This window comes from Elephas maximus, chromosome 7, assembly GCF_024166365.1.
Source record: "Elephas maximus indicus isolate mEleMax1 chromosome 7, mEleMax1 primary haplotype, whole genome shotgun sequence".
In the NCBI taxonomy this organism is placed as follows: Eukaryota; Metazoa; Chordata; class Mammalia; order Proboscidea; family Elephantidae; genus Elephas; species Elephas maximus.
In genome coordinates, this window is record NC_064825.1 from 118,229,436 (window position 1) to 118,373,614 (window position 144,179).

At 38.3% G+C, this 144,179-nt stretch overlaps 6 protein-coding genes and 1 pseudogene across 6 annotated transcripts; 2 read left to right on the top strand and 5 right to left on the bottom strand.

Annotated features, from left to right (window-relative positions):
- Positions 1 to 45,306: 45,306 nt before the first annotated feature.
- On the bottom strand, positions 45,307 to 46,248 carry LOC126080565 (putative olfactory receptor 5AK3). Its single transcript, XM_049891759.1, has one exon. It carries the CDS (start codon positions 46,246 to 46,248, stop codon positions 45,307 to 45,309), a length of 942 nt encoding a protein of 313 aa, XP_049747716.1.
- A 20,345-nt stretch (positions 46,249 to 66,593) lies between these two features.
- Positions 66,594 to 67,519, bottom strand: LOC126079580 (putative olfactory receptor 5AK3; annotated as a pseudogene).
- Positions 67,520 to 74,672: 7,153 nt separating this feature from the next.
- Positions 74,673 to 75,599, bottom strand: LOC126080567 (putative olfactory receptor 5AK3). Its single transcript, XM_049891760.1, has one exon. It carries the CDS (start codon positions 75,597 to 75,599, stop codon positions 74,673 to 74,675), a length of 927 nt encoding a protein of 308 aa, XP_049747717.1.
- A 10,300-nt stretch (positions 75,600 to 85,899) lies between these two features.
- LOC126080568 (putative olfactory receptor 5AK3) lies at positions 85,900 to 86,841 on the bottom strand. Its single transcript, XM_049891761.1, has one exon. The coding sequence runs from the start codon at positions 86,839 to 86,841 to the stop codon at positions 85,900 to 85,902; it is 942 nt and encodes a 313-aa protein (XP_049747718.1).
- A 21,557-nt stretch (positions 86,842 to 108,398) lies between these two features.
- LOC126079585 (putative olfactory receptor 5AK3) lies at positions 108,399 to 109,325 on the bottom strand. Its single transcript, XM_049890675.1, has one exon. It carries the CDS (start codon positions 109,323 to 109,325, stop codon positions 108,399 to 108,401), a length of 927 nt encoding a protein of 308 aa, XP_049746632.1.
- A 6,290-nt stretch (positions 109,326 to 115,615) lies between these two features.
- On the top strand, positions 115,616 to 125,565 carry LOC126080569 (putative olfactory receptor 5AK3). The gene is made up of 3 exons (XM_049891762.1): positions 115,616 to 116,054; positions 119,225 to 119,282; positions 124,626 to 125,565. The coding sequence occupies exons 1-3, from the start codon at positions 115,616 to 115,618 to the stop codon at positions 125,563 to 125,565; spliced, it is 1,437 nt and encodes a 478-aa protein (XP_049747719.1).
- Positions 125,566 to 142,444: 16,879 nt separating this feature from the next.
- LOC126079560 (putative olfactory receptor 5AK3) lies at positions 142,445 to 143,371 on the top strand. The gene has a single exon (XM_049890653.1). The coding sequence runs from the start codon at positions 142,445 to 142,447 to the stop codon at positions 143,369 to 143,371; it is 927 nt and encodes a 308-aa protein (XP_049746610.1).
- Positions 143,372 to 144,179: the final 808 nt, after the last annotated feature.

Here is a 144,179-nt window from a genome sequence, read left to right on the forward strand (position 1 = left end):
TAAGAGGCTTATGAGTCACAAGTGAGAAAAGTATTTCTCCTGTTTCATCAAGTAACACCCATGGGTCACACTACACTTCTGTCTGTACTAAATTCATTGGGACTAGCATTCAGACCTCAGGTTGAAAGGGTAGACAGCCAGAGGTTCTACCTATCCAAACATCTGGTTAGCCACGTGAATGCATGATTCTCATTGTAAAAAATTTTAACAAATATAAGACCATTTGTTGATTTATGTTGTTGTTAGGTGTCATCGAGTCGGCTCCAACTCATAGAGATCCTATGTACAACAGAACAAAACACTGCCAGGTCCTGCACCATTCTCATGATTGTTGTTATGCTGGAGCCCATTGTTGTAGCCACTGTGTCATTTCGTCTCGTTGAGGCCTTCCTCTTTTTCAATGACCCTCTACTTTACCAAATATGATGTCCTTCTCCAGGGACTGATCCTTCCTGATAACATGTCCGAAGTGTATGAGAAGTAGTCTCGCCATCCTTGCTTCTAAGGAGCATTCTGGTTGTACTTCTTCCAAGACAGATTTTTTCTTTCTTTTAGCCATCCATGAATATTCAGTATTCAATTTTGACTTATAGCAACCCTGTAGGACAGAGTAGTACTGCCCCATAGGGTTTCCAAGGCTGTAACCTTTATGGAATATTCAATATGAGCATTCAATATTCTGTGCCAACACCATAATTCAAAGGTGTCAGTTCTTCTTCAAGCATCCTTGTTCTTTGTCCAGCTTTTGCATGTATACGAGGCAATTGAAAACACCATGGCTTCAATTAGGCATACTTTAGTCTTCAAGGTGGCATCTTTGCTTTTTAATACTTTAAAAAGGTCTTTTGCAGCAGAGTTGCCCAACACAATCCATCATTTGATTTCTTGACTGCTGCTTCCATAGGTGTTGATTGTGAATCCAAGTAAAATAAAATCCTTGACACCTTCAAACTTTTCTACTTTTATCATGATGTTGCTTATTGATCCAGTTGTGAGGATTTTTGTTTTCTTTATGTTGAGGTGTAATCTATAACGAAGGCTGTGGTCTTTGATCTTCATTAGTAAATTCTTTAAGTCCTCTTCATTTTCAGCAAACAAGGTTGTGTCACCTCCACAACACAGGTTGTTAATGAGTCTTCCTCCAGTCCTGATGTTACATTCTTCTTCATATAGTCCAGCTTCTCAGATTATTTGCTCAGCATACAGATTAAATATGGTGAAAGGATACAACTCCGGCACACACCTTTCCTGACTTTAAACCGTGCAGTATCCTCTTGTTCTATCCGAACAACTGCCTGTTGATCTATGTACAGGTTCCTCATGAGTAGAATTAAGTGTTCTGGAATTCCCATTCTTTGCAATGTCATCTATAATTTCTTAAGATCCACACTGTCTAATGCCTTTGCATTGTCAATAAAACACAGGTAAACATCTTTCTGGTATCTCTGCTTTCAGCCAGGATCCATCTGACATCAGCAATGATATCCCTGGTTCCACATCCTCTTCTGAATCCAGCTTGTATTTCTGGCAGTTCCCTGTCAATGTACTGCTGCAACCACTTTTGAATGATCTTCAGCAAAATTTTACTTGAACGTGTTATTAATGATACTGTTCGATAATTTCCACATTCAGTAGGATCACCTTTCTTTGGAATAGGCATAAGTATGGATCTCTTCTAGTCAGCTGGCCAGGTATCTATTTTCCAAATTGGTTGGCACAGGCAAATGGGCACTTTCAGCACTGCATTCATTTGTTGAAACATCTCAAATGGTGTTCCAACAATTTCTGGAACCTCGTTTTTTGCCAATGCCTTCAGTGCACCTCTTCCCCAGTTGTCCTTTGAGTGTCTTCCAACCTGAGGGGCTGATCTTCCAGTACTATATCAGACAAGATTCCACTGTTATTCACAAGGTTTTCAGAAGTAGACCACCAAGTTCTTCTTCCTAGTCTGTCTTAGTCTGGAAGCTCAGCTGAAACCTGTCTACCATGGGTGACCCTGCTGGTGTTCAAATGTGTAACCACTTAATCTTTATAAGAATGTAATATAACTATCTTCCTGCAGGAGTCCCTCATACAAGTGGTTAATGCACTTGGTTGCTAATCAAAAGGTTGGAAGTTTGAGTCCACCCAAAGATGCCTCAGAAAAAGGGCCTGGTAATCTACTTCCAAAGAATCAACCATTGAAAACTCTATGGAACACAGTTCTACTCTGACACACATGGGGTCACCCATGAGTCAGGACATACTTGACAGCAACTGGGTACCTTTCTTCAAAATCAATTATTAACTCAAAACAGAAAAAATCTTCTCATGCATATATTCTTTAATTTGGCAACATTTATGGATCATCTACAATGTGCCAGGTCTTGTAAACAAGAGAGGCAGAAATCCTGCTCCCTGGAAGATTATGTTCTAATGGAGAAGGCAGCCAATAAACAAAGGGAAGAAGAACCACGATGACTACATGTAAAGAAAATAAACAGGGTGTTCTGGCAAAGAATAATAGGCAGGTGACTACTTCAGATAAGGGGATCAGGAAGAGTGAACCTGAGAAGAATGTGAAAGAGCCTGTCATGGCATCCTGATAAGCAAGATCAGCGGAGGCCTGTCCAAAGGCCCTGAGGCAGGACAAGTTCAAAGACAAGATTAGGAGGCCTATGTGACTATGGAATATTACAACATTGTTTCCTCACTGTGGCTTAAACTCCATTTCTTCATGAGTATAGTTCAGCTTTGCAACATTAAAAATAATTATTATTTTGAATAAGACTTTCTGACATAAAAAAAATGAGCATTTAATATGGATCATGGACTCAGTCACATTACCTCATGTAATCCTCTCAGCCACTCAAAGAGGGAGGGGAGGGTATTAGCATTCTCATTTTACAAACCAGAAGAGACTCAGAATCTATGTATGACTTGTCCAAGGCCACCACTCATAGGAGCAGAGCCAGGGCCTGCTCAGTAGCAACTTGATCTTGGAGTATGTCTTAGTCATCTAGTGCTGCTGTAACAGAAATACCACAAGTGGATAGCTTTAACAAAGAAAAATGTATTCTCTCACAGCCTAGTAGCCTACAAATCCAAATTCAGGGTGTCAGGTTCAGGGGAAGGTTTTCTCTCACTGTTGACTCTAGAGGAAGGTCATTGTCATCAATCTTCCCCTGGTCTAGGAGCTTCTATACTCAGGAATCCCTCGTCCAAAGGATGCTCTCTGCTCCCGGCACTGCTTTCTCAGTGGTATGAGGTCCCCATGTCTCTCTGCTTGCTTCTCTCTTTTATATCTCAAAAGAGATTGGCTCAAGACACAATCCATCCTTGTAGATTGAGTTGTGCCTCATTAACATAACTGCTGCTAATCCTGTCTCATCAACATCATAGAGATAAGATTTACAACACATAGGAAATCATGTCAGATGACAAAAGGGTAGGCATTTATATAATACTGGGAATCATGGCCCAGCCAACCTGATAGATATTTTGAGGGAGAACAGTTCAATCCGTGACAGAGTATAACATAGTTACCTTGTCTCCCTCCTCTGAACCCAGAGTTCTTTCTAGCCTCCATGTGGTCACAAGTACTTAATAAGTGAAATTCAAACAAAGTGTTTGTACAAGTAGCATTTGCCATCTCAAGAACTGAGTCCACATATTGTTTTCCAATGAAGTTGAGGATTCGACTTGGAGTCACTAACTATTCCTAGATGTCTCTGTTCTCTGGTCGAAGTAATATGCCATGGACACAAATTATGTGTACTCTTAACTGAAGAGTGTTCTATCCACCCTTACATTCAATAAGGATATGCCCTGAAATAAACATAAGATGAATGACTTGAATTTGCATTTTCCTTTGTCTCAATTTCCAGAGGGCTCTCATTTTGTATACACAAAGCCATGTGCAATAAATGAAGATACAGACAAAATACAAGTGATTTAAGACATTTTCATAGCTATTTTCTCCACCTCTTATAAGCTGTGTGATCTTGGGAAAATTACTTAACCTCTCAATGCCTCAATTGCTTCATCTATTAAATGGGGAGTTGATATACCTCAGAGAATTGTTATCAAGATTAAATGTGCAAATACTTGAAAAGTGTTTTGGACAGCACCTGGCATATAAACAAACACACACACACAAAAAAACCCATTGCCGTCGAGTTGATTCCAACTCATAGCAACCCTACGGGACAGAGTAGAACTTCCTTCCCTCTAGGGTTTTCAGGGAGCAGCTGGTGGACTCAAACTGTCAACCTTTTAGTTAGTGGATGAGCTCTTGACCACTATGCCACCAGGGCTCCACCTGGCATATAGCATTTATTTAAATAATTATTATCTATTATTATTTATAATTTCATGTTGCTTGGCCCTAGGTAAACCTGGGTGGTGCAAACAGTTAATGCTCTTGGCTGTTAACCAAAACGTTGGAGGTTTGAGTCCACCCAGATGCTCTTTGGAAGAAAGGCCTGGCAATCTACTTCTAAAAAATTAAACTATTAAAAACCCTTTGGACCACAATTCCACTCTGACACACATGGGATCACCATGAGTCAGAACCAACTCCATGGCAACTGATGTGGTTTGGTTAAAGAACAGAAATTTATTTTCTCACAGTTCTGGAGGCTAAGAGTTCGACCATGTCAAAGTCTCAGCTGTACCGATTCCTTCTGTGGGTCTCTCCTGGTTTCTGGTATCTGCTGACAATCCTTGGCTATCTGTTACTTGTAGGTGGGAGTTCATATGGCGTCTGTTATCTCCTTGTGTGGATCCGTGTCTATTCTGCTCTTTTTATAAGACCCCATTCAGAAGTGATTAGGTTAGGACCTACCCTACTCTGGTATGGCCTCATTAACATTAAAAAAAAAAAAAAACTATTTCTAAACAGGGTCATATTTACAGTTACAGAGGTTAGGATTTCAACATATAACTTTGGGAGGCACCATTAAATCCATAACAGGCATGTTCAGAAAACAGCTACTAGGCTGGTTTAGGCACAGTATAGAGTTTTTGTGAACTTTTCCATAGGAATTGTTCTCAGGAAAGAGGCAAAATTGTACAGTGGCCTAAAGGACTCATTGACTTACATAACCTCATCTCATGCTTTTCCCTCCTCTCTCTGTGCTGCAGTCACCCAGGTCTTGTCTGTCATGCTTCCAGCCACCACAGGCCCTTTGCACATGCTGTACTCCCTGCTTGGAAAGCTCTTCCTCCCTTTTTTGTCTAGTTAGCCTTACTCATTGTTCTGTCTCAGGTCAAGTATTATTTTCTTATAGAAGTCTTTCCATGATTAACTGGCCAAGAGAACGTCCCCTTTATAAGTTCTTGTACCCTGTGTACCTCACTGACGCAACTTATCTCTACCTGTACCACCCACTAGATTGGCAGCCCTATGAGGGCAGTGACCCTGTGTACTGTTATGCAACATTTTATCATCAGTACATTATTTGGTATAAAATGGGCATTCAATAAATATTTTGACAACAATAAACTCGCTGCCGTTGAGCTGATTCCAACTCAAAGTGATCCTATAGACCAGAGTAGAGCTGCCCCATAGGGTTTCCAAGGAGTGGCTGCCAGCTTCTTGGTTAGCAGCCAAGCTTTTAACCACTGCACTACGAAGACTTCATAGATTTTAATAGATAATTAATTAATTAGAGCAAAGATAACCCTGAAATGTTAAATCAAGTTTATATTAAAAAAAAAAAAAACTAAAATGCTAAGCTGTGAAATATATAGTTGGCTCAGTAGACTACATGGGCCCCTAGGGAATCTTCGAGCCAGGGAGTGGCTTAATTGAAATTGGACTCTAAAAAGATTCACCTTACAGTCAGAAAAAGGAAGGATTGGGAGAGCTGGGGAGATCAACTAGGTGGCTATTGCAGCAACCCAGTTGAGAGGTGATGAGAACTTGAGTTCAGCTAATGGTACCAAACATGAAACAGAAAGGAATAAATGAATATACATTGTGGAGGCTGAGTCCATAGAACATGGTAAGTAATTATACAAGGAGGCAACCTAAAGATGACCCTAGGTTTGTTTTGTAGGTGGTAACCAATAAAGGAAAAATAGACTCAAATGCACCAACCATCACAAAGATGGCACAGGACTGGGCAATGTTTTGTTGTTATAGATAAGGATGCAATGAGTCAGAGCTGACTTGACAGCAACTAACAACAATAAGACAGTTTGGGAGCAAAAGTGAAGGATTGCTCCCAAACATCTAGCATTTATAGTATTAAAATGAGACCTTTTAATATGAAGGAGATGTCCAGCTGGGAATTTGAAAAAATGTGGAGCCGGTCCTTGTAAGGGTGAAAAGAACAAGAGATACCAACTTGGACATACTCTTCAGAGAGGTGATTGATGATGGTCACTGAGAGAAAGAGGGAAAGATTTAATTAGACAGGCAATCTTAAGGACGTTTTCATCCTAGAAGAGGGAGGTGAAAGAGAGCCAGCAAGGATAAAGAAAATTAGCTGAGACATAGCAGGAAAACCAAGACAGTCTATGATGCAGAAGGCAGGGGATGAGAAAGCTTATAGGTGGGGTGTAATAAACAAAGTCAGAGAAGGCATTAAAGAGAAAAGCCCATTTAATTTCATGTTTGATTAATTTTGCTCGACTTGAAAAAGTTGAGTTAGGTTCATACCAAAAATGAACTAAAATTCCAGACTGAACAATATGTACTGACCATGTTGCCACTCTATTCTAACAGGATTGTTTTGCTACTTTTTGAAAGTTTGTCATCATTTTAAAAAACACAGATAAGAATCTTATATTTGCATACCAACTTTTTTTTTCTGTAATGGCATAAACATAAAATTATAATATGTATATGGAACATAAGCTTCAATGGAATAAGATGCTGGTCCCCAAGATGACCTGCCCTGAAAGTATGGCTGCCCTAGGCCCCACCTGAGAGCTGAGAGATAAGAGGGATCAATATCTCAGCCTATCAGGGTGTTCCAGCATCTGGGTTGGAAAGTTCTGTCCTACACCAGCAAAGGGCACATGCTGGATTCCACTGCTAGTCCTATGTTGTTGTTATTCATTGCCGTTGAGTTGATTTTAACTCATGGTGACCCCATGTGTGTAGAGTAGAACTGTTCAGTAAGGTTTTCAAGGCTGTGAACTTTCAGAAGCTGATCATCTGGCTTGTCTTCTGAGGCACATCTGGGTGGGTCCTAACCACCAACCTTTTGTCTGATAGTCAAACACTTACCCATTTGTGCCAACTAGGGATTCCGCTAGTCCTAAACACAGAGATAAATAATATTCACCCAGGTTAGCTATATCAGTTAATAAAATGCTGAGATTCGACCATGTCAGCTGATAAACAGCCACTACCTTGAATCCCAAAACTTCCTCTTCCAGCCACCCTACCCCTTCTCCCAGGATCCTCTAATCGATCCCAGAATAGGGAATAGTAGGTGGGTCTGTACTTTTTAGACTCTTGTTCAATGTCCTGAGAAAGAAGCTTGTTAACAAAAGACAAACACTAAGCCTTGGGTGATTCGAGCTTAATCATTTCAATGTGGCCTATAAAATTTCACAATTAAGAGCATCAATTAAAGCAGCAAAATGGCATAGTCTTAGTGATGAAGGCAATTAATAATATTTTTTCTCATGACAAAGCATTGCTGCCCAGAATCCAAATGTCATTCTGTCACTCTCTGTCCAGTATGAGAACCAAAACAATGCCCACATGGATGGAATTTTTAGAACCTATAATTTGGAATCCTTTACTCAGCTAATTGAGAAAGGCTACACATAAGTGATTCCTTCTCAGTGGGACAAACCCAAGCATTGACTCACACCAACAAAATTCAGAGAATAAGCCCAGCCTTCTGGCACATGTTTTATCAGGGAAAGACTGCACAGAGTTGAAGAGATAAGAAAGCGAGGCCGCCCAAAGCCACAATGGGGAGTGTCTGGCCATGGGAGTGCAGTGACCAGAATCCTGGACTCAAGTTCTGTGAATAGTTACACATTGACTCCTCACTATGTGATCATGATTTTGCCGCTTCTGATCTGGAAATCACCTCCTTTATCCATAGAAAAAAAAAAATTTTTTTTTTTTCCCCATAGAAGATCCATTAAATACAAGGGGTTGTTTGAATTTTAAAAACACAACATGTAAAAGTATTAGTACCATGCCTGGTACTGATCAGTTTTCGTGGACTACTGTATTAACTTCCTAACTGCTTCTTTTGCCTTTACTCTTCTTCCCTCATGAGGACCTTTGCACTTGATGTTCCATCTACTGGATTCTCCCATATATTTGCATGGGAGGTGCTGCTTTTAATCATTCAAGTCACCTCCTCTAAAAGGCTTTCATATAGTACCTGATCTAATTTAAGCACTTAATCCTTGTGCCCTCCCCCACCACAATTGCCTACTGTTGTTCTTGCTCTTCATTGCCATTGAGTCAATTCTGACTCATGGCGACCCTATGTGCTGCAGAGTAGAGCTGATGCATAGGGTTTTCAAGGCTATGACCTGTCGGAGGCAGATTGCCAAGCTTGTCTTCTGATGTACCTCTGGGTGGGTTTGAACCACTACTCGCTAAACATTAACCTGTTTTATTTTCTTCATAATATCTAATCCCATCTGAACTCATTTTAATCATTTGCCAGACTCATCTCATTAGAATATAAGCTTTAAGACAATAACCTAGAACAATACTTGCAAATGAACGAATGAATGAATTTAAGTATATGCTTACCATTTATAAAGAAAATGAGAGTGGGGTAATACTGTGAACTCCTTGAGAGCAATAACATTTGATTTTTTTGGTTTCCTGTTGTATCTCCAGCACCAGTGCTGGCCCAGAGTTGGTGCTCAATAAGTATTTGTTCTTGAATGATTGCTTCTTTCCCCCTTTGAGCCATGAAAAAAATCTCACAGAGGTCCTGAAGAAGATACAAAGCCCAGGCCTGAACAGAATTTTCAGGGATAGAGCCGCTGAGAGCATCCAGTGGAGAATATTTGGCTCAGAGGACCCAGCACTTAACTATGGAGCACCAATATGGTGGATAACTTGCACTGGAGCCAAGCCATTGCTCTGCCCTCAAGGAGTTGGAAAATTTTGAGAAGACAAGGCTAACGCAGAATGAAAAGAAAGATGAAATTAAGATGGTCTGGGGCTTTGTCAAAAATAACAGTAGCTACAATTAAGATCCCTAAAAGTGTTTTGTGCTGTTGTACATAGGGTCGCTATGAGTCAGAACTGACTCAACAGCACCCAACAACAACATTAAGAGCCCTGAAGAGTCAATGTGGTCTTATGGCATAAGCACTGGTTGCAATATGCCTCAATTTTCTCATGTGCTGAGTTAAATGAGGGAGTTAAACTAGAAGATAGCTAAGTTTTCACTGAGCACTCCTATTTTAATGTGTGTCATAACCAGATTTAGTATCTTGTGCCTATAGGTCTGGGCACCTTTTAACATGCTCTCAAAATTTTATTAATAATTTAAATATCTCATATATGTCTAACTTACTGGAATATAAGATTCTTGACGGCACAGAACTTGTCTCTTCTTCACTGTCAGATTCCCAGCGCCTAGAGCAGTGGTGGAATCAAAGCAAGTACTCAACAAATATCTGCTGAATGATTGAATGCTTGGACCCCTTTCTCCTTTTGTAACAAAATATCTGGCAACATAGAAACCAGGAGGCATGAATCGTTTTAAAAACCTGTTGCCAACGAGTTGATTCCAAGTCACAGAAAAATCCAGGAAAGTTGTACCTCTGCTATTAGCTCAAGAAATGGCCCAGCAAAAATAAGGTTTAGGAACTTCCAGTCAATGTGGCACCTTAGATACATGCACGGTAATGACCCCCTGGCAACAGACTTAAGAAAGTAGGTAAAACGGACACAAAAAACAACCTTGTATGCCAGGACATCAGACGGAGTGTTCAAGAAACTCACTGGAAAGAGAAGCAGAATGAGGCCAGCAGGAAAACAGATTCACAGATTAACTGCACCCTGCCTGCTGGCACAGAGCAGCATGGCCATTTGGGGACAACATCAAACAACACCTGTGAGGGACCCAGGAAACAACTGCAAAGAGAGCACAGCTGGTGGCAGAAACAACAAGGTAGGCAGCACGCAGCAAGGAATGGAACACCACTGAGGGTAGGGACACGTGGGAGTGGTATCGCTCTTAAGCCAGGGAACCACAGGAAAGTACCTCTAGAGCAATGAAACATACTGAGTCATTGGAGTCTTAGAGAAGGAGATAGGTAGACATGGAGTGTACATTTGTGGGAGAGTAAAGGCAAGGAACAGAGGGGCGGGTGAGAGCTCCAGCCCCTCTGGTGAGGGCAAGAAGGGAGGAAGAAAGGAATTACTGTAGGGACTGCTTGTTGGTAGAGGCACCCGGCCATTCATACAGGAGACACCCAATGAATGAAAAGTCAACCCACAGAACAACAGCTACAGCCTCTCCTCCTAGAACCAGCCCAGTATAAGCAGTCACCTCCACCCCTGCCATCTGTATTAGCGTGTGGCCTGAGGCTCAAGCAGACACAGCCAAGGTGTGCCAGCCCGGCAACACCCACCACCCCTCCCTGAGTCACAGAAGGCCCATGTTGATGCACATAAACCTGGCTAATCTCACCACCCACTCCCTGAAGTGTAGGTGGCTGGCACTTTTGTGAACAAGCCCAGCCAACCCCACTACCCCTCCTGAGGTGCAGGAGCCCCGTGCCCCCTCTGCCCAGTCCCAAATGCCCTGCCCACCGAGCAATCACAGATGTGCCCTCACACCCCCAGACAGGCCACCAGAGGCATGAGATTCCCCCTTCCCCCTTCCCTACCACCCTGCCCACCTGGCAACTGGTGGTGCAGGTTCCCATACCACCCAACTGATTGGTGACCAGTACACCCTCATCCCAATCACCCAGCAACAAGCTATGCACAGACACAGTGCCCAACTCAAAGGACCTTCAAGAACACTCCCTGAAAACATGCCCAGGTAATCAGCCAGACAGACACATCTCCTCATCAGCAATGCCAGTCACACCCTGTCAGGCGCCATCTGCACCTCTGCCAAATGATGAGCAGGAGATCCTAATGCCTTCATCCAATGTTCTCCTGTCTGCAACATCACACATCCTACACCCCAACAGTTCTTGCAGGCCACCTGCAGATGTATTAAAACCCCTTCATACCCCACCACCTACTGAGATGCTCATTCTCTCATGCACTGTGGGCCTACCCTATCCATTTGTGTAGCAGTCCCTCACAGCAGATACAGAAATGTCCTGTCCTAAACTGCAGAGAACACACTAACTGTTAGCACTTACCTGGAAGGACTCCATCATGGACTGAACTGTGTCTCCAAAAATTTCTGTCAACTTGGCTAGGTCCTGATTCTCTGTATTATGTGATTGTCCTCCTTTTTGTAATTGATGTAATTTCCCCATGTGTTATAAATCCTAACCTCTGCCTGTGGTTAATGAGGCAAGACTAGATTATGTTAAAGAGGATTAGAGTGGGATGTAACACTCTTACTCAGGTCACATATCTTATCCAATCTAAAGGGAGTTTCCCTAGGGTATGGCCTGCATCACCTTTTATCTTACAAGAGATGAAAGGAAAGGAAAGTGAGCAAGGAGTTGGGGACCTCATACCACCAAGAAAGCAGTGCCAGAAACAGAGCACATCCTTTGGACTTGGGGTTCCTGCATGGAGGTTTTCTGCCAATAAACTATAAAGATTTCTATAGGGATTGACTCAATGGCAATGAGTTTGGTTTACTGGCAGAAAACCTCCCAAATATGAAAGAAGAGAAGGTTTCCATCCAAGAAGCTCAACCAACCCCATACAGAATAGACCTCTAAAGAAAGTCACCAAGATATCATAACCAAACTCTCCGAAACCAAGAACAAAGAAAGAATTCTGAGAGCAGCTTGTGAAAACCGAAATATCACCTACAGGCACCAATAAGACTAAGCACTGATTTCTCGGCAGAAACCATGCAAGCAAGAAGGCAATGGGATTACATATACAAAACCCTGAAAGGAAAGATTTCCCAGCTAAGAATCATACCTCCCACAAAACTGTCTTTCAAATATGATAGCAAAACTAGGACATTCCCAGATAAACAGAAATTAAAGGAATTTTTAAAAACCAGACCAACCTTACAAGAAATATTAAAGGGAGTTTTTCAAATGGAGAACCAATAACATCAGACAACAACCTGAGATAAGATACATGACACCCTCACCCAGATACCAACCAAGATGAAGAATTCTCAAAAGTAAAAGAAAGCTGCAAAACTGAAAATAGAGAACAAGAGATGTCAATCCATAAATTATGACAACTTCAAAACAAAAAAGGGGAATAAATGCTATAGCTGTAGAACTTCCATATGGAGAGGAAGACAAGGAGATATCAAGATATAACACCCTGTTTTAAACTTTTGGGAGATAAAGGTAAATTTCAGACTAACCACAAAGAAAATTAATAAATTCTACTCACCAAAATAATAAGAAAATCAAAATGGCTCAGTAAATACAAAACAACACAGGATAGGAAAAGGAAATCCATAAACAAAAAGAACTTGGCACAGAAAATTAAGCAGAGCAAACAAACCATTAACACCACAAAAAAAAAAAAGCACAACAAAATGGCAGCAGTAAATTCATACCTATAGATAATCACACTGAATGTAAATGATTTAAATTCACCAGTCAAGATACAGAAAGTGACAGAACGGATTAAAAAAAAAAAAAAAAGACTTTTCAATATGTTGTCTACAAGAGACATGCCTTAGACACACAGACATAAATAGTTTAAAAAGCAAAGGACAGAAAAAAATATGTCAAGCAAACCGTAACCAAAAAAGAGCAGGAATAGCAATAATAATCTCTGATAAAATAGACTTTAAGTCAAAATCCATCATAAGAGACAAAGAAGGACGTTATACAATGATTAAAGAATCAATCCACCAAGAGGACACTGCCGTAATAAATATGTATGCACCCAATGACAGAGCTCCAAAATGCATAAACTCTAACAGAATTGAAAAAATAGTTCTACGATAGTAGTAGGATACTTTAATGCACCACTTTAAATGATGGAACAACTAGAAAGGAACTCAGCAAAGATATAGAAGATCAAAATGACACAATCAACCAACTCGACCTCACAGGCATTTACAGAACACACCAGCAACAGCAGAACAGTACATATTCTTCCCCAATGCACATGTATCATCTTCAGGCTAGACCATATTTTAGGCCACAAAGCAAGCCTCAATAAATTCAAAAACATCTAAATAATACAAAGCATCTTTTCTGATCACAATACTATAAAATTAGAAATCAATAACAAAAAGAACAAGGAAAAAAAATAAATACATCAAAACTGAATAACACCTTACTTAAAAACTATTCGGTAACAGAAAAAATTAAAAAATTAAATAAAAAACTTCTTAGAATCAAATGAGAATGAAAACAAAACATAACGAAACCTCTGAGACACAGTAAAAGCAGTGCTCAGAGGGGAATTTATAGCAATAAACGTGCACATCAAAAGAGAAGAAAGGGCCAAAATCAATAGCTTAACCTCACAACTCAAACAAATAGAAAAGGAGGAGCAAAAGAAGTTCACATTCACCACAAAAAGGGGAAATAATAAAGATCGGAGCAGAAATAAATGAAATAGAATACAGAAAACAATAGAAAGAATCAACAACAAAAAGTTCTTTGAAAGGATAGATAAAATTGACAAACCACCGGCCAAATGGACAAAGGGAAAAATGAGAAGATGCAAATAACCAAAATAAGAGATGAGATGGGTGGCATTACAACAGAACCAACCGAGGTAAAAAGGATCATAATAGAATATTATGAAAAATTAAATATTATCAAATAGAGTAGAAAATTTGAACAGAAGCATTATACAAGAAGAAATTGAAGATGTCATTAAAAAAAAACTTCCAACAACAAGAAAAAAAAAAGCCCCAGGCCGGGTAGCTTCACTGGAGAATTCTAACATTCAGAGAAGAGTTGATACAGACTACTGAAACTGTTCCAGAACATAGAAAAGGAAGGAATACTCCCGAATTCATTCTATGACGCCAGCACAACCCTGATACCAAAGCCAGGCAAAAAAAGATACCACTAAAAAAGAAAACTACAGATCAACATCCCTTATGAATACAGATGCAAAAATTCTCAACAGAATTCAAAAGAATATCAAGAAAATAATACATCATGATCAAGCGGGATTCAAATCAGGGATGCAAGGATCGTTCAATATTAGAAAATCAATCAACATAATTTACCACATAAATAAAACAAAGGAAATGAATCACATGATCATCTCAACTGACAAAGAAAAGGCATTTGATAAAAATCCAACACACTTTCCTGATAAAAACTCTCAGCAAAATGGGAATAGAAGGGAAATCCCTCAAAATGATTAAGGGCACAGAGTACAAAACCAGCAGTCAACATTGTTCTCAACGGAGAAAGGTTGAGAGCATTTCTCCTTGAGAATGGGAACAAGACAGGATGCCCTTTGTCCTAACTACAGCAATGAGACAAGAAGGGCAATAAGGAATATCAAAATTGAAACAGAAGAAGTAAAACATATCCTTATTTGTAGATAACATGATCCTATGCTTAGACTGGCCAACAGCAGTCCATTTCAGCTCAATAACCCAGTGCCGTCGGTAATGCCTAGGATATCGATATTTACATGTTCCATTTCATTTTTGATCATTTCCAGTTTTCCTAGATTCATACTTTATACATTCCAGGTTCCTGTTATTAATGGATGCTTGCAGCTGTTTCTTCTTATTTTCAGTCATGCCAAATCAGCAAATGAAGGTCCCAAAAGCTTGACTCCATCCAAGTCATTAAGGTCCACTCTACTTTGAGGAGGCAGTTCTTCCCCAGTAGTCTGTTGAGTGCCTTCCAACCTGAGGCGGTGGGGTGGGGGTAAGGGGGAACTCACCCTGCCTGCCACATTATATCAGACAATATTCTACTGCTATCCATAAGATCTTTTTTTTTTTTAATTTTTATTGTCCTTTAAGTGAAAGGTTACAAATCAGGTCAGCCTCTCACACAAAAACTTATATACACCTTGCTACTTTCTCCCAAATGCTCTCTCTCTAATGAGACAGCCCACTCCTCCCTCCACTCTCTCTTCTCCTGTCCATTTCGCCAGCTTCTAACCCCCTCTACCCTCATCTCCCCTGCGGGGAGGAGATGCCAACATAGTCTCAAGTGTCTACCTGATCCAAGAAGCTCCCTCCTCACCAGCATCCCTCTCCAACCCATTGTCCAGTCCAATCCCTGTCTGAAGAGTTGGCTTTGGGAATGGTTCCTGCTCTGGGCCAAAGAAGGTCTGGGGGCCATGACCACTGGGGTCCTTCTAGTCTCAGACAGACCATTAAGTCTGGTCTTTTTACGAGAATATGGGGTCTGCATCCCACTGCTGTCCTTCCTCAGGGCTTCTCTGTTGTGATCCCTGTCAGGGCAGTCAATGTTTGTAGCCGGGCACCATCTAGCTCTTCTGGTCCCAGGCTGATGTGGTCCTGGTTTATAAAACCCTTTCCGTCTCTTGGGCTCATAATTACCTTGTGTCCTTGGTGTTCTTCATTCTCCTTGATCCAGGTGGGTTGAGACCAATTGATGCATCCTAGATGGCCGCTTGCTAGTGTTTAAGACCCTAGGCACCTCTCTCCAAGGTGGGATGCAGAATGTTTTAATAGATTTTATTATGCCAATTGACTTAGCTGTCCCCTGAAACCATTGCCCCCAAACTTCCGCCCCTGCTACCTTGGCCTTCAAAGCATTCAGTTTATTCAGGAAACTTCTTTGCTTTTGATTTAGTCCAGTTGTGCTGACCTTGCCTGTATTGTGTATTGTCTTTCCCATCACCTAAAGTAGTTCTTATCTACAATCTAATAAGTTAGTACGGCTCTCCCATCTTCCCTCCCTCCCCCTCTCGTAACTATCAAAGAATATTTTTTTCCCTGTTTAAACTATTTCTTGAGTTCTTATAATAGTGGTCTTATACAATATTTGTCCTTTTGCAACTGACTCATTTCACTCAGCATAATGTCTTCCAGATTCCTCCACGTTATGAAATGTTTCACAGATTCATCACTGTTTTTTATCGATGCATAGTATTCCATTGTGTGAATATACCATAATTTATTTATCCATTCATCTGTTGATGGGCACCCTGGTTCCTTCCATCTTTTTCTTATTGTAAACAGTGCTGCAAAGAACATGGGTATGCATATATCTGTTAGTGTAAAGGCTCTTATTGCTCTAGGATATATTCCAAGGAGTGGAATTGCTGGGTGGTATTTCTAGCCTTTTAAGGAAGCCCTAAATCCATTTCCAAAGTTGTACCATTTGACATTCCCACCAGCAGTGTAGAAGTGTTCCAATCTCTCCACAGCCTCTCCAATATTTATTACTTTGTGTTTTTTTTTTTTTTTTTTTGGATTAATGACAGCCTTGTTGGAGTGAGATGAAATCTCATTGCGGTTTTGATTTGCATTTCTCCAACGGCTAATGATCGTGAGCATTTCCTCATGTATCTGTTAGCTACATAAATGTCTTCTTTAGTGAAGTGTCTATTCATATCTTTTGTCCATTTTTTAATTGGGTTATTTGTCTTTTTGAAGTTGAGTTTTTGCAGTATCATGTAGGTTTTAGAGATCAGGTGTTGATCAGAAATGTCATAGCTGAAAACATTTTCCCAGTCTGTAGGTAACCTTTTTACTCTTTTGGCGAAGTCTTTGGATGAGCATAGGTGTTTGATTTTTAGGAGCTCCCAGTTATCTAGTTTTTCTTCTGCTTTGTTAGTAATGTTTTGTATACTGTTCGTACTATGTAGTAGGGCTCCTGACGTTGTCCCTATTTTTTCTTCCATGATCTTTATCATTTTTTATTTCATATTTAGGTCTTTGATCAATTTTGAACTCGTTTTTGTGCATGGAGTGAGGTACGGGTCTTGTTTCATTTTTGTGCAGATGGATATCCAGTTATGCCAGCACCATTTGTTAAAAAGACTGTCTTTTCCCCATTTAACTGATTTGGGGCCTTTGTCAAATATCAACTGCTCGTATGTGGATGATTTATGTCTGGATTCTCAATTCTGTTCCATTGGTCTATGTATCTGTTGTTGGACCAGTACCAGGCTGTTTTGACTACTGTGGCGGCATAATAGTTTCTAAAATCAGGTAAAGTAAGGCCTCCCACTTTGTTCTTCTTTTTCAGTAATGCTTTACTTATCCGGGGCCTCTTTCCCTTCCATGTGAAGTGGGTGATTTGTTTCTCCATCTCATTAAAGAATGTCGTTGGAATTTGGATCAGAATTGCATTAAATCTATAGATTGCTTTTGGTAGAATACCCGTTTTTACAGTGGTAAGTCTTTCTATCCATGACGTATGTTTTTCCACTCAGGTAGGTCTCTTTTGGTTTCTTGCAGAAGTGTACTGCAGTTTTCTTTGTATAAGTCTTTTACATCTCTGGTAAAATTTATTCCTAAGTATTTTATCTTCTTGGGCACTACTGTAAATGCTATTGATTTGGTGATTTCCTCCTTGATGTTCTTTTCGTTGGTGTAGAGGAATCCAACTGATTTTTGTATGCTTATCTTGTATCCCGATACTCTGCTGAACTCTTCTACTAGTTTCAGTAGTTTTCCTGAGGATTCTTTAGGGGTTTCTGTGTATAAGATCATGTCATCTGCAAATGGAGATACTTTTACTTCTTCCTTGCCAATCTGGATGCCCTTTATTTCTTTATCTAGCCGAATTGCTCTGTCTAAGACCTCCAGCACTATGTTGAATAAGAGCGGTGATAAAGGACATCCTTGTCTGGTTCCCGATCTCAAGGGGAATATTTTCAGGCTCTCTCCATTTAGGGTGATGTTGGCAGTTGGCTTTCTATAAGTGCCCTTTATTATGTTGAGGAATTTTCCTTCTCTTCCTGTTTTACTGAGAGTTTTACCACGAATAGGTGTTGAACTTTGTCAAATGCCTTTTCTGCATCACTTGATAAAATCATGAGATTCTTGTCTTTTGTTTTATTTATGTGATGGATTGCATTAATTGCTTTTCTAATGTTGAACCATCCCCGCATATCTGGTATGAATCCCACTTGGTCATGGTGAATTATTTTTTTTGATATGTTGTTGAATTACATTGGCTAGCATTTTGTTGAGGATTTTTGCTTCTAAGTTCGTGAGGGATAAAGTTCATGAGGGATAAAGGTCTGTAATTTTTTTTTTTTTTTTTTGGTGTCTTATCTGGTTTTGGTATCAGGGATATGGTGGCTTCATAGAATGAGTTTGGTAGTATTCCGTCCTTTTCCATGCTCTGAAATACCTTTAGTAGTGGTGTTAACTCTTCTCTGAAAGTTTGGTAGAACTCTGTAGTGAAGCCATCCGGACAAGGGCTTTTTTTTCTTGGGAGTTTTTTGATTACTTTTTCAATATCTTCTTTGTTATGGGTCTATTTAGTTGTTTAACCTCTGTTTGTGTTAGTTTAGGTAGGTAGTGTGTTTCTAGGAATTCATCCATTTCTTCTAGGTTTGCAAATTTGTTAGAGTACAATTTTTCATAGTAATTGGATATGATCCTTTTAATTTCAGTTGGGTCTGTTGTAATATTGCCCGTCCCATTTTCTTATTCAGGTGATTTGCTTCCTCTCCTGTTTTTCTTTTGTCAGTTTGGCCAATGGTTTATCAATTTTGTTGATTTTTTCAAAGAGCTAGCTTTTGGTCTTGTTAATTCTTTCAGTTGTTTTTCTCTTTTCTATTTCATTTAGTTCTGCTCTAATTTTTATTATTTGTTTTCTCTGGTGTCTGAGGATTTCTTTTGTTGCTCTCTTTCTATTTGTTCAAGATGTAGGGATAATTCTTTGATTTTGACCCTTTCTTTTTTTTGTATAAGTTCATTTATTGATATAAATTGACTTCTGAGCACTGCTTTCACCGTGTCCCAAAGGTTCTGATAGGAAGTGTTTTCCTTCTCATTGGATTCTATGAATTTCTTTATTCCATCCTTAATGTCTTCTATTATCCAGTCTTTTTTGAGCAGGGTATTGTTCAGTTTTCAAGTGTTTGATTTCTTTTCCCTACTTTTTCTGTTATTGATTTCTACTTTTATGGCCTTATGGTCAGAGAAGATGCTTTGTAATATTTCAAAGTTTTGGGTTCTGCTAAGGCTTGCTTTATTACCTAATATGTGGTCTCTTCTAGAGAATGTTCCATGTACACTAGAAAAGAAAGTATACTTGGTTGCTGTTGGGTGGAGTGTTCTGTATATGTCTATGAGGTCAAGTTGGTTGATTGTGGCATTTAGATCTTCCATGTCTTTATTGAGCTTATTTCTGGATGCCCTGTCCTTCACTGAAAATGGTGTGTTGAAGACTCCTACTATTATTGTAGAGCTGTCTATCTCACTTTTCAAAGCTGATGGAGTTTGTTTTATGTATCTTGCAGGCCTGTCATTGGGTGCATAAATATTTAACATGGTTATATCTTCTTGGTATAAAAAAAAACTTCTTGGTATATTGTTCCTTTAATCATTATATAGTGTCCTTCCTTATCCTTTGTGGCAGATTTAACTTTAAAGTCTATTTTTCAGAAATTAATATTGCCACTCCTGCTCTTCTTTGATTGTTGTTCGCTTGATATATTTTTTTCCATCCTTTGAGTTTTAGTTTGTTTGTGTCTCTAAGTCTAAGGTGTGTCTCCTATAGGAGACCCATAGAGATGGGTCGTGTTTTTTAAATCCATTCTGCCACTCTGTCTCTTTATTGGTGCATTTAGTCTATTTACATTCAGCATAATTATGGATATGTATGAATTTAGTGCTATCATTTTGATGCCTTTTTTTGTGTGTTGTTGACAGTTTCTTTTTCCCACTTAATTTTATGTGCTGAGTAGATTCTCTTTATATGTTGCCCTTTCCTCATATTCTTTGTTGTTGATTTTGTTTCTTCTCAGTCCCTATTTTTTTCTTGTAATTTATTTTGATGAGTAGGATAGTTTGTCTCCTTCGTGGTTACCTTATTATTTACCCCTATTTTTCCAAATTTAAAACTAGCCTTTATTTCTTCGTATTACCGTATCTTCCTCTCCATATGGAAGATCAATGCTTACATTTCTTAGTCCCATTTTATTGTTTTAATGTTGTCTTCTTTTATATAATAACATTGCTGTTACCCTGTTTTGAGCTTTTTTTAAAATCCTGGTTTGTTTTTTTGATTTCCCTGCCTGGGTTGACTTCTGGTTGCTCTGCCCAGTGTTCTACTCTTGGGTTGATACCTTATATTATTGATTTTCTAACCAAAGGACTCCCTTTAGTATTTCCTGTAGTTTTAATGTGGTTTTCACAAATTCCCTAAACTTCTGTTTATCCGGAAATGTCCTAATTTCACGTTCATATTTTAGAGACAGTTTTGCTGGATATATGATTATTGGCTGCCAATTTTTTTCCTTTCTTTTTTTAAAAAGTCATCCCATTACCTTCTTGCCTGCATGGTTTCTGCTGAGTAGTCGAGCTTATTTTTATTGACTCTCCTTTGTAGGTGACTTTTCGTTTATCCCTAAAAAAAAAACAAAAACAGTGCTATCGATAAGTGCTCTTAAAATTCTCTCTTTATCTTTGGTTTTGGCAAGTATGATTATAACATGTCTTGGTGACTTTCTTTTAACAACTACCTTATCTGGAGTTCAATGAGCATCTTGGATAGATATCTTCTCAACTTTCAAGATATCAGGGAAGTTTTCTGCCAACAAATCTTCAAAAATTCTCTTTGTATTTTCCATTATCTCTCTCTGTTCTGGTACTGCAATCACTCGTAGGTTATTTCTCTTGATAGAGTCCCACATGATTCTTAAGGTTTCATTTTTTTAAATTCTTTTATCTGATTTTTCTTCAAATATATTAGTTCCAAGTGATTTATCTCCAAGTTCAGAAATTCTGGCTTCCACTTGTGCAATTCTGCTCCTCTGACTTTCTATTGAGTTGTCTACTTCTGTAATTTTATTGTTATTCTTCTGAATTTCTGATTGCTGCCTGTCTATGGATTTTTCCAGCTTATTTTTTTATTATGTTCCTGAATACTCTTTCTAATTTCTTCAGTTGCTTTATCTGTGTGTTCCTTAACTTATTCTGCATATTGCCTGATTTACTTCCTGATGTTTTGAAGGATTCTGTATATTAATCGTTTGTATTCTGGCTCTGGTAATTCCAGGAGTGCATTTTCATCTAGAAGATCCCTGGATTCTTTGTTTTGAGAGCTTGTTCAGGTGATCATAGTCTGTTTCTTTATGTGACATGATATTGACTGTTGTCTTCAAGCCATCTGTAAGTTATTGTATTAGTTTATGCTTGCTTACTGTGTCATAGCTTCTTGCTTTGTTTTGTTTTGATATACCCAAATGTGTTGCTTGAGTGAGCTAGCTTGATTATTTTCGCGTCTGGAGCTCTGACATCCTGTCCCGAGATGGCTAAAGCTGTTATCAGCTATATCAGTCTCGAAGTCCATTCAGTTTTCTTGTATGAATTCAGCTCAGGTGTCCAGGTAGCTGATCATCAAGTGTGAGGTACAGACTCTGTCCTACAGTCTTAGAGGGGCAGGGATGATTGGTGTAGGTACCAGTATCTGATTGCAGCAAGGGACCATGCTCTGAACAAGGCAGGGGGCTGAGGACCAACTCCCAAGTGTCTCTGAGGAAATCATGTCTCTGTGCCTAGAGCAGGCAGGTGGGTGCATTCTGCAGACAGACCATGGGCACCCAGTGTTTTTGGTTGTAAGGACTGGGAGGTACTAGTTATCGCTGAGCCCCTTTCGTGGGTGGCTAGATGACCTGAGTGGAGCTACCAGTCCTTAGGCCCCTGATGTGGGTAAGTGAAGACACTGTTTAATAGGCAAAGCAATGTCAAACATCAACCACCCACCTATCCACTGCACAGCTGAAATGCGTGGAGTCTGCCAACAAGGGCCTATTCTCCTGAAATAGGCCCACACAGGTCCATGCAGAAGGGAAAGGTGCTCAAAGTCCATGGATGGTTTATGCCTAGACAGGAACTGCTTCTGTCCTGAGCTCCCCCGGTTAGTGGCACTGGCAAATTATCTTTTCCCCCAATTGCAAATGTTTTCCTTCTCCAAGGCTGGGAGGATGGCTCTAAGTGCTCAACAGGGCCTATCTCAGGCCCAGGGAATTCAACCACTGAAGCCAGCTTGGGGGTGGTGGGGCACAGTAAAATATATGCAAATACTTAGCTTTTGCCCATAGTGCCATTCTTCTCAGGTTCTGGAGGTGTGAGTAGGCTGTGTGACTAGCTGCTTCTCTCTGAGAAAACTGTGGCCAAACGCTAGTACCAGCCCGCCGCCACTGTTCTAGGAATGGTGCCTGAGGGCTTCCCACTATTCAGGTCCGGTAACTCCTCTCCACTTCTGAATGGTCTCTTCCTCCCCTTGCCCCTCAGTTCATTTTCTAAGCTTGCCTTTGATGCTCAGGGCTCCTAGTTAGTCGTAAATATACTCATTTCACTTGGTTTTTTGAGTCTTTGTTGTAAAGAGGGCTTGCCGGAAGCATCTGTCTATTCCACCATCTTGGCTCCGCCTTCTATTCATAAGGTTTTCACTGGCTAATTCTTTTAAGTAGACTGCCAGGTCCTTCTTAGTCTGTCTTAGTCTGGAAGCTCAGCTGAAACCTGTCCTCCGTGGGTGACCCTGCTAGTATCTGAATACCGGTTCCATAGTTTCCAGTATAACAGCAACATGCAAGCCCCCACAGCACGAGAAACTGAGAGACATGTGGTGGAACAAAGATTTCCAAGGAGTGCTGGTGGGTTCAAACTGCCAACCTTTTGGTTAGCAGCCACAGCTCTTAGCCACTGTGCCACCAGCCTCAGACACACAAATTATGGGTAACATTCCAAAGAATGAGAATTCCAGAACACTTAATTGTGCTCATCAGGGACCTGTATATAGATCAAGGGGAAGCTGTTCAGACAGAAGAGGATACTGAGTGGTTTAAAGGCAGGAAAAGTGTGTGTCAGTGTTGTGTCCTTTCATCATACCTATTCAATCAGTATGCTGAGCAAATAATCCAAGAACCTGGATTATATGAAGAACAGAGTGTCAGGATTGGAGGAAGACTCATTAACAACATGCTTTATCCAGATGACACACCTTGCGTGCTGAAAGCAAAGAGGACTTGAAGCACTTACTGATGAAAATCAAAGACTACAACCTTCCATATAGATTACACTTCAACATAAAGAAAACAAAAATCCTCACAACTCGACCAATAAAAAACATCATGATAAACTGAGAAAAGATTGAAGTTGTCAAGGATTTCATTTTACTTGGATCCACAATCAACAGCCATGGAAACAACAGTCAAGAAATCAAAAGACACATTGTATTGGGTAAATCAGCTGCAAAGGACCTCTTTAAAGTGTTGAAAAGCAAAGATGTCGCCTCAAAGACTAAGGTGCACCTAACCAAGCTACGGTGTTTTTAATCACATCATATGCATGTGAAAGTTAGATGATGAATAAGGAAAACCGAAGAAGAATTGAAGCCTTTGAATTGCAGTGTTGGTGAAGAATATTGAATATACCACGGACTGCCAAAAGAATGAACAAATCTGTCCTGGAAGAAATACAGCCAGAATGCTCCTTAGAGGCAAGGATGGCGAGACTGCATCTTACATACTTTGGACATGTTATCAGGAGGGATCAGTCCCTGGAGAAGGACATCGTGCTTGGTAAAGTAGAGGGTCAGCGGAAAAGAGGAAGACCCTCAATGAGATGGACTGAAACAGTGGCTGCAGCAATGGGCTCAAGCATAATAGCAATTGTAAGGGTAGAACAGGACCAGGCAGTGTTTTGTTCTGTGGTACATAGTGTCACTATAAGATGGAGCCAACTCAAAGGCACCTAACAACAACAACAACATATATAGACAAAACCAGACACTCCACAAGAAAGGTACTGGGACTAATAGAAGGATTCAGCAAAGTGGCAGTGTACCAGATCAACACAGAAAATATAGCTGGGTTCCTCTACACTAACAAGAAGAACTTTGAAAAGGAAATCAAGAAACTAATGCCATTTACAATAGCCTTCAAAAGGATAAAATACCTGGAATAAACCCAACCACGGGAGTAAAAGACTTATACAAGAAAAACTACAAAACACTACTGCAAGAAACTAAAAGAGATCTACATAAATGGAAAAACATGCCAGTGGATTGGAAAGATTTTACACTGTGAAAATGTCAATACTACCAAAATTGATCTATAGATATAATGCAATCCCAATCCAAATCCCAAAAACATTCTTTAATGAAATGGAAAAAGTAATCTTCAACTTTATATGGATAGGAAACAGACCCAGAATAGCTACAGCAATATTAAAAAAGTACAAAGTAGGAGGCCTCACATTTTCCAATCTCAAAACTTACTGTACAGCCACCAAAATCAAAACAGCCTGGTACTGGTTCAATGACAGACACATAGACCAATGGAATAAAATTGAGAGCCCAAAAGTAAGTCCATCCACCTGCTGGCAGCTAATCTTCAACAAATGGTCAAAGTCCACTCCATGGGGAAGAAACAATCTCTTTAATAAATGGTCCTATCAAAAGTATATATCCATATGCAGAAAGATGAATTCGGATCCACACCTCACACCACGCACAAAAACTAACTAAAAATGGGCCAAAGACCTAAATGCTAAAGCTAAGCTATAAAGTTTCTGAAAGGTAACACAGGGTAAAAACTAGAGGACCTAATTTTTGACATAAGTAGCCTATCAAACAATACTAAAAATGTACAAATGACAGAAGATAAATAACTGGGACCTCCTAAAAATTAAATATTTATGCTCATTGAAAGCCTGTAAAAAAAGAATCTAGAAACTGAGAAAAAAATCTTTGGCAATAACATATTTGATAAGGATCTAATCTCTAAAACATATAGAAAATTTCAACAATTCAACAACAAAAAGACAAACAACCCAATCAAACAATATGCAAAAGACATGAACAGACACTTCACCAAAGAGAGCATTCAGGCAGTCAACAAATACATAAAAAGATGCTTGCAATCATTAGCTATTAAAAAAAAAAACAAAAACCATTGCTGTTGAGTTGATTCCAACTCACAGCCACTGTATAGGATAGAGTAGAAACTGCCCCATAGACTTTCCAAGGAATGCATGGTGGATTTGAACTTCTGAGATTTTGGTTGGCAGCCATACTGCTTAACCACTAGGCCATCAGGGTTTCCATTAGAGAGATGCAAATCAAAACCACAATGAGATACCATCTCATTCCTGCAAAAATGGCACTGATTAAAAAAACAGAAAACAACAAATGCTGGTAAGGTGGTGGGGGTTTGGAACTTTTAAATATTGCTGGTTGATTGCAAAGTGGTACAACCACTATGGAAAACAGTTGACACGTACTCAGTAAGCAAAAAATAAAAACACTTTATGATCCAGCAATCCCATCCCTAGGTCTATAACCCAGAGACTTAAGAGCCGTGACACAAGTAGACATAAGCACACTCATGTTCATTGCAGTATTATTCACAATAGCAAAAAGATGGAAACAACCTAAGTGCCCTTCAATAGATGAACTGATAAACAAATTGTGGTACATACATAAAATGGAACACTAAACAATTCTAAAGAAAAATGAGGAGTCCACAAAACATAACATGGATGAATATGGAGGACATTATGCTAGGTGAAATAAGTCAATCACAGAAAGATAAATACTGTATGGTCACATTATCATAAAAAGTCAAGAATATATATACAGGGAGACAGGGCCAAGATGGCGGAATAGACAGAAGTTTCTGGTGAGCCCTCTTACAACAAAGCCCCCAAAAAACAAGTGAAACGAGTATATTTATGACAAGCTAGGAGCCCTGAGCATTCAAGCCAAGGTTAGAAAATGAACTGAGGGGCAGAGGGAGGAAGAGACCTTTCAGAAGCGGAGAGGAGTTACCGGACCTGAATCACCACTATCCCTCAGGTGCCATTCCTGTGAGCGGCAGTGGCGGGCTGGTACTAGCTTTCAGCCACAGTTCCCTCAGGGAGAAGCAGCTAGCTACACAGCCTACTCACACCCTGTGCAACCAGAGAAGAGCTGTGCTTTCTGCAAAAGCTAAGTATTTGCATATATTTTACCACACCCCCACTTCCCCAAGCCGGATTCAGCAGCTGTTGATTTCCCTGGGCCTGAGATAGGCCCTGTTGAGCGCCTAGAGCCATCCTCCAGGCCCTGAAGAGGGAATAAGTTTGCAATTGGGGGGAAAGATAATTTACCAGCTCCACTAACTGGGGGAGCTCAGGACAGAAGCAGCTCACGTCCGGCCATAAACAGTTGTGGACTTTGAGAACCTTTCTCCTCTGTATGGACCTGTGTGGGCCTATTTCAGGAGAATAGGCCCTCGTTGGCAGACTACAACTGTTTCAGCTATGCAGTGGAGAGGGGGGTGTTTGATGTTTGACACTGCTTTGCCTATTAAACAGGGTCCTCGCCTACTCAAATCAGGGGCCTAAGGTCTGGTGGCTCCACTCAGGTCACCCAGCCACCTGCAAGAGGAGTCCAAGGATAACTGGTACCTCCCAGTCCTTACAACCAAAAACATTGGGTGCCCATAGTCCATCTGCAGAACCCACCCACCTGTATACTCTAGGTAACAGGGACATGCTTTCCTCAGAGACACTCGGGGGTCAGTTCTCAGCCTCCTGCCTTATTCAAAGCATGACCCCCTGCTGCAACCCGATACCAGTACCTACACCAATCACTCCTGCCCCTCTAATACTGCAGAACAGATCCTATACCACACACTTGATATCAGCTACCTGGACACCTGAGCTGAATTCATACAAGAAAAGTGAATGGGCTCCTAGACTGATATACCTGATAATAGCTCTAGCCATCTGAGGACAGGACATCAGATCTCCAAAGGAAAAATAATCAAGCTAGCTCACTCAAGCAATGCATTTGGGCATATCAAAACAAACCAAAGCAAAAAGCTATGACACAGTAAGCAAACATAAAATAAACTAATAACTTATAGACGGCTCAGAGACAACAGTCAATATCATGTCACATAAAGAAACAGAACGTGATTGCCTCAACAAGCTCTCAGAACAAAGAATCTAGGGATCTTGTACATGAAGGTTCATTCCTGGAATTACCAGAGGCAGAATACAAAAGATTAATGTACAGAACCCTTCAAGACATCAAGAAGGAAATGAGGCAATACGCAGAAAAAGCCAAGGAACACACAGATAAAGCATTTGAAGAAATTAAAGTTATTCAAGAACATAATGAAAAATTTAATAAGCTGGAAAAATCCATAGACAGGCAGCAATCAGAAATTCAGAAGAATAACAATAAAATTACAGAAGTAGACAACTCAATAGAAAGTCAGAGAAGCAGAATTGAGAAAGTGGAAGGCAGAATTGGGGATCTTGAAAACAAAGCACTTGGCACCAATATATTTGAAGAAAAATCAGATAAAAGAATTTTTAAAAATGAAGAAATCTTCAGAATCATGTGGGACTTTAACAAGAGAAATAACCTAGGAGTCATTGGAGTACCAGAACAGGGAGGGATAACAGAAAATACAGAGAGAATTGTTGAGGATTTATTGGCAGAAAACTTCCCTGATATCGTGAAAGATGACAAGATATCTATCCAAGATGCTCATCGAACTCCACGTAAGGTAGATGTTAAAAGAAAGTCACCAAGACATATTATAATCAAACTTGCCAGAACCAAGGATAAAGAGAGAATTTTAAGAGCAGTGAGGAATAAACGAAAAGTCACCTACAAAGGAGAGTCAATAAGAATAAACTTGGACTACTTGGCAGAAACCATGCAGGCAAGAAGGCAATGGGATGACTTAAATATTAAATTGAAGGAAAAAAATTGGCAGCCAAGAATCGTATATCCAGCAAAACTGTCTCTTAAATTGAAGGTGAAAATAGGACATTTCCAGATAAACAGAAGTTTAGGGAATTCACACCAAAAAAAAACCCCAAAACTACAAGAAATACTAAAGGGAGTTCTTTGGTTAGAAAATCAATAATATCAGGTATAAACCCAAGACTGGAACACTGGCAGAGCAATCAGATGTCAACCCAGACAGGGAAATCACAAAAACAAATCAAGGTTTAAAAAAATGCTCAAAACAGGGAAACAGCAATATTATTATGTAAAAGAAGACAACATTAAAACAATAAAATGAGACTAAGGAATGTAGTCATAGATTTTCCATATGGAGAGGAAGACAAGGTGATACATATAAAAGTTAGATTTAAATTTAGAAAAATAGGGGTAAATAATAAGGTAACCACAAGGGAGACAAACTATCCTACACATCAAAATAAAATACAAGGGAAAAGTGCAGACTTAGCAGAAATAAAATCAACAACAAAGAATACCAGAAGATAATACATAAAGATAATCTACTCAGCACATAAAATTAAGTGGGAAAAAGGAACTGTCAATAACACAAGAAAGGCATCAAAATGATAGCACTAAATTCATACCTATCCATAATTACACTAAATATAAATAGACTAAGTGAACCAATAAAGAGGCAGAGAGTGGCAGAATGGATTTAAAAAACACGATCCATCTATATGCTGCCTACAGGAGGCACACCTTAGACTTACAGACAAAAACAAAGTAAAACTCAAAGGATGGAAAAAAATATATCAAGCAAACAACATTCAAAAAAAGAGCAGGAGTGGCAATATTAATTTCTGAAAAAATAGACTTTAAAGTTAAATCCACCACAAAGGACAAGAAAGAACACTATATAATGGTTAAAGGGACAATACACCAGGAGGATATAACCATATTAAATATTAATGCACTCAATGACAGGGCTGCAAGGTACGTAAACGAACTCTATCAGCATTGAAAAGTGAGATAGACAGCTCTACAGTAATAGTAGGAGTCTTCAACACACCACTTTTGGTGAAGGACAGGACATCCAAAAAGAAGCTCAATAAAGACATGGAAGATCTAAATGCCACAATCAACCAACTTGACCTCATAGACATATACAGAACACTCCACCCAATAGCAACCAAGTATACTTCCTTTCCTAGCGCACATGGAACATTCCCTAGAAGAGACCACATATTAGGTAATAAAGCAAACCTTAGCAGAATCCAAAACATCAAAGTATTACAAACCATCTTCCCTGACCATAAGGCCATAAAAGAAGAAATCAATAACAGAAAAAGTAGGGAAAAGAAATCAAACACTTGAAAACTGAACAATACCCTGCTCAAAAAGACTGGATAATAGAAGACATTAAGGATGGAATAAAGAAATTCATGGAATCCAATGAGAATGACAACACTTCCTATCAGAACCTTTGGGACACAGCGAAAACAGTGCTCAGGGGTCAATTTATATCACTAAATGCACACATCCAAAAAGAGAAAAGGGTCAAAATCAAAAAATTATCCCTACCACGTGAACAAGAGAGAGACAAAAGAATCCCTCAGGCACCAGAAGAAAACAAATAGTAAAAGTTAGAGCAGAACTAAATGAAATAGAAAACAGAAAAACAATTAAAAGAATTAAGAAGACCAAAAGCTAGTTCTTTGAAAAAATCAACAAAATTGATAAACCATTGGCCAAACTGACAAAAGAAAAACAGGAGAGGAAGCAAATCACCTGAATAAGAAAATGGGATGGGCAATATTACAACAGACCCAACTGAAATTAAAAGGATCATATCCAATTACTATAAAAAATTGTACTCTAACAAATTTGCAAACCTAGAAGAAATGGATGAATTCCTAGAAACACACTACCTACCTAAACTAACACAAACAGAGGTTAAACAACTAAATAGACCCATAACAAATGAAGATATTGAAAAAGTAATCAAAAAACTCCCAAGAAGAAAAAGCCCTTGTCCGGATGGCTTCACTACAGAGTTCTACCAAACTTTCAGAGAAGAGTTAATACCACTACTACTAAAGGTATTTCAGAGCATGGAAAAGGACGGAACACTCCCAAACGCATTCCATGAAGCCACCATATCCCTGATACCAAAACCACGTAAAGATACCATGAAATAAGAAAATTACAGACCTGTATCCCTCATGAACTTAGATCCAAAAATCCTCGACCGTATTCTAGCCAATGGAATTCCACAACATATCAAAAAAATAATTCACCATGACCCAGTGGGATTCATACTAGGTATTCAGGGATGGTTTTACATTAGAAAAACAATTAATGTAATCCATGATATAAATAAAAGACAAGACTCACATGATTTTATCAATTGACGCAGAAAAGGCATTTGACAAAGTTCCACACCCATTCATGATAAAAAAGCTCAGGAAAATAGGAATAGAAGGAAAATTTCTCAACATAATAAAGGGCATTTATACAAAGCCAATAGCCAACATCATCCTAAATGGAGAGAGCCTGAAAACATTCCCCTTGAGATCGGAACCAGACAAGGATGCCCTTTATCACCACTCTTATTCAACATTGTGCTGGAGGTCCTAGCCAGAGCAATTCGGCTAGATAAAGAAATAAAGGGCATCCAGATTGACAAGGAAGAAGTAAAAGTCTTTGTTTGCAGATGACATGATCTTATACTCAGAAAACCCTAAGGAATCCTCAAGAAAATTACTGAAACCAATAGAAGAGTTCAGCAGAGTATTGCGATACAAGACAAATGTAAACAAATCAGTTGGATTCCTCTACACCAACAAAAAGAACATCAAAGAAGGAACTGCCAAATCAATACCATTTATAGTAGCCCCCAAGAAGATAAAATACTTAGGAATAAATCTTACCAGAGATATAAAAGACTTATAGAAAGAAAACTACAAAACACTTCCACAAGAAACCAAAAGAGGCCTAAGTAAGTGGAAAAACATACTTTGCTCATGGATAGGAAGACTTAACATTATAAAAATGGCTATTCTACCAAAAGCAATCTGTAGATTTAATGAAATTCTGATCCAAATTCCAATGACATTCTTTAATGAGATGGAGAAACAAATCACCAACTTTATGTGGAAGGGAAAGAGGCCCCAGATAAATAAAGCATTACTGAAAAAGAAGAACAAAGTGGGAAGCCTCACTCTACCTGATTTTAGAACCTATTATGCCGCCACAGTAGTCAAAACAGCCTGATACTGGTACAACAACAGATGCATAGACCAATGGAACAGAATTGAGAATCCAGACATAAATCATCCACATATGAGCAGTTGATATTTGACAAAGGTCCCAAATCAGTTAAATGGGGAAAAGACAGTCTTTTTAACAAATGATGCTGGCATAACTGGATATCCATCTGCAAAAAAATGAAACAAGACCCATACCTCACACCATGCACAAAAACAAACTCAAAATGGATTAAAGGCCTAAATATAAAATCAAAAATGGTTAATGTCATGGAAGAAAAAATAGGGACAATGTTAGGAGCCCTAATACATGGCATGAAGAGTATACAAAACATTACTAACAAAGCAGAAGAAAAACTAGATAACTGGGAGCTCCTAAAAATCAAACACCTATGCTCATCCAAAGACTTCACCAAAAGAGTAAAAAGGTTGCCTACAGACCGGTAAAAAGTTTTCAGCTATGACATTTTTGATCAGCACCTGATCTTTAAAATCTACATGATACTGTAAAAACTCAACTACAAAAAGACAACCCAATGAAGACATGGGCAAAAGATATGAACAGACATTTCACTAAAGAAGACAGTCAGGTGGCTAACAGATACATGAGAAAATGCTCACAATCATTAGCCATTAGGGAAATACAAATCAAAACTACAGTGAGATTTCTTCTCACTCCAAAGAGGCTGGCATTAATCCAAAAAACACAAAATAATAAATGTTAGAGAGGTTGTGGAGAGACTGGAACACTTCTACACTGCTCGTGGGAATGTAAAATTGTACAGCCACTTTGGAAATCTATTTGGCACTTCCTTAAAAAGCTAGAAATAGAACTGCCATACGATCCAGCAATCCCACTCCTTGGAATATATCCTAGAGAAGTAAGAGCCTACAGGAACAGATGTATACACACCCATGTTTATTGCAGCACTATTTACAATAGCAAAAAGATGGAAGCAACCAAGGTGCCCATCAATGGATGAATGGATAAATAAATTATGGTATATTCATACAGTAGAATACTATGCATCGATAAAGAACAGTGATGAATCCGTGACACCTTTCATAACATGGAGGAGTCTGGAAGCCATTAAACTGAGTGAAATTAGTCAGTTGGAAAAGGAAAAATATTGTATAAGACCACTATTATAAGAACTCAAGAAATGGTTTAAACAGAGAAGAAAATATTCTTTGATGGTTACGAGAGGGGAAGGAGTGAGGGAGGAGGGAGGAACAGGAGTATTCACTAATTAGATAGTAGATAAGAGCTACTTTAGGTGAAGGGAAAGACAACACACAACACAGGCGAGGTCAGCACAAATGCACTAAACCAAAAGCAAAGAAGTTTCCTGAATAAACTGAATGCTTTGAAGGCCAGTGTAGCAGGGGTGGGAGTTTGGGGACCATGGTTTCAGGGGACATCTGAGTCAATTGGCATAATAAAATCTATTAAGAAAACATTCTGCATCCCACTTTGGAGAGCGGCTTCTGGGGTCTTAAACGCTAGCAAGCGGCCATCTAAGATGCAACAATTGGCCTCAACCCACCTGGACCAAAGGAGAATGAAGAACACCAAGGACACAAGGTAATTACAAGCCCAGGAGACAGAAAGTGTCACATAAACCAGAGACTACATCAGCCTGAGACCAGAAGAATTAGATGGTGCCTGGCTACAACTGATGACTGCCCTGATGGGGAACACAACAGAGAACCCCTAAGGGAGCAGGAGAGCAGTGGGATGCAGACCCCAAATTTTCATAAAAAGACCAGACTTAGTGGTCTGACTGAGGGTAGAAGGACCCCGGTAGCCATGGCCCCCAGACCCTTTGTTGGCCCAAGACAGGGACCACCCCCAAAGCCAACTCTTCAGACAGGGATTAGACTGGACAATGGGATAGAAAAAGATGCTGGTGAAGAATGAGCTTTTTGCATCAAGTAGACACTTGAGACTCTGTTGGCATCTCGTATCTGAAGGGGAGGTGAGAGGGCAGAGGGGGTTAGAAGCTGGTGGAGTGGACACGAAAAGAGAGAGTGGAGGGAAGTAGCAGGTTGTCTCATTAGGGGGAGACCAATTAAGAGTATGTATCAAGGTGCATATAAATTTTTGTATGAGAAACTGACAATTTGTAAACTTTCACTTAAAGCACAATAAAAATTAAAAAAAAAAATAGATATACACACAGAAAGCAAAGTTCTTCTATAATCACTCAGGATGAGAGGGAGCGGGCGGGGGAATCATTTTCTAGATAGTAGACATTTGTTCTTTTTGGTGATGAGAAAAGAAATCCCAAATATGGATGAAGTCAGCACATCTCGACCAAGGTAAATAAAGACACTAAGAAGTACGTAAGAAAAAGGAACAATTTCAGTAAAATGCTATAAGGTATACAACTTTGCAACAATAGTAAAAACAACAAAAAAAATCTGTGTGATTATGTAGGTAGATATGGATGTATATATCTGCATAGGAGGCCGTATGTGAGTACATGCACAGGCATGTATAGGTGTATCTGTAGGCATATGTATACACACATTTGTATGTGCTGCACCTATGTTCACGTATATAACAAACCACACAGGAGTTGCAGTTCCCGAGGCTTCCTAGACATATCCAAACAACTCGTGATATTGGTTTAATGAGTCCAAAGGCTTGGGACCATAGTCTCAGGGGACAACTTAGTCAATTGGCATAATGTAGTTGACAAAGATAATGTTCTACAACCAAGTTTGGTGAGTAGCGTCTGAGGCCTTAAAAGCTTCTGGGCAGCCGCCTAAGATACACCCATCAGTCTCTACTCATATGTAGCAAAAGAGAATGAAGAAAATAAGAGGCTCAAAGAAGAAACTAGTCCACGGGACTAATAGCCCACACAAATTCCAACCTCTTCAAACCAGAGGCCAGAAGAACTAGGTGGTACCCAGCTAACACTACCAGCCGTTCTGACCAGGGACACAATAAAAGGTCCTGGATAGAATGGGAGAAAAATAAAAAACAAAACTCAAATTCCTGAAAATACCCAGACCTACAGGACTGATAGAAACTAGAGGAACCCCTGAGACTATCTCCCTAAGATATCTTTCAAACTTGGAATTGAAGATATTTCTGTAGTACATCTTTCAGCCAAATAATAGATTGGCTTACAAAATAAATAAATAAATGTATACATATCATATATGCATACATATATATATATATATCACCCATTAAAGAAAAAAAAAAGGGTTTAAAGGTGTTGGAACTAAGGCCAAAGCATAATGTCAGCTGACATGAAGAGAGCAACAAAAATGAGTAAAAGCCAGGTGTTCCAGTAAACTTCACATTCTTGGTACAGCAGGATGGAGTGGTAATACACAGGTAAGTGTTTCAGGTGAAAAGGATCAATGCGCCTTACTTATGCTACCTCAGTAATAGACTATATAGACTATCAGCAAGGAAGGGTAGTGACTATTTACAAGCTGACAGAGTAAAAAAAAAAATAGTCTACCAATATTTTAATAAGTGATGCAGCTGAACTGGCTGAATATTACCTCTGCCTGTAGGGCTAGCAGTTAAATCCAGGCATTGGTCCTGTTCTCTCAAAGCTAATTGCGGGGTACCTGTTCTCATCTAAGAAGCCCTGGTGGAACAGTGGTTAAGCACTTGACTGCTAGCCATAAGGTCGGCAGTTGGAGCCCACCAGCCACTCCACAGGAGAAAGATGTGGCAGTCTGGATCCATAAAGATTTAAAAAAAAAAAATCCTAGGGGGAAGTTCTACTCTGACCTGTAGGGTCACTATGAGTCATAATTGGCTTGACAGCAAAAGGTATGGTTTTTTACATTTGTTCCCATCTACAGGAGGTTGGTGATTACATCAACTGATGGACTCCAGCCTACATCTCCTCAGGCTGTTTAATCAGCCAAGGGGCCAGCTGGAGTGGGAGCTCTGGTAGTTCAGCTTTTGTTTGCCTTTGCAGCAGGCTTCCTGGGTGACTCCCTGCCTCATGCCCTAAAGATCCGTTACAAAACTGTTTATAACTCAGCTACAAAGAAATCCTCGAAGGAGCCAAAGGACTCCAGTCTGTCCCCTTCAAACCCTCTGGACCTCTGTTAGTCATTTTAGTCATTTTCAAAGTCCCTTACAAAGCCTTTTATCCCTTTTATTTTTCAGTTGCACTGAGGTTTTTTTGGTAACATATTATCCACTTTATCCACACTTTATTTTAACCTAAATTTCCTTTATTCTTCTTTTTTATCATTCACACAACTGATCGGAACAAGATTCTCACAGTCAAACTTCATTCCTCTCTCTCTTCCCAAATTCAATTGACAAGCAATTCCTATACACTTGACGCGTTCAAAATGGTGCAATTAAGTATAGTTCTGTCCATTTCCCTTGTAGTACCTGAGTCAGAATCAACTTGACGGCAATGGGTTTTGGTTTCTTTTTTTTTTTTTTTACCCAAGTCCAAGCCACCATTGTTTCTAAATAGAGCACCTACATGAGCTTCATCTAAGTGGTCTCCCAACTTCTATTCTCTTTCTTATAATCTATACTCCAATCAGCAACAACAGTAATCTGTCAAATCCTGTCACTTCCCCCACTTATGCGACAATGGCTTTTTATCACACTTATAATCCACACTCCTCACCAAGACCCCAAAGAGCCAATATGATAAGACCCTTGCCCAGGTCTCTGACCCAGTGTATAACATGTTCCCCTTAAATCCATCCAACCTGCTTCCAAGTCCTTTGAACACACAAATAACAAGTTTATGCCAGTTTCTACCTTAAGGATTTTGAACATTTTATGGAAAGGAAAGAGTCCCCGAATAAGTAAAGCATTATTAAAGAAGAAGAACAGAATAGAAGGCTTCCCACTACCTGACCTCAGAAAATACTATACAGCTACGGTAATCAAAACAGCCTGGTACTGGTACAAGGGCAGACATATTGACCAATGGAACAGAATCAAGGACCCAGATGTAAATCCATCCACCTATGGTCACTTGATCTTTGACAAAGGCCCATATCCATCAAGTGGGGAAAAGATAGTCTTTATAACAAAGGGTGCTGGCAAACCTGGACGTCCAGCTGCAAAAAAAAAAAAAAAATGAAACAGGACCCATACTTTACAACCTACACAAAATCTAATTCAAAATGGATCAAAGACCAAAATATAAAGCCAAAAGCTATAAAGATCATGGAAGAACAAATAGGATCAACACTAAAAAACAAAAAAAAAACAAACCCGTTGTCATCAAGCCAATTCCAACTCATAGCAACCCTATAGATCAGAGTAGAACTGCCCCATACGGTTTCCAAGGAGCACTGGGTGGATTCAAACAGCCGACCTTTTGGGTAGCAGCCTTAGCTTTTAACCACTAAGCCACCAGAGTTTCCATATCAGCACTAGGGACCCTAATATATGACATAAATAGAATACAAACCATAAATAACAACGTACAAATACCAGAAGATAAGCTAGGTAACTAGGATTTTCTAAAAATTAAATAACTATGCTCTTCAAAAGACCTCACCAAAAGAGTAAAAAGAGAACCTACAGACTGGGAAAAAATTACTGCTTATGACATATCCTACAAAGGTTTAATCTCTAAAATCTATAGGAAAATCCAACACCTCTACAATAAAAAGACAAATAATCCAATTAAAAAATGGGCAAAGGATATGAACAAACACTTCAGCAAAGAAGACTTTCAGGAGACTAACAGACACATTAAAAAATGTTCCCAATCACTAACCATGAGAGAAATGCAAATCATAACTACAATGAGATACGATTTCACCCTGACATTACTGGCACAAATCAAAAAGACAGAAAATAACAAATATTGGAGAGGCCATGGGGAGATTTGAACTCTTATACACTGCTGGTAGGAATGCAAAATGGCACAACCATTTCGGAAAATGATATGGCACTTCCTTAAAATGCTAGAAATAGAAATACTATATGATCCAGCAATCCTATTCCTAGGAATATATCCTAGAGAAATAAGAGTCATCGCACGAATAGACTTATACACACCCATGTTCATTGCAGTATTATTCACACACGATAACAAAAAGATGGAAACAACCTAAGTGCCCATCAAACAAACTATGGTACATACACACAATGGAATACTATGCAACACTAAAGAAAAATGATGAATCTGCAAAACATCTCACAACATGGATGAATCTGGAGGGCCTTATGCTGAACGAAGTAAGTAAATCACAAAAGGACAAATACTGTACAAAACCACTATTATAAAAACTCCTGAAAAGGTTTATACACAAAAAGAAACAATCTTTCATTGTTGCAAGGGAGGGGAGGGGTGGGAAGGGAAAAACACTAACTAGACAATAGATAAGTGGTGGCTTTGGTGAAAAAAAAAAAAATTTTTTTTTTTTTTTTTTGGTGAAGGGTAAGACAGTATACAATACTGGGGAAGCCATCACAACTTGACCAAAGCAAGGTCATAGAAGGTTAATATACACATCCAAACTCCCTGAGGACTAAGTTATTGGACTGAGGGCTGGGGATCATGGTCTTGGGGGACATCTACCTCAAGTGGCAAGACATAGTTTATAAAGAAAACTTTCTGCTTCCTACTTTGGTGAGTAGCGTCTAGAGTCTTGAAAGCTTGTGAGCAGCCATCTAAGATATGTCTACTGATCCCACTCCATCTCTAGCAAGGGAGAATGATGAAAACCATAGACACGACGGAAAGATTAGTCCAAAGGACTAATGGACCACAACTACCATAACGTCCACCAGACTGAGTCCAGCACAATCAGGTGGTGCTCAGCTATCACCACCAACTGCTCTGACAAGGATCACAATAGAGGGTACCAGACAGAGCTGGACAAGAACATAGAACAAAACTCTAACTCACACACACACACAAAAAAAAGGCTAGACTTACTGGTCTGACAGAGACCAGAAAAATCCCAAGAGTATGGCCCCCGGAAGCCCTTTTATCTCAGTACTGAATTCACTCCTGAGGTTCACCCTTCAGACAAGCCTATAAAACAAACAATAACACATGTAGTTCACCCATGTACACAAGACTAAATGGGCACACCAGCCCAGGGGCAAGGATGAGAAGGCAGGAGGGGACAGGAAAGCTGGACAAACGGAAATGGGGAGCCCAAGGTCGAGAAGGGGAGACCGTTGACACATCGCAGTGTTGGCAACCAATTTCACAAAACAATATTTGCATTAACTGTTTAATTAGAAACTAATTCCCTGTGTAAATTTTCACCTAAAGCACAATTTAAAAGAAAAAAAAAAAGATTTTTAACCTTTTCTTTTAGTTGGGTTTGCTTTTTGTACTGATCTTTGCATGGCTGAATGCTTCTCATCTTTTGTGTTGTTGCTGTTGTTAGTTGTCATCAAGTCAGCTTCAACTTATAGCAACCTGTATGTAATAGAACAAAGCATTTTCCAGTCCTATGCCATCCTCACAATTGTTGGTATGTCTGAGTGCATTGTTACAGCTATCGTGACAACTGTGGCTTTCCCTTGTTTTCACTGACCCTCTACTTTACCAAACAGGATGTCCTGTCCTAGCAATTGGTCTTTCCTGATGACGTGTCCAAAGAGTAAGCAAGTTGAAGTCTCACCATCCTCACTTCTAAGGAGCATTCTGATTGTATTATTTCTTTTATTATTATTATTATTTTACTGTATTTTTGGTGAAAGTTTACACAGCAAGTTAGCTTCCCATTCAACAATTTCTATATGTATTGTTCAGTGACATTGGTTACAATTTTCACAATGTGTCAGCATTCTCATTATTTCCATTCTGGTTCTTCTGTTTCCATTAATCTAGCTTCCCTGCCCCCCCCCCCCGCCCCCACCATCTTCTCATCTTTACTTTAGGGTAAATATTGACGGTTTGAGGTGATAATTTAAAGAAGCACAGTACTCATGGGTGACATTGTTTATTTTATGAGCCAATCTATTATCTGGCTGCAACATGACCTCCAGGAGTGGGTTCCATTCCAAGTTCCAAGTTTAAAGTCTATCTCACAGCAATAGTCGGGGAATCGTCTAGCCTCTAGTGGTCCAGTAAGTCTGGCCTTTTATAAGAATTTGATATTTGTTCTGCTTTTTTTTCCCCTTCTATCTGGGTTGTTAGTGGTAACCAGGTACTATCTAGTTCTTCTGGCCTCAGGGTAGATGAGGCTGAGGTTCATGTGAGCTATTAGACTAATTTCTCCTTTGAGTTTTTGGTTTCCTTCTTTTGTTTTGCTCCAGAGGAGTGGAGACTAATAGTTGCATCTTAGATGACCACTTGCAAGCTTTTATGGCCCCAGGCACTACTCACCGAAGGAAGATAAAGAACAATATCTTTACGAACTATATTATGTCAATTGACCAAGTTGTCCCCCGAGACTATGGCCCTAAGCCTTCAAACCCAGGAAACCAAAACCATGCAGTGTTTGATTATATCTAGGAAGTATCCACAACTGCATCTCCTGTGTGCTTTATTATATATATAAATAAATATGCAGCACACACAAATATGTGTATACATATGCCTCTCCTTGCACACCCATACACTCACTTATGCCTTCCTTTACAAATACATGCATGCGTATATATACCTATTTTTTTTAACCACACACATATTTTTTGGTTGTTATTACTGCTGTTGCAAAATTCTATATGTTATAGTATTTACCAAAATTGTCCCTTATTCTTGCATACTTTTTAGTGTCTTCATTTACCTTCGTCAGGTTGTGCAGACTTCACCCATATTTGGTATTGTCTTTCACATCACCAAAAATAGGAAGTGTCTACTATGTAGAAAGGGATTCCCTCCCTCCCCACTCATCCCTTGTAACTATCAAAGAACATTGTTTTTTTTATAACAATGAGACCACGCAATATGTGTCCTTTCGTAAATGACTTATTTCACTCAGAATAATGTCCTCCAGATTCATCCATGTTATGTTTTGAGAATTCATTATTATTCTTTATAGCTGCGTAGCATTCCATTGTAGTATGTAGCACAACTTATCAGTTCATCTCCTGATGGGCACTTAGGTTGCTGCCATCTTTTTGCTATTGTGAATAATACTGCAATGAACATATGCATGCATACGTCTATTCATGTCACAACTATTATATCTCTAGGATATATGCTTAGGAGTGGCATTTCTGGACCATAACATATCTCTATTTTTAGCTATTTGAGGAAACACCACACCGTTTTCCATAGTGGTTGTACCATTTTACAATCCCACCAGCAATGTATAAGAGTTCCAATCTCCCCACAATCTCACTAGCATTTGTTAGTTTCTGTTTTTTTGCAGGGGTGAGATGGCATCTCATTGTAGTTTTGATTTACATGTCTCTAATGCTAATGATCTCCAGCATCTTTTCATGCATTTTTCGACCACCTGAATGTCCTTTTTGGTGAAGTGTCTGCTCATGTCCTTTGCCCATTTTTGATTAGATAGTTTGTCTTTTTGTTGTTGAGTTGAAGTTTTCTATATATTTTAGAGGTTAGGCCCTTATCAGATATGTCATTGCCAAAAATTTTTTCCCAGTCTGTATATTCTCTTTTTTACTTTTTTGGTAAAACCTTTTGAGGAGCAAAAGTATTTAATTTTATGAGGTCCCAATTACCTAAATTGTCTTCTGTTGTTTGTGCATTTGTAGCTGTATTGTTGTATTATTTCTCAGACTGATCTCTTCATTTCTCTGACAGTCTATGCTATATTCAATATTTTTCATCAACACCACAGTTCAAATGTGTCAGTTCTTCTTCAGTCTTCCTTTTTCATTGTCCAACTTTCACATGTACATGAGATGATTGAAAAGATCATAGCTTGGGTCAGGTGCACATCAGTCATCATCTTTTGTATTTCAGAACAATTGCCATCTCTGTAGAGAGGCCTTGCCTGACTCAAGGGGTAACTACCCTCAGGCACTATCACTTCACAGAATTTCATCATCCTTGTACTACTTCTCCCCACCAGAAGTTAACTTGCTCATTAAGTCTGTTCCCACACACTCGAATACAAATTCCATGAGAGTCATAACGCTGTATTCTTGTTTCGTGTGTGTTTCCAGTAACTAAAACAGTGACTGGCACATAGCAGGTGCTTGATAATGTCTGTTGTGTTAGCATAGGATATATTAATATAGAATCACTGAATTTTTCCTTACAAAGACTGAAGATTTCTCCATTTTGGCTACCATTTAAGTGAACGTTGAGTCTACATCACTCTGACAACTGAGAGATTAAGCTCTGAATTTGAACTGACTTATGTGAATCCCAGTTTTATCCAGTATTATCAATTTGGCTATGGCCAAGTCACTTCACTTCTCTGACCTTCAGCTCCTTTATCTATAAAATGCGTTGGAACCAACTGGACCGCACCTAACAACTACAATAACAAAAACCACCATAGATTTGTGCAGATTCAACAAGACACTACATGTAAAACCAGTACCTTGATTTGGCCAGTCCTCAAAAAACATTACTATTATTATTGGTGTTGGTTTTGTGCTATCAGTAATTATCACCCAAAGGTTTCTTTTTGTTGTTGTTAGGTAGCATCCAGTGAGTTCGAACTCACAGTGACACTATGTAAAACAGAATGAAACACTGCCAAGTCCTGAGGCCATCCTCACAATCATTGTTGTGTTTGAGCCCATTGTTGCAGCCACCATGTCAATCCATCTTGTTGAGGGTCCTCCTCTTTTTCACTGACCATCTACTTTACCAAGCATGATGTCCTTTTCTAGGGATTGGTCCCTCAAGATAGCATTTCCAAAGTATGTGCAATGTGGTCTCACCATCCTTGCTTCTACAGAGGATTCTGGCTGTACTTCTTCCAAGACAGATTTGTTCATTCTTTTGGCAGCCCACGGTATAATGAATATTTCTTCACCAACACCACAATTCAAAGGCATCAATTCTTCAGTCTTCCTTATTCATTGTCCAGCTTTAGTAGGCATGTGAGGTGACTGAAAATACCATGACTTGGGTCAGGCACACCTTAGCCTTCAAAATGACATCTTTGCTTTTTAACACTTTAAAGAGGTCTTTTGCCACAGATTTGCCCAAGGCAACACATCCTTTAATTTCTTTATTGCTGCTTCCATAGGCATTCATTGCGTATCCAAGTAAAATGAAATCCTTGACAACTTCAATGTTTTCTCCATTTATCCTAATGTTGCTTATTGACCCAGTTGTGAGGGTTTTCGTTTTCTTTATGTTGATGTGCAATCCATACTGAAGGATGTAGTCTTTGATCTAAATCAGTAAGTGCTTCAAGTCATCTTCACTTTCAGCAAGCAAGGTTGTGTCATTTGCATATCGCAGCTTTTTAACGAGTCTTCCTCCAATCCTGATGCCACATTCTTCTTCATATAGTCCAGTTTCTCAGATTATTTGCTCAGCATACAGGCTGAATAAGCATGGTGAAAGGATACAATCCTGATACACACATTTCCTGACTTTAAACTACACAGTACCTCCTTGTTCTGTACGAATAACTGCCTCTTGATCTATGTACAGGTTCCTCATGAGCATAATTAAGTGCTCTGGAATTTCCATTCTTTGCAATGTTATCCATGATTTGTTATGATCCACACAGTCCAATGCCTTGCATAGTCATTAAAACACAGGTAAACATCGTTCTGTTATTCTCTGTTTTCAGACACCAACAATGAATGAGGATTCCTATTTCTCTACATCCTTGCCAACACCTGTTGTTTTCTGGTTTCTTGTTTTTATCATAGCCATCTTAATAGGGATGAAGAAATATCTCATTGTGTTTTCGAATTGCATTTCCCTAATGACTTACAAGGTTGAGTATATTTTGACATGCTTATTGGTCAATTGTATTTTTCTTTGGTCAAATGTCTATTCAGATCCTTTGCTAATTTTTTAATCGGACTGTTTTGTGAAGTCATAAGAGTGCTTTATATATTCTGAGTATTAAACCCTTATCAGATATACAGTTCATAATTTTTTTACCAATCTATACGTTGCCTCTTCATTTTGTTGATAAAGTTATTTGATGAAAAAAGTTTTTAATCTTGATGAAGTTCAATTTATCTATTTTATCTTTTGTTGCTCATGCTTTTGGTGTCATATCTAAGAATTCATTGTTGAAAACAAGGCCCTGGGGCATTATCTCTATGCTCACTCCTAAGAACTTTGTGTTTTAGTTCTTACATTTAGGACTTTGATCTCTTTTGAGTTGGTTTTTGTGTATGGAATGAGGCATGGGTCTGCTTTATTTTTTGCATGTGGAAATCCAGCTGTTCCAGCACCATTTATTAAAGAGACTATTTTCTCCGCATTGAATGGACTTAGCAACACAGTCAAAATGAATTGGCCATAGATGCACCAGTTTATCTCTGGACTCTCAATTCTATTCCATTGCTCAATATGTCTATCATTATAGGTTTTTACCTTCACAGTTTATTGTTAAATTCTCACCCCATTTCATTTCTTTTGGATTATTGAAATTTATTTTAACTTTTATAAATCTTTATTGAGCAAGTAAAAAAGAAAGAAATTAAGAGAGAAAGAATGAAAAATAATTTCTTGTTGTAAGGTTATTGAGAAGGTGAAAAATCAGTCATGCTACCAATCAGGCTGTGATGTTTCTAAGAGAATGCCTGCGGTCACAGAGAAACCCAACCTGAGACAACGTTTCTAACTGGACTACTCAAGGGCACAAGATAGATGTGAAAAAACTAACAAGGCATTCATCTGCGTGATTGCTGATTTCTTGCCTACAGCTTATATGGAGTATGTTTATCCTTTGCTGCTGCCTGCAAAATAAATCTACATTTTTGACTCCAGGTATGCTTGAATGGTGGGTTTTAATATAGAATTCCTATTTATAAATTTGATTAACCTTATTAATTATGTCAAATAGGTCTTGTACAACTTGAATAATTATGTCAACTTCATTTGTCATAGACTGGACTAGGTGAATTAATATTTAATATTAATATTGTGTTTATTTTGTCCATCTATTTCTTGTTTTTCTTTTTCTGTATGAATGCTAAAGCCTTATTATTTGGTACACTGAATCTGCATGAATATTTCACACTTCTGCAGTCTAGTTTCCCTGGCTAAAAGTATTTATAACCAATTTAAGGATGTTTGTATAAGGAGACATACCAGGATAGTAAAGCTTAGAGACAGCTCCCTCTCTAGAGATGGTTCAGGTTAGTAAAGATAAAGAACTCTTTCCTCTTTCTAGAGAAGATTTGCTACGCTCCAGTCAGAAGTTAAGGCTTCAGTTTCCAGAGGACAGGGTGGGGAAGTTGCCAAGAACCCTATGTGGGCAAAGAGTTTCCTGTAGTGTAATCTGCTGCAGGAACAGGTGCCATGTGCTTTCTCTTGGTATTGTCTGTGTTATAATTGGCTTCCTATCCTAGTGTTCTTGTCTAAGCCCATAGATGTGGAACTCCTGGAAAGGTTGGGAAAAGTAGTTCTCTTTGGCACCAAATTCTGCATTAGGTTTTCTTTTCCTAAGATGTACACTTGTGGGGTATAGCTGTACATTTAACTTATATTTACCAATGCAATTTGCTACTTAGTTAAGGACCATACAGGAAAAAAAAGGATATTGGTTCCTAATACCCCAACATCTTTGAGAATTCACTTAACTGTCCTTTCTTTCCTCTTCTTTTCTGCACATTTTCTCCAAAGAAATGGCTCATTCAATTTTCTCTTTACAGTAATGAAAGAGGTACCAGAGTAACAGTACCTATCAAGAGAAGACCAAGAAAGATTTTTGTTTTGGTGCCTCTTTACAATCTAGTCAATAGGGGTACTTATACAAGATTGATTGTATCTTACTCTTTTCTTTTTAGATGGCAGGTAGTTGAGAAAAGGGATCATCACAAATGTACAAAAGCAATATTGAAGATCTTTTTGGATGTTTTGTGTTCAACAAAAACACAAATTATGAACTTATTTAATCACTTGAAATGTTTTTCAAAACATTTTGGATATGATTGGCATAACTAAGGAACACTTTTGTATCTCACAAACATTTGCCCCATCTTCTGATGCTGGGAAATAAGAGAGTACTGTTGGTCTGGTTGTTTAATTGTGTTGAAAGTTAGAAATCAAGGCTCAAACTGGAAACACTTCTTTCTGATCCCTTTTAGAGCGTCTCTCACATCTTGGTTTCTTAGGCTGTAGATCAGGGGATTTATCATGGGGATTATAATGCCATAAAATACAGAAGCTGCTTTTTCCTGTTCTTGAGTCTTATTGGTACCATGGTGTAGATACATATAAGAGAGAGTCCCATAGAATACGGTTACTGCTGTCAGGTGGGAGACACATGTGGAGAAGGCTTTTTTCCTCCCAGCTGTAGAAGATATCTTCAGGATGGTGCCAAAGATAAATATGTAGGAAAAGATGACAGCCAACACAGTGAACGTTAAGTTAAACCCCACAAAGACCGTTATTAGCATAATGTTGAAATAAATATCAGAACATGCAAGGGCAAGAATTGGAGGTTCATCACAGAAAAAATGGTTAATTACATTGGATTTGCAAAAGCTCAATGAAAAGGTACAACTTGTGTTTATAGCAGCAGTTAAGAAACCCATGAGGTATGACCAAACCAGCAGTCGAATGCAGACTTTCTGGGACATGACTACTGGGTAGCGGAGTGGGTTAGAGATGGCCACATAGCGGTCCATTGCCATAGCAGCCAGGATGTAGGAGTCACTGGTTGCAAAAGTACCATAGACTAGTAATTGTACCAAGCATCCTACGAAAGAGATAGATTTTTCTGTTCTTATGAAGTTTTGCAACATCTTGGGTGTGATAGCAGAGGAATAACAGAGATCAACAAAAGCCAAGTGCTGGAGGAAGAAGTACATAGGGGTGTGAAGGCTGGACTCAATCTTGATGAGTAAGATCATCCCAATATTACCCACTAGGGAAGTCACATAAAACACTAGAAATACTATGAAGAGGACATGCCAAAACTTGTATTGAGCAGTAAATCCCAGGAGAACGAATTCAGTCACTTCAGTGCCATTTTCTAGATCCATGGTTAGCAAAGTTTAAATATCAGCTGAAAAGTCACAAGGAAAGAAGAGCAGAGAAGCTAAGATGATGTACAGTTCAAGGGAATTTTCTGGACTAGTAGTTGTTCTGAGGGCACAATAAGATGGACATCTCATTATGTAGCAACTAAGGAACATACAAAACACACTTTAATTTTGCTTTCCTTTATGCAGTATATATTTTAATTAAAATAGTCTTAAATTCTAAATCTTGCTGCAATTTATATGCTTATCTCTATCTTACACCTTTCCTTTCCTTGCTAACTCTGATCCAACCATCGTGGATCACCTTGAACAGTTCTCTGCAGAAGTGTATCTCCTACTATTTATGGTGAACTTCAATATTCTTTTTAAAATTTACAATCTCTTCTGGACCAATACTTCTGTAAAAAGCAGTAAAAGGCCTCAGCCAGCATTGTGAAAATTGTATAAAATTTTAATTGTTCAATCTCACTTTCTGTCCTTATCTCATCAGAGACAAGTAACAGAATATCCACAGACTGGTGCTGGTCCATGTACCACTGTTTGTGTACCACTGCTCTATGGTTTCCATCCACCATAATTTACCTATCTGCTTCCCTAGTGATTGGATACCAGATTGCCTAAAACTTGCCTCAACTACAAATAACTCTGTGTGGAACTTTCTCTGGGGTATATTCTTAGAAAAAAAATTGTTGCGCCTACAAGAATGCATACATTTAACTTGACTAAGTATTGCTGGATTATTTTCCAGAATGGATGTACTAGTGAATACTAAAAATAATTGCATGGTTGTTTTCCATACTGTCACTGCCTTGTGGGCATTGGCGTTGCCTAAGTTTTGGCCAGGAAAATAGACGTACAGTTATACGTCATTTTTATTTCTTTTACCTAATTACTAGTGAATTGATCATTGTCTAATATTCTCCTTTGAGTTATGGGATTCTGCTTTTCTGTAAATTGCCTGTTCGCATATTTTGCCAATGTTATTACTGAGTTGATTTACACATGCTCATCGTTTATGCTAGATTTTAATGCCTTGTTAGTTGTTAGCATTACAAAGATTTCCTCACATTTTGTCATCTATTAGCCTTGTCTAGGATATCCTTTATAGACCACAAATCGTTAAATTTAAAATAGTAATTAATCAATTTTTTGCACTATGAATTGTTCTTCTAAGCAAATTTTTAAATGAAATCCATTCCTGTCTCTAGCTCATATATATGTCTTCCCAGAACAGTCAAAAGCAATCAAAAAAAAAAAAATTATTTTCCTTCTTATCTAGGTTGCTGGTACAGGGTCTTTGTTGCATCATGGTACTTTATGCCATATATATTATTTTATAAATGTTATTTTGCTTTTATCTAATACTTAATTTTTTAATAAAGCAGACTAAGGGGATAAGGAGTGATAATAGTTGGGGTGTGTATGTGTCTGTGTGTGTCTGTGTGTGTCTGTGTGTGTACATGTGTGGATATGAATTAATTTGGAACTTGAGTTAACGAAAAATCTACAATAAATATTTGAGCATGGGCAAGAAGGAAAGGATGGGGCAAATATGCATGAGGGTAGTTGGTGGAAGATACTCTGGAAGAGGGGAAAGTAAAGCAATTAAAGAAAAAAATCTCAGTGAACCAGGTGTTAAATTGAATTAAGGAGTGACGAGTGAGGCTGAAGCCAAACTGATATGGGCATAGGTTCTGAAATCTAGCATTGGTCTCTGGGAGTTCAGCTATGGATGATAAAACTTAATGTCATCATCAAAAAGTAACAAAATCAAACATATATACAGTATATAACTTCTAAATAAGTGACAGAAAGAAAGCAAATATAGAAAAATTTATTAGTGCAACAAAACACAGGATAATGGAAACAGAAGGAAAGAGAAAGTATGGTAAGTAGAAATACAAACTGATATGATAAAAATAATTAGAAATAAATCTGTGTTCAAAAGAAATATAAATAAAGGCAAATGACCCCGAGAGTACAAGTTAATAAAATAGAGACTAAGCAAGAAAATGTCAACAAAGTAACAAGTTGGCTTATTGAAAAAAAATTCTTATAATTGACTATCTCTGGCAAGGCTGTGCAAGAAAAAAAAAAGAAGGCACAAAAATATTAAAAAAGGAAAAGAGGGCATAATACCTGACAGAAGAGTTATTGAAAAGACATTGATTACTATGGACAACTTTATGTCCATAAATACAAAAACCTTGATTAACTGGGCAATTTTCTAGAAATACATAATGCCCCAAAACATAAAAACAAAATGAAATATGTACATACTTTTTAAAACATTAAATAGTTAAATTACTATTTAAAAATCTGCTCTTTCAAAACTTCCAGGTCTAATTATGTTATAGCAAATTTCTACCAAACATTAAGGAACAACTAATTTTAATTTATAGAAACTTTTCCAGAAAATGGCAAAACAGAACATTCCCTAACTCATTTCACGAGGCTAATACGTTGACACTAAAGCGAATGAAATATGATAAAAGAACATTAGAGTCAATCTCACTTGTTAATAGAAATACAAATTCCTTAAAAAATACACATTCATTAACCAAATCAAGCTGTATATTAAAGGAAAATGATTGCTGGGATCTTAAGAAGGATTCAGTAAATAGCTATTCTATTTTTTTATGAGGATTTGAACAAGTTGGCAAAGAAAAGAAAGTGTAAACATAAAGAACATAATATCATCTTTAGATACCTAGGGGACAAGAATTTACCTCCCTTGTCTGTCAGTTTGTCATACTGTGAGGCCTTGTCTGTTGCTGTGATGCTGGAAGCGACACTACCAGGATCATCCATGGCAGATAGGTTTTAACTGAGCTTCCAGACTAAGACAGACTAGGAGGAAGGACTCAGTGGTCTACTTCTAAAAAGAATTAGCCAGTGAAAACCTTATGAATAGAAGCGGAACACTGTCTAGTATAGTGTTGGAATTTGAGCCCATCAGGTTGCAAAGCACTCAAAAGAAGACTGCGGAAGAGCTAACTCCACAAAGTAGAGTCAATCTCAATGGCATGGATGGAGTTAAGCCTTTGGGACTTTCATTTGCTTATGTGGCTCAACTCAAAATGAGAAGAAACAGCTGCAAACAGCCATTAATAATCGAAAGATGGACTGTACAAAGTATGAATCTAGGAAAACTGGAAATTTTCAAAAATGAAATGGAAAGCACAAACATCAATATCCTTGGCATTAGTAAACTGAAATGGATTGGTATTAGCCATTCTGAATCAGACAATCATATGACCTACTATGCTGAAAATGATAAATTGAAGAGTAATGTCTTTCTCAAAAAGAACATTTCAAGATCTATCCTGCAGTAAAACTCTATCAGTGATAGGATAATATCCATACCCCGACAAGGAAGACCAGTTAATACAACTATTATTCAAATTTACACGCCAACTTCTAGGGCCAAAGATGAAGAAATTGAAGAATTTTAGAAACTTCTACAGTCTGAAATTGATCAAACATGCAATCATGATGCATTGATAATTACTGGTGATTGGAATGCAAAAGTTGGAAATGAAGAAGAAGGATCAGTAGTTGGAAAATATGGGCTTGGTGATAGAAATGATGCCAGAGAGTGCATGATAGAATTTTGTAAGACCAACAATTTCTTCATTGCAAATACTTTTTTTCAACAACATAAACAGTGACTATATACAGGGACCTCACCAGACGGAATACACAGGAATCAAATCGACTACATCTGTGGAAAGAGACAATGGAACAGTTCAATATCATCAGTCAGAACAAGGCCAGGGGCCGACCGTGGAACCGACCATAAATTGCTCATATGCAAGTTCAAGTTGAAACCGAAGAAATTAGAACAAGTCTACAAGAGCCAAAGTATGATCTTGAGTATATCCCACCTAAATTTAGAGACCATCTCCATAATAGATTTGAAGTGTTGAACACTAATGACTGAAAACTAACACCAGATGAGTTGTGGAATGACATCAAGGACATCATACATGAAGAAAGCAAAAGTCATTGAAAAGATAGGAAAGAAAGAAAAGACCTAAATGGATGTCAGAACAGACAACAAACGGATGCAGAACTGGAAGTAATCACTAATCTATGCCCAGAAATTTGGAAGACAGCTACCTGACCAACCAATTGGAAGATATGCATATTTATGTCTATTCCAAAGAAAGATGATCCAACCAAATGAGGAAATTATCGAACAATATCATTAACATCACACTTAAGCAAAATTTGGCTGAAAATCATTCAAAAGCTGCTGCTGCAGTGCATCAATAGGGAATTGCCGTAAATTGAAGCTGGATTCAGAAGACAAGGAACCAGGAATATCATTGCTGATGTCACATGGATCTTGGCTGAAAGCACAGAATACCAGAAAGATGTTTACATGTGTTTTATTGACTATGCAAAGGCATTCGACTGTGTGGATCATCACAAATTATGGCTAACATCGTGAAGAATGGGAATTCCAGACCACTTAATTGTGCTCATAAGAAACCTGTACATAGGTCAAGAGATAGTCATTCAAACAGAACAAGACGATACTGTATGATTTAAAGTCAGGAAAAGTTTGCATCAGGGTTGTATAATTTCACCATAATTATTCAACTCGAATCCTGAGGAAATAATCTGAGAAGCTGGACTATATGAAGAAGAATGGGGCATCAGGATTGGAGGAAGACTCATTAACAGCCTACGTTATGCAGATGACACAACCTTGCTTGCTGAAAGTGGAGAGGACTTGAAACACTTACTGATGAAGATCAAAGACCACGGCCTTCAGTACGGATTACACCTTAACATAAAGAAAACTAAAACCCTCACAACTGGACCAATAAGCAACATCATGATTAATGGAGAAAAGATTGAAGTTGTCAAATATTTCATTTTACTTGAATTCACAATCAACAGCCATGGAAGCAGCAGTCAAGAAATCAAACTACACATTGCATTGTGCAAATCTGCTGTAAAAGATCTCTTTAACGTGTTAAAAAACAAAGATGTCACCTTGAAGACTAAGGTGGGCCTGTCCCAAGCCCTGGTATTTTCAATTGCCTTATATGCATACAAAAGCTGGAGAATGAATAAGGAAGACTGAAGAAGAATTGACATCTTTGAATTATGGTGTTGGAGAAGAATATTGAATATGTCATCAACTGCCAAAAGAATGAACAACTCCGCCTTGGAAGAAGTACAGCCAGAATGCTCCTTATAAGCAAGGATGGCGAGACTTCATCTCACGTGCTTTGGATGCTATCGGGAAGGATCAGTCTCTGGAGAAGGACATCATGCTTGGTAAAGTAGAGGGTCAGCAAAAAAGAGGAAGACCTTCAACAAGATGGATTGACACAGTGGCTGCAACAATGGGCTCAAGCACAACGAAGATTGTGAGGATGGCACAGGACTAGGCAGTCTTTCATTCTGTTGTGCATAGAGTCACTATGAGTTGGAACTGACTCGACGGCACCTAACAACAACAACAACATTTCTCAGTTGAATCTTAGAAGCATAATGTTGAGGAAAAGAGCTAGTTGACTAATTACAGTAAGATATAACACTGAAGCTTTTAAAGTACTGGTATTTTAGAATTGCAATTATTTGGTAGTTACCAGGCTTCATTGTATATTCCATGAGACTTTTTGTAACTATTAAATATTCATTGAAACTTTTTAATCCCTTAAAATGCCTTTAAAACACAGTTTACATACATACTATGTCTGAGCAATCTAATCCGAATTCAATCATTGGGATGGCACTGGGCCATACATCTTGTAGCGCATAGAATTGCCATGAGTGGGGGAAGGGGAGGACTTAAGGGCAACTAACAACAGTGTCTCTCAGCAAGTGGACACGCTACCAGTTTTAACTCCGGCATTGAAACATATTGCCATTCTTTGGCTGAGTTCTAGATGAAGTTATTTGCCTTTAGGGGTCACGTTCTATGAAAAATCTTTATCTTAAAATTCAAGATTTGTATTCATTTCCTGGTGTTTAGAGCTGCAGCAGTTCAATAGACAAAAGGAGCCAATGTGATTGATTTGTTCATAAGAGTGAGGAGGCAGTCAGTTCACTGAAGTAGTTCCTGAAATGTTTTTATCAGCAATCAGGAAACAAGTGTGCGTACCCTACAAGCCCAAGTTGAAGGACTACATTCATTTGGATCTGTGAGTTCAGGTGCCTTGGGCAATGAAAAGAGTCCCAATATTCAACAAAGCTCAACAAAATAGTTTTATTAAATCAAAGCCACACCTGTTTACAAGACATTAGAGAAAAGACTACGAGATTAAAAAGCATCAATTCATTTCAAAAGAAAAATCGTGCACCGCATATGTTGAAATTTATGTGCAGAGACTTAAGACCTATAATGGTGAGTTACATCCACGGTCCTCAAGACATTTTGGTTGATTGTCTGTGATAAAAGCCAGTGTTAAATGCCAAAAACTTTTTAAAAAAAAGAAAAAAAACACACCTGTAGCCATGTGTTGACTCCAATTCATGGTGACCCCACGTGTTACAGAGTAGAACTGTGCTCCACAGGGTTTTCTTGGCTGTAATCCTTAGAGAAGCAGTACACCAGGGGTTTTGTGGAAGTCTTTTGCAGCACCACTGGGCAGGTTCGAAGTCCCAACTTCTAAGTCAGTTGTTGAGCAAAAAACATTTGTGTCGCCAAAGACCCTAACAGCGGTATTGCTTAAAGGGAAATGCATAACAAAGGCTGTTTGATTTTAATTTAGGGAAAGGTCTCATCTGGTTAGGATGTCTATACACCTTTCCTGAAATAAGTGTTTTCACATTCGGTTTCAAAAACACTTTTGGGGTTATATCAGATGGAGATCGGTACTGCCAGGGAAGGCAAGTCCAAGCAGAGGAAGAAACTTGAGCAAAAGCGTGGTGATGACGGCCCATAAGCTAGGGGTGAGAGGCAAAAGAGACTCCTATTTATGTACAATTAAGTCAGTGTTGCTCTAATTAGCAGCAGTTTCTACACTTCAAGCATTACTGACTTTTCCTCCACTCCTTTCAGAGATATTCTTAAACAAACTATAGACCTGACTTCTCTCTTTCCCAAAGTGTTAGCTGGTAAACACGACTAAAATAACTTTTATTGACTATCAACAGTGTCCAAGGCATTTTTTTTAGTGCTGAGCGACCACAGTACTCCCAACTCACCCCGTCAGCAAGCAGATCCTGCTACTCTGCTCCCACCTTACTTTTCTGGAGATGCAGTGCTGCAAAGAGGCAAGGATTAAATGGCTGGTGTATTTCTCTGATGTCAAGACTTGGATTTGTCTTCCAGGCACTACAGCATTTTGTATCTGCTTAGAAAAAAATACAATAGGAGTTACTTTTCTGAAATTATTTTTATATTAGAATATCCCTTTCTACACCTGATGCAGACCAATAGCTCCCAAAGTGATATTTCTGTATTTTTTAGGGCTGTGGGATTAGGACCTGTTCTCAGGAGAATCTCCCACCTAGTGGTTTAGTTGAATGTGTAGAGTTGACACTTCCAGCAGACTTTTTTTTTTTTTTTTTTTAGTTTCTGTACTCTAGGGACTTTGGGTCATGTTTACTTACATGAGCTTAGAGACCATCTGTCCTTGCACAGGGAGGGACTGGGATTCTGAAAACCTGGTTTTAAATCCTTGATCTTCACTTACTCTTGACTTCAGTCTCCTCCTCTTTAAAATTGTGCTAATGACAGCAGACGTGGCTGCCTCAATGGTGTTGAAAAAGCAAGTGGGGGAAACATGGGAACGTACATTTGAACTCGGAAGGAATTTGCCAGGAAAGGTATTATCATAGTTAGAAGGCTTCTCCAAATCTGGGTGCCCCTTTTTCAGTGCTGTGGCTGTCATCATTGGCACATACCTTGAGGACTCTCTGGGGCCTGACACAGTCCTGACTCACAACTGGAGCTCTGTCCCAACGTCACTTACATGCATTTCTAACTTGGTTAACTCCATGCCTCACTTTATGAACTCTGTGGTGGCCATTAGCAGAAAGAAGTCCACAGCCTTTACCCTGAGTTCCAGACCACCAGTACAGAGGGTTCTCTATGGATCCTGCTTAAACTCAATCCTGCCGAGAGATTCTGCGGGATTGAAATCCTTTCTCCCCCAGGCAGTAGATGGTAAGAAGTCTTCCTGAACACCAAAATATTGCCTTAAATTCAACTTTTTTGGCCTCCTCTTCTTGTATTTGGTGATGCCCCAGTGTGCATGATGAACTCTTAAACAGCCATTTCCTTGGTTTTCTTTCTAGAAGGACAGGCAAGCTGTTGAATGCCATAGGGGTTTAAAACATGAACTCTTGGAGTCATTCTGCCTGAATTCAAATCCTGAGTCCAGGGTTTATTAACAGAGTGAATATGGGCAAGAACTGAGCCTCTTTGACACTTCAGACTTCAGGTTTCATAGGTTTAAGAATTGTATCTTTCACTCACTTATTTAATCAATATTGACTGATGTGCTCAATACATTTGAATTTATTGTCTATATATCTACGAAGTACAAAAAAAATTAAAATTTAAAAAAAATTTTTTTTTATATCTACCAAGTGCAAGGCACTATTCTTATTGCATTTTGATTCACCCAATGCTGACTGTACTAGAAGAATCCATACTGAACTTGCTGGTAGTGATCAGCATTGCTTACCATGTGCCACTCCCATCAGACTGGAGAGTAAAATGTGACTATAATGACAAATACAACCTTGGCATAATGTTAAGTCTTAGAAAGTGGTGCCTTTTCACTCTATTCTATTCCACCTGGAAGGTTTCTGAGATACTGTCATGTTTACTTCTCACCAATCCACCTCTCCTTTTACTCCTTTCACTATGGTGATGGGAAGTCATCACCTGCTAGCACCAACACTTTTGGCAGTAATCTGATGATATTTTTCTTAATCTCATTAGTCAGTTACTACATTAAAAAAAAATCATGTTAATATTAAAGATCAAGCCATAAACTGTGTGATTTTTCTGGAGAGGGATAATGGAGACAATACTCAAGCATCCATTGCCAGAAGTACCCAATCCTTCTCTGACATCTTTGCCCATATCCTCTTTGAGGTCATAGTTACCTTATGTTGTTACATATTTTTGTCCATATTTCTTCTTTCTTTCTCTCTCTTTCTCTCTATCACTAACACACAAGTACATCTCACATCAAAAACAAAACAAAATAAAGCAAAACAACATAAATAATAAGAAACAAGGCAAATAAAAGAGTTCTTGAAAAGAGATCTGTGATAGCTTTCTCAGCTACCAAGCTGGTGTGTGTATATCTATTCCATAAAATACATATTAAAAACTGCTAACTTCAAGGTACTAAGGGTCTGAGGGAATAGCTGCCTACCTATTTCTTGTGTTCTTTCATCCTACCCATCTTCATGTGAAATTACAGAGATTTACTTAAATCTTGATTCTCTGTGTTTATTTCCAGTAATGCTATCATGATGCTGTTACAGGCAGTGCTGCGCCCAATAAACTCTGCTATTCTCAATAGGCTCTGTCTGCTGCTGCACTTTTCATCCCACGAACAGCTGTACTGGGCTGCAGTTTACTGCTTCTGGCTCATGTGAGTTTGTTCTGCCTAGGTTTCTGGCCTGTCCTTTCATTTATCTATTTATTTATTCAACAATACTTATTGAACAACTATGATGTGCTAGGAACATGCTTGATATTGGGAATAGAATGGTAAGTTATTTTCCTCATTTCAATTCTTCTGTGTTGGCAGGGACAATCATCTCTCCTGGTAGGAGGATGTATCAGACCATGATTAGGGAGACTACAGAAGAGGAACATTAACCATAGACTAAAAAAAGGATGACACCACATTTCTGGTGTAACTAGGCATCACCTCAATTATCCTTAGGAAGTCTTCTCTTTTAATCCTTTCATGTATGAGGTAGCATAGCCTATTGCTTCACAAACTAGTACAGCATCAGAAGATCCTGGGAAGCTCTTAAAAATTCCCTGTTTTAGATATACTGAATAAAAAGCTCTAGGAATTATTATCAGAGATCTCTTCTTTAGAAAAAACCCCACGTGATTTTCATGCAGCCAGTCTGGTTTGGTATTTGTGTAATATGGAAACTGTCCACACTGGGTTTTCATTTGTTTAACTCAGTACTAAGTATAATGGATCTACAAGGTTTTGATGCCAGGAGTGAGTGAGCTTTGCATATTTACTTTAGGCTCCTATAAACCCTGTTACCATTAATGTTGGAGACTTTTGGGCATCCTGCTGCCCTTTTTCCTCTTGACTGTTATTTTCAAGAACACTTCTGGTGCTGTCCAAGAGCAGAAAGTGTCTGAATGTTTGTCATGTTGAGTGTATTAGTCAAAGTTGAGTTCTAGGAAAAGAAACCATACAAGGTATTTCAAGCGGAGAGAGATTTAACAAAGGGGATTTGATGCATACAAAATCTTTTGAGGGGATGGAGGAGTGGATTTCAGGAATGCATAAGGGAAGCTGAGACCCATAAGGCAGGAAGCTGCTGCTACTCCTATTGTTGCTGCCACCACCACAGTTGTCTCTCATACTCTGTAGTCAATGACTAAACACTGGAATCCTGAGTCTGCCCATTGGAACCACATCTAACTAGTCATATCTCCCTTGTCTTGCTTGTCAGCAAGAAGATGGTCTTTGAGTCACTTCTACTTTCCAAACCTCCCATGAGTAAATCAGATTTGCATTCAGAATTCAAGCTGCAAAGACATGTAGGAAATGTAGTTTTGAGTTTTTTAACCTCTTCATTTAGAAGAAGTGAGGAGTGAAATTTGAGAGAGACAATCCATACTACCTATCTGAAAACACAACAGGTGATTTAACGGCTTTCTAATTTTGGGGTTTTCCTACTGATGGTTGAACTTTGGGATATACTTTATGTGTATTTGCTCTGCCTTGGCTCCAGCTGCCATTCCAGTTGATTCTCTCAGCTTCTTGACTACTATTCTAGGCTGTGAATGAGTCCCACATCTTGTTTTTGTTGTTAGTTGCTATCAAGTCTAGTTAGATTCATAATGACCCCATGCGACAGTATAGAACTGCCCCATAATGTTTTCTATACTGTAATCTTTATGGAGAAACCCTGGTCGTGCGATAGTTAAAGTTTTCATCTGCTAACCGAAACACTGGAAGTTCAAACTCACAAGCTGCTCCAAGGGAGAAAAGACCTGGTGATGTGCTCCCATGAGGTGCCATGTACATAATGTACATGTATGTAATGACCCTATGTACAACAGAACAAAACACTGCCTGGTCTTGCACCATCCTCACAATCGTTCCTATGTTCGAACCCATTGTTACGGCCACTGTGCCTATCCATCTCATTGATCCTTTACCAAGCATGGTGTCCTTCTCCAGGGACTGGTTCCTCCTGATAACACGTCCAAAGTACTAGAGACGAAATCTCATCATTCTCACTTCCAAGGAGCACTCTGGCTGTACTTCTTCAAAGACGGATTTGTTCATTCTTCAGGAAGTCCATGGTACATTCAATATTCTTCACCAACACCATAAAACAAAGGCATCAATTCTTCTTCAGTATTCCTTATTCAATGTCCAGTGTTCACACGCATATGAGGCAATTAAAAATATCATAGCTTAGGTCAGGTGCACCTTAGTCCTCAAAGTAACATCTTTGCTTTTCAACACTTTAAAGAGGTTTTTTGCAGCACATTTATCCAATGCAATAGTTTGTTTGATTCTTTGACTCCTGCTTCCATGAGTGTTAATTGTGAATCCAAATAAAATGAAATCTCTGACAACTTTAATCTTTTCTCCATTTATCCTGATGTTGCATATTGGTCTAGATGTGAAGATTTTTTTTTTCTTTATGTTGAGTTGTAATCCATACTGAAAGCTGTGGTCATTGATCTTCATCATTATGTGCTTCAAGTCCTCTTCATTTTCATTGTCATCTGCATATCGCAGGTTGCTAACGAGTCTTGCTCCAATCCTGATGCTGTGTTCTTCTTCGTATAGTCCAATTCATCAGATTATTTGCTCAGCATTCAGATTGAATAAGTATGGTGAAAGGATACAACCCTGACGCACACCTTTCCTGACTTTAAACCACACAGTATCCCTTTGTTGTGTTTGAACGAATGCCTCTTGTTCTATATACAGCTTCCTAATGAGTACAATTAAGTGTTCTGGAATTCCCATTCTTCCCAATGTTATCTATAATTTGTTATGATCCACACAGTCGGTACCTTTGTATAGTCAATAAAACACAGGTAAGCATCTTTCTGTTATTCTCTGCTTTCAGCCAAGATTCATCTGACATCAGCAATGATATCCCTCATTCCACATTCTCTTCTGAATCCAGCTTGAATTTCTGGAAATTCCCTCTGAATGCATTGCTACAAACGCTTTTGGATTATCTTCAGCAAAATTTTACTTGTGTGTGATATTAAGGATATTATTTGATAATTTCCACATTCTGTTGAATCCCCTTTCGTTAGGATGGACACAAATACGGATCTCTCCAAGTTGGTTGGCCAAGAAGCTGTCTTCCACATTTCATGGCATAGACAAGTGAGCACCTCCAGCAATGCATTCATTTGTTGAAGCATTTAAACTGGTATTCCGTCAATTGCTGGAGCTTTGTTTTTCACCAATGCCTTCAGTGCAGCTTGGACTTCTTCCTTCAATACCATCAGTTCTTGATCACATGCTACCTCCTGAAATGGTGGAACATCGACTGATTCTTTTTGGTACAGTGACCCTGTGTATTCTTTCCATCTTCTTTTGATGCCTCCTGCATCATTAAATATTTTGCCCACAGAATACTTCACTATTGCTACTCGAGGCTTGAATTTTTCTTCAGTTCTTTCAGTTTGAGAAATACCAAGTATGTCCTTCACTTTTGGTTTTCTAACTCCAGATCTTTGCATATTTCATTTTAATACTTTACTTTGTCTTCTCAAGATGCCTTTTGAAATCTTCCGTTTAGCTCTCTTACTTCATCATTTTTCCATTCATTGTAGCTACTCTACATTCAAGAGGAAGTTTCAGAGTCTCTTCTAACATCCATTATGGTCTTTTCTTTCTTTTCTGTCTTTTTAATAACCTTTTACTTTCTTCATGCATGATATCCTTGATATCATCCCACATCTCCTCTGATCTTCTGTCAGTAGTGTTCAGTGCATCAAATCTATTCTTGAGATGGTCTCCAAAATCAGGTGGGATATACTCAATATTGTATTTTGGCTCTCTTAAACTTGCTGTAATCTTCTTCACCTTCAACTTAAACTTGCATATGAACAATTGATGGTCTGTTTCACAGTCGGCCGCTGGCCTTGTTCTGACTGATGATATTGAGCTTTCCCATCATCTCTCTCCACAGATGTAGTCGATCTGATTCCTGTGTATTCTATCTGGTGAGGCCCACATGCATAGTCACAATTTACATTGTTGAAAAAAGATATTTACAATGAATAAGTCATTGGTCTTGCAAATGTCTGTCATGCGATCTCCGGAATCATTTTGGTCACCAAGACCATATTTTCTAACTACAGATCCTTCTTTGTTTCAAACTTTCACATTCCAATCACATGTCTGTCAGTTTGTCATATTGTGGTGGCTTGTATGCTACTGTGATACTGGAAGATATGCCACCAGTATTTCAATTACCAGCAAGGTCACCCATTGTGGACAAGTTTCAGAGGAGCTTCCAGACTAAGACAGACTAGGAAAATGGATCTGGTGGTCTACTTCTGAAACTATTGGCGAGTGAAAACCCTGTGAATAGCAGTGGAACATTGTCTGATATAGTACCAGAAGATGAGTCCCTCGGGTGGGAAGACACTTAAAGTATGATTGGGAAAGAGTTGCCTCCTGAAAGTAGAGCCAATCTTAATGACGTGGAGGGATAAAAGCTTTTTCAACCTTCATTTGCTGATGCAGCATGACTTAAAATAAGAAGAAACATCTGCAAACATCCATTAATAATCAGAATGTGGAATGTATGAAGTATTTAAGAAAATTGGAAATTGTCAAAGGTGAAATGGAATGCATAAAGATTGATATCTTAGGCATTGTTGTTGTTGTTAGGTGCCTTCAAGTCAGTTCCAACTCATAGTGACCCCTATGTACAACAGAACAAAATGTTGCCAGGCTCTGAGTCATCCTCACGATTGCTGTTATGCTTGAGCCCATTGTTGTAGCCACCATGTCAATCCCTAGTTGAGGGCCTTCCTCTTTTTTGCTGACCCTCTATTTACTAAGCATGAAGTCCTTCTCCAGGGTCTGGTCCCTCCTGATAACATGTCCAAAGTACATGAGACAAAGTCTTGCCATCCTCACTTCTAAGGAGCATTCTGGCTATACTTCTTCCAAGACAGATTTGTCCTTTCTTCTGGCAATCCATGGTATATTCAATATTCCTTGACAACACCATAATTCAAAGGCATTAAACCTTCATCCCAGGCATTAGTGAGGTGAAATGGGCTGGCATTGGCCATTTTGAATCAGACAATCATACAGTCTACTATGCTGGAATGACATATTGAAGAGGAATGATGTTGCATTCATTATAAAAAGAACATTTCAAGATCTATCCTGAAGTACAATGCTGTCAGTGATAAGATAATATCCATATGCCTATAAGGAAGACTAGTTCGTTTTCTTAAAAAGTTAGAAATAGAACTACCATAAAATCCACAAATCCCACTCCTTGGAATATACCCTAGAGAAATAAGAGCCTTCACACGAACAGGTATATGCACACCCATGTTTATTGCAGCTCTGTTTACAATAGCAAAAAGCTGGAAGCAACCAAGGTGTCCATCAGTGGATGAATGGGTAAATAAATTGTGGTATATTCACACAATGGAACACTACGCATCGATAAAGAACAGTGACGAATCTGTGAAACAGTTCATAACATGGAGGAACCTGGAAGGCATTATGCTGAGTGAAATTAGTCAGAGGCAAAAGGACAAATATTGTATAAGACCACTATTATAAGATCTTGAGAAATAATATGAACTGAGAAGAACACACAGTTTTGTGGTTATGAGGGGGGGAGGGAGGGAGGGTGGGAGAGGGTTATTTACTGATTAGTTAGTAGATAAGAACTACTTTAGGTGAAGGGAAGGACAATACTCAATACACGGAAGGTCAGCTCAACTGGACTGGACCAAAAGCAAAGAAGTTTCCGGGATAAACTGAATGCCTCAAAGGTCAGCGGAGCAAGGGCAGGGGTTTGGGGACTATGGCTTAAGGGGCCTTCTAAGTCAATTGGCAAAATAATTCTATTATGAAAACATTCTGCATTCCACTTTGAAATGTGGCGTCTGGGGTCTTAAACGCTAACAAGCGGCCATCTAAGATGCATCAATTGGTCTCACCTGGAGCAAAGGAGAATGAAGAACACCAAGGTCACACAATAACTAAGAGCTCAAGAGACAGAAAGGGCCACAGGAACCAGAGACTTACATCATCCTGAGACCAGAAGAACTAGATGGTACCCGGCCACAACCGATGACTGCCCTGACAGGGAGCACAACAGAGAACCCCTGAGGGAGCAGGAGATCAGTGGGATGCAGACCCCAGATTCTCATAAAAAGACCAGACTTAACAGTCTGACTGAGACTAGAGGAATCCTGGCAATCATGGTCCCCAAACCTTCTGTTGGCCCAGGACAGGAACCATTTCTGAAGACAACTCATCAGACATGGAAGGGACTGGACAATGGGTTGGAGAGAGATGCTGACGAAGAGAGAGCTACTTGTATTAGGTGGACACTTGAGACTGTGTTGGCATCTCCTGTCTGGAGGGGAGATAGGAGGGTAGAGAGGGTTAGAAACTGGCAAAATTGTCATGAAAGGAGAGACTGGAAGGAGGCAGCAGGCTGACTCATTAGGGGGAGAGTAAGTGGGAGTATGGAGTAAGGTGTATATAAGCTTATATGTGACAGACTGACTTGATTTGTAAATGTTCACTTAAAGCTCAATAAAAATTATTTTAAAAAATTAATAGCCCTAAAATAAGAACTTCTTTTAGGAAAATACAAATAGCCCATTAGAAAAAATGGATAAAAGATATGGAAGAGTCATAAAAAATGCAATGCAAATGGTCAATAAATCACATGAAAAGAAATTCACACTATCAGCAGTCAAAGCAAAGCAAATTAAATCGAGATGCCATTGGTCAGACTGGGAGAAATAAAATGGAGTCTTAGTTCAAAAAAAAAAAAAGGAAGACCAGTTAACATGACTATTATTTAAATTTACTCACCAAACACTAAAGCCAAAGATGAGGAAATTGGAGATTTTTTACCAACTTCTGCAGTCTGAAATTGATCAAACATGCAATCAAGATGCATTGATAATTACCATAAAGATTACAGCCTAGGAAACCCTATGGAACACTTCTACTCTGTTCTATGGGATCTCTATGAGTTAGAATTGATTCAATGGCACACAGCAGCAATAATCTTTACAGTAGCAAATTGCCAGGTGTTTCTTCCTCTAAGCCGCTGAATGGGTTCAAACCACTAGCCTTTTGGTTAGCAGCTCCGTGCTTAAGTGTTGAGGCACATTTTAGCCCTCATTTTCCTTGGGAAGTAGAGTCTTTTTTGGGAGGAAACCAGGTGCTTTTCAAATTTCTTGCTAGAGATAGTGTATAGTTTAATTACAGGTTTTCAGTGTCAATATCTAGGCCTTTAGTAAATGTGTGTAATTGAAAGTAAACAAATAAATGGATGAATGAAGTACTGATTCAGTCAAGCATGGTCTATATTTTTCTCTTTTTTCTCTCTTGTCAGTCTAGGCTGGGTCCAAGCAGCCTAAAGGTTTGGTTGATGATTTATGAAACAATGTGTAATTATTCAACATCAAACCATTAGTACTTTATATAACATCAGAAAGGAAAGGCCTCTTACGGATAATTGCTAACAATTGTTAATCAGTCTCAGGCCAGAACCTAGCACAACTAGTTTGTTTCCTCTTTCATATAAGACTCAGAGATTTGGCTATTTTGTCTACTTTTCTTATACCTCATTTCCTTTTGGTATTCTCCTCACCTTTGCAACATGCAAATGAGAGAAACTTCCTTGCTGAAAATGAAGACAACTTGAAACACTGACTGGTCAAAGTCAAAGACTACAGCCTTAAGTATGGATTGTACCAGAACATGAAGAAAATGGAAATCCTTACAACTGGACCCATAAATAATATCATGATAAATACAGAAAATATTGAAGTTATCGACCTTTTCATTCTACTTGGATCAACAGTCAATGTCCACGGAACCAGCGGTCATGAAACAACATTTGCATTGGGAAAATCTTCTGCAAAATACCTTTTAAAAGTTAGATAAGCAACAATGTCACTTTGATGACTAAAGTGAGCTGACCCAAGCCATGGCTTTTTCAATCTCCTCATACGCATGTGAGAGCTGGACAATAAAAAATGAAGACAAAAGAATTGATGCATTCAAATTAGCAGTCCATGGTAACTGGGTGGTATTATATTATTATTATATACTACTATTATTGCTACTATTATTATGGAGTTTTTTATGCCAGGAAGAATGAACAAATCAATCTTAGAAATGATACAACCACAATGCTCCTTAGAAAGCAAGGATGGATGACTTTGACTTGCTTAGTTTGGATAAGTTATCAGGAAAGACCAATCTCTAGAACAAGATACCACGTTTGGTAAAGTAGAGCATCAGCGAAAATGAGGGGAACCCTCAGTGAAATTGATTGACACGATAGCCACAACAATGGACTCAAGCATGCAAAGGATCATGAAGATGGCACAGGACTAGACAACTTTTAATTCTGTTGTGCATAAGGTCACCATGAGTGGGAGCTGACTCGTGGGCAACTTAATAACAACACAAATATGTTGTTGTTGTTGTTGTTAGGTGTCATTGAGTCAGTTCCAACTCATAGCAACCCTGCGTACAACAGAATGAAACACTGCCCGATCCTGTGCCATGCTCACAATCATTGTTATGCTTAAGCCCATTGTTCCAGCCACTGTGTCAATCCGTCTCATTGAGGGTCTTCCTCTTCTTCGCTGACCCTCTACTTTACCAAGCATGGTGTCCTTCTCCTGGGGCTGATCCTTTCTGACAACATGTCCAAAGTGTGTGAGATGTATTCTCACCATCTTTGCTTCTAAGGAGCATTATGGTTGTACTTGGCCAGGACAGATTTGTTCATTCTTTTGGCAGTCCATGGTATATTCAACATTCTCCAATATCACAATTCAAAGGCGTCAATTCTTCTTTGGTCTTCTTTATTCATCATCCAGCTTTCGCGTGCATATGAGGCGATTGAAAACACCATGGCTTGGGTCAAACTCGCCTTTGTCCTCAAGGTGACATCTTTGCTTTTTAACACTTTAAAGAGGTGTTTTGCAGAAGATTTACCCAATGCGATGCATCTTTTGATTTTTTGACTGCTGCTCTGTGGGCGTTGATTGTGGAGCCAAGTAAAATGAAATCCTTGACAGCTTCAATCTTTTCCCTATTTATAATGATATTCCTTATTGCTGCAGTTATGAGGATTTTTGTTTTCTTTATGTTGAGGTATAATCCATACTGAAGGCTGTGATCTTTGATCTTCATCACTAAATGCTTCAAGTCCTCTTGAACATTTTCAGTAAGCAAGGTTGTATCATCTACATAACACAGGTTGTTAAGGAGTCTTCCTCCAATCCTGATGACCCATTCTTCTTCACAGAGTCCAGCTTCTTGGATTATTAGCTCAGCATACAGAATGAATAGGTATGGTGAAAGGATACAACCCTGACGCACACCTTTCCTGACTTTAAGCCACGCAGTATTCTCTTCTTCTATTTGAACGACTGTCTCTTAATCTATGTACAGGTTCTTCATGAGCACAATTAAGCATTCCAGTATTTCCATTCTTCAGAATGTTATTCATAATTTGTTATGATCCACACAGTCGAATGCCTTTGTTTTGTCAATAAATCACAGGTAAACATCTTTCTGGTAGTCTCTGCTTTCAGCCAGGATCCATCTGCTATCAGCTCTGACATCCCTGCTTCCGTGTTCTCTTCTGAATCTGGCTTGAATTTCTGGCAGTCCCCTGTTGATACACTGCTGCAGCTGCTTTTGAATGATCTTCAGCAAAATTTTATTTGTGTGTGATATTAATGATACCAAAACCAAAAACCAAACCCAGTGCCATCAAACTCATAGAGACCCATAGGACATATATATATATTCCTTCCGTATATAGACATATAAAGATTCAGGTCACCCGACATTGATTTCAAGTTATTTGCTTGTTTGTTTGTTTTTCTCTTTGCTTACAGTTTATGTGGGCTATTGAATTTGAAAGACATATAGTCTTCTCCTGACTAATTCTCCTTGTATGTTATTTAATATACATTTCATGTCCATTTCATAAGAACAGCTGGTGTTAATTTGATGTAAGACTTGTTCTTTCATCCTGCTGGCATAGTATTTCTAGAAGTCAGGTGTGGGCTTCCTTCACATAGTCTAAATCTATGTACCACTGTTTTTATGTCAAAATTTTTTCTTTCTGCTTCAAAAGATGGTTGGCCTCTCTTGGATTTCCCATGGAGTTTCTGTGCTTTAAAATTATCTGTCTGAACTGAAATGCTTGGTATACCTTGTTATAAATAAATGACCACCCTTTAGGTTTTAAGATCCATCTTCATTCTAGATTCTCTATTTCTATTGGAGAGAGAAGTAGAAAGTGTTTGCAAGAGTTCCTTTTCCCAAGATAAGAAATACATGGACTCAGAATAGAGGAGAACTAATAACAAAAATAAACATTTTCAAATGTGAGGAGTGTCCACAACACCGAAATACTAGGTAAAAAGGATAGCCTGAGTCATAACATGCTTTTTACAACAATAAATTTATTTTATATTCAGTTCTGTGTAGTAATTAAAACAGAATTTATGGAGAGTTTCCTTGTGCACAATTTAGGGGACTTGTTTAAACAAATGGAAAACTGTGAAATTTAATTTTCAAGTTGATTATATACAAAAAAGTTTTCTAGTCTGTAAGAACATATTTGAAATATATTTTAACAATTAAATACTTAGTAAAATTTATACATGTTTATTAATATTACAAATAATCTTGATAAGGTACTTCTTCATGTGAAGTAAGAGATAAGTTTCTCAAACTATATTACAGGAAAAGTGAGTCCTACAAGATGTTCTTACTATATTTCCCACATTCTAAGATCTCGTGTTTTGAAAGAAGTAGCACTAATTTAAGATGGTGAGAGGTTTCAATTTCAGAAACATCAAATTTTTATAAAGTATCTACTAGATACTTCAGTGTGCTAAATTTTAATTATTTGAGTCCAGTCTAGAACCTCTTTCCCATCACCTTTAGAGGTTCTTTTTCCTACTTATTTCTCAAGCTGTGGATTGGGGAGTTCAACGTGGGGATTACAATGTCATAAAATGTGGAAGCCACTTTTGTATTTCCCTCAGAATTATCAGAGTGAGGTTGTAAGTACATGTAGGAGAGGACTCCTTAGAAAATGGTGACTACTATCGGGTGGGAGGTACACATGAAGACTTTCTTTTTTTCCCTGCAGTAGAAGACATCTTTAGGATGGCACCCAGGATATATATGTAGGAGAAGATGACAACTATCACAGTGAACATCAAGTGAAATCCCACAAAGACAAGATGTAGTAAGATGTTGATATCAATATGGGAGCAAGAAAGAGAGAGAATTGGGAGAACATCACAGAAAAAGTGACCAGTGACCTTGGACTTGCAGAAAGATAGTGAAAATGTAAATCCTTTGTCCACATAGGTATTTATTGAGCACATGACATATGAGCCAACCACCAATTCAATGCATACTGTTCAAGACATGACTATGGGATAGTGAAGTGGGTTACAGATGGCTACATACCGGTCCACTGCTATAGTAGCCAGGAGGTAACAGTCAGTAGTCGCAAATGTTGCATAAATCAGTAATTATACTACACATCCCATGAGTGATATTGACTTATTTTCAACTATGAAGTTTTGCAGCTTCTTGAGAGTAATGGCAGAGGTATAGCAGATATCAACAAAAGCCAAATGTTGTAGGAAGAAGCACATGGATGTTCGAAGTCTGGAATCTGTCTTGATGAGTAGGGCCATTCCAGTATTACCCACCATAAAGATCACATAGATCACTACAAATACAATGAAGAAGACATACCGAAACTTGTGTTGGCCACCAAATCAGAGAAGAAAAATTTTAGTCACTTCTGTGTCATTTTCTTGTATCATGGCTACCAAAAAATCTAGGAAGAGCAAAGAGAAGGTCCAAGAAAAGAAGGGAAATCTTTAGGATGCCTTGAAATAAAAAGGCTTTTGTGGTTCAGGTTACCTTCCAACTTAGATTTTTATGACAAATACAACACTGTTGATTGATTCTCAATTTTTTTTTCTATATTCTTGGTAAAACACCAGTGTGTAAGCAGTAATACTTGAGCAATGAATTCATTTTAAAAATGAAGATTTTCATAGAGAGTGATTTCTAATATGTGTGGTTCTAAGAAGCATAGATTTACACACGTTTCCATTATATCAAACAAGTATCCATATTTACATAAAACAACATTCAAACATGATTATGTACCTTTTCAACAACTGATAGTGTTTCTCAGGCATTTATAATTTTAATCATAGTCCAAGCTCTTGAAAGATAAGGACTGATATATAATTTTTTTAAGTTTAGGGTAATAAATAAAATTTTATAATCAATTCAAATGAAGGCAAAAAAATTCGATAATAGGGGAAATACAAAAAACCAAGATCAACAGAAATCCATGAGAAAGCATAAATAAATCCACATCTTTTAGAAAGGAAAATAAATGTAAGTGGACTAAACTCACTATTAAAATTCAGAGATCGTCAAATTAGATTGTAAAAAAAATAAAAATGAGGCCATTTGATTTACTAAGAAAAATTTGGAAACAAAATGAATAATGATTAAGTCAATTCTGGCATATAAAAGAATAGAATATTCTGTGACAGTGAGAATGAGTTCACTAGAGCTATTTTTCTCAACCCAAATCTTAAAATCATCATGTTGAAGACAAGAGCTGACTGATTAATCATAGCACAATGTAATATTGGGGCTTCAATTATATTGATGATATTTTACATCCACAGCCATTTGGTAGTTAGCAACGTTTGTTGTTTATTCTATACGCCTTTTTGTAATTGTTAGATATTTCCTAAACATAGTTTAACCCATGACATTCCCTTTAAAGGACAGTCTACAGACATACTAATCTCTCAGCAAGTTGAAACACTGCTAGCTTTAACTCTAGAACTGGGACAAATTGCTCTTTCTTGGCTGAGTGCTAGCTGAAGCTGTTTGCATTCAGGGGTTGTGTTTTATACAAAATCTTTTGCTGGAAATGCCAGACTCATATTCATTCCCTGGTGCTTAGAGCTGCAGCAGTTCAATTTATTGATTTGAGTCTCCATTTGGACGCTATTATCTCTGATTTTTACAATGGAAAACTGACCTAAATATTTTCAGGACTAAGGATGTAACTTACCATTATAGACTCTAAGTCTCTGTGAATAAATTTCGGCATACACCATGGTCAATTTTTCTTTTCAAATATATTGACGCTTTTTAGCTCTAAGAATGCTTAATAACAATTTCAAAAGGAGCCAATGAAGCTGATTTCTTCCTAAGGCTGAGGAAGGAGTTAGCCCACTGAAGTACTTCCTGAAATGTTTTTTATCAACAATAATGAAACAAATGTGCATACCCCAAGGAGTCCACTTTGAAGAACTACACTCATTTGGATCTATGAGTTCAGGTGCCTTGAACAAATAAACTCATCCCCAAATTCAACAAAGCTCAAAAGAATAAAGCAGTTATTCAATCAGAGCCACACCTGTTTTATAAGACATTACAGGGAGTTTTGGAAAATACAAGTAATTCGTCATTAATTTTTCTTTTATTACCTCCTCTTCTTATATTTAGTGATGTCCTACTGAAGTACTGAATGGCTGTTTGGTTTGGTTTTGTCATGTTTTGTTTTGTTTGTTTGTTTCTTCCTAGGAGGATGAAAAAGTTGATACATGGTACAGGGGTTTAAAGCATGAACTCTTGGAGTCATTCTGCCTGGGTCTGAATCCTGGGTCCAAAACTGAGTGAACATGGGAAAACTACTAAGCCTCTTTGAAACTTCAGATTTCAGGTTTCATGGGTTTAGGATCGTATCTTTCATTCACTTATTCAGTCAGTATTTACTGACGTATTCAATACATTTGAATTTGCTGCTTACATATCAACCAAGTACAGACCACTATTCTATTTGCACTTTGACTGGCCAAATACTGACCGTACTAGAAGGAGAATCCACGCTGAGCTTGCTGGTGGTGATCAACTCTCCCATCAGACTGGTGAATTAAACCAAGACAGGATTAGGAATGAACATCTGGTGGCACAGTGATTAAGAGCTTGGCTGCTAACCAAAAGGTTGGCAACTCAAATCCAACAGGTGCTCCTTGGAAACCCTAGGGGCAATTCTACTCCGTCCTATAGGGTCGCCGTGAATCAGAATCTACTCAATGGCAAGTGGTTTGGTTTTGGTTCTGATATGATTAGGAATACAACCTTCTCTGTCTTAAATCTTAGAAAGTAGTGCCTCGCCACTCTCATCTGTTCCATCTGGGGTGTTTCTGAGGCACTGTCACGTTACTCCCCACCAATCCACTTATTTTATGATGGTGGTTGGAAGTCATTACCTTTTGCCTGCTAGCACCAATACCTCTAGCAGTAATCTGATGATATTTTTCTTACCCACACTAGTCAGTTACTACATACCAAATCATATCAGTATTACAGAACAATCCATCAAATGTGTAACTTTCCTGAAGGGGGAGTAATGGAGGCAGTACTCAAGCATCCTTTGCCATAAGTGTCCAACATTCCTCTGAGTAGGACAGCCTTGCTCACATCCTCTTTGGTGTTATACCTACCTTATGCCATTAGGTACTCTGTCCAGGTGTCCTCTCTGTGTATGTCTCTTTCTCACTAGCACACACACACGCACACACAAACACCTGACCTCAAAAACAGAACAAAGCAAAACAAAATAACATCAATAATAACAAAAAAGAAACAAGGCAAAGAAAAAGAGCTCATGAAAAGAGATCCCTGGTAGCTTGCTCAAGGTGGTGGTTATATATTTATTCCATAAAAACGTATATTTGAAAACTGCCAACTTCAAGATATTACGGATATCTGAAGGAATCGACCTGTCCACCTATTTCTTGTACTCTTTTATCCTACCCTTCTCCATGCAAAATGACAGAGACTTACTTTAAATTTTGATTCTGTGTGTTTATTTCCAATAATGCTGTGGTGATGTTGTTACAATATTCTCAATAAGCTCTGTCTGCTGCTGCGCTTTTCACCTCAGGAACAGCTGTGCTGGGCTGCAGTTTACTGCTTCTGACTCATGTGAGCTTGTCCTGCCTAGGTTTCTGGTCTGTCCTTTCTTCTTTCTAAATCTATTTATTTATTCAACAATATTTATTGAGCAGCTACAATGTGCTAGGAATGGGCTGGCTATTGGGAATAGAATGGTAAGTTATTTCCCTCACCTCAATACTTCTGTGTTGGTAGAGACAATCATCTGTCCTGGTGGCAGAATGAATCACACCTTGGTTAGGGAGCCTACCGATGAGGAACATTAGCCATCAGCTAGAAAAAAGGGTGTTACAACATTTCTGGTGTAACTAGGTGCCTCCCCAACAATCCTCAGGGAGTCTTCTCCCTTAATCCTTTCATACCTGGTAGGGCGTAGTCAGTGACTCCACAAACTAGTGCAGTATCAGAATCTCCTGGGAAGATTTTAAAAGCTCTCCAATTTACATATAATGAATACTCTAGGAATTTTTGTCAGACATTTATTTAAAAAAAAACAGGCGATTTTCATGCAACCAGTCCAGTTTGGTATTCATATAAAGTGGACATTGTTCATCTGATAGTTTTCATTTGTCTAATCCCTACTAAATACCTCCTGTGGGTAAAACTCAGTACTACGTGTACTGGATCTACAAAGTTTTGATGCTGGGATTGAGATTTACATGTCTACACAGGCTCCTGAGAACCCTGTTACCATTAGTGATCGAGACTACTGGGCATCCTACTGCCCTTTTTCCTCTTCATTATTATTTTCAAAAATATTTCTGGTGTCATCCAAAAGCAGTAAGTATCTGGATATTGGGCATGGTGGGTATATTTGTCAAAGTTGAGTTCTAGGACAAGAACCCATACCAGATATTTCAAGCAGAGAGAACTTTAATAAAGGGGATTTGATGCTTACAAAATCTTTTGAGGCTATGGAGGAATGGACTTCAGGAATGCATCAAGGAAGCTGGGTTCCATAGGGCAGGAAGCCGCTGCTACTCCTCCTGTTTCTTCCACCACCACAGTTGCCTCTCATACTCTGAAACTGGTGACTAGACATAGAATTCCGAGTCTGCCCATGGCCACCATGTCTAACCACTCATGTCTCTTTTTCCTTGCTTGCCGGTAAAAAGATATTCTTTGGCTCGCTTCTACTTTTCCAAATCTCCCATGAATATACCTGATTTGTATTCAGAATTCTAGGTGCAAAGGAATCGGGGAAATGTAGTTTTGAGCTTTCTAATCTCCAATTAGAAAGGCTGAATGGAATTTAGAAGACACAATCCGTAGTATCTGTCAGAAAAGACCACTGGATGATTTAAGTGCCTTATGCTTTTCAGGAGAGTTTCCTACTTTTGGTGGAGTTTTGGGATGGGCTTCATGGGTATTTGCTCAGTCTTTATCCTGCCTTGGCTCCAGCTGCCTTTCCAGTTGGTTATCTCAGGTACTTGGTTGCTATACTAGACTGTGAGTGAGTCCTACATCTCATTTTGCTATTTTCCTCAGGAAAACAGAATCTTTTATTTTGGGGTAGCAGGGGCAAGGAACTCAGATGCTTCACCAGTCTTGCTAATGACAGTGTCTAATTCAATTACTGGTCTCCAGTGCTCCACACTGCTGTGGTGTGCTGTTGAGTTGCAATACTGAAGATTTCTGTGGGGAAAATATTAAACGATGCAGGAAGCATCAAAAGAAAATGGAAGGAATGCAGAGAGTCATTATACCAAAAACAATTGGTCAACATTCAACCATTACAGGAGGTTCCATATGAGCAGGAACCAATGGTACTGAAGGAAGAATTCCAAGCTGCACTGAAAGTATTGACAAAAAACATGGCTGTTTGTCCATTTGTCACAGAGCTCATCTCCTTCACCCCAGCATTGATTGTAGAATACTATGTAATTCTCTGTTTTGTCTCCTGTCATGGGTTGAATTATGTCCCCTAAAAAAGGTGCATATCAACTTGATTCCCAGTGTTGTATGGTTGTCCTCCACTTTGTGATTGTAATTTTATGTTGAGAGGATTAGGTTGTGATTGTAACATCACCTTCACTCAGGTCAGCTCCCTGATCCAATATAAAGGGAGGTTCCCTGGGGTGTGGCCTTCACCACCTTTTATCTCTTAAGAGATAATAGAAAAGAGAAGTAAGCAGAGAGTGGGGACCTCATACCATCAAGAAAGCAGCACACAAGGAGCTGAGCGCATCCTTTTGACCCAGGGTCCCTGCACCTGAGAAGTTCCTCCACTAGGGGAAGATTGAGGACAAGGACCTTCCTCCAGGGCCAACAGAGAGAGAAGCCTTCCCCTGGAGCTGACACCCTGAATTTGGACTTTTAGCCTACCTTACTGTGAGAAAATAAATTTCTTTTTGTTAAAGCAGCACTAGATAAACAAGACACGTCCCATTGCCATGTTGGCCACTTAGACTTTCCAACATATAGAAAGCTTCTTCTTAACTGGATCTCCGATTTTCCCTTTATACTCTCAGACCATGTTCTGTCTGCTTTGCTAATGAGTCTTCAGGGGTGTTTCTTATTCCTGATCCACGAAGACACTTGGAACTTCCCTGGGAAGTTGTCTTTTCTGGGAAGATGAAGTTATTCCTATATTGACTTCAATTTATTCTTTATCCCTTCTCTTAAAATTTGTATGGGATATTGCATTTGAAAAATGTATCTTCTTGTCTTGCTCAACTCTCCGTGTAACTTAATGTTGCATTTTTTGGCCAGTTCATTAGAACAGCTGATGTTACTTTGATGTCAGACTTGTTCTTTTTTTGAGCCATCATGGACTCTTGAGAATTCATATAGGGATTTCTCTCATCTACTCTCAATCTAATTACCAAAGTTTTTGTCAGTGGTTTCTCTTCCTAATTCAAAGGACCCTTGGCCTCCCTTGGACTTCTCATGGAGATCCTGTAGTTTAAAGCTTCTTGTCTGAACTAAAATGATTGGTATGCCTTTTTATAAATGAATGGGTACTTTTTAGGCTATTACGTGCATCTACATTTTTGATTCTCTATCTCTATTGTAGGGGGAAATACAAAATGTTTGCAAGAGTTCCCTTTTCCTAGGCAAGAAAGAGATGGATTCAGAATAAACAGCATAACTAATAGCAAAAATAAATATTTCCAAATGCTAGAAAATATCACTAAAATGAGAAAATTAGGGGAAAAAAGCATAGCTTCAGTATGATACTTCTAGCAATGAGTTTATTTTATATTCAGTTTTGAGTAGTAATTTGAAGAATGTATGGAGAGTCTTATTGTAGACAATTTAGGGATCTGGTTTATATAAGCAGAAAATTATGAACTTTGTTTTTAATCTTGACTATATGTAAGTAAAAGTTTTACTGGTCTTTAAGAATATATTTGAAAAACACTTCAAATATTTTGTAAACTTTATACATGCTTCTTTTTTCTTAATATTATAAATAATCTTGATAAAATCCATCTTCATTAGTGTGTGAAATATATTTCTCAAACTATATTCCAAGAAAAATTAGTACCAGGGAATGTTCTTACTAAATTTCCTACATTCTATGATTTTATCTATTTTATCAGGTGAACGTGCTTCCAATTTCAGAAACATTAAAAAAATTAAAGCATCTATGCTTTATATTTATTATATTTAATTAATATTTATTATATTTATAATATTAAGAAGCATATATAAAGTTTACACAGTATTTGAAGTGTTTTTCAAATATATTCTTAAAGACCAGTACAATGTTTATTTGCATATAGTCAAGATTAAACACAAAGTTCATAATTTTCTGTTATTGGAAACCCTGGTGGTGTAGTGGTTAAGTGCTATGGCTGCTAACCAAGAGGTCGGCAGTTCAAATCCGCCAGGTGCTATTTGGAAACTCTACGAGGCAGCTCTACTCTGTCCTGTAGGGTCGCTATCAGTCGGAATTGACTCGACAGCAGTGGTTTATTTTTTTTTTATGCTGGTTACTTTGTTGTGATAAATTTTAATATATTTGAGTCCAGTCTAGAACTTATTTCCCATCACTTTTAGAGCTTCTTTTACCTCCTTATTTCTCAAGCTGTAAATCAGGGGGTTCAACATGGGGATTACGACACTATAAAATGTGGAGACCACTTTCATATTTTCCTCAGAATTATTAGAGTGAGGCTGTAAGTACATGTAGGAGAGGGTCCCATAGAAAATGGTGACTGCTGTCAGGTGGGAGGCACACGTGGAGAAGGCTTTCTTTCTCCCTGCAGTAGAAGACATCTTTAGGATGGCACCCAGGATATATATGTAGGAAAAGATGACTACCAACACAGTGAACATCAAGTTAAATCCCACAAAGACAGCAAGTAGCAAGATGTTGATTTTAATACTGGAGCATGAAAGGGAAAGAATTGGGGGACCATCACAGAAAAAGTGATTGATGATATTGGACTTGCAGAAGGACCGTGAAAATGTAAAACCTGTGTGTATGGAGGCATTTATTGAGCCTACTACATATGAACCTGCTACCAATTGGATGCAGACTCTTCGAGATATGACTATGGGATAGTGAAGTGGGTTACAGATGGCTACATACCGGTCCACTGCCATGGTAGCCAGGAGGTAACAGTCAGTAGTCGCAAATGTTGCATAAATCAATGCTTGTACTACACATCCCACGAATGATATTGACTTGTTTTCAATTATGAAGTTCTGTAGCATCTTGGGAGTAATGGCAGAGGTATAACAGATATCAACAAAAGCCAAATGTTGTAGGAAAAAGTACATGGGTGTTTGAAGTCTGGAATCTGCCTTAATGAGTAGGATCATTCCAATATTACCCACCACGGAGGTCACATAGATCACTAGAAATACAAAGAAGAGGACATGCTGAAACTTACGTTGGCCATCAAACCCGAGAAGAAAAAATTCAGTCACTTCTGTGTAATTTCCTTGTGTCATGGCTACCAAAATCTAGGAAGGGCCAAGAGAAGGACCAAGAAAAGAAGGGAAATCTTTGTGATGTCTTGAAATAAAAACGTTCTTATGTTTCAGGTCACATTTTTAACTTGGATTTTCATGACAAACACAACAGTGTTTATTGATTCCTCCTTTTTTTTTTTTTTTATATTCTTGGTAAAACACCAGTGTGTAAGCAGTGATACTTGAGCAGTAAATTCATTTTAAAAACGAAGAAAATTGTCATAGAAGATGATTTCTAATATGTATGGCTCTAAGAAACATAGACTGACACACTTTTACATTCTGTCAAACAGGTATCCAGATTTGTATAAAGCAGTATTCAAATATGATTATGTACCTTTTCAACAACTGATAGTGTTTCTCAGGCATTTATCATTTTAATCATACTTCAAGCTCTTGGAAAATAAAAATGATTTTTTTTTTAATTTTAGGGTAATAAATGGAATTTTATAGTCAATCAATTCAAATGAAGGCAAAAATAAATCCATTATAGAGAATAATAGAAAAAAAATGAATAAAATCACATGAAATGACACAAATGAATCTATATTTTTTGGTAAGGAAAATAAATGTAAGTGGACTAAACTCACGATTAAAATTCAGAAATTGTCAAATTGGATCAAAAAAAAAACTAAAGACATTTGATATAACAGGAAAAAAATTGGAAACCAGATGAATGACTAATGATTTAACAAATTAAGGTATATAAGAAAGTAGAACATTGTGTGGCAATGAAAATGACTTTACCAGAGCTACATTTATCAACCCAAATCTTAAAATCATTATGTTGAGGAAAAGAATTTATTGACTAATTATAGTACAATGTGATATCAGGGCTTCAACGATGTTGATGATATTTTATATGGTAATTATTTGGAAATTACTCAGCTTAAATCTACCAGACGCACCTTGGAGACCCTATAAGGCAGTTCTACTCTGTCCTTTAGGGTCACTATGAGTCGGAATCAAATCTAAGGCAACAGGTTTGGGTTGTTTGGTTTAGTGTCCGTTGAAAGGATCCCCTGTGGCCCAATTGTTAAGCATTCAGCTGCTAACCAAAAATGGTTTAAATCTACAAGCCACTCCTCAGTAGAAAAGACTTGCTAAGCTGTTCCCCTAAAAATTACAGCCTAGGAAACCCTACATGGCATTCCTACTCTGTAATATAAGATCACTCTGAGTCAGAACAGATTTGACAGCATATGACAATAATAAGTGTTCATTGTACATTCTACATACCATTTTGTAATTGTTAGATATTTCTTGAAAGTATTTTAACCCCTTAAGTTGCTTTTAAAGCACAGTTTAAAGACATACCATGCCTTGGCAAGTCAAAAAGCTGCCAGTTTTAACTCTAGCACTGAAACAAATTAGTTGTTTGATTTTAAAATGCTAGATTTGGTATTCATTCCCCAGGATATAGAGCTGCAGCAGTTCAATAAACAAAAGGAGCCAGTAAGTTTGGTTTCTTCTTAAGGATGTGGAGGTAGTTAGTCCACCGAGGTAGTTCCTGAAATGTTTTTATCAACAATAATGAAACAAACTTGCATACCCCAAGGAGTCCACGTTGAAGGACTACATTCATTTGGATTTATGAGCTCACCTGCCTTGGACACTAAAAATGGTGCCAAAATTCAACAAAGCTCAAAATAATAAAGCAGATTTATTAAGTCAAAGCCACATCTGTTTTACAAGACATTAGAGAAATACAGTATCACCATTCTTAGAGTTAAAAAATGTCAATTCAGTTGAAAAAAATACTGTGTGTGTTGCAATTTATGTGCAGAATCTTAGGGTCCGTAATGGTAAGTTACATTGTAGTACTCAAGATATTTAGGTCGATTGTGCTAAAAAGTCAGAGGTTATAATATCCAAAGGGAGGAGCAATCTGATATTGATTCTGGGAAAGAGCATTTATCCAGTTAGGGGATATAGACATCTTTCCTGAAATTAGTGCCTGCTCATTTGGTTTTAGGAATACGCTTGGGGTTCTACCAGCTGGAGATCGGCACTGCAAGGGAAAGCAACTCCAAGCAGAGAAAACAACTTGAGCAAAAGCACAACTAAGGGTGAGAGGGAAAAGGGACTCACGTTCATACACAATTAAGCCTGTGTTGCTCTGATCTCAAGAAATCTTTCTTCTAAGACATATTCTACATCCTATTTTGGAGGTGGCCAAAGTGGGGTCTTAAAACCTTGTCAGCAGCGATCTAAGATACTCTACTGGTCCCACCCCATCCGGAGCAAGGGAGAATGAAGAAAACCAAAGACACAAGGAAAAGATTAGTCCAAAGGACTAATGGACCACAACTACCACAGCCTCCACCAGACTGAGTCCAGCACAACTAGACGGTGCCCAGCTACCACCACCGACTGCCCTGACAGGGATCACAATAGAGGGCCCCAAAAAGAGCTGGATAAAAATGGAGAACAAAATTCAAACTCCCAAAAAAAAGACCAGACTTACAGAGGGTAGAGGAACCCTGAGAATGTGGCCTCTGGACATCCTTTTAACTCAGTACTGAAGTCACTCCTGAGGTTCACCATTCAGCCAAAGATTAGACAGGACCACAAAACAAACAATAATACACACCTAGCTCAATCATGTATATGAGATTAAATGGGTACACCAGCCCAGGTGCAAAGATGAGAAGCAGGAAGGGATAGGAAACCTGGACAAATGGAATTGGGAAACCCAAGATCAAGGAGAATGTTGACAAGTCACAAAGTTGACAACAAATGTCACAAAACAATATGTGTATTAATTGTTTAATGAGAAACTAATTTGCTCTATAAGTCTTCATCTAAAGAACAATAAAAAAAAAAAAAAAAGAAAGAAAAATCAAAAGACGTACTGCATTGGGCAAAACTGCTGGGGGAAAAAAAAGTAAGAAATCTTTCTACCATGATAAAGATGCAGAAACAATGTCTCAGGGAAAACGCCTTGGCACCACTCTTATCTGTCTCCCTGGCAACTGCTTACATGGAAGGTTTCATTTGAACAATAAGAGGAGTGTCCTGTAGCCCCCACCCTTTCCACCACATACCCCTGCAATATCCCGCTGTAGCCAATCTAAGGGGAACACGTATGTACTCCAAACCAATTCCCTCCTAGCACCCTCCCTTCCTGTTGATCTAAATTTGTAGCCTCCAATCAGATGATGTAACTTAGGTTCTTTGTTCTTTGTTCTAACTCCTCCACTGCCCCTCTGTCTTATACCCATTTGGTTTCACTCTGGTGGACCTGTGTCTCCCCATTCAAATGTACTCTTGAATACTTAATAAATCCTTTATATTTTAAATGATTTAAGATCTGGAGTTCTTCTCTGGGACATCCTTTCAAGGATATTCTTAACTAAAGCAAACTTTGGGTCTAGACCTGATTTCTCTCTTTCCCAAAGTGTTAACTGGTAACTAAGGCAAACTATTTCACTCAAAAGACTTTTCTTGAGCCTGGAAAACATCTGAGGGATTGTTTCAGGTGCTGAATGCCAGAAGTACTCCCACTCACCCCTGCAGCAGATTCTGCTACTCTGTTCCCACTTTTAATTTTCAGAAGGTGAAGTGCTACAAAGAAGCAAAGATGAAACATCCGGTGTATTTCTCTGATATCTAGACTTGGGTTTTTCTTCCAGACACTATCAAATGTGTGTCTGCTTAGGAAAAAATACAAGAGCTGCTTCTCTTAAATAGTATTTCTGTTAAAATATCCTTTTCTATACCTCCTACAGATTGATGGTTCCCAAGGTGATATTTTTGCACTTACTACAAATGAAGGTTTACTTCTTAAGGAGTTGGTCTCATGAGGATCTCAGACTCTGGGGGCTGAGTTGAGTATTTAGAGTTGAGACTCCCACGTGAGACCATATTATTATTGTTATTATTTTTAATTGCAAGTTTCTGGCCCTTAGGGACTCTGCATCTCGTTTATTTCTAGGATCTTAGGGACCATCTGCCCCAGCCTGGCACTGGTCTTGGATTTGGGAAACCTGCTTTTGAACTCTGGACCTTCCACTTTCTCTAGACCTGAGTATCCTTGTCTGTAACAGGGGGTCATGACACCAGACATGGCTGCCTCAGTGGTATTGAAAGAGCAATTGAGGGAATACACACATATATACTTTTAGAACTGGAAAAGGATTTGCCAGGAAATAATTATCATTGTCAGAAGGCTTCCCCAAATCTGACTGCCCCTCTCTCACTGCTGCTGCTGTCATCATTGGCACTTACTTCGAGGACTCTCTGGGGCATGACACAGTCAGGGCTTGCAACTTTAGCTCCGTATTCCAAATCAGTGAAGCTGCTCACACGCTTTTCTAACTTGGCTAACTCCATTCCCCACATTTTAAATCCCATTTTGCCCGTTAGCAGAAAGAAGTCCACAGGCTTTATCCTGAGTTCCAGGCCATCAGTTCAGAGAGATCCCTGTAGATACTGCTTGAACTCAATGGCCAAGTGTTTCTACAGGATTGAAATCCTTTCTCCCCAAGGCAGTAGATGCCCTGGCAGGGAGTTTTGGAAAACACCAACAAGTTGTAATAAATTCTTCTTTTAATATCCCGTCTTCTTATATTGTAAGAAACCCTGGTGGTGTAGTGGTTAAGTGCTATGGCTGCTAACTAAAAGGCTGGCAGTTCAAATCCGCCATGTGCTCCTTGGAAACTCTATGGGGCAGTACTGCTCTGTCTTGTAGGGTCGCTATGAGTCGGAATCGACTTGACGGCAACAGGTTTGGTTTGGGTTTTCTTCTTATATTGAAAACCCTGGTGGTGTAGTGGTTAAGTGCTACAGCTGCTAGTCAAAAAGTCAGCAGTGCGAATCCACCCGGTGCTCCTTAGAAATCCTGTGGGGCAGTTCTACTCTGTCCTATAGGGTTGCTATGAGTCAGAATCAACTCGACGGTGACGGGTTTGGCCCAATTTTCTTCTTATATTTAGTGATGCCCTATGAAGTATTGAATGAGTGTTTTGTTTTGCTTGTTTTGTTTGTTTTTTTATTCCTAGGAGGATGGGAAAGTTGATATATGGCATAGGGGTTTAAAGCACGAGCTCTTGGAGTCATTCTGCCTGGGTTCAAACCCTGGAGCCAAAACTGAGTGAACATGGTAAAGTTACTGAGCCTCTTTGATGCTTCAGATTTCAGGTTTCAGGGGTTTAAGGATTGTATCTTTGATTCATTTATTTAGTCAATATTTATTAATGTGTTAACACATTTGAGTTTGTTGCTTGCATATCTACCAAGTACAGGGCAGTGCTCTATTTTCACTTGGGCCAAATGCTGACTATACTAGAAGGAGAGTCCACACTGAGCTTGCTAGTGGGTTCGCATTGTTACCATGTACCACTCCTATCAGACAGGTGAATTAAATGGAGATATGATTAGGACTGGAGTCATGGTGGCACAGTGGTTAAGAGTTTGGCTACTAACCAAAAGGTTGGCAGTTTGAATCCACTAGCTGCTCCTTGCAAACCCTGTGGGGCAGTTCTTTTTTGTACTATAGGTTCATTACGAGCCAAAATCGACTTGACCACAAAGGTTTTGGTTTTGGTATGATTAGGAGTACAGCCTTGGCAGTGTTAAGTCTTAGATATTGGTGCCTTTTCACGCTCTTCCATGCCACCTAGGATGTTTCTGAGACACTGTCCTGTTTACTCCCCACCAATCCATCTCTTCTTTTGTGGTGGTGGTGGGAAGTCATTACCTTTTGCCTGCTAGCACCAGCACCTTTGGCAGTAATCTGATGACTTTTTCCTTAACCACACAAGTCAGTTACTACATAAATCATATCAGTATTACAGAAGAATGTGTCACTTTCCAGGAGAGGGGTAATGGAGACCGTACTCAAGCATCCATTGCCATAAGTGCTCAATGTTCCTGAGTAGAAGGACAGCTTTGCTCACACCTTCTTTGGTGTCATAATTACCTTATGCCATTAGGTACTCTGTCCAGGTGTCTTCTGTGTGTGTCTCTCTCTCTCTTTCTCACTAGCATACACACACGCCTGACCTCAAAAACAGATCAAAGCAAAACAAAACAACATCAATAATAACAAAAAAGAAACAAGGCAAAGAAAACAAGTTCGTGAAAAGAGATCCCTGATAGCTTGCTCAAGCTGGTGGTTAGGTATTTATTCCATAAGAATGTATATTTGAAAACCGCTAACTTCAAGGTATTAAGGATCTGGGGGAATCAATCTGCCTACCTATTTCTTGTGCTCTTTCATCCTACCCATGTCCATGGAAAATGAATGAAACTTACTTTAAATTTTGATTCTGTGTGTTTATTTCCAATAATGCTGTGATAATGCTGTTACAATATTCTCAATAAGCTCTGGCTGCTGCTGCCTTTTTCATCCCAGGAACAGCTGTGCTGGGCTGCAGTTTACTGCTTCTGACTCATGTGAGCTTGTCCTGCCTAGGTTTCTGGTCTGTCCTTTCTTCTTTCATTTATCTATTTTTTTATCCAGTGATATTTATTGAGCAACTACAATGTGCTAGGAATGGGCTGGATATTGGGAATAGAATGGTAAGTTATTTCCCTCACTTCAACATTTCTGTGTTGGTACAGACAATCATCTCTCTTGGTGGCAGGATGAATCACACCATGGTTAGGGAGTCTACTGAAGACGAACACTAACCATCTGCTATAAAAAGGGATGTTACAACATTTCTGGTGTAAGTAGACGTCTCCCCAACAATCCTCAGGGAGCCTTCTCCCATAAACCTTTCATGCCTAGTAGGGCGTATTCAGTGACTCCACAAACAAGTGCAGTATCAGAATCTCCTGGGAAGTTTTTAAAAGTTCTCCAATTTACATATAGTGAATACTCTAGGAATTTTTTTCAGAGATCTACTCTTAAAAAAAAAAAATGGGATTTTCGTGCAGCCAGTCCAGTATGGTATTTGTATAACGTGGACACTGCTCACGTTATAGATTTCATTTGTTTGATCCCTACTAAATACCTACTGTGGGTAAGACTCAGTACTACATGTAATGCATCTACAAAGTTTTGATGCCATGGGTAAGCTTTGTATGTTTACTTCAGGTTCCTGTAAACCCCGTTACCATTAGTGATTAAGACTATTGGGCATCCTACTGCCTTTTTCCTCTTGGTTGTTATTTTCAGGAATATTTCTGGTTTCATCCAAGAGCAGAAAGTATCTGGATATTTGGCATGATGGGTGTCTTTGTCAAAGTTGAGTTCTAGGACAAGAACCCTTACCAGATATTTCAAGCAGAGAGAGCTTTAATAAAGGGGATTTGATGCTTACAAAATCTTTTCAGAGGTGGAGGAACGGACTTCAGGAATGCATCCAGGAAGCTGGGATCCATAAAGCAGGAAGCTGCTGCTATTCCTGCTATTGCTGCCACCACCAAAACTGCCTTCGATATTCTGAAATTGATGACTAGACATAGAATTCCGAGTCTGCCCATGACCACCACATCTAACCACTCATGTCTCTTTTTCCTTGCTTGCCAGGAAAAAGATCTTCTTTGGCTCACTTCTACTTTCCAGATCTCCTATGAATGTATCAACTTAAAAAATGGATGAATGAAATATTCATTCAGCCAAGCTTGGTCTATATTTTCCTTCCTTCCTCTGTCTTCAGTTTAGGCTGGGCCCAAATAGCCTAAAGGTGTAGTTGATGATTTATGAAACAATTTTTAATTATCCTATATCATACCCCAAAAACCTCAGTGCCGTCGAGTCAATTCCGACTCATAGCAACCCTACAGGCATTACTCCTTAAATAAGTAGTAATGTCAGTATTCAGAATTCTAAGTGCAAAGACATCTGAGAAATGTAGTTTTGAGCTTTCTAACTTCCAGTTTGGAGCTCTGGTGTTGCAGTGGGTAAGAGATACGGCTACTAACCTAAAGGTCAGCAGTGCAAATCCACCAGCTGCTCCTTGGAAACCCTATGGGGCAGTTCTACTCTGTCTTATAAGGTCTCTATGAGTCAGAAATGACTCAACAGCACCAAGGTTTTTCTTTTCTTGTTGTTCGTGGTGGTTTTGACCTCCAGGTAGAAGGGTGAAATGCAACTTAAAAGAGACAATCCAGAGTATCTACGAGAAAAGCCCACAGGATGATTTAGGTGCTTTCTACTTTTCAGGAGGGTTTCCTACTTATGGTGGACCTTTGGGATGGGCTTCATGGGCATTTGCTCAGTCTTCATCCTGCCTTGGCTCCAGCTGCCTTTCCAGCATTGTTGTCTCAGGTACTTGGTTGCTATACTAGGCTGTGAATGAGTCCTACATCTCAGTTTGCTATTTTCCTGGGGAAAACAGGATCTTTTCTTTGGGAGGTGGGGGTGAGGAACTCAGGTGCTTCACCAGTCTTTTACCAAAGACAGCATCTAATTCAATTACCATGCCTCCATATTGCTGTTGTGTCCTGTCGAGTCATTTTTTGACATATAGAAAAATCATGAGACAGAGTAGGACTACCTCATAGCATTTTCTATACTGTAATCTTTATGAAAGCAGATCACCAAGTCTTTTCCCACAGAACCCACTGTGTGGGTTCAAACTACCAACTTTTTGGTTGACAGCCGAGAGCTTAACCATGATACCACCTTGCTTCTATACTAGTCCCTCAGTAATTGTTTGTAATTGCAAATAAATTTTAAAAATGGATGAATGAAATATTCATTCTGCCAAGCTTGGTCTATGTTTTTCTTCCTTACTCTGTCCTCAGTCTAGGCTGGGCCCAAACAGCCTAAAAGTGTAGTTGATGATTTACGAAACAATTTTTAATTATCCAGTATCAAACCATTACTCCTTAAATAACTAGTAATGTCAGTATACCATTATACTTTGTCTCTTTTGGATAAATGCTAACAATCGCTTATCAGTCTCAGACCAGGGTCTAGCACAACAGTTTCCACCTCACATCAGCCTCAGAGATTTGGATGTTTGTCTATTTGTCGCAGAGATCATTTCCTTCACCCCAGCATTGATTGTAGAATACAATGTAGTTCTCTTTTTTGCTTCCCATTTCCATGTCAGTCACTTAGACTTTCCAATATATAGAAAGCTTCTTCTTAGCTGGATCTTCGATTTTCCCTTTCTACCTCTCAAACCATGCTCTGTCTACTTTGCTATTGAGTCTTCAGTGGTGTTCCTTGGTCTTGGTTCACAAAGATACTTGGACCTTCCCTGGGATGAAAGTTCTTTATATTATAAAGGAAGTCTTTTCTGGGGAGATTAAAGTATTCCTACATTGACTTCAATTTATTCTTTTTCTGTTCTCTTAAAATTTATGTGGGATATTGGATTTGAAAAATATATCTTCTTTTCTTGCCCAATTCTCCATGTGTCTTACTTAACATTACAGTTTCTGACCAGCTTATTAGAACAGTTAGTGTTACTTTGATGTCAGACTTGTTCTTTTTTCCAGCTAGCATGGACTCTTGAGAATTCAAATAGGGATTTCCCTCATCTACCCTCAATCAAATACCAAAGTTTTTCTGTCAACAGTTCCTTTCCTGATTGAAAGGACTCTTGGCCTCCTTTGAACTTCCCATGGAGTTTCTGTAGTTTAAAGCTACTTGTCTGAACCAAAATGATTAGTATGCCTTTTTATAAATGAATGATACCTTTTAGGTTATTATGTCCATCTACATTCTACATTCTCTACCTCTACTGGAGAGAGAAATATAAAATGTTTGCAAGAGTTCCCTTTTCTCAGGCAAGAAAGAGATGGATTCAGATTAAACAGGGTAACTAATAGCAAAAATAAATATTTCCAAATGCTAGAAAACATTACTAAAATGGGAAAATTAGGAAAAAAGCATAGCTTCAGTATGATACATCTCATAGCAATGAGTTTATTTTATAATCAGTTTTGTGTAGTACTTTGAAGAATGTATGGAGAGTCTTACTGTAGACAATTTAGGGAACTGGTTTATATACATGGAAAATTATGACCTCTGTTTTTAATATTTATTATATGCAAATAAATGTTATACTTGTCTTTAAGAACATATTTGAAATACACTTCAAACAATTAAATACCTTGTAAACTTTATACATGCTTCTTAATAGGAATAATCTTGATAAAATCCTCCTTCATGGGTAGTGTGAAATACATTTCTCAAATTAGTCCCAGGTGATGTTCTGGGACTATACTTCCCAGATTTTATATTTCCCACATTCTGAGATGTTACCTATTATATGAGATAGCACTAATTTAAGATGTGAGCATGCTTCTAATTTCAGAAATATTAAAAAATTTTAAAGCATCTATGCTGCTTATTTTGTTGGGATAATTTTAATCACTTGTGTCCAGTCCAGAACTTCTTTCCCATCACTTTTAGAGCTTCTTTTACCTCCTTATTTCTCAAGCTATAGATCAGGGGGTTCAATGTGGGGATGACAATGCCATAAAAGGTGGAAATCACTTTCATATTTTCCTCTGAATTATTAGAGTGAGGCTGTAAGTACATGTAAGAGAGAGTTCCATAGAAAATAGTGACGGCTGTCAGGTGGGAGACACATGTGGAGAAGGCTTTTTTTCTGCCAGCTGTAGAAGACATCTTTAGGATGGCACCCAAGATATATATGTAGGAAAAGATGACTACCAGCACAGTGGACATCAAGTTAAATCCCACAAAGACAGCAAGTAGCAAGATGTTGATTTTAATACTGGAGCAAGAAAGGGAGAGAATTGGGGGAACATCACAGAAAAAGTGATTGATGATATTGGACTTGCAGAAGGACAGTGAAAATGTAAAACCTGTGTGTATGGAGGCATTTATTGAGCCTACTACATATGAACCTACTATCAATTGGATGCAGACTCTTCGAGACATGACTATGGGATAGTGAAGTGGGTTACAGATGGCTACATACCGGTCCACTGCCATGGTAGCCAGGAGGTAACAGTCAGTAGTCGCAAATGTTGCATAAATCAATGCTTGTACTACACATCCCACGAATGATATTGACTTGTTTTCAATTATGAAGTTCTGTAGCATCTTGGGAGTAATGGCAGAGGTATAACAGATATCAACAAAAGCCAAATGTTGTAGGAAAAAGTACATGGGTGTTTGAAGTCTGGAATCTGCCTTAATGAGTAGGATCATTCCAATATTACCCACCATGGAGGTCACATAGATCACTAGAAAAACAATGAAGAGGACATACCGAAACTTGTGTTGGCCACCAAATCCAAGAAGAAAAAATTCTGTCACTTCAGTGCCGTTTCCTTGTGTCATGGCTATCAAAAGTCTAGGAAGAATCAAGAGGACCAAGAAAACAAGGGAAATCTTTGTGATGCTTTGAAATTAAAAGGCTCTTGTGTTTCAGGTCACCTTTTGACTTGGATTTTCATGACAAACACTCACAACAGTGTTTATTAATTCTCAAATATTCTTTTCTATATTCTTGCTAAAACACTACCAGGTAGACAGTAATACTTGAACAATGAATTCATTTTCACAATGAAGAAGATTGCCATAGAAGATGAATTCTAATATGTGCATTTCTAAGAAACATATATTTACACACTTTTCCACTGTATCAAACAAGTATCCATATTTGCATAAAGCAATATTCAAATATGATTATGTACCTTTTCAACAACCTATAGTGTTTCTCAGGTATTTATAATTTTAGTCGTAGTCCATGCTCTTGAAAAATAAAAATGAAATAATTTTTTTAAGTTCAGAGTAATAAATGGAATTTTATAATCAATCAATCTAAATAAAGGCAAAAAAAGTTGATAATCAAGAATAATAGAAAAACAAAACAAATAGAAATCACATGAGATGGGATAAATAAATCCATATCTTTCAGTAAGGAAAATAAATGTAAGTGGACTAAACTCACTATCGAAATTCAGAGATTGTCAAATTGGATTTAAAAAAAAGACATTTGATATAATAGAAAAAATGTAAACAAAAGGAACGACTAATGATTAAACAAATTAAGGTATATAGAAGAGCAGAACACTGTGCGGCCTTGAAAATGGATTCACTAGAGCTACATTTTTCAGCCCAAATCTTAAATCATCATGTTGAGGAAAAGAGCTTATTGACTACTTATAGCACAATATAATATTGGGTCTTCAATGATATTGATGATTGTTCATATGGTGTGCAGTTATGGTAGGCATTCATTGAAAAGAGCCCTGGTAGCCCAATTATTAAGCCCTTAGATGCTAACCAAAAAGTTTGAATCCACCTGAGTGTCCAGGGGAGAGGCGATCTGGTGATCTGTTCCCCTAAAGATTACAGCCTAGGAAGCCCTACAGAGAATTTGTACTCTGTCGTAGAGGGCCACTGTGAGTCAGAATCCACTCAACAGCACACAGCAAGTGTTCATTGTATATTCTATATACCTTTGTGTAACTGTTAGATATCTCTTAAATTGCCTTTAAAGGACAGTTTACAGAGATACTATCACTCAGCAAGTCGAATTGCTGCCATGTATAACTCTAGCACGGAAACAAATTCGTTGTTTGATTTCAAAATGCTAGACTCATATATATTCCTCAGGATATAGAGCTGCAGCACTTCAATAAGTAAAAGTAGCCAATGAGACTTATTTCTTCCTAAGGCTGAGGGGGGAGTTAGTCCACTGAAGTAGTTCCTAAAATGTTTTTATCAGCAACAATCAAACAAATTTGTATACTCCAAGAAGTCCAGGTTGAAGGACTAACATTGATTTGTGTCTACGAGCTCATGTGTCTTGGACAATAAAAATGTGCCAAAATTCAACAAAGCTCCAGACAATAAGGCAGATTTATTAAGTCAAAACCATACATGTTTTACAAGACATTAGAGAATAAAGGATCACCATTCTTAGGGTTAAAAAAAAGTCAATTCAGTTGAAAACAACATTATCTGTTTTGAAATTTATGTGCAGATTCTTAGGGCCCATAATGGTAGGTTATATCCACAGTACTCAAGACTTTTAGGTTGATTGTGCTAAAAAGTCAGAGTTAATAGTGTCCAAAGGGAGATGCAACCTGATGTTGGTTCTGGGAAAGAGCTTATCAGGTTAGGGTATATAGAAACCTTTCCAGATATAAGTGGCTGCACTTTTGGTTTTAGGAATACCGTTGGGATTGTGTGAGCTGGAGTTCAGCACTGCCAGGAAAGCAATTCCAATCAGAGAAAACAACTTGAGCAAAAGCACAACTAAGGGTGAGAGGCAAAAGAGACTCACATTTATATACCTTTGAGCCTGTGTTGCTCTCATTGGCAGCAGTTTTTACATTAAAACACAACCGACTTTTCCTGTACCCCTTGTGAAGGAGAAACCTTGAAGCCTCTTTGACCAAAGTAGAATGGCTGAACTAACCACCATCCCCGCTATATTCAGCAAAATTAAACTGAGACTTTTAACAAAGTACACTATGAGTCTTTCCTCTGGTCAGTAACCATGGTTAATTAGGGAGATGATTTCTCTGTGGTCAAGCTGGAAGAATGTCAATATACTCTTTCTCAAGGTCTATCAAAACATTTTCTGCCAGATCGCCTCAAGAAATCTTTCTTATAAGAAAATTTTCAACATCCTACTTTGGTGAGTGGCCAAAGTGGGGTCTTAAAAGCTTGTAAGTAGCCGTCTAAGATATGCCACTGATCCCACTCCATCTGGAGCAAGGGAGAATGAAGAAAACCAAAGACACAAGGGAACGATTAGTCCAAAGGATTAATGAACCACAACTACCACAGCCTCCACCAGACTGAGTCCAGCACAACTAGATGGTACCCAGCTCTACTACCATTAACTGCTCTGACAGGGATCACAATAGAGGGTCCCAGACAGAGCTGGAGGAAAATGTAGAGCAAAATTCAAACTCACAAAAAAAGACCAGATTACTAGTCTGACAGAGTCTGGAGGAACCCTGAGAGTGTGGACCATGTACATCCCTTTAACTCAGTACTTAAGTCACTCCTGAGGTTCACCCTTCAGCCATAGGTTAGACAGGCCCACAAAACAAACAATAATACACATAGCTCAACCATGTATATGAGATTAAATGGGTACGCCAGCCCAGGGGAAAAGATGAGAAGGCAGGAGGGGATAGGAAACCTGGACAAATGGAATTGGGAAACCCAAGGTCGAGAAGGGGAGAATGTTGACACGTCGCAAGGTTGGCAACGAATGTCACAAAACAATATGTGTATTAATTGTTTAAAGAGGAACTAATTTGTTCTGTAAAACTTCATTTAAAGCACAATAAAAAAAGAAAGAAAGAACTCAAATGACATATTGCACTGGGCAAATCTGCTGTAAAAAAAGAAGAAGAAGAAATATTTCTTCCGTGATAAAGATGCAGAAACAATGTCTCAGGGAAAAGGCCTTGGCACCACTCTTATCTGAGTCTCCCTGGCAACTGCTTACAAGAAGTTTCATTTGAGCAAGCTGTTCTAAAAGAGGAGTGGCCTGTAACCCCCAACCTTTCCACTGCATAAAAAACAACCCTGCATACCCTTGCAATATCCCGCTGTAGCCAGTCTAAGGGGAACACATATGTACTCCAAACCAATCTCCTCCTAGCACCCTCCCTTCCAGTAAGCCTACCTTATGTTGATCTACGTTTGTAACTTCCAATCAAATGATGTAACTTAGGTTCTTTGTTCTAACTCATTAAATATACATCCACTCCTCCTCCATCTTGTACCTATTTGGTTTCACTCTGGTGGACCTGGGGCTCCCCACTCAAATGCATAATAAATCCTCTATATTTTAAATGATTTAAGATCTGGAGAATCTTCTCTGTGACAGCCTCTCAGGGATATTCTTAACGAAAACAAACTTTGGGTCTAGGCCTGATTTCTCTCTTTCCCAAAGTGTTACCTGGTAACTAAGGCAAATTATTTCACTCAGAAGACTTTTACTGAACATGGACAATATTCAAGGCATTGTTTTAGGTGCTGAATACCAGAAGTACTCCCCACTCACCCCTGCAGCAGATTCTGCTACTCTGTTTCCACTTCTAATTTTCAGAAGGTGAAGTGCTACAAGGAGGCAAAGATGAAACATCTGGTGTGTTTCTCTGATATCTAGACTTGGATTTTTCTTCCAGACACTATCGAATGTGTGTCTGCTTAGGAAAAAATACAAGAGCTGCTTCTCTTAAATAGTATTTATGTTAAAATATCCTTTTCTATACCTCCTACAGATTGGTGGTTCCCAAGGTGATATTTTTGCACTTACTACAAACGAAGGTTTACTTCTTGAGGGCTATGGGATTAGGAGTTGATCTCATGGGGATTTCAGACCTGAGGGCTGAGTTGAGTACCTAGAGTACCTCCCATACGAGGCCTTTTTTTTTTTTAATTCCAAGTTTCTGGATCTTAGGGACTCTGCATCTTGTTTATTTCTATGATCTTAGGGACCATCTGCCTAGTCTTCGATTCGGGAAACCTGGTATTGAATCCTGGATCTTCTGATTTCTCTAAATCTGAGTCACCCTGTCTATAACATTGGGCTAATGACACCAGACGTGGCTGTCTCAGTGGTGTTGAAAGAGCAAATGAGGGAATATGCATGTACATACCCGTAGAACTAGGAAGTGATTTGCCAGGAAACAATTACCATTGTCAGAAGGCTTCCCCAGATCTAGGTGCCCCTTTTTCACTGCCGCTGTTGTCATCATTGGGACATACCTCAAGGACTCTCTGGGGTCTGACATGGTCAGGACTTGTAACGTGAGCTCTGTCCCCCAAATCAGTGAAGACATTCACATGCTTTTGCTAACTTGGTTAACTCTATACCTCACATTTTAAATTCAATGTTGGCCATTAGTAGAAAGAAGTTCAAAGGATTTACCCTGAGTTCCGGACCATCAGTTCAGAGAGATCACTATGGGTCTTGCTTGAACCTAGCTGCCAAGTGGTTCTACGGGATTGAAATCCTTTCTCCCCCAGGCAGTAGATGCCCTGGGAGGGAGTTTTGGAAAACACCAATAAGTTGTAATAAATTCTTCTTTTATTATCTCCTCTTCTTGTATTTAGTGATGCCCTATTGAAGGATTGAATGGCTGTTTTGTTTTCTTCTGTCTTGTCTTGTTTCGTTTGTTTCTTCCTATGAGATAATATATGGTATGGGGTTTAAAGCATGAACTCTTGGAGTCATTCTGCCTGGGTCCAAATCCTGGGTCCAAAACTGAGTGAACCTGGGAGAGCTACAGAGCCTCATTGAGACTCCATGTTTCATGGATTTAAAGATTGTGTATTTCGTTCACTAATTTAGTCAGTATTTATTGATGTGTTCAATACATTTGACTTTGTTGCTTGCATATCTACCAAGTTCAGGGCATTATTCTATTTGCACTTTGATTGGCCAAATGCTGACTATACTAAAAGGAGAATCCACACTGAACTTGCTGGTGGTGATCAGCACTGCTTGCCATGTACCACTCCCATCAGACTGGTGAATTAAATTGAGACATGATTAGGAGCCCTGGTGGCACAATGGTAAAGAGCTTGCCTACTAACCAAAAGGTTGGCAGCTCGAATCCAACAGGTGTTCCTTGGAAACCCTAAGGGGCAGTTCTACTCTGTCCTGTAGGTTCACTGTAAGACAGAATTGACTCGATGGCAAGTGGTTTGGTTTTGATTTTGGTATGATTAGCAATACAAGCTTGGCAGTGTTAAGTCTTAGAAAGTAGTGCCTCTTTACCCTCATCTATTCCATCTGGGGTGTTTCTGAGACACTGTCATGTTTACTCCCCACCAATCTACCTCTTCTTTTACTATGATGGTGAGAAATCATTACCTTTTGCCTGTTACCACCAAAATCTTTGGCAGCAATCTGATGAAATTTTTCTTAACTACATTAGTCAGTTACTACGTAACAAATCATGTCACTATTACAGAACAGTCCATCAAATGCGTGACTTTCCTGGATGGGGATGATGGAGGCATTCACTGCCATAAGTGCCCAACATTCCTCTGAGTAGAAGGACAGCCTTGCTCATACCCTCTTTGGTATCATAATTAACTTATACCATTTGATACTCTGTCCACTTGTCCTCTCTCTGTGTGTGTCTCTCACTAGCACACACACACCTGACCTCAAAAGCAGAGCAAAGCAAAACATCAATAGTAACAAAAAAGAAACAAGGCAAAGAAAAAGAGCTTGTGAAAAGAGGCCCCTGATAGGTTGCTTAAGCTGGTGGGTATATATTTATTCCATAAATATGTATATTTAAGAACTTCAAGATATTAAGAATCTGAAGGAATAGATCTGTCCACCTATTTCTTGTGCTCTTTCATCCTACCCATCTCCAAGTAAAACGACAGAGACTTACATTAAATTTTGATTCTGTGCATTTATTTCCAATAATGCTATTGTGATGCTGTCACATGCAGTTGCTACACCCAGAAAGCTTGGCTATTCCCGATAAGCTCTGGCTGCTGCTGCACTTTTCATCCCAGAAACAGCTGTGATGGGCTGCAGTTTACTGCTTCGGACTCACGTGAGAGTGTCTGCCTAGGTTTCTGGTCTGTCCTTTAGGCTTTCATTTATCTATTTATTTATTCAACTATATTTATTGGGCAACTACAATGTGCTAGGAATGGGCAGGCTATTGGGAATAGAATGGTGAGTTATTCTCCTCACCTCAATACTTCTGTGTTGGTAGAGACAATCATCTGTCCTGGTGGCAGAATGAATCACACCATGGTTAGGGAGCCTACCAAAGAGGAACATTAACCATCAGCTAGAAAAAGGGATGTTACAACATTTCTGGTGTAACTAGGTGCCTCCCCAACAATCCTCAGGGAGTCTTCTCCTTTAATCCTATCATGCCTGGTAGGGCGTAGTCAGTGACTCCACAAACTAGTGCAGTATCAGAATCTCCTGGGAAGTTTTTTAAAGTTCTCCAATTTACATGTAATGAATACTCTAGGAATTTTTGTCAGAGATCTATTCTTTAAAAAAAAAAACAGGTGATTTTCACGCAGCCAGTTCACTTTGGTATTTGTGTAACGTGGATACTGCTCATGTTATAGATTTCATTTGTTTGATCCCTACTAAATATCTATTGCAGTTAAGACTCAGTACTACCTGTAATGGATCTACAAACTTTTGATGCTGGGAGTGGGATTTGCATGTCTGCCTCAGGCTGTTGTGAAGCCTGTAAGCATTAGTGATTGAGATTATTGGACATCCTACTGACCATTTTCTTCCTGATTGTCATATTCAGGAATATTTCTGATGTCATCCAAGAGCAGTAAGTATCTGGATATTTGGCATGGTGGGTGTATGTGCCAAAGCTGAGTTCTACACCTGGCTCTCTGTGCTATCTTTGCTTCTTCTTGAAAGGCTGTGAAGCCCCACTCAGCTGTGGAACCACTCCACCGGCCCGCAATACCACACTGGTGGGATCCCAGAAGCTTTTTTTTTTTTTGTCTTTTTTGCTTATTTTGTTCTGTTTTGTTTTTGTTGTTTGTTTGTTTTCTCTTTTCACAATTGGAAGCCCCTTCTAGCCGGGCTGCACTGCACTGCTTAAGAGCCACTCTCCCAATCTGTGCAACTCCGTAGCTGGGATCCCTGGGGCGATTACTTTTTTCTTTCTTTCTTTCTTCATTCCTTCCTTTCTTTCTTTTTTCTTTTTCTCTCTTTTTCCTTTTCTGTCTTTTCATTTCTAGTTCTCCTCTGTCTATACTTACCTTCTTTTCCTGTCTCCTCAATACCTGGTGCTCTGTGACATCTATACCCCTCTACCAAGGCTATACTGCTAAGCCTGGGAGACTTGTCCAGTCTTTGAGGCTGCACTGCTGGGACCCCCAGGGACTTTTCTTTTCTTCTTTTTTCTTTTTCTTTTCCAAACTTTTGTCTAGGTATTCTTTTTCTTTTTTTTCTCAATTTTGCTTTTCTCCATTTCTTGGTTTCTCATCTCTCCACTCCAACAGGAAGCTCCCTTAGCACTCCTTTTTTTTCCTTTGTTTGTTTTTGGCTCCTGTTTCTCTTTCCTCTTTCCCATATGCATTTTAGCTCCACGCATAACAACTTCCCCCCTCTATCCTGCCTACCTGCACCACGTGCTGAACATCACACCCTTGAGCAGCACAGGCATGGCCTACCAGAACCTGTGCAACACTTACCCTTGGCCAGCCCTGTCGGCCTTAGTAAGTGCCACAAACAACACATCCCAGCCCTTCCCCTTCAGCTGGACCTGCCCTGCTGCACCATAGCTGAGTGACTGGCCCTACCCATTGGACAGCAGGTGAAAAGTATCACTACTACAGACAAGCAAACAACAAAGAATGCACAGCCCACCTGCTCAGATGTAACCAAATCAAACAAAAAAAGGAGGAAACAAAAAAAATCTACAATCAAGAAATGAAGAAAACAACTAATGACTATCCCAAAGACAGGCAAACAATATAAAAACATATTAAAAAAAAAAAAAAAAGACAGGATGGTTCCAGTAGGCATCCAAAATGAAACACCAGATGACTTTTCACTAGAAGAAAAGGCACTAGCACTACCTACCAGGGAATTCAAAGCTCTCATATTCAGAGCTATACAACAGTTGAAGCAAAAAGCATTAAAAAAGGAAAAAATAGACAAATTTGTGGAAAAAGAAGACAAATTCATGGAAAATACAGACCAAAAAAAAAAAAAAAAGACGAAGAAGAAGAAATATTATACAGGATCAAAATGCCAAAATAAATTCACAACTAGAAATCATACAAAAAAAAATAGAAATCCAAAAGATAAACAAGATTTTAGAAATGAACACTGCCATAGAAGTGCTGAGGAGCAGATTTGAAATGATGGAAGACAGGATCAGTGAAACTGAAGACAAACACTTGGATACAACTCTGAGGAAAAATCAGAAAAAAAGAATGAAGAAAAATGAGGAAACCCTGTGAATTATGTGAGATACAATCCAAAGCAAAAATTTGCCAGTGATCAGAGTTCCAGAAGAGGGAGAGAAAACAGAAAAGAAGGAGAGGGTCATTGAAGAACTGCTGACAGAAAACTTTCCTAATATCATGAATGATGAAAAGCTGACCATCCAAGAAGCTCAACAAACCCCATACAGGATAGGCCCCAAAAGAAAAACACCAAGGCATATCATAATCACACTTGCTAAAACCAAAGACAAAGAAAAATTCTGGTAGCAGCTCAAGAAAAAGGAAAAGTCACATACAGAAGAAAAACAATAAGACTAAATTCTGATTATATGACAGAAACCATGCAGGCAAGAAGGCAATGGGATGACATATATAAAACCTTGAAAGAAAAACATTGTCAAAAATGAATAATAAAACCTTCAAAATTTTCGTTAAAATATGATCGTGAAATTAGGACATTTCCAAATAAACAGAAATTAAGGGAATACGTAAAAACCAAACCAAAACTACAAGAATTATTAAAAGGAGTTCTTCCTTCTGAGAACAAACAACATCAGACCACAGCTTGAATCTAGGACACAAGATTGTACCAGCCAGATAGTAATGTAGGAAGTGAACTCTCAAGGACTATTCAAAACCAAAAGAATAGCAACAGGGAACCAGAGAGGTTAATCCATAAATGACAACAACATCAGAATAATAAAAGAGAGAATAAATGGTGTAGGTATAGAACTTCCTAACGGAGAGGAAGGCAAGGTGATATCAAGTGAAAATAGACCGGTTCAAACCTAAGAAGATAAGGATAAATTTCAAGATAACCACAAAGAAAGTTAACAAACCTACTCATTGAAATAAAGAAGAAAAACATAAAGTCTCAATAAAAACAAAATCTCCAAAAACAAAAGAAATCCACAAACAAAAGGAACTCAGCACAGGAGAGTAAGAGGAACAAGGAAAATGTTAACACCTCAAAAAAAAAGCTCTACAAAATGACAGCAATAAACTTGCGCCTATCAATAATTACACTGAATGTAAATGGCCTAAACGTACCCATAAAGAGACACAGAGTGACAGAATAGATTGAAAAAAAAAAAAAAAGGATCCATCAATATGCTGTCTACAAGAGATACCTTAGAAACAAAGATGTGAATTTATTAAAAATCAAAGGATGGAAAAAAATATATCAAGCAAATAACTAATCTCAGATAAAATAGACTTTAAAACAAAACCCACAACAAAAGACAAAGAAGGGGACTATATAATGATTAAAGGGATGATCCAGCATGAAGACTTAACCATAATAAATATCTACTCACCCCATGACATGGCTCCAAAATAAAAAAAAATACATAAAACAAATTATAACAGCACCAAAAAGAGGAACTGACAGTTCCACAATAATAGTAGGAGACGTCAACACACCACTCTTGGTAAAAGACAGAATATCTAGAAAGAAATTCAGCAAAGGTACAGAAGAGCTAAAGAGCACAATTAGACAACTTGACCTCGTAAACATATATAGAACACTCCACCCAACAGCTGCAAAGTACCATTCTTTTCCAATGCACATGGAACGTTCTCCAGAATAGACCACATCGTAGGCCACAGAGCAACCCTCAACAAAATCCAAAACATTGAGATAATACAAAGTATCTTCTCTGACCATAGTACTATCAAAGTAGAAACTAACGACAGAAAGAATAAGGAAAAAAAATCAATTACATGGAAACTGAAAACCACTGGGTAATAGAAGAAATCAGAGATGGAATCAAAAAATTCCTAGAATCAAATGAAAACACATCATACCAAAACCTTTGGGGTACAGCAAAGGTAGTCCTCAGAGCTCAATTTATAGCAACAGATGCACACACCAGAAAAGAAGAAAGGCAAAATCAAAACATTAACTGCACAACTAAAACAAATAGAAAGAGAACAGCAAAGGAAGCCCACAGCCACCAGAAGAAAGGAAATAATAAAGATCAGAGCAGAAATAAATGAAACAGAGAATAGAGAAACAATAGAATCCAAAGCAAAAGTTGGCTCTTTTGAAAGGATCAACAAAACACTGGCCAAACTGACAAAAGGTAAACAAGAGAGGACACAAATGACCCAAATAAGAAATGAAATGGAAGACATTACAACGGATCCAACTAAAATAAAAAAGATCATGAAAGAGTATTAAGAAAAAGTATATTCCAAAATATTTGTAAACATAGAGGAAATGGACAAATTTCTAGAAACATACTACCTACCCAAACTAACACAAAATGATATTGAAAATCTGAACAGACCCATAGCAAGAGAAGAGATCAATAAGGTAATAAAAAATAAAAACTCTCAATCAAAAAAGCCCTGGCCCAGGTGGTTTTACTGGAGAATTCAACCAAACATTCAGTGAAGAGCTTATACCAGTACTACGCAAACTATTTCAGAACATAGAAAAGGAAGTGATACTTCCGGATTCATTTATGAAACCAGCATAACCCTAATACCAAAACCAGGCAAAGACACCACCGAAAAAGAAAATTACAGATCAATATCTCTCACGAATACAGATGCAAAAATTCTCAACAAAATTCTAGCCAATAGAATTCAGCAGGGTATCAAAAAAATAATGCACCATGACCAAGTAGGATTCATAACAGCTATGCAAGGATGGTTCAACATTAGAAAATCAATCACCATAATCCACCACATAAATAGAAAGAAAAGAATCACATGATCATCTCAACTGACGCAGAAAAGGCATTTGACAAAGTCCAGCACCCATCCCTGATAAAAACTCTCAATAAAATAGGTATAGAAGGAAAATTTCTCAACATAATAAAGGGCATATATGCAAAACCAACAGCTAACATCATTCTTAATGGAGAGAGGCTGAAAACATTCCCCTTGAGAACAGGAACAAGACAAGGATGCCCTTTACCACCACTTCTATTTAACATTGTGTTGGCAGTCCTAGCTAGAGCAGTAAGGCAAGAAACAGAAATAAAGGGCATCCAAATTGGTAATAAAGAAGCTAAACTCTCCCTATATGTGGATGGTATGATACTATTCATAGAAAACCCAAAAGACTCCAAGAGAAAACTACTGGACCTAATAGAAAGATTCAGCAGAGTTGCAGGATACAAGAAAAACATACAAAAATCAGTTGGATTCCTATACACCAATAAAGAGGATGATGAAAAGGAAATCAGAAAAACACCACCATTCATAACAGCTCCTAAAAAAATAAAATACTTGAGAATAAATCTAACCAGGGATGTAAAAGACCTATACAAAGAAAGCTACAAAACACTACTGCAGAACACCAAAAGAGATCCACATAAATGGAAAAACATACCATGCCCACAGATGGGTAGACTCAACATTGCGAAAATGACAGTTCTACCCAAAGTGATTTTCAAATACAATGCAATCCTGATCCAAATACCAACAACATCCTTTAAAGAGATGGAAAAACTTATCATTAACTTTATATGGAAAGGGAAGAACCCCTGGATAAGTAAAGCACTATTGAAGAAGAATAAAGTAGGAGGATGCGCACTACCTGACCTCAGAACTTACTGTACAGCTACTGTAGCCAAAACAGCCTGGTACTGGTACAACGACAGACACATTGACCAACGGAAAGGAATTGAGAACCCAGATGTAAATCCATCCACCTATGGTCACTTGATCTTCCTCAAGAGCCCAAATTCCATCAAATGGGGAAAAGTCAGTCTTTTTAACAAATGGTGCTGGCACAACAGGATGTCCATCTGCAAAAAAATGAAAAAGGACCCATACCTCACACCATATACAAAAACTAACTCAAAATGGAAAAAAGACCTAAATATAAAGCCAAAAACCATGAAGTTCGTAGAAGAAAAAATAGGATCAATGCTAGAGGCCCTAATACATGGCATTAACAGAATACAAACCACAAACAACAACACACAAGCTCCCAAGGATAAGCTAGATAACTGGAACCTTCTAAAAATTAAACACTTACGCTCATTAAAAGTCCTTACCAAAAGAATAAAAAGAGAACCTACAAAGTGGGGGAAAAATTTGTCTATTACAAATCAGACAAAGGTCTAATCTCTAAAATCTACAAGAAAATCCAACACCTGTACAACAAAAAGAAATAATCCAGTTAAAAATGGGCAAAAGAAATAAACAGACACTTCACCAAAGAAGACATTCAAGTGGCCAACAGGCACATAAGGAAATGTTCATGATCTCTAGCCATTAGAGAAATGCAAATCAAAACAACAATGAGGTACCATCTCACCCCAGCATTACTGGCACGAATCAATAAAACAGGAAATAACAAATGTTGGAGAGCCTGTGGGGAGATCGGAATTCTCATGCATTGCTGGTGGGAATGCAAAACTATACTACCATTTTGTAAAATGATATGGTGCTTCCTTAGAAAGCTGAAAGTAGAAATACGGTATGATCCAGCAATCCCACTCTAGGAATATATCCTAGATAAATAAGAGTAGTCACATAATAGACATATGCAGACCCATGCTTATTGCAGCATTGTTCACAGTAGCAAAAAGATGGAAACAACCTAGATGTCCATCCAACAGATGAATGGATAAACAAACTGTGGTACATACACACAATGGAGTATTACACAACAGTAAAGAACAATGATGAATCTGCGAAGCATCTCATAACATAGATGGATCTGAAGGGCATTATGCTGAGTGAAATAAGTCAATCACAAAAGACAAAATATTATATGAGACCACTACTGTAAAAATTCATGAAAAGGTTTACATACAAAAAGAAATAATCTTTGATGGTTATGAGGGAGGCAAGGGGTTGGAATGGAAAAAAACATAACAGTCAATAGATAAGTGGAAACTTTGGTGAAGGGTAAGACAATACACAATATTGGGGAAGCCCGCACAACCTGTACAAGGCAAGGTCATGGTAGCTCCATCTGGGCTGATGGCTGTGGGGACTGTGGTCTCGGGGAACATCTAGCTCAATTGGCATAACATAGTATGTAAAGAATATGTTCTACATTCTACATTGGTGAGCAGATTCTGGGGTCTTAAAAGCCTGTGAGCAGCCATCTAAGATGCGCCACTGGTCTCATCCCTTTGGGAGCAAGAAAGAATAAAGAAAACTAAAGATACAAGGGAAAGATTAGTCCAAAGGACTTATGGACCCATCTACCACAGCCTCCACCAGACAGAGTCCAGTAAAACTGGATGGTGCCCAGCTACCACCACTGACTGCTCCGACAGGGATCACAATTGATGGTCCCAGACAGAGCTGGAGAAAAATGTAGAACAAAATTCTAACTCAAAAAGAAAGACCAGACTTGCTGGCCTGACAGAGAGTGGAGAAACCCTGAGAGTATGGCCCCCAGACACCCTTTCAGCTCAGTAATGAGGTCATTCTGGAGGTTCACCCTTCAGCCAAAGATTGAATAGGCCCATGGAACCAAACAAGACTAAAGGGGCACACAAGCCCTGGGGCAGGGACTGGAAGGTACGAGGGAACATGAAAGCTGGTAATAGGGAATGCAAGGTTGAGAAGGGAGAGTGTTGACATGTCGTGGGGTTGTTAACCAATGTCTTAGAACAATGTGTATACTAACTGTTTGATGAGAAACTAGTTTGTTCTGTAAATCTTCATCTAAAGCACAATAAAAAAAAAAAAATTTTTTTTTTTTTTTTAAGTTGAGTTCTGGGGAAAGAAGCCATACCAAATATTTCAAGCAGAGAGAGCTTTTATAAAGGGAATTTGATGCTGATAAAATCTTTTGAGGGGATGGAAGAATGGACTTCAGGAATGCATCAAAGAAGCTGGGATTCATAGGTCAGGAAGCTGCTGCTACTCCTGCTGTTGCTGCCAGCACCACAATTACCTCTCACACTCTGAGACTGATGACTAGACATGGAATTTCAAGTCTAACCATGGCCACCACATCTAACCACTTATGTCTCTTTTTCCTGGCTTGCCAGTAAAAAGAGGTTCTTGGCTCACTTCTACTTCCCAAATCTCCCAGGAATATACCTGATTTGCATTCGGAATTCTAGGTGCAAAGGCATCTGAAAAATGTAGTTTCGAGCTTTCTAAACTCCAGTTAGAAGGGCTGAATGGAATTTAAAAGAGACAATCCATGATATCTACCAGAAAAGACCACAGAATGATTTAAGTGCTTCCTGATTTTCAGGAGGGTTTCCTACTTACGGTGGAGCTTTGAGATGTGATTCATGGGTATTTGCTCAGTCTTCAACCTGCCTTGGCTCCAGCTGCCTTTCTATTGGTTATCTCAGGTACCTGGTTGCTATATTTAGGCTGTGAATGAGTCCAGTATCTCAGTTTGCTATTTTCTTCAGGAAAACAGAATCTTTTACTTTGGGGGATGCAGGGAAGGATGAGGAACTCAGATGCTTCACCAGTCTCTTACTGAAGACAGTGTCTAATGCAATTACCAGTCTCCAGTACCTCCATACTGCTGTGACAACACCATGTGACAGAGTAGAACTTCCCTATAGGATTTTCTATGTTGTAATCTACGAGAGCAGATCACCAAGTCTTTTCCCGAAGAGTCACTGAGTAGGTGTGAACCACCAACATTTTAGTTGACAGCTGAGCACTTAACCATTGCACCACTTTGCTGCTATACTAACACACAAAAAAAACCACTAGCCCCTCAGTAAATGTTTGTAATTGCAAATAAATATAAAAATGAATGAATGAAGCATTCATTCAGCCAAGCTTTGTCTATATTTTCTTTCCTCCCTCTGTACTCAGCACAGGCTGGGCCCAAACAGCCTAAAAGTGTTGTTGTTGTTGCCACAGAGTTGATTCCAACTCATAGCAACCCCATGTACAACGAAACGAAACACCGACAACTCCTGCACCATTCTCACAACCGTTGTTATGCTTAAGGCCATTGTTACAGCCGCTGTGTCAATCCATCTCATCAAGGGTCTCGTTCTTTTTTGCTGATCCTCTGCTTTATCAAGCGTGATGTCCTTCTCCAGGGACTGATCCTTCCTGACAACATGTCCAAAGTATGTGAGATTTAGTCTCGCCTTCCTTGTTTCTAAGGAGCATTCTTGTTGTGCTTATTCCATGACAGATTTGTTAGTTCTTTTGGCAGTACATGGTATATTCGATATTCTTCAAAACCACAACGCAAGGCTTCAATTTTTCTTCGGTCTTCCTTAGTCATCGTTCAGCTTTCACACGCATAGGAGGTGATTGAAAACGTCATGGCTTGGGTCAGGCGAACCTTAGTCTTCAACGTGACGTCTTTGCTTTTCAGCAATTTAAAGGTCTTTTAAAGAAGCGGTGTTTCACAGCAGATTTGCTCAATGCAATGTGTCTTTTGATTTCTTGACTGCAAATTCTGTGGGTGTTGATTGTGGATACAAGTAAAATGAAAGCCTGGACAACTTCAATCTTTTCTCCATTTATCAAGGTGTTGCTTATCGGTCCAGTTGTGAGGATTTGGGTTTTCTTTATGTTGAGGTGTAATCCATACTAAAGGCTATGATCTTCCATCTTCATCAGTAAGTGCTTCAAGTCCTCTTCACTTTCAGCAAGCAATGTCATGTCATCTGCATAACACAGGTTGTCAATGAGTCATCCTCAAAATCTGATGCCCCATTCTCCACAGAGCCTAGCTCCTCGGTTTATTTGCTCAGCATACAGATTGAATAGGTATGGTGAAAGGATGCAACCCTGACACACACCTTCCCTGATTTTAAACCACACAGCATCCCCTTGTTCTGTTTGAACAACTCCCTCGTGATCTATGTACTGGTTCCTCATGAGCACAATTAAGTGTTCTGGAACTCCCATTCTTCACATTATTCGTAATTCATATTGATCCACACAGTAGGATGCCTTTGCATAATCAATAAAACGTGGGTGAACATCTTTCTGGTATTCTCTGCATTTAGCCAGGATCCATCTGACATCAGCAATGATATCCCTGGTTCCACGTCCTCTTCTGAATCAGGCTTGGATTTCTGGCAGTTCCCTGTCGATATACTGCTGCAGCTGCTTTTGAAGGATCTTCAGCAAAATTTTACTTGCATGTAATATTAATGATATTATTTGATTATTTCCACATTTGGTGGGATCACCTTTTTTGGAAGTAGGCATAAATATAGATCTCTTCCTGTGGATTGGCCAGGTAGCTGTCTTCCAAATTTCTTGGGATGGACAAGTGAGTATTGCCAGCACTGCATCCATTTGATGAAACATCTCAGTTGGTATTCCATCAATTCCTGGAGGCTTCTTTTTCGGCAATGCCCTCGGTGCAGCTTGGACTTCTTCCTTCAGTACCATTGGTTCCTGATCATATGGTACCTCCTGTAATGGCTGAATGTTGACCATTCATTTTTGGTATAATAACTCTCTGTATTCCTCCCATCTTCTTTTGATGCTTCGCGTGCCATTTAATATCTTCCCCCATTAAAAAAAAAAAAAAAAGTGCCATCAAGTCGTTTCCGACTCACAGCGACCCTATGCAAATCCTTCAATATTGCAACTCAGGGCTTGAATTTTTTCTTCAGTTCTTTCGGCTTGAGAAATGCAGACTGTGTTCTTCCCTTTTGGTTTTCCATTTCCAGGTCTTTGCACAGGTCATTATAATGCTTTACCTTGTGGTGCTGCCCTTTGAAATCTTTTGTTCAACTCTTTTACTTCATCATTTTTTCCTTTTGCTTTAGCTACGTGATGTTCAATAGCAAGTTTCAGAGTCTCTTATGACTTTCATTTAGGTCTTTTCTTTCTCTCCTGTCTTGCTTTCTTCGTGTATGAGGTCCTGGATGTCATTCCACAACTCCTCTTGTTTTCAGTAATTAGAGTTCAGTGAGTCCAATCTATTCTTCAGACGGTCTCTAAATTCAGCTGGGATGTACTCAAGGTAATACTTTGGCTCTCGTGGACTTGTTCTAATTTTCTTCAGTTTCAACATGAACTTGCATATGAGTAATTGATAGTCTGACCTGCAGTCAGCCTCTGGCCTTGTTCTGACTGATGACATTGAGCTTTTCCAACTGCTCTTTACACAGATGTAGTCAATTTGATTCCTGTGCATTCCATCTGGTGAGGTCCATGTATTTAGTTGCCTTTTATGTTGGTGAAAAAAGGCATTTGCAATGAAGAAGTCATTGGTTTTGCAAAACTCAGTCATGCAATTTCTTGCATCTTTTCTATCACGAAGGCCATATTTTCCAGCTACCGATCCTTACTCTTTGTTGCCTACTTTGGTGTTTCAATCACCAGTAATTATCAGTGCATCCTGATTTCATGCTTGATCAATTTCAGACTGCAGAAGATGGTAAAAATCTTCAGTTTCTTCATCTTTGGCCTTAGAGGTTGGTGTGTAAATTTGAATAATAGTCGTACGAACTGGTCTTCCTTGTAGGCGTATGGATACTACTCTATCACTGACATCATTGTACTTCAGGATAGACATTGAAATGATCTTTTTGACGATGAATGCAATGCCCTTCCTCTTCAAGTTGTCATTCCTGGCATAGTAGACCATACGATTGTCTGATTCAGAATGACCACTACCAGTCCATTTCAGCTCAGTAATGCCTAGGATATTGATGTTTATGTGTTCCTTTTCATTTTTGATGACTTCCAATTTTCCTAGATTCATACTTAGTACATTCCACATTTCAATTATTCATGGATGGTTGCAGCTGTTTCTTCTCATTCTGAGTCATGCCATATCAGCAAATGAAGGTCCTAAAAGCTTGACTCCATCCACTTCATAAAGGTCAACTCTACTTTGAGGAATCAGCTCTTCCCCAGTCATCTTTTGAGTGTCTTCCAACCTGAGGGGCTCATCTTCCGGGACTATATCATATAATGTTCGACTGCTGTTCATAAGGTTTTCACTGGCTAAATCTTTTCAGAAGTAGACTTCCGGGCCCTTCTTCCTAGTCTGTCTTAGTCTGGAAGCTCAGCTGAAACCTGTCCACTGTGTGTGACCCTGCTGGTATTTTAATACTGGTGGCATGGCTTCCAGCATCATAGCAACACACAAGCCCCCACAGTATGACAAACTGACAGAGAAGTAAAAAAATGTAGTCAATGATTTATGAAACAATTTTAAATTATTCAATATCAAACCATTACTCTTTATATAAGTAGTAATGACAGCATATGCATTATACTTCTTCTCTTTTGAATAAATGATAACAATTGCTAATCAGCCTGAGACCAGGACCTAGCACAACTGTTTCCCCCTCACAGCAGCTCTCAGAGATTTGGTTGTTTATCCATTGGTCACAGAGCTCATACCTTCACCCCAGCATTGATTGTAGCAAAATTCTTATTTTGCTTCCCATTGCCATGTTGGCCACGTAGACTTTCCAACATATAGAAAGCTTCTTTTTTGTTTTTTTTTTTAATAATTTTTATTGTGCTTTAAGTGAAAGTTTACAAATCAAGCCAGTCTCTCACATAAAAACCTATATACACCTTGTACATACTCCCAATTACTCTCCCCCTAATGAGGCAGCCTACTCTCTCCCTCCACTCTCTTTTTTCGTGTCCATTTCACCAGCTTCTAACCCCCTCTACCCTCTCATCTCCCCTCCAGGCAGGAGATGCCAACATAGTCTCAAGTGTCTACCTGATCCAAGAAGCTCACTCCTCACCAGCATCCCTCTCCAACCCATTGTCCAGTCCAATCCATGTCTGAATAGTTGGCTTCAGGAATGGTTCCTGTCCTGGGCCAACAGAAGGTCTGGGGGCCATGACCACCGGGGTCCTTCCAGTCTGTCAGACCATTAAGTCTGGTCTTTTTATGAGAACTTGGGTCTGCATCCCACTGCTCTCCTGCTCCCTCAGGGGTTCTCTCTTGTGTTCCCTGTCAGGGCAGTCATCAGTTGTAGCTGGCCACCATCTAGTTCTTCTGGTCTCAAGCTGATGTAGTCTCTGGTTCAGGTGGCCCTTTCTGTCTCTTGGGCTCATAATTACCTTGTGTCCTTGGTGTTCTTCATTCTCCTTTGATCCAGGTGGGTTGAGACCAATTGATGCATCTTAGATGGCTGCTTGCTAGTGTTTAAGACCCCAGACACCACTCTGCAAAGTGGGATGCAGAATGTTTTCTTAATAGTTTTTATTATGCCAATTGACTTAGATGTCCCCTGAAATCATGGTCCCCAAACCTCTGCCCCTGCTACACTGGGCTTTGAAGCATTCAGTTTATTCAGGAAACTTCTTTGCTTTTGGTTTAGTCCAATTATGCTGACCTCCCCTGTATTATGTGTTGCCTTTCCCTTCACCTAAAGTAGTTCTTATCTACTATCTAATTAGTGAATACTCCTCTCCCACCCTCCCTCCCTCCCTCCTCTGGTAACCACAAAAGAATGTTTTCTTCTCAGTTTAAACTATTTCTCAAGTTCTTATAATAGTCTTCTTATACAATATTTGTCCTTTTGCAACTAATTTCACTCAGCATAATGCCTTCCAGGTTCCTGTATGTTATGAAATGTTTCACAGATTCCTCACTGTTCTTTATCGATGCATAGTATTCCATTGTGTGAATATACCATAATTGATTTATCCATTCATCCATTGATGGGTACCTTGGTTGCTTCCATGTTTTTGCTATTGTAAACAGTGCTGCAATAAACATGGGTGTGCCTATATCTGTTTGTGTAAAGGCTCTTATTTCTCTAGGATATATTCTGAGGAGTGGGATTGCTGGATTGTATGGTAGCTCCATTTCTAGCTAGGAAGCTTCTTCTTAACTGGATCTCCAATTTTCCCTTTCTACCTTTCAAGCCATGCTCTATCTGCTTAGCTGATGAGTCTTGAGTGGTGTTCCTTATTCCTGATCCATGAAGACACTTGGAATTTTCCTGGGAAGTTATAAAAGAAGTCTTTCTGGGAAGGTTAAGGTGCTCCTACATTGACTTCAATTTATTCTTTATCTCTTCTCTTAAAATTTATATGGGATATTGCATTTGAAAAACGTATATTCTTCTCTTGCTCAGTTCTCTGTGTAACTTAACATTGTATTTTCTGACCAGTCATTAGAACAGCTGATGTTACTCTGATGTCAGACTTGTTCTTTTTTCCAGCCATCAAGGGCTTTCAGGAATTCATATAGGGATTTCCCTCATCTACTCTCAATCTGATTACCAAAGTTTTCCTGCCAATGTTTTCTCTTCCTAATTCAAAGGACTCTTGGCCTCCTTTGCCCTTCCCATGGAGTTTCTGTAGTTTAAAGCTACTTGTCTGAACTAAAATGATTGGTATGCCTTTTTATAAATGAATGGATACCTTTTAGGTTATTATATCCATCTACATTTTAGATTCTTTATCTCTATTGGAGAAAGAAATATAAAATGTTTTCAAGAGTTCCCTTTTCTCAGGCAATAAAGAGTTGGATTCAGAACAAGCAGCATAACTGATAGCAAAAATAAATATTTCCAAATGCTAGAAAATGTCATCAAAATGAGAAAATTAGGGAAAAATGCAGAGCTTCAGTATGGTACTTCCTATACCAATGAGTTTATTTTATATTCAGTTTTGAGCAGTAATTTGAAGAATGTATGGAGGGTATTTCTGGAGACAGTGTAGGGATCTGGTTTATATAAGCGGACAATTATGAACTTTGTTTTTAAAATTGATGATATGCAAATAAATGTTTTACTAGTCTTTAAGCACATATTTGAAACACACTTCAAATACTTTATAAAGTTTATACATGCTTCTTAATATTATAAATAATCTTGATAAAATCTTTCTTCATTAGTAGTGGGAGATATATTTCTCAAACTATATTCCAGGAAAAATTAGTCCCAGGTGATGTACTTATATATTTCCCACATTCTAAGATCTTATCTATTGTATCAGGTGAGCATGCTTCCAATTTCAGAAACATTAAAAAAAAAATTAAAGTATCTATGCTGGTTACTTTCTTGTGATAAATTTTAATATTTAAGTCCAGTCTAGAACTTCTTTCCTATCACTTTTAGAGCTTCTTTTACCTCCTTATTTCTCAAGCTGTAGATCAGGGGGTTCAACATGGGGATAATAATGCTATAAAATGTGGAGACCACTTTCATTTTTTCCTCAGAATTATTAGAGTGAGGCTGTAAGTACATGTAGAAGAGGGTCCCATAGAAAATGGTGACTGCTGTCAGGTGGGAGGCACACGTGGAGAAGGCTTTTTTTCTCCCTGCAGTAGAAGACATCTTTAGGATGGCACCCAGGATATATATGTAGGAGAAGATGATGACCATGAGAGTGGACATCAAGTTAAACCCCACAAAGACAGCAAGTAGCAAGATGTTGATTTTGATACTGGAGCATGAAAGGGAAAGAATTGGGGGGCCATCAAAGAAAAAATGATTGATGATATTGGACTTGCAGAAGGACAATGAAAATATAAAACCTGTGTGTATAGAGGCATTTATTGAGCCTACTACATATGAACCTACTACCAATTGGATGCAGACTCTTCGAGACATGACTATGGGATAGTGAAGTGGGTTACAGATGACTACGTACCGGTCCACTGCCATGGTAACCAGGAGGTAACAGTCAGCAGTTACAAATGTTGCATAAATCAATGATTGTACTACACATCCCATGAATGGTATTGACTTTTTTTCAACTATGAAGTTTTGCAGCATCTTGGGAGTAATGGCAGAGGTATAACAGATATCAACAAAAGCCAAATGTTGTAGAAAAAAGTACATGGGTGTTTGAAGTCTGGAATCTGCCTTGATGAGTAGGATCATTCCAATATTACCCACCATGGAGGTTACATAGATCACCAGAAATACAATGAAGAGGACATGCCGAAAGTTCTCTTGGCCACCAAATCCAAGAAGAAAAAATTCAGTCACTTCTGTGTCATTTGCTTGTGTCATGGCTACCAAAAGTCTAGGAAGGGCCAAGAGAAGGACCAAGAAAAGAAGGAAAATCTTTGTAGTGTCTCGAAATAAAAAGGTTTGTATGTTTCAGGTCAACTTTTTGACTTGGATTTTCATGACGAACACTCACAACAGTGTTTATTGGTTTCCCTTTTTTTTTTTTTGTATTCTTAGTAAAACACCAGCATGTAAGCAGTGATAACTTAGACAATGAATTCTTTTTTAAAAATGAAGAGAATTGTCATAGGAACATGATTTTTAATACGTGTGGTTCTAAGAAACATAGATTGACATAGTTTTCCATTCTATTAAACAAGTATCCATATTTGTATAACCCACCCAGTGCTGTCGAGTCGATTCCTACTCATAGCAACCCTATAGGACAGGGTAGAACTGCCCATTACAGTTTCCAAGGAGCACCTGGTGGATTTGAACTGCCAACCTGTTGGTTAGCATCCATAGCACTTAACCACTACGCCACCAGGGTTTCCTATTTGTATAAAGCAACATTCAAATATGATTATATACCTTTTTAACAACCGATAGTATTTCTCAAGCATTTATCATTTTAGTCAAAGTCTAAGCTCTTGAAAAATAAAATTGAAATCCTTTTTTTTTTTAATTTTAGGGTAATAAATGGAATTTGTAATCAATCAATTCAAATGAAGGCAAAAATTCCGTAATAGGGAATAAGAGAAAAAAAACAAAATAAATAGAAATCACATGATATGGCATAAATAAATCCATACCTTTTAGTAAGGAAAATAAATGTCAGTGGACTAAACTCATGGTTAAAATTCAGAAATTGTCAAGTTCGATCTTAAAAAAAATGAAGACATTTGATATAATAGGAAAAAATTGGAAATGAATGACTAATGATTAAACAAATTATGGTACATAAAAGAGTAGAATATTGCATGGCAGTGAAAATGAATTTACTAGAGCTACATTTATCAACCCAAATCTTAAAATCATCATGTTCAGGAAAAGAGTTTATTGACTACTTATAGTACAACATAATATTGGCTATTCAATGATATCGATGATAGTTTATATGTAACGATTTGAAAGTTACTCAGTTCAAATCGACCAGATGCTCCTTGGAAACCCTATGAGGCAGTTCTACTCTGTCCTTTAGGGTCACTATGATTCAGAATCAAATCTAAGGCAACAGGTTTGGTTTTTTTGGTTTAGTGTTCATTGAAAGGATCCCTGGAGGCCCAATTGTTAAGCCTTCAACTGCTAACCCAAAAGTCTATGGTTTGAACCTACCAGCCACTCCTCAGTAGAAAAGACTTGGTGATCTGTTCCCCTAAAAATTACAGCCTAGGAAACCCTATAGGGCACCTCTACTCTGTCATATAGAGTCACTATGAGTCAAAATCAATTTGACGGCATACAACAAGTGTTAGTTGTATATTCTATACAACTTTTTGTAACTGTAAGATAGTTCTTGAATGTATATTAATCTCTTAAATTACTTTTCAAGCACAGTTTAGAGACATACTATGTCTCAGCAACTCAAAACACTGCCAGATTTAACTCTAGCACTGAAACAAATTGGTTGTTTGATTTTGAAATGCTAAACTGGTATTCATCCCCCTGGGTACAGATATCAACAAAAGCCAAATGTCGTAGGAAAAAGTACATGGGTGTTTGAAGTCTGGCATCTGTCTTAATGAGTAGGATCATTCCAATATTACCCACCATGGAGGTCACATAGATCACAAGAAATACAATAGAGAGGACATATTGAAACTTGTGTTGGCTACCAAATCTGAGAAGAAAGAATTCAGTCATTTCTGTGTCCTTTCCTTGTATCATGGATACCAAAACTCTAGGAAGGGCCAAGAGAAGGACCAAGAAAAGAAGAGAAATATTTGTGATGTCTTGAAATAAAAAAAACAAATAAACAAAAAAGCTCTTGTGTTTCAGGTTACCTTTTTGACTTGGATTTTCATGACAAACACAACAGTGTTTATTGATTCTCAAATTTTTTTTCTATATTCTTGGTAAAACACCACCAGGTAAGCAGTGATGCTTGAGCAATGAATTCATTTTCAAAATTCAGAAGACTGTCATAGAAGGTGAATGCTAATATGTGTGGTTCTAAAACACATAGATTGATACACTTTTCCACTGTATCACACAAGTATCCATATTTGCATAAAGCAATATTCAAATATGATTATGTACCTTTTCAATAACCAAGAGTGTTTCTCAGGTATTTATAATTTTAGTCACAGTCCAAGCTCTTGAAAAATAAAAATGAAATATATATTTTTTAAGTTCAGGGTAATAAACGGAATTTTAAAATCGATCAATCCAAATAAAGGCAAAAAAGTTGATAATCAAGAATAATAGAAAAACAAAATGAATTGAAATCACATGAGATGGCATAAATAAATCCATGTCTTCCAGTAAGGAAAATAAATGTAAGTGGACTAAACTCACTATCAAAATTCAGACATTGTCAAAATGGATTTTAAAAAATAAAAATGGAGACATTTGATATATTTAAAAAATGGAAACAATGAATGATTAAACAAATTATGGTACATAAAAGAGTAAGATATTGTCTAAGAGTGAAAATGAATTCACTGGAGCTACATTTATCAATCCAAATCTTAAAATCATCTTGTTGAGGAAAGAGCTTATTGACTACTTATAGTACAATATAATATCGGGTCTTCAATGATATTGGTGATTGTTCATATGGTGGGCAGTTATCATAGGCGTTCATTGAAAGGCGGCCTGGTAGCCAAATTGTTCAGCACTCAAATGCTAACCAAAAAGTCTGTGGTTTGAATCACCAGCCAGTCCAGGGGAGAGAAGATCTGGTGATCTGTACAGGGAATTTGTACTCTGTCATATAGGGTCACTGTGAGTCAGAATCCACTTGACAGCACACAACAAGTGTTCATTGTACATTCTATATACCTTTTTGTAACTGTTAGGTATCTCTTAAATCTATTATAATCCCTTAAATTGCCTTCAAAGCACAGTTTACAGGTGTACTTTATCGCTCAGCAAGTCAAAATGCTGCCAGGTTTAACTCTAGCACTGAAACAAATTGGTTGTTTGATTTTAAAATGCTAGACTCGTACACATTCCTCAGGATACAGAGCTACAACAGTTCAATAAACAAAAGGAGCCAATGAGACTGATTTCTTCCTAAAGCTGAGGAGGGAGTTAGTTCACTGAAGATGTTCCTAAAATGTTTTTTATCAGCAACAATCAGACTAATTTGTATACCCCAAGGAGTCCAGGTTGAAGGACTACGTTCATTTCGATCTATGAACTCACCTGCCTTGGACAATAAAAATGGTGCCAAAATTCAACAAAACAACAAAAATAATGAAGCAGATTTATTAAGTCAAATCTGTACCTGTTTTACAAGACATTAGAGAAATAAAGGGTCACCATTCTTAGGATTAAAAAAATGTCAATTCAGTTGAAAACAATGCTGTCCGTGTTCAAATTTATGTGCAGAGACTTAGGGCCCATAATGGTTACGTGCACAGAACTCAAGATATTTAGGTTGATTGTGCTAGTAAGGGTGAAAGGCAAAAGAAACTCACATTTCTATACAATTAAGCCTGTGTTGCTCTCATTGGCAGCAGTTTCTACATTAAAGCACAGCTGACTTTTCCTGTACCCCTTGTAAAGGAGAAACCTTGTAGCCTCTTTGACCAAAGTAAAATGGCTGAACTAACCAGGATCCCTGCTATATTCAGCAAAATTAAATTGAGACTTTTAACAACATACACTTTGAGTCTTATCTCTGGTCAACAACCATGGGTAATTAAGGAGATGATTTCTCTGTGGTCAAACTGGAAGAATGTCGATATATTCTTTCTCAAGTTCTACCAAGTTTCTTCTTAAGAGGGTGGGCAAGCTGTTGTGTGGAACAGGGGTTTAAAGCATGAACTCCCAGAGTCCATCTGCTGGGGTCCAAATCCTGAGTCCATTTTTTTTTTTCTGACCCTCTACTTCACTAAACATGATGTCCTTCTCCGGGGACTGATCCCCCTGATAATAGGTCCAGATATGTCAGACGTAGTCTCCCCATCTTTGCTTATAAGGAGCATTCTGGTTTTACTTTTCCCAAGACAGATTCATTCGTTCTTTAGGTAGTCCATGATATATCCAACATTCTTCACTGACACCATAATTCAAAAGTGTCAACTCTTCTTCTGCCTTCCTTATTCACTGACCAGCTTTCACATGCATATGAGGTTACTGAAAACACCATGGCTTGGGTCAGGTGCACCTTAGTCTTCAAGGTGACATCTTTGATTTTCAACACTTTAAAGAGGTCTTTTGCAGCACATTTGCCCAATGTAATGAGTCTTTTGATTTCTCGATTGCTGCTTCCATGGGTGTTGATTGTGGATCCAAGTAAAATGAAAAATCGTTGACAACTTCAATCTTTTCTCTGCTTATCATGATGTTGCTTATTGGTCCAGTCATGAGGATTTTTGTTTTCTTTATGTTGAGGTATAATCCATACTGTGGTCTTTGATCTTCATCAGTAAGTGCTTCAAGTTCTCTTCATTTTCAGCAAGCAAGGTTGTTTCATCTGCATAACACATGTTGCTCATGAGTCTTCCTTCAATTCTGATGCCCCACTCTTCTTCATATTGTCCAGCTTCTCAGATTATTTGCTCAGCATACAGACTGAACAAGTGTAGTGGAAGAATATAACTCTGACGCAAACCTTCCCTGACTGTAAACCAGGCAGTATTCCCTTGTTCTTTTTGAAAGACTGTTGATCTTTGTACAGGTTCCTCATGAACACAATTAAGTGTTCCATAATTCCTCATTCTTCACAATGCTATCCATAAATTTCTTATGGTCCACACAGTTAAATGCCTTTGCATACTCAATAAAGCACAGGTAAACATCTTTCTGGCATTCTCTGCTTTCAGCCAGGATCTACCTGACATCACTAATTATATCCTTCGTTCCACGTTCTCTTCTGAAACCAGCTTGAATTTCTGCCAGTTCCCTGTTGACGTACTGCTGCAATCACTTTTGAATGATCTTCCACAAAATTTTACTTGTGTATGACATTGTTCCATAATTTCCATTTCGGGTTGGATCATCTTTCTTTGGAATAGGTGTAAATAATGGCTCTCTTCCAGTCAGTTGGCCAGGTAGCTCTCTTCCAAATTTCTCGGCATAAATGAGTGAGCACTTCCAGTGTTGCATCAATTTGTGGAAATATCTCAGTTGATATTCTGTCAATTCCTGGAGCCTTGTTTCTTGCCAATGCCTTCAGCACAGCTTGGACCTCTTTCTTCAGTACCATCAGTTCCTGATCACAGGCTACCTCCTGAAATGTTTGAACATTGACCAATTCTTTTTGGTATAGTGACCATGTATTCTTTTCATCTTCTTTTGCTGCTTCCTGCATCACTTAATATTTTCCCCATAGAATCTTCCAAAATTGCAAATGGAGGCTTGAATTTTTTCTTCAGTTCTTTCAGCTTGAGAAATGCCAAGTGTATTCTTCCCTTTTGGTTTTCTACCTTCAGGTCTTTGCACATTTCATTATAATACTTTATTTTGTCTTCCTGAGCTACCCTTTGAAATCTGTTCATCTCTTTTGCTTCATCATTTCTTCCATTTGCTTTAGCTACTCAACATTCAAGACAAGCTTCAGAGTCTCTTCTGACATCCATTTTGGTCTTTCTTTCCTGTCTTTTTAGTAACCTCTTGCTTTCTTCATGTATGATGTCCTTGATATCATTCTACAACTCGTCAGGTCTTCGGAACAAAATCTGTTCTTGAGATGGTCTCTAAATTCAGGTGGAATATATTCAAGGTCCTACTTTGGATCTCACAGACTTGTTCTAATTTGCTTCAGCTTCAACTTGAACTTCTGTCTGAGTAATTGATGATCTGATCCACAGCCAGCCCCTGGCCTTGTCCTGACTGATGGTATTGAGCTGCTCATCTCTTTTCACAGGTGTAGTCAATTTGATTAGTAGTAATCTAGAAAAACAAAGATCCTCTTTGAAAATTGATGTTGCCATTAGATTGAGTCGTCAATACTGGGAATTAAAGCTCAGTTCGCTCAAGACAGTAAGATTCATCTGTTGACACTGGCAATGAAAGAATTAAAAGAAAGACACACAGGTCTGTACATAAAAAACACTCTATCAAATTTTAGAGAAGTACAACATCGATTTACAAGAGATTTATTCTATGACCATGGATAATGGGTCTAATATGATAAATTTGTTGATTTTCTCAGAAATGATAGTGAAATCAAATATCTAATGTCAGGAAAAAATGACATTTTGAAGACTCTGACTCTGCACTCTGACTTGCAGACATTAACCATTGCAGAGTGCGGTGAGAGTGACAAGGTTTATAAGAAAAAATTAACTGGTATAAAGTGGGCTGCACACACACTTCAATTAGTTACTAAAGGTGTGATAAAGGATGCTGAACTGGAAGAACTTATAAGAGAAAGTCACGAACTCGTTCTAATACTTCATATTCCGACATTGTCGACCAAATCTTCTGAAAATGATTTAAGGAAACCTGTACTGGATTGCCCAACAAGATGGAACAGCATATACACCATGTTAGAAACCTTACTAAGATGCCGAATTCTCTGCGGTGTATTAGCTGAGAATAATATGAAATATTACTTTTCTAATGACAAACGGGCATATGGCACACTGATTCTGGAAATCTTTAAAGAAAGTTACAGTAAGATTGCAAAGTGAACAATTAACCAGGAGTGATGTTGTTGGTATGTGAGTGAAAACTAAGCTAAATTTAAGAACTCTTAATAATACATCTGGGAACACATTGATTGAGAAATTTAATGTCAGGGAAAAAGTTATCATTGAAAATGATAGCATATTAGCAGTAGTTTATCTAGATCCTCATTATCAATTTCTGATTAGTTCTCAATGTACCATCAAGGCCATATGACATTTGGGAAATGATAGAAAATCTGAAAAGGAGCAATACTGAAAGTGTGACACAGAAAAGCCATTCAGGAAATACTCTCGTTTCCAATGATGATGTTGATGAGATGGAATGATTTCTCAAAATGAAAGGAAAAAAAAGGTAAATTGCGATTAAATGACTGCACTGTTAATATTGACTCTATATTAACAATGGTGTACGGAGTTGAGAGAAAAAAAGTATTCTTAAATTTGGGGAATAAAATCGTTCACAATATCCCCAGGATTAAGAAATTGCTATGGTAATTTTCTGTGCATCAGCCACTTAGGTCAGCATTGAGACAGCCTTCTCAGGTTTGAAAGTCATCTTGCAAGACAACAGGGATAGCTTAAACAAAAAAATGTTAGAATACATTCTTTTAGGTAGATATAAAAAAAAATTATGGTTTATTGCAATGATGTCTTCTAAATGAACTGTATAATTGTGTATGAATGAAATCTATATTTGTAATAAAATGTTTATGTAATATTAAGGCAATCTTCAGCTTAGAACTGGGGTGACTATTAAAGTATTAAATATTTTATAGTACTTTGCCTTTATGTATTGACATATTAGGTATGGTAGCACACTTTATATTCCTAACATTTCATGCATAAATCCTTACCAATTTTACATGAATATTAAGTGGCAGTAGTAAAATGTCACCTATATCAAAATGAAGTTTGTATTCAGTGTATATTTGAGGATCTCCTACTAAAAAATTATTTTGGATCTTTAATTTAATATTTATACAGTGTGTTAGGAGTGTTTTATCACAATACTATTTTTTAAATGACCAGAGCTGCAGTATAATTTTAAAAAATAAATTTTTAAAAAAATATTGCATTATTCATTTTCTTTGTATTGAAATGTTTTGAGACACTGATTAAAATTGAACATCATTGTCACTTTGGATTTAGTTATTAATGAAGGTGTAAAAAGAAATAGTTTTACACTGCTACTTTCAAAACTAATTACAAAATCTTGGGATGAACAAAATTCCAGTTAATATAAAAACACAATGTTATCTGCAATATAAGGAACAAAAATTCAGCAGCCCTATTTCTTCAGGTGAAATTGCTCCAGCTTACCCATTTGCAGAATATAAATCTGAGATCAGAGAGTAAAAAGCAAATTCGAACTGGTTCTGTCATGGTAGAAAAGCAAAACCAGAAAAGAACTGATTTTTTTAAATTTTGGTGTACCAGAATGATAATTGGAAGGCAAAAAAAATTAGGGTTCAAAGCTTTGAATGAAACTCATGCATTTAATCTATAGTAATGATTTTTTTTTTAATGATTAATCTCTAGTACTGACAGGATTTTTTATATAGTAACTGAATAATGAGGTTAAGAAAAAGGTCTTCAGATTATTGCCAATGGCATTGATGCTAGCAGGAAAAAGGTAATGACCTCCCAACACCATAGTGAAAGAGGAGGTGGATTGGTGAAGAGTAAACGTGACACTATCCCTAAAACATTTCAAGTGTAAGAGAAGAAATTGAAAAGGCACCACTTTCTAAGACTTAGCATTATGCCAAGTTGCATTCTTCATTATATTCCCATTAATTCACTAGTCTGATGGGTGTGATTAATGGTAAGCAAGGCTCACCACCACCAACAAGCTCAGTGTGGATTCTTCTTCTAGTACACTCAGCACTGGTCAATAAAAGTGCAATGAGAATAGCCTTGGACTTGGTAGATACACAAGCAACAAATTCAAATGTATTGAGCACATCAGTGAACATTGATTAAATAAGTGAATGACAGATACAATCCTTAAACCCGTGAAACCTGAAGTCTGAAGTGTCAAAGAGGCTCAGTAACTTGCCTATGTTCACTCAGTTAATAAACACTGGACTCAGGATTTAGACCCAGACAAAGTGAATCCAAGCGTTCATGCTTTAAGCCCCTATGTCATGCATCAACTTGCCCACCATCCTGGAAAGCAAATTAAGAAAAAGACCATTTAACAATTCATGATAGCCACAGGGACATCACCAAATATAAGAGGAGGAGGCCAAAAAAGACAATTTAGGACAATGTTTTGGTGTTCAGCAAGACTCCCTACCAGGTCATCTATTACCTGGGGGTAAAAGGATTTCAATCCTGTAGAACCACTTGGCAGCTGAGTTCAAGCAAGATTCACAGAGAGCTCTCTGAATTGATGGTCTGGGACTCACCGTAAAGCCTTGGACTTCTTTCTGCTTATGGGCACCAAAGAGCTAATAAAGTGAAGCATGGAGTTAACCAGGAGAGAAAGGCATGTAAGTGACAATTGAGACAGAGCTTCGGTTGTGAGTCATGGTTGTTGAGGTATGCGCCACTGATGTCAGCCACAACAGTGAAATTACAATAATGATAATACCTTTCCTGGTAAATCCTTTCCCAGTTCAACGGTATGTGCATTGTTTCCCCCACTTGGTCTTTCAACACCTCCCAGGCAGCCATGTCTGCTATCATTAGCCCAATTCTACATAGAAGGAGGCTGAGGTTTAGAGTAAGTGGAAGATCAAGGATTCAGAAGCAGGTTTTCAGAATCCAAGGCCAGCCCCAAGTGGGACAGATGATCCATAAGCACATGTAAGTAAACAAGATGCAAAGTCCCTAAAGGACAGGAACTTAAAAAAAAAAAGGTCTCAACTGGGAATCTCAACTTGAACCCAACCCCCAGAGTCTTGAGATTCTCCTGAGAACAGGTCCTAATCTCACAGTCCTCAAAAATAAACCCCTATTTGTGCAAATACAACAATATCATTTTGGGAGCCATCAGCCTACAGCAGATACAGAAAGGAATATGATTTCAGAAAAGCAACTCCGATTGTATTTTTTTTAAGTAGACACATGATGTTATAGTGTCTGGAAAAAAAAATCAGAGTTTTGACATCAGAGAAACACAGCAGACATTTTATCTTTGCCTCTTTGCAGCACTTCAGCTCCAAAAACCAAAGTGGAACCAGAGTGGCAGGATCAGCTTGACAACGGGGTGAGTTGCGAGTACTTCCGCTAACCAGGACTTAAAACAGTGTCTTGAACAGTATTAATAGTCAATAAAAGTCTTTTTAGTCTTGTTTACCAGTCAACATTTTGGGAAAGAGAGAAGTCAGGTCTAGACCCAAAGTTTGCTTTAGTTAAGAATATCTCTGAAAGGGGCGCAGGAAAAGTCAGTAATGCTTGAGTGTAGAAATCGCTGCTGATGGAGCAACACCGACTGAATTGTATGTAAATATGAGTCTCTTCTGCCTCTCACCCCTACCTTATGGGGCACCATCACCATGCTTTTGCTCCAGTTACTTCCTCTGCTTAGAGTTGCCTTCCCTGGCAGTGCCAATCTCCACCTGATACAATCCCAAACATATTTCTAAAAGCGAATGTGAAGCCCACTTTTTTCAGAAAAGGTTTATAGATGCCCTACCAAGTGAGATCTTTCCCTAAGTTAAATTCAAATGACATTCGTTATGCATTTCCCTTTGGACGATACCAAATACCACCCTTAGGGTCTTGGGTAACAGAAACTGTTTCTGCTCAACTAAAACCCAGTGCCATCTAGTCGATTCCTACTCATAGCGACCCTATAGGACAGAATAGAACTGCCCCATAGAGCTTCCAAGGACTGCCTCGTGGATTCCAACTGCCGACCCTTTGGTTAGCAGCCGTAGCACTTAACCACTAGGCCACCACTAACTGAAAAATTGGCTCTTTGAACTCTCCCAGTGGTGCCGCAAAAGAAAGCCCTCCACGAAATGCTGGCAATCTGCTTCCGTAAAGATGGTAGCCAAGAAAACCATATGGAGCACGGCTCTACTCTGTAACACACAGGGTTTCCAAGCTACAAAATCAACTCAATGGCTACAGGTTTGGTTTTGCATATTCACTCTGATTTTTATCACACGCGATCAGGCTAAATGTCTTCAGAACTGTGGATGTAACTCACCATTACAGACTCTAAGTTTCGGCTCATAAATTTCAACATATGCGATGCTTGATTTTTCTTTGAGCTGAACTGACACTTTTTAATCCCATACCCTGCTTCTCTAACATCTTGTAAAATAATGTGCCTTTAATTTAATAAAACTGCTTTCTTTTGTTGAGCCTTGTTGAAATTTGGGACTATTTTCATTGTCCAAGGCATCAGAACTCATAGATCCAGATGAGTGTAGTCCTTCAATCTGGATTCCTTGGGGTGTGCACATTTACTTCATTATGGCTGTTTGATAAAAACATTTCAGGAACTACTTCAGTGGATTGGCTGCCTCCTCACTCTTATGAACAAATCCATCTCATTGGCTCCTTTTGTCAATTGAAATGCTGCAGCTCTAAACACTAAGAAATTAATACTAGTCTCAAATTTCAAGATAAAGATTTTTCATGGAACCTGAGACCCCCAAATGCAAACAACTTCATCTAGAACTCAGCCAAAAAATGGTAATATGTTCCAATGCTAGAGCTAAAAGTGGCAGTGTTTCTACTTGCTCGGAGATGTTGTTGTTGTTCGCTGTCTAGTGCCCCAACATGCCCAACCCCCACTCATGGCAATTCCATGCACAACAGAATGAAATACTGCCTGGTCCTGTGCCATCCCCATGATTGATTGCAGATCAGACTGCTGAGAAATATTATGCCTGTAAACTGTGCTTTAAAGGCAATTTAAGGGATTAAAATGCATTCAATGGATATGGAATAGTTACCAAAAGTCGTATGGAATACACAAGAAATACTAGTAACTACCAAATAATTGGAAATGTAACATATCAACACCTTTGAAGCCTCAGTATCATATCAAACTCTAATTATTCAATTAGCACTTTTCCTAAACATTATGTTTTTAAGATTTGGATTGAGAAATGTAGCTCTAGGTGAATTCATTTTTACTGCTACATAAAGTTCTAATCTTCTTTATGCCATAATTTATTTAGTCATCAGTTATTTAGTTTCTTTATAATTTTTCATACTATGTAAAGTGGCTTGATTTCTATTTTTTAAAATCAATTAGAAAATCTCTGAATTTCAGTGGTGAGTTTTGTCCATTTACATTTATTATCCTTATTAACACATATGGATTTATTTACGCCATCTCACGTGATATCTATTAATCTTGCTTTTTTCTATTTTTCTTTTTATACTATTTTCTACCTCCATTTGGTTTGATGGATTTTAAAATTCGATATTTTCCCTAAACTTAAAAAGTAAAGACACTTCATTTTTATCCTTCTCGTATTTACCTAAAACAAGCACAACTACATTACAGTCTAAAATAAAAAATTTTACAGCACTTTAAATCAATGAATTCCTCAATCTAATATATTAGTGTCATCTGATATCTTTCTTTTCTTTACCATCCTCCCTGGTGGCACTTTGGTTAAGAGCTCAGCTGCTAACTGAGAGGTTGTAGCTTGGAACCCACCCAGTGGCCTCCAAGGAAGAAAGACCTGACAATCTGCTTCCGCAGAGATTGCCCTATGGGGCAATTCTACTCTGTCACATGGGGTTGCTACGAGTCAAAAATCAACTCAACGGCACCTGATGACAACATGGAAAACATTATTAGTATTTTTTCTGCTTCTCTTTATTCTAATTTATCCACTTGTTTATTAATTTCTAAGCTCAGTATTTCTTCTTGTTTCTCAGATTTTCTTTAGGGATTATATTCCTTTCTTCTGAACAGCAAACTTTAAAAACATCTTAATTAAACACCCATTGATGGTACTCACTCCATTTATTTTTGCATAAAAATGTTTTATTTTTTCCTTCTGTTTTTCATTAACTTCTTATATAAAAACTGTAAAACCTTTATAAAAATTGAAGTCACAATACGTAAAGTGTAAAAATCTTTGTAAAAATTAAAATTAAAGTGTATATTTTGCTTACATTCACCAGTTCTTTTTCCTGCTATATTGCATTATAGAAACAGACTTATAGAGATATACAGCATGCTCCTATGGAAAAAAAAAAAAAAACTCCTTTATAAAATTTTCACACCAAAGGAATTTAATACTGATAAATGAACAATCTAATATATATTCAGTATTCAGATTCTCTCAATTTTCCCAACAATATCCTTTATAGATGTATTCTTTATTTCAGATCCAGGATCCAATCAAGGATTATGTATTCAATTTAGCCGTAATGTTTTCCTAATCTTTTTTAATCTAGGACAGCTCCCTGTTTGTTTGTTTGTTTGTTTTTGCCTGTTTATTGTTGTCTATGAAATTCACATTGTTGAAGTGTCTAAGTCCATAGATTTGTGAATTCCTCATCCTGTAGATTGTTGAAATTGTTTCCCCATGATTAGATTCAAGATAAGCAGCTTTGGCAAGTAAACAACCTAAGTGATGTTGTCGCCTTCCCTTGAACAACGATTTATGTAGGCACGAGTGCAGGCTGTGGCTGTTTTCTCTAAGCGCTCAAAGGATAGTATTCTACTCTCTTCTGGCCTTCATTACAGCTCTTGAGAAGTCTGCCTTTCAGACTTCCATCATTCCTTTCTCTGTGGCTACTTCTATGATCTCTTTGCCTTTGTTGTTTTGGTTTTTTTCACAATTATATTTCAAGCTGTGAACAATTTTCATTGATCCTGCTTGAGATCCTTCATGGTTTCCTTTTTTTTTTTTTCGTTCTCTTGGCAGTTGTTGAAACCATTCAACCCAAATATGTTTCCTAAAACATATGCTATCTTTCTGAAATGTGAATTGAATGCATTCCTTTTTAATATCTATGTTTCTTAAACTCTCCTTCACAGTTGCTGTCTCATTATCATTCTGACTTATATCCTGGAGAATTTTTTTCATATATGCCTTCCAGCTCACCAATTTTCAATTGCATCTAATCTATTATTTAGCCCATCTTTAGTCTTTTGTTTTGATGATATTTATTTCTGCTGGGAAATCTATTACATTATTTTATAAATTGCTGTGGTAATCTTTGATAGTATTTTGTTTCTTTCTCTTATTTTAAATTCTTTAATTTCTTGAAATAACATAAATCTAGTTATTTATGGAAACCCTGGTGGCGTAGCAGCTAAGTGCTATGGCTGTTAACCAAATGGTCGGCAGTGGAACTTGGTAATTCCAATATCTCAAATACTATGTTGTTCAATCCTGCCATTTGTCATTTCTGCTATCTTTTGCTAAGGATGACTTCTTAGTATTTTTTAAAGTTTTGCCATTGTAAGATAATCTTTATTGATTTGATCTGTGAGACTTATGAAGAACCTGGGTTATTGGTGTATTCTACCAAAGGCCTTTGTTTTGTTTCTACCAGATAGATCAAAGTGTTCACAACACAGAACAATTTTTTGTTAATTTCTCAGCTTGATAATGCAATATAAACTCAAAATCGATGTGAGTTCCTGGCGGCACTTAGAAATTCTCAGGTGGAATTTTTTTTTTTTTTAAACCAAGGCAGTAGCTGTTTTCATTCATGGACTAATACATTCATTACTGAAATTGTAACCTTCAAGGGTTCACACTATGTTTTGGGGTCCATCTACCCTGTGCATATCCAAGGCTTAATTTCTCATCCCTCACTTACCATTTTAAACCAAAGGTCAGAGTTATCTGTGATGGCAAAAGTCTTTGGGGCAGCCCAAGCATCATCATGACCACCACTCTGGTTTGCAGGTTCCTTTTCAATCTTCAGATGATAAGTATTTCCTTTACTTGCTTGAGAGTGTGATAGGACTTTAAAATGATCTTTCTGGAATTTTATCCATCACTTTCAGGGTTTTTACAGGCCAATTTTACTCACTGACTTCTACACTACACATCCTGGTACAGACATTTGAAGAGATTTTCAAAAATAATTTTATCCCCCTGTACGCATACTTGTTTTGTGTTATATGTTAGAAAAAAAAGTACAAAGATACTTTAAAGCCTTGAAATACATGTGAACCATGAACATATCTTATGTAAAATTGCTCTTTAATGCTACTTATGCCACCAGGTTGGTCCAGAATTAAATGACAAATATCTGAGAAAAACTATGGGTTGTTGAAAATGCTACAGAATCATATTTGCATATTACTTTGTGTAAATATATACATCTATTTAGAGTAGCTAGAAAGTGTGTCAACTCATGTTTCTTAGAACCACATACAATAGAACTCGGTTTTCTCCCATGACAGTCTTCTTCATTTTGAATGTAAATTGATGGCCCAAACAGAGCTATTTACTCATTGGTTTCTTATAAAAGAAATATAATAAATACTTGTAAAATAATAAACCTTTTTGTCATTTGCATGAAAATTTAACTCAAAAACGTGACGGTTTTTATTTCAAGAAATCACAAAGCTTTCCCTTCTTTTCTCAGTCTTTCCCCTTATCCTTCCTAGACTATTGGTAGCCGTGACACAACAAAATGCCACGGAAGTAACTGAATTCTTCCTACTGGGATTTGGCGGACAACACAAGTTCCGGCATGCCCTCTTCACTGTATTTCTAGTGATCTATGTGACCTCCATAGCAGGAAATATTGGAATGATCCTACTCATCAAGACAGATCCCAGGCTTCAGACACCCATGTACTTTTTCCTACAACATTTGGCCTTTGTTGACATCTGCTATACCTCGGCCATTACTCCCAAGATGCTGCAAAACTTCATAGTAGAAAATAAATTAATATCATTCATGGGATGTGTAATACAATTATTGGTTTATGCAACATTTGCGACTACTGACGGTTACCGCCTGGCAACTATGGCAGTGGACCGGTATATAGCCATCTGTAATCCACTTCGCTATCCCATAGTCATGTCCTGGACAGTCTGCATCCAATTGGTAGTTGGCTCATATGTCATGGGTACAATAAATGCCTCAGTGCACACAGGATTTACATTTTCTCTGTCTTTCTGCAAGTCTAACATCATCAATCACTTTTTCTGTGATGTTCCCCCAATTCTCTCCCTTTCTTGCTCCAGTATCAATATCAACATCATGCTACTTCTTGTCTTTGTGGGATTTAACTTGATGTCCACTCTGATGGTTGTCATCTTCTCCTACACATATATCCTGGGTGCCATCCTAAAGATGTCTTCTACAGCTGGGAGAAAAAAAGCCTTCTCCACGTGTGCCTCCCACCTCACAGCAGTCACCATTTTCTATGGGACTCTCTCTTACATGTACTTACAGCCTCACTCTAATAATGCCGAGGAAAATATGAAAGTGGCTTCCACCTTTTATGGCATTGTAATCCCCGTGTTGAACCCCCTGATCTACAGCTTGAGAAATAAGGAGGTAAAAGAAGCTCTGAAAGTGATGGGAAAGAAGCTCTGAAAGTGATGGGAAAGAAGCTCTAGACTGGGCTCAAATTATTAACATTCAGCACAACAAAGCATTCAGCATAGATGTTTTACAAAGATTTAATGTTCTGAAACTGAAACCTGTTCTCCTCTCAAATTAGCGCTATCTCTTCCATACGTAAGATCTTAGAATGTGTGAAAAATAGGAAGAACATCTCCGGTATCTAATTTTTCCTGTAATATAGTTTGAGACACATATCTCACACTACCCATCAAGAAAGACTTTATCCAGATTATCTGTAATATTAAGAAGCATGCCTATATTTTACAAAGTATTTAATTTTTTGAAGCATATTTCAAATGTTTTTAAAAACTAGAAAATCCCTTATTTGTATATAATCAATATTGAAATTAAAGTTCATTATTTTCCATTTATTTAAATCACCCAAAACAAAACCCAGTGCCGTTGATTCGATTCCGACTCATAGTGACGCTATAGGACAGAGTAGAACTGCCCGATAGAGTTTCCAAGAAACACCTGGCGGATTCGAACTGCCAACCCTTTGGTTAAATAACTTCCCTAAATTGTCTACAATGAGCCTTTTCATAGATTTTGTTCCAATTACTGCACAAAACTGAATACAAAATAAATCTATTGCTTTCAAAAGCGTTTTATGACTCAGGCTATCCTTTTACCTAATATTCCCATATTAGTGAATATTGAAAACATTTATTTCTGTTATTAGCTATCCTCTTTATTCTGAATCCACTCCTCCTTACCTAGGCTAAGGGAACTCTTGCAAACATTTCTTTCTCTCTCCAGTACAGATACAGAATCTAGAACTTAGGTCGAGCTAGAAATCTAAGTGGTAGCCATTCATTTATAATATGGCATAGCAATCATATCAATCAGACAACTAATTTCAAACTACAGAAACTCAATGGGAAGACCAAGGGAGGCCAAGAGTCCTTTTAATCTGGAAGACTACTGTCGACAGAAAAGTTTTCAAGGTAGATAGTTTGAAGAGTAGCTGAGGAAACTCCCACCTGAATTTTTGAAATTCCATGCTACCTGGCTAAAAGAACAACTCTCATGTCAATAAAAATAAAAACTGTTACAGTGAATTGGCCAGAAAATGCAATGTTAAGTAACAGCACACAGAGAATTGGGCAAGAGAAAAAGGTACATTTTTGAAATTCAATAATTTAGTAACTTGAAGTCAATAGAGAATGACCTGAAATTTCCCAGAAAACACTGTCTTTATAAGGAAATCACCTCCCATCCCACCCCAGGGCAGAGCCAAGTATTTTCATGAACCAGGACCAAAGGTCACTGCTACAGAGTCATTAACAAAGTAGTCAGAGGATAGCCTGAAGCTCTGGAAGGGGATATTTGAGATCCAGTTAAGAGAAAAATGAGGATGGAGGCAGGGAAGAGAGGAGACAAGAGGGAAGTGTGTGTAGTTACAAAACCAATACAAGGAATTCTGGTTTAGGAACTTTTCAGTATCTTGAATGTGGTGACTTTCAATATCACACTCGTGATAAAACTGTACAGAACTTAATGTACACATATATACAAATAAGTACAAGAAAAACTGGGGAAATCTGAATAAGATCAGTGGATTCCATCAAAGTCAATATCCTGGTTATAATATTATACTACAGTTTTGCAAAATGTTATCATTGGGAGTATATTTCTTTGGCTTAAACAACACAGACTTACCATCTTTCAGTTCTTGAGGTCAGAAGTCCGAAATGGTAAGTCTCACTGAGTGTCATGGACTGAATTGTGTACCCTAAAAATATTTGTCAGCTTGGCTAGGCCATGATTCCCAGTATTGTGTGAATGGAGCACCATTTTCTCATCTGCTGGGATTTTCTTGTGTGTTCTAAATCTTATCTCTGTGATGTTAATGAAACGAGATTAGCGGCAGCTATGCTAATGAGGCAGGACTCGATCTACAAGATTAGGTTCAGTTTTAAGTCAGTGTCTTTTGAGCTATAAAAGAGAAAAGCAAGCAGAGAGACATGGGGACCTCATACCACCAAAGAGCAAGAGCCAGCAGAATAGCACGTTCTTTGAATCCAGGGTCCATGTGCTGAGAAGCTCTCCTTGACCGGGGAAGGTTGATGACGAGGACTTTCCCCAGAGCCGATGGAAAGAAATCCTTCCCCTGGAGCTGTTGTTGTTAGGTGCCATCGAGTAGGTTCCAACTCATGGCGACCCAATGCACAACAGAACACAACACTGCCCAGTCCTGAGCCATCCTTACAATCGTTGTTATGCTTGAGCTTACTGTTGCAGCCACTGTGTCAATCCACCTTGTTGAGGGTCTTCCTCGTTTCCATTGACCCTGTACTCTGCCAAGCATGATGTCCTTCTCTAGGGACTGATCCCTCCTGACAACATGTTCAAATTATGTAAGATGCAGTCTTGCCATCCTTGCTTCTAAGGAGCATTCTGGTTGTACTTCTTCTAAGACAGATTCATTCTTTCGGCAGTCCATGGTATATTCAATATTCTTCGCCAACACAATTCAAAGTTGTCAATTCTTCTTCAGTCTTCCTTATTCATTGTCCAGGTTTCATATGCATATGATGTGATTGAAAATACCATGGCTTGGGTCAGGCGCACCTTAGTCTTCAAGGTGATATCTTTGCTCTTTAACACTTCAAAGAGGTCCTTTGCAGCAGATTTACCCAATGCAATGCATCTTTTGATTCCTTGACTGCTGCTTCCATGGCTGTTGATTGTGGATCCAAGCAAAATGAAATTACGACAACTTCAATCTTTTCTCTCTTTATCATGATGTTGCTCGTTGGTCCATTTGTGAGGATTTTTTTTTCTTAGTGTTGAGGTACAATCCAAACTGAAGGCTGTGGTCTTTGATCTTCATTAGTTAGTGCTTCAAGTCCTCTTCACTTTCAGCAAGCAAGGTTGTGTCACCTGCATAACGCGGGTTGTTAATGAGTCTTCCTCCAATCCTGATGCCCCGTTCTTCTTCATATAGTCCAGCTTCTCGTATTATTTGCTCAGCATACAGATTAAATAGGTATGGTGAAAGAATACAACCCTGACGCACACCTTTCCTGACTTTAAAACAATCAGTATCCCCTTGTTCTGTCCGAACAACTGCCTCGTGATATATGTAAAGGTTCTTCATGAGCATAATTAAGTGTTCTGGAATTCCCATTCTTCGCAATGTTATCCATAATTTGTTATGATCCACACAGTCAAATGCCTTTGTGAACTTCTAGCCTCCTAGACTGTGAAAGAATAAATTTCTCTTTGTTAAAGTCACCCACTTGTGGTATTTCTAACAGCACTAGATAACTAAAACACTGGGCTAAAATCCAGGGTTATCAGGGTACGTTCCTTCCTAGTGGCTCTAGGAGAGAATCTATTTCCTTGCCTTTTTCAGCTACTAGAAGTCACCTGCATTCCTGGCTCTTAACCCCATTCACTGTCTTCACAGTCAATATCATGACGTCTTTAAATGTCTCTCTGACTTTTGCTCTTCTGCCTCCCTTTTCTCCCTAGAAGGGTCCTTGTAATTGCATTCAACCTACTGGAGTAATCTAGAATAGTCTACTCCTCCCAAGGTCGGCAGATTAGTAAACTTCATTGCATCTGCAACTTTAATTTCCCTTTGCCTGTGACCTAGCATACTCACAGGTTCCAGGGATTAGGACGGACAATGTTGGGGGGAGCATTATTTTGCCTACCACAGAGGGAACCTGGGCAAAGCGCAAAAGGGATATTCTTCTATTATCTCTTAAAACAGCATGTGAATGTACAATTATTTCAATAAAAATATCAATTAAAAATACATTTAACAGAAATGGTGGTTTATCTATGCTGGGGATAACTTCGTTTTCGCTGTATTGATCATCATTCCCGTACACATATATCCTTCACCATCCTCAGCTAGCCCTCTGCTATAGGGAAAGAAAAGGCTTTCCTCACCGTCTGCTTTCTACCTAACAGCCGTCAAACTAAAACCCAATCGAAAAAAAAATGTTTTCCTGACCCGAACTGAAAATCGTTATTTTTCTTGCTCTGCTTTTTTTAGTTCACCGATTTTTTTTAAAGTTGGAAGCAAGACCATTGAACTATTTGTGTTTGGTTTTCATCGGGCGTCCACATATGCCAAATACTTCTTCTGCACAGGACTGGAAAAGACAGAGTTCATTGATTCGGCAAGCGACACTGCACAGCACAGCTGTAGGTGAGGACTGCTGTTCCGCCAGATGATTCACAGGCCAATCAGAGTTCGCTGTTAGGGAAACGATACCTCACTTGTCCTTACAACTTAGCGCCAAAATTAGTGGTAGTCTAGAATAACTAGAATTTTCTCTTTGAAAGTGGTTGTTGCCAGTAGATTAACTCAGTCAGTTCTAGGAATTAACGCTGGCAACGAAAGAATTAAAAGAAAGACGCACAGGTCGGTACATAAAAAAGCATGCCTGTACCAAAATTTCCATTGATTTACAACAGGCTTATTTTGTTAAAAAAAAAAAATTTTTTTTTTTTTTTTTATTCTGTAACCCTGGCTAATGGTTCTAATATGATTAATTTGGTGAATTGCTCAGAAATGATAATGAAATTGAATGGCAAATGTCAGGGCAAGATGACACTTCTGAAGACTCTGACTCAGTGCCCCTTGACTCACAGGCGTTAACCGTCGCAGAACGTGGTGAAAGCGACAAGGTTTATAAGAAAAAATTGACTGGCATGTGTGCTGCACACATGCTTCAATTGGTTATTAAAGGTGCAATAAAGGGTGCTGAACCGGAAGACTTTTTAGGAGAATGTCATGAGCTCATTCTAACACTTCATATTCTGCCATTGTCTACCAAATTTTCTGAAAATAATTTAAGGAAACCTGTATTGGATTGCCCAGCAAGGTGGAACAGTATATACACCTTGTGAGAAACCTTACCAAGGTGCAAGATTTTCTGTGATGTGTTAGCTAGCATTAATATGAAATATTACTTTTCTAATGACAAATGGGCATATGTCAAATTAATTTTGGCGGCTTAAAAACCTTTAAAGAAACTTAAGGTAAGATTGCACAGTGAACAATTAACCAGGAGTGATGTTTTTGGCATGTATGTGGAAACTAAGCTAAAATTAAGAACTTTTAGTAATACATTTGGAAACACATTTGTTGACAAATTTAACATCAGGGAAAAAGTTATTGAAAATGATAACGTATTAACAGCAGTTTATCTAGATTCTCATTATCAATTTCTAATTTTCAGCTTAACTTGAAGGCCATATGACATTTAAAAAGCATTTGGGAAATGATAGAAAATTTGAAAGGAGCAATACTGAGAGTATGACAAGGGAAAGCAATTCAGGAAATCCTCTCGTTTCAAATAATGTTGATGAGATGGAATGATTTCTCAAAATGAAAGAAAAAAGTTAAATTCAGATCAAATGTATGCAATGTTAATTGACTCTATATGAGCAAGGCTGCTAACCAAAAGATCAGCAGTTCGAATCCACCAGGTGCTCATTGGAATCCCTATGGGGCAATTCTACTCTGTCTGGTAGAGTCACTGCAAGCTGAAATTTTTTTATATTAGCAAGCTTTGATGGTGTACAAAGAGTTGAGAAGGAAAATATCCCCAGTTATATGAAATTGTAGTTTGGGGTGCACCAGCTAGGTCAGTGTGGAGAGAGCTCTTTCAGGTTTGAAATTCGTCTTCCGAGACCACAGGGATATCTTAAATGAAAAAATGTTAGAAGACATTTTTTTAGTTAGACGTAATTGTGGTTTATTGCAATGGGGTTTTCTAAATGAACCATATAATTGTGTTTTAATTAAATCTATAGTTGTAATAAAATGTTTATTTTATGTAATGTTATGGCAATTTGTCAGCTTAGAACTGGGGTGAAAAAGTATTAAATATTTTATTGTACTTTACCTTTATGTATTGCTATATTAAGTATGGTAGCACACTTTGTATTTCTGTCATTAACAAATTCTTGTCAATTTTACATGAATATTAAGTGGTAGTAGTGATATGTCCTGTACATGAACATGAAATTTGTATTCAATATCTTTTATAGTATTAAATTGAGAATTTCCTATGAAAAAAGTATTTTGAATCTTCAATTTAATATTTACACAGTATGTTAGATGAGTCAGAATCAACTTCAGGGCACTGGGTTTTTTTTTTTTTTTTAATGTTAGAAGTCTTTTTATCACAATACTATTTTTATTTTTTTATTGTACTTTAGATGAAAGTTTACAGAGCAAACTAGTTTCTCATTAATAATTAATACACGTATTATTCTGTGACATTGGTTGCCAACCCCGCGACACGTCAACATTCTCCCCTTCACGACCTCGTGTTCCCCATTACCAGCTTTCTTGTCCCCTCTTGCCTTCTTATCCTCGCCCCTGGGCTGGTGTGCCCATTTAGTCTCATTTCATTTTGTGGGCCTGTCTAATCTTTGGCTGAAGGGTGAACCTCAGAAGTGACTTCATTACTGAGCTAAAAGGGTATCCAGGGACCGTACTCTCAGAGTTTTTCCAGTCTCTATCAGACCAGTAAGTCTGATCTTTTTTGTGTGTGTGAGTTAAAAAATTTTGCTCTACATTTTTATGCAGCGCTATCCGGGACTCTCTGTTGTGATCCAAGTTAGAGCAGTCAGCCGTGGTAGCCAGGCACTATCTAGTTGTGCTGGACTCAGTCTAGTGGAGGCTGTGGTAGTTGTGGTCCATTAGTCCTTTGGACTAATCTTTCCCTTGTGTCTTTGGTTTACTTCGCTCTCCCTTGCTCCAGATGGGGTGAAACCAGTCAGGCATCTTACAGGGCTGCTCACAAGCTTTGAAGACCCCAGACACAACTCACCAAAGTAGAATGTAGAACATTTTCTTCATAAACTATGTTATGCCAACTGAGTTAGATGTTCCCTGATACCATGGTCCCCACAGCCCTCAGCCCAGTAATTTGGTCCCTCAGGGAGTTTGAATGTGTGTATGGAGGCTCCATGACCTTGCCTTGAACAAGTTGTACTGGCTTCCCCAGTATTATGCACTGTCTTGCCCTTCACCAAAGTTACCACTTATCTATTGTCTATGTAGTGTTTTTCCCTCCCACACATCCCCTGCCTTGTAACCATCAAAGATTGTTTCTTTTTGTATACAAACCTTGTCATGAGTTTTTATAGTAATATTCTTATACAATATTTATTTTTTCGTGATTGACTTATTTCACTCAGCATAATGCTCTCCAGATTCATCCACGTTGTAGATGCTTCTCAGATTCGTCATTGTCTTTTATCTTTGTGTAGTATTTTATCGTGTGTATTTTTTTTTTTATGTACCACAGTGTATCCATTCATCAGTTGATGGGCACCTAGGTAGTTTCCATCTTTTTGTTATTGTGAACGATGCTAAAATGAACATGGGTGTGCATATGCCTATTTGTGTGATGGCTCTTATTTCTCCAGGATAAATTCCTAGAAGCAGGATTGCTGTATCATATGGTGTTTCTATTGCTAGCTTTTTAAGGAAGCACCATATCATTTTCCAAAATGGTTATACCAGTTTACATTCCCACCAGTATAAGAATCACAATACTATATGTAAAGTGACTTAGTGCTGCAGTGAATTCCACTATGTGTTTAAAAATAGAATTTTTTAAAAAATAGCGTATTTTGCATCATGTTTTTCTTTGTATTGAAATGTTTTGAGACACTGATTAAAAGTGAACGTCATTGACACTTTAGATTTAATGATCACTGAATGTGTAGAAAGAAACAGTTAAATATTGCTACTTTCAAAGCTCATTACAAACTCTTGGGATGAACAAAATTCAAGTTAATATAAAAACTCAACATTACTTGCAATATAAGGAATGATAATTTGGTAGCTGTATTACTTCAGGTGCAGTTGTTTCAGATTCTTCATTTGCAGAATATAAATTTGAGATTGGAGAGTAAAAAACGCATCATGATTGAAAAGCAAAACCTGAACAGAACTGAATTTTTTAACTTTTGGTGAACCAGAACGGAAAATAATTATGGTTCCCAGCCTCGCGTGAAAGTGACACATTTAATCTGTAGTACTGACTAATCTCTAGTACTAACATGAGTTTTTATGAGTAACTGACTAGTGAGGTTAAGAAAAATGTCATCAAATTACTGCCAAAGCTATTTCTGCTAGCAGGCAAAAGGTAATGACTTCCTATCACCATAGGGAAAGTGGAGGTGGATTGGTGAGGAATAACATGCCAGTATCTGAGAAACATTCCAGGTGCAGTAGAAGAGAGTGAAAGGCACAACTTTTAAGACTTAACATTACATACACTAGGTTGTATTCCTCATTACATTCTCTTTTAATTCACCAGTGTGATGGGAGTGGTACATGGTAAGCAATGCTCACCACCACTAGCAAGGTCATGTGGACTCTTCTGTTATAGTCAGCATTTAGTCAATGAAAGTGCAATGAGAATACTGCCTTGCACTTGGTAGATATGGGGCAACAAATTCAAATGTATTCAGCACATCGGTAAACATTGATTATAGAAGTGAATGACAGATACCACCCTTAAATCCATGAAACCTGAAGTCTGAAGTATCAAAGAGGTAAGTAACTTAGTCATGTTCACTTAGTTATAAATACTGGACTCAGGATTTGGACCCAGACAGAATGACTCCAAGAGTTCATGCTTTAAACCCCTGTGCCATACATCAACTTGCCCATAGTCCTAGAAAGAAAAGCAAGGAAACAGGTATTTAATAATTCATGATAGCTGGTGAGATGTCACCAAATACAAAAGGGAGAGGACCAAAAAGATAAATTTAGGACAATGTTTTGGTGTTCAGGAAGACTCCCTACCGGGACACTTACTGCCTGAAGGAGAAAGAATTTCAATCCTGTAGAATCGCTTGGCAGTTGAGTTTAATCAAGATGCAGACACAGCTCTCTGAACTGATGGTCTGGACTCAAGGTAAAGCCTGTGAACTTCTTCTGCTAATGGCCACCAAAGAGTTAAGAAAGTGACGTATGGAGTTAACCGAGATAGAAAGACATGTAAGTGACATTGGGACAGAGCCTCAGTTGTCGGTCCTGGCTGTTTCAGGCCCCAGGTAGTCCCTGAGGTATATGCCAATGATGTCAGACATAGCAGTGAAAAAGGGACACCCAGATTTGGAGACGCTCCTCATGCAATAGTGGTTAGGAGCTCAGCTGCTAACCAAAAGGTAAACGGTTCAAATCCAGCAGCCACTCCTTGGAAACCCTATGGGGCAGTCCTGCTCTGTCCTAAAGAGTCACTATGAGTTGCACTCGACTCCACAGCCTCGGGTTTGTTTGTTTCTTTCTTTGTTTTTCCTCACAATGATAATACCTTTCATGGCATAACCTTTGCCAGTTCAAAGGCCTGTGCATGTGTTTCCCTCATTTGTACTTTTAACACCACTGAGGCAGCCATGTCTGCGGTCTTTAGCCCGATTTTACATGCAAGAAGCTGAGGTTTAGAGTAAGTGGAAGATCAAGCATTCAAAAGCAAGTTTTCAGAATCCAAGGCCTTCCCCATGCAAGGACAGATGGTCCCTGAACTCACGTAAGTAAACAAGACATAAAGTCTCTAAAGAATAGGAACTTAAAATCAACAAAAAGAAAAAGCCTCAGCAGGGGATCTCAAATCTACATATTCACTCAACCCCCAGAGTCTGAGATTCTCTTGAGAACAGCTCCTAATCCCACACCTCTCAAGAATAAACCCCCATTTGTGCAAATACAACAATATCACCTTGGGACCCATCAGTCTGCAGCAGATGTAGAAAAGGATATTCTAACATAAACACAATTCCAGAAAAGTAACCCCTACTGTATTTTTTCTACACAGGCACACAATACTATAGTGTCTAGACTAAAAACCTAAGCCTTTACATCAGAGAAAAACACCAGGCATTTTATCTTTGCCTCTTTGCAACACTTCACCTCCAAAAACCAGAGTGGAACCAGAGTAGCAGGATCAGCTCGCTGATGGGGTGAGTTGGGAGTACTTTGACCAATCAGCACTTAAAACGATGCCTTGAACATTGTTTTTAGTCTTGTTTACCAGCTCACACTTTGGAAAGAGAACAGTCAGGTCTAGGCCCAAAGCTTGCTTTAGTTAAGGATATCTCCGAAAGGGCTGCAGGAAAGGTCAGTAATACCTGAATGTAGAAACTGCCGCTGATTACAGCAATACTGACATAATCATATATAAATATGAGTTTCTTTTGCCCCTCACCCTGTCATGGATTGAATTGTGTCCCCCTAAAATATCTGCCAACCTGCTTAGGCCATGATTCCCAGCATTGTGTGGTTGTCCTCTAATTTCTGATTCTAATTTTATGTTAAAGAGGATTAAAGCGGGATTGTAACACCCTTACTAAGGTCACATCCCTGATCCACTGAAGTTTCCCTGGAGTGTATCCTGTACCACCTTTTATTTTACAAGAGGTAAAAGGAAAGAGAAGCAAGCAGAGAGTTGGGATGTCATACTACTAATAAAGCAGGGCCGGGAGTAGAACGCGATCTTTGGACCCAGGGTCCCTGTGCAGAGAAGCTTCTAATCTGGGGAAAGATTGAAGGAAGGCCGACAGAGAGAGAAAGACTTCCCTTGGAGCGGATGCCCCAAATTGGACTTTTATCCAACTTACTATGAAGAAATAAATTTCTCTTTGTTAAAGCCATCCACTTGTGGTATTTCTGTTTTAGCAGCACTAGATGACTAAGACACACCCCTAGCTTATGGGGCACCCTCACCATGCTTTTGCTCGTTTCTTCCTCTGCTTGGAGTTGCCTTCCCTGGCAGTGCCGATCGCCACCTGGTGCAATTGCAAACATATTTCTGAAACCAAATGTGAAGAGTACTTATTTCAGGAAAGGTTTCTAGATCCCCTAACCAGATGAGATCTTTCCCTAAATCAATCAAAAAGTATTTGTTATGCATTTCCCTTTGGACAATACCAAGTACCACCCTCAGAGTCTTTTGTGACAGAAATAGTTTTTGCTCAACCTACCACCTTAAAAATTGGCAACCTGAACCCTTCCAGTGGTGCCAAAAAAGAAAGGCCTCCACAACAACCCTGGCGATGAGCTTCCACAAAGATTACAGCCAAGAAAACCCTATGGAGTGCAGTCCTACTCTGTAACACATGGGGTCACCAAGACTCGGAATCGATTCAATGGATACAGGTTTGGTTTTTGACATATTCACTCTGATTTTTATCACAGGCAATCATGTTAAATGTCTTGAGGACTGTGGATGTAACTTACCATTATAAACCCAAAGTCTCTGCTCAGAAATTTCAACATATGCAATTTTTTATTTTCCTTTAGAAATGAATTGATACTTTTTAATTCCATACCCTGTTTGTTTACCATCTTATAAAACAGTGTGCCTTTAATTTAGTAAAACTGATTGGTTTTGTTGAGTTTCATTGAATTTTGGGACTATTTTCATTGTCGAAGGCATCTGAACTCATAGATCCAAATGAATATAATCCTTCAATGTGGACTCCTGAGGGTACGCACATTTGTTTCAACAATACTGATGAAAACATTTCAGGAACTACATCAATGGACTGATTGTCTCCTCACTCTTACGAACAAATCAATCTCATTGGCTCCTTTTGTCAACTGAAATGCTGTAGCTCTAAACACCAAGAAATGAATATGAATCTCGAATTTCACAATAACGTTATTTCATGGAACATGACCCTTAAATGCAAACAAGTTCATCTAGAGCTCAGCCAGAAAATGGCAGTATGTTCCAGTGCTACAATTAAAAGTGGCAGTGTTTTGGTGAGTGGCATCTGGGCTCTTAAATGCTAGCAAGCAACCATCTAAGATGCATCAATCAGCCTCAACCCACCTGGAGCAAAGGAGAATGAAGAACACCAAAGACACAAGCTAAATATGAGCCCAAGAGACTGAAAGGGCCACATAAACCAGAGACTACATCAGCCTGAGACCAGAAAAACTAGATGGTGCCCTGTTACCACCAATGGCTGCCCTGACAGGGAACACAACAGAGAATCCCTGATGGAGCAGGAGAAGAGTGGGATGCAGACCTCAAATTCTCATAAAAAGACCAGACTTGATGGTCTGACTGAGACTAGAGGGACCCCAGAGGTCATGGTCCCCAGTCCCTCTGTTAGCCCAAGACTGAAACCATTCCTGCAGCCAGCTGTTCAAACAGGAATTGGACTGTAACGATATTGGTGAGGAGTGAGCTTCTTGGCTCAAGCAGACACATGAGACTATGTGGGCAGCTCCTATCTGGAGCCGAGATTTGAAGGCAGAGGGGGACAGGAGCTGGTTGAACAGTCACAGGGAATACAGGGTAGAGAGGAGGAGTGTGCTGTCTCGTTAGGGGGAGAGCAGCTAGGAGTACATAACAAGATGTGTACAGTTCTTTGTATGACAGACTGACTTGATTTGTGAACTTTCACTTAAAGCACAATTTTAAAAAAAGCATAAAAATAAATAATTTTTTTTAAAAAGTGGCAGTGTTTCCACTTGCTGAGAGATGTTGTTGTTAGCTGTCATCTACTGTGCCAACATGCCCACTTCCCACTCATGGCAATTCCACCCACAACAGAATGAAACACTGCCTTGTCCTATGCCATTCTCATGATTAATTGCAGATCAGGCCCCTGAGAGATAGTATGTCTGTAAACTGTGCTTTAAATGCAATTTAAGGGATTAAAATACATTTTATAAATATTTAATAGTAACAAAAATTCATATGGAATATACAATGAACGTTACCAAAGAAAACCCAGTGCCGTCGAGTCGATTCCGACTCATATAGACCCTATAGAACAGAGCAGAACTGCCCCATAGGGTTTCCAAGGAGCACCTGGCAGATTCAAACTGCTGACCTCTTGGTTAGCAGCCATAGCACTTAACCACTATGCAACCAGGGTTTCCCAATGAGCATTAACCCAACCCAGTGCCGTCGGGATGTAAAATATCAATCCCTTGGAGCCTCAGTATTATATCGCACTCTAATCGGTCAATAAGCTCTTTTCCTCTACGTTATGTTTTAAGATTTGGCTTGAGAAATGTAGCTCTAGTGAATACATTTTTGCTGCTACACAATGTTCTATTCTTGTCTTTGTCATAATTTCTTTAATCATTATTTAGTTTGTTTATAATTTTTCCTATTATATAAAATGGCTTGATATCTATTTTTTAAAATTCAATTAGAAATTCTCTGTATTGTGACAATGAGTTTATGCCATTTACATTTTTTACCATTACTAACACATGTGGATGTATTTATGCCATCTCACGTGATATCTACCATTCTTGCTTTTCTATACGTTTCTTTTTATACTATTTTCTACCTCCGTTTCATTTCATTGATTTTAAAAATTCTATATTTTCCCTAAATTTAGAAACTAAATACATTTCATTTTTCACTCTTCTTATAGTTATTAAAAATATGCACATCTACATTAGAGTCTAAAGAATTTTAGAGCACTTTAAATCTAATGAACTCCTCAATCTACTATATTAGTGTCCTCTGATATTTTCATTTGCATCATTCTGCCTGGTAGAACTTTGGTTAAGAACTTAGCAGCTATCTGAGAGGTTGTAGGTTGGAACTAACCCAGCAGCCTCTGAGGAAGAAAGACCTGGCACTCTGCTTCCTCAGAGATTATAGCCAGGAAAACCCTATGGGGCAGTTCTACTCTGTCATATACGGTTGCTATGAGTCAAAAATTAACTCAATGGCACCTAAAAACAAGAACATGGAAAATATAATTAGTATTTTTTCCTGCCTGTCTTTATTCCAACTTATCCACTTGTTTACCTGTTTTTAAGCTCACTATTTCTTCTTGTTTCTCAGACTTTCTTCAGGGATCATTTTTCTTTCTTTTAACAGAAAACTTGAAGAACAACTTCAGTACACACTCATTGATGGTAAACTCTCTCCATTTATTTTTGCATTAAAATATTTTAGTTTTTATTCATGTTTTTCATTAGCTTCTTATTTAAAAAAATGTAAAGACTTTATAAAAATGAAATCAAAATACTGGTGTATATTTCACTTAGATTCACCAATTCTTTTTCCTGCCACATTGATTTATAGAGATATTTAGCATACCTCCTATGAACAAAGAAAATCACCTTTATAAAATTTTCATAACAAAGGAAAATGATAGTCATAAATAAACATTCTGATATGTATTCACTATTCAGATTCTCTCACTTTTCCCAATGATATCCTATATAGCTGTTTTCTTTATTTCAGATTCAGGATCTAGTTAAGGATTATGTATTTAATTTAGCTGTAATGTTTTCCTAGACTTTTTTTAATCTAGGGCAACTCCCTGTTTATTTATTTATTTGTTTATTTGTTTTTTACTTATTTATGCCTGTTTGGTGTTTTCTCTATGAAAGTAATACTGCTGAAGTGTTTAAGTTAGTTGATTCGTGAATTTACCATCATGTGGACTATTCAGATTCTTTCCTCATAATTAGATTCAAGATAAGTAGTTTTAGCAACTAAATAACATAAGTTTGAACAATTGTTTACGTAGGTACAACTACAGGCTATGGTTGTTTTCTCTAAGCCCCCCGAGGATTTTATTCTACTCTCTTCTGGCCTTCACTACAGCTTTTGAGAAGTCTGCTTTTCAGACTTCCATCATTCCTTACTCTCCGGCTACTTCTATGAACTTCTCTTTTTCTTGTTTTGCTTTTTTTCACAAATAGTATTTCAAGGTGTGGACAATTTTAATTGATTCTGCTTAAGATACTTCATGATTTCTCTTTTTTTTTTTTGTTCTCTTGGCAGTTGTTAAAACCTCCAACCTGAATGTTTCCTAAAGCATGCCCCCTCTTTCTGAAATGCCCGTTTAATGCATCCTTTATTCTAATGTTCATGTTTCTTAACCTTCATAGTTTCCATCTCATTATCATTCTGTCCTATATTCTGGAGAATTTGTTCATATAGTCTTCCAGCTCATCAGGTCTCATTTGCATCTAATCTATTATTTAGCCCATCTATAGTCTTTTATGGAAAAACCTGGTGGCATAGTGGTTAAGTGCTATGGCTGCTGACCAAAGGGTTGGCAGTTTAAATCCACCAACAGCTCCTTTGAAACTATGTAGGGTACTTCTACTCTATGGTTTAGGGTCACTATGAGTCAGAATCAACCAGAGGACAAAGCGTTTAGTTTTTTTGTGCTTTTGGTTTTCTTCATAGTCCTTTGTTTTAATGATTTTTATTTCCCCTAGGAAATCTATTACATTATTTTATAAATCGGTTTGGTAATCTTTGGTAATATTTTGTTCCTTGCTCTTATTTTAAATTGTTTAATTTCTTGAAATAATGTAAATCTGGTTATTTTATATTAAACAAACGAAAACCCAAACCCATTGCCATCAAGTCAATCCTGACTCACACTGACCCTAGAGGATAGGGTAGAACCGCCTCACAGAGTTTCCAGGAAGTGCCCGGTGGATTGGAACTGCCAACCTTTTGCTTAGCAGCCACAAGACTTAACCACTACGCCAATAGTGTTTCCAGTGACCCTATAACTACGCCACTAAAAAAAAAAAAAGGTACTTGATAATTCTAATATCTCAAATTCTGTGTTGTTCAATTCTGCTGTTTGTCATTTCTGCTATCTTTTGCTAAGGATGACTTCTCTTTTATTATTTTTTGATTATCTGCATTTAAGGTAGTTTTTATTGATTTGATCTGTGGGGCTTCTGAAGAACTTGGATTATTGGTGTGCTTTATTACAAGCCTTTGCTTTATTCCTGCCGGATAGCCTAAGGTGCTTACAACCCAGGACAATTTTTTGTTAATTTCTCAGCTCGATAATGCAAATATAAACTCCAAATCTATATGAATTCCTGGTGGAATTTTTTTTTTTTTTTTTTTACTACCACGGTAGCTGTTTTCAGCTATGGACTAAGACTTCTTTACTGAAATGGTAACTTTGAAGGGCTCACACTATCTTTTTGGGTCCATCTACCCTGTGCATATCCAAGACACAATTTCTCATCCCCCACTTACCATTTTAAACCAAAGGTCAGAGTTTCCTGCAATGCCAAAAGTCTTTGGAGCAGCCCAAACATCATCATGACCACCACTCTGGTTTGCAGATTCCTTTTCAATCTTCAGATAACAGGCATTTCCTTTACTTGCTTGAGAGTGTGATATAACTTTAAAATGACCTTTCTTAAATTTTATCCATCACTCCCAGGGTTTTTACAGACCACTTTTACTCACTAATGTCTACACTATACATCCTGGTACAGATGTTTGAAGAGATTTTCAAAAATGATTTTATCCACCCTGGTGTTTGTTTTTTGCATGCATACTTGTTTTCTGTTATATGTTAGAAAAAATACGACAAAGATACTCTGAAGCCTTGAAACACATGTGAACCATGAACATATCTTATGTGAAATTGCTCTCTAATTCATGCTACTAATATTAACTTGCTGGTCCAGAATTAAATGACAAACATCTGAGAAAAGCTATTCGTTGTTGAAAATGCTACATAATCTTATTCGAATATTACTCTGTGTAAATATATATATCTATCTTTTTTTTTTTTTTTTTATCTATTTACAGTAGTTGGAAAGTGTGCTGATCCATGTTTTTTAGAACCACGTATATCAGGACTCAGTTTTCTCCCACGACAATCTTCTCCATTTTGAATGTAAATTGATGGCTCAAATATAGCTGTTTACCTGTTGGTTTCTTATAAAAGAAATAGAATAAATACACGTAAAGCAATAAACCTTTTTGTTCTTTGCATGAAAACTCAACTCAAAAAAGTGACTGTTTTATTTCAGTAAGTAACAAAGCTTTCCCTTCTTTTCTCAGTCTTTCTTTTTATCCTTCCGAGGCAACTAGTAGCCATGACACAACAAAATGCCACGGAAGTAACTGAATTCTTCCTACTGGGATTTGGTGGCCAACACAGGTTTCGGCATGTCCTCTTCACTGTATTTCTAGTGATCTATGTGACCTCCATGCTGGGTAATATTGGGATGATCCTACTCATTAAGACAGATTCCAGACTTCAGACACCCATGTACTTCTTCCTACGACATTTGGCTTTTGTTGACATCTGCTATACCTCTGCCATTACTCCCAAGATGCTTCAAAACTTCGTAGTAGAAAATAAATCAATATCATTCATGGGATGTGTAATACAATTATTGGTTTATGCAACATTTGCGACTACTGACTGTTACCTCCTGGCAACTATGGCATTGGACCGATATGTAGCCATCTGTAATCCACTTCGCTATCCCATAGTCATGTCCCGAACCGTCTGCATCCAGTTGGTAGTTGGCGCATATGTCATGGGCTCAATAAATGCCTCAGTGCACACAGGATTTACATTTTCACTGTCTTTCTGCAAGTCTAACGTCATCAATCATTTTTGCTGTGATATTCCCTCAATCCTTTCCCTTTCTTGCTCCAATATCAACATAAACATCCTGCTACTTCTTGTCTTTGTGGGATTTAACTTGACATTCACTGTGACGGTCGTCATCTTCTCCTACATATATATCCTGGGTGCCATCCTAAAGATGTCTTCTACAGCTAGGAGGAAAAAAGCCTTCTCCACGTGTGCCTCCCACCTCACAGCAGTCACCATTTTCTATGGGACTCTCTCTTACATGTACTTACAGCCTCACTCTAATAATGCCGAGGAAAATATGAAAGTGGCTTCCACCTTTTATGGCATTGTAATCCCCATGTTGAACCCCCTGATCTACAGCTTGAGAAATAAGGAGGTAAAAGAAGCTCTGAAAGTGATAGGAAAGAAATTCTAGACTACACTCAAATTATTAAAATTCAGCACAACAAAGCATTCAGCATAGATGTTTTACAAAGATTTAATGTTCTGAAACTGAAACTTGTTATCCTCTCAAATTAGCGCTGTCTCTTCAATACGTAAGATCTTAGAATGTGTGAAAAATAGGAAGAACATCTCCGGTATCTAATTTTTCCTGTAATATAGTTTGAGACACATATCTCACACTACCCATCAAGAAAGGCTTTATTGTCTTTAATATTAAGAAGCATGCCTATATTTTACAAAGTATTTAATTTTTTGAAGGGTATTTCAAATGTTTTTAAAGACTAGAAAATCCCGTATTTGTATATAATCAATACTGAAATTAAAGTTCATTATTTTCCATTTATTTAAATAACTTCCGTAAATGGTCTACAATGAGCCTTTTCATAGATTTTGTTCCAATTACTGCACAAAACTGAATACGAAATAAATCTAGTGCTTTCAAAGCGTTTTATGACTCAGGCTATCCTTTTACCTAATATTCCCATATTAGTGAAATGAAAACATTTATTTCTGGTATTAGCTATCCTCTTTATTCTGAATCCACTCCTCCTTACCTAGGCTCAGGGAACTCTTGTGAACAATTTCTATTTGTCTCTCCAGTACAGATACAGAATCTACAACTTAGGTCGAGCTAGAAATCTAAGTGGTAGCCATTCATTTATAATATGGCATACCAATCATATCAATCAGACAACTAATTTCAAACTACAGAAACTCAATGGGAAGACCAAGGGAGGCCAAGAGTCCTTTAAATCAGGAAGAATACTGTCCACAGAAAA

Coding starts and splice junctions, on each gene's coding strand:
- LOC126080569 (XM_049891762.1), top strand. CDS start 115,616: ATGTCAGGAAAAAATGACATTTTGAAGACTCTGACTCTGCACTCTGAC. Junction 116,055..119,224: donor AATCTTTAAAGAAAGTTACA/GTAAGATTGCAA, acceptor GCCTCTTTGCAG/CACTTCAGCTCCAAAAACCA. Junction 119,283..124,625: donor AGGATCAGCTTGACAACGGG/GTGAGTTGCGAG, acceptor TATCCTTCCTAG/ACTATTGGTAGCCGTGACAC.
- LOC126080568 (XM_049891761.1), bottom strand. CDS start 86,841: ATGACACAAGGAAACGGCACTGAAGTGACAGAATTTTTTCTTCTTGGA.
- LOC126079560 (XM_049890653.1), top strand. CDS start 142,445: ATGACACAACAAAATGCCACGGAAGTAACTGAATTCTTCCTACTGGGA.
- LOC126080567 (XM_049891760.1), bottom strand. CDS start 75,599: ATGACACAAGGAAATTACACAGAAGTGACTGAATTTTTTCTTCTCGGG.
- LOC126080565 (XM_049891759.1), bottom strand. CDS start 46,248: ATGGATCTAGAAAATGGCACTGAAGTGACTGAATTCGTTCTCCTGGGA.
- LOC126079585 (XM_049890675.1), bottom strand. CDS start 109,325: ATGACACAAGCAAATGACACAGAAGTGACTGAATTTTTTCTTCTTGGA.